At 52.4% G+C, this 121,960-nt stretch overlaps 6 protein-coding genes across 13 annotated transcripts; 4 read left to right on the top strand and 2 right to left on the bottom strand.

Moving 5' to 3' along the window:
• Window positions 11,986–15,256, top strand: LRG1 (leucine rich alpha-2-glycoprotein 1). Its single transcript, XM_005682527.3, has 2 exons — window positions 11,986–12,100; window positions 13,450–15,256. Exons 1-2 carry the CDS (start codon window positions 12,048–12,050, stop codon window positions 14,456–14,458), a joined length of 1,062 nt encoding a protein of 353 aa, XP_005682584.1. The 5' UTR covers window positions 11,986–12,047; the 3' UTR covers window positions 14,459–15,256.
• PLIN5 (perilipin 5) lies at window positions 16,248–28,103 on the top strand. Of its 4 annotated transcripts, XM_018050879.1 has the most exons (9): window positions 16,248–16,319; window positions 16,762–16,813; window positions 17,330–17,411; window positions 18,267–18,462; window positions 19,494–19,576; window positions 20,166–20,346; window positions 21,740–21,939; window positions 26,755–26,874; window positions 27,106–28,103. In XM_018050879.1, exons 3-9 carry the CDS (start codon window positions 17,352–17,354, stop codon window positions 27,634–27,636), a joined length of 1,371 nt encoding a protein of 456 aa, XP_017906368.1. In that variant the 5' UTR covers window positions 16,248–16,319; window positions 16,762–16,813; window positions 17,330–17,351; the 3' UTR covers window positions 27,637–28,103. The 4 variants fall into 4 exon arrangements, with proteins under 4 accessions (XP_017906368.1, XP_017906367.1, XP_017906370.1 ...); XM_018050878.1 differs by lacking the exon at window positions 16,762–16,813; XM_018050880.1 differs by lacking the exons at window positions 16,248–16,319; window positions 16,762–16,813 and adding an exon at window positions 17,081–17,167.
• Window positions 30,953–44,599, top strand: PLIN4 (perilipin 4). Of its 2 annotated transcripts, XM_018050877.1 has the most exons (9): window positions 30,953–31,040; window positions 31,168–31,232; window positions 31,746–31,893; window positions 32,743–32,804; window positions 35,175–35,673; window positions 35,773–39,645; window positions 39,758–39,945; window positions 42,242–42,310; window positions 42,389–44,599. In XM_018050877.1, exons 2-9 carry the CDS (start codon window positions 31,185–31,187, stop codon window positions 42,719–42,721), a joined length of 5,220 nt encoding a protein of 1,739 aa, XP_017906366.1. In that variant the 5' UTR covers window positions 30,953–31,040; window positions 31,168–31,184; the 3' UTR covers window positions 42,722–44,599. The 2 variants fall into 2 exon arrangements, with proteins under 2 accessions (XP_017906366.1, XP_017906365.1); XM_018050876.1 differs by having other exon boundaries at window positions 35,175–39,645.
• Window positions 44,871–61,794, bottom strand: LOC102172140 (hepatoma-derived growth factor-related protein 2). Its single transcript, XM_018050875.1, has 16 exons — window positions 61,630–61,794; window positions 59,159–59,235; window positions 58,926–59,064; window positions 53,552–53,743; window positions 51,714–51,830; window positions 51,535–51,606; window positions 50,487–50,652; window positions 50,290–50,365; window positions 49,813–50,122; window positions 48,768–48,871; window positions 48,102–48,175; window positions 47,899–47,969; window positions 47,459–47,560; window positions 47,056–47,269; window positions 46,203–46,335; window positions 44,871–45,883 (listed from the first exon to the last, which is right to left on the bottom strand). Exons 1-16 carry the CDS (start codon window positions 61,699–61,701, stop codon window positions 45,781–45,783), a joined length of 2,022 nt encoding a protein of 673 aa, XP_017906364.1. The 5' UTR covers window positions 61,702–61,794; the 3' UTR covers window positions 44,871–45,780.
• On the top strand, window positions 81,426–94,185 carry UBXN6 (UBX domain protein 6). Of its 3 annotated transcripts, none has more exons than XM_018050872.1 (10): window positions 81,426–81,607; window positions 84,572–84,735; window positions 85,315–85,379; window positions 86,372–86,500; window positions 89,652–89,749; window positions 91,562–91,637; window positions 92,335–92,419; window positions 92,498–92,848; window positions 93,067–93,215; window positions 93,711–94,185. In XM_018050872.1, the coding sequence occupies exons 1-10, from the start codon at window positions 81,525–81,527 to the stop codon at window positions 93,834–93,836; spliced, it is 1,326 nt and encodes a 441-aa protein (XP_017906361.1). In that variant the 5' UTR covers window positions 81,426–81,524; the 3' UTR covers window positions 93,837–94,185. The 3 variants fall into 3 exon arrangements, with proteins under 3 accessions (XP_017906361.1, XP_017906362.1, XP_017906363.1); XM_018050873.1 differs by lacking the exon at window positions 81,426–81,607 and adding an exon at window positions 81,848–82,070; XM_018050874.1 differs by lacking the exon at window positions 81,426–81,607 and adding an exon at window positions 82,434–82,452.
• On the bottom strand, window positions 95,905–120,809 carry CHAF1A (chromatin assembly factor 1 subunit A). 2 transcript variants are annotated; one of them, XM_018050869.1, is made up of 16 exons: window positions 120,502–120,809; window positions 117,892–117,942; window positions 115,404–116,266; window positions 109,388–109,444; window positions 106,519–106,748; window positions 106,326–106,386; window positions 105,895–105,963; window positions 104,648–104,874; window positions 103,953–104,121; window positions 103,720–103,800; window positions 103,231–103,323; window positions 102,285–102,537; window positions 101,250–101,740; window positions 96,888–96,984; window positions 96,481–96,549; window positions 95,905–96,383 (listed from the first exon to the last, which is right to left on the bottom strand). In XM_018050869.1, exons 1-16 carry the CDS (start codon window positions 120,800–120,802, stop codon window positions 96,283–96,285), a joined length of 3,213 nt encoding a protein of 1,070 aa, XP_017906358.1. In that variant the 5' UTR covers window positions 120,803–120,809; the 3' UTR covers window positions 95,905–96,282. The 2 variants fall into 2 exon arrangements, with proteins under 2 accessions (XP_017906358.1, XP_017906360.1); XM_018050871.1 differs by lacking the exon at window positions 96,481–96,549.

Here is a 121,960-nt window from a genome sequence, read left to right as displayed (position 1 = left end):
CCATCACTCCATGGGAAATAGATGGAGAAACAGTGGAAACAGTGTCAGACTTTATTTTTTGGGGCTCCAAAATCACTGCAGATGGTGATTGCAGCCATGAAATTAAAAGACGCTTACTCCTTGGAAGAAAAGTTATGACCAATCTAGATAGCATATTCAAGAGCAGAGATATTACTTTGCCGACTAAGGTCCGTCTAGTCAAGGCTATGGTTTTTCCAGTAGTCATGTATGGATGTGAGAGTTGGACTGTGAAGAAGGCTGAGTGCTGAAGAATTGATGCTTTTGAACTGTGGTGTTGGAGAAGACTCTTGAGAGTCCCTTGGACTGCAAGAGGATCCAACCAGTCCATTCTGAAGGCGATCAACCCTGGGATTTCTTTGGAAGGAATGATGCTAAAGCTGAAGCTCCAGTACTTTAGCCACCTGATGCGAAGAGTTGACTCATTGGAAAAGACTCTGATGCTGGGAGGGATTGGGGGCAGGAGGAGAAGGGGACAACCGAGGATGAGATGGCTGGATGGCATCACTGACTCGATGGATGTGAGTCTGAGTGAACTCCGGGAGTTGGTGATGGACAGGGAAGCCTGGCATGCTGCGATTCATGGGGTTGCAAAGAGTTGGACACGACTTAGCGACTGAACTGAACTGAACTGAACTGTGTGCTGGACACTGTGGAAACCAAGACCCCTGTCCTCATGGAGTTCACAACCTAGTGGGGGAGACCGAACACACACACACACCACACAATACCACACACACACCACACAATACCACACACACACCACACACACACCACACACACACACACACGAATTAGGGCTTGATTTAAATTAGTGATAGGTGTGATGAAGGAAGGGGCTTCCCAATGGGTAAAGAATCCATCTGTAATGCAAGAGTCGTGGGTTCAATCCCTGGGTGGGGAAGATCCCCTTGAGGAGGGCATGACAGCCCACTCTAATATTCTTGCCTGGAGAATCCCATGGACAGAGGAGCCTGGCAGGTGACAGACCATGGGGTCGCAAAGAGTCAGATATGACTGAGCCACTGACCACAGTTGCAGGTAATAAAGGAAAAATCAGATAATGTGCTGGGGGGCGGGGCTTCTGGAGGATCTGAGATGTGATGGGCTAGAAGGAGCACCTATGAGATGTGCAGAGAGAGTGTTCCTGGGAGGCAACAGCCAGTGCAAAGGCCCTGTGGTAGGAACAAGCTTGGAAGAGGGTGGAGGCAATTCGTGTGGGTGCAGCAGCCTGGATAAAAGGGGAGCAGCTGCAGGTGAGAAGGGTGAGGAGCACAGGGCCTCAGGCAGGCAGGGCCTTGCTAGTGAAGAGTGCAATTATTTTTTAATGTTAGCTCCCTTTTAAAATTTTTATTGTTATTATTTGGCTGCACAGGAAGCATGTGGGATCTTAGTTCCCTAACCAGGGATTGAATCCATGCACCTGCATTGGAAGAAGGGGTCTTAGCCACTGGACCACCAAGGAAGTCCCTAAATTTTTTTAAACTGTGATAAATAACATATACAATCACATTTGCCACTTGAGCCATTTTTAAGTGTTCTGTTCAGCGGCATTAAGCACGTTCACATTGTTCAGTCAACCATCCATCTCCAGGATTTATCCACCTTCCCAAATTGAAACTCTGTCCCCATTAAACCCTCCCTCCCCACTCCCCCCTCCCTCCAGCCTTCTGAATTTTAAGTGGGACAGGAAGCCATCAGAGACTTTTAAACAGGGGACATGATCTGATTTCATTTTAAGAAATTGCTTTAGCATTACACTGCTACAGTTCACAGCTCTTCCTTCCAGCCTGAGTCGATTAAGCACCTATTGTATGCTGGGCTCTGGGGATAGAGTCATAAACAGGACAGAGATACCCTGACCCCCACCATCCTCCCTTTTCATGGGAAGACTGATTTAAACAAAGACACACACAACACCAAGACAGTATCTTCAGTTCAGTTCAATTGCTCAGTCGTGTCCAACTCTTTGCAACCCCGTGAACTGCAGCACACCAGGCCTCCCTGTCCATCACCAACTCCCGGAGTTCACTCAGACTCAGTCCATCGAGTCAGTGATGCCATCCAGCCATCTCATCCTCGGTTGTCCCCTTCTCCTCCTGCCCCCAATCCCTCCCAGCATCAGAGTCTTTTCCAATGAGTCAACTCTTCGCATCAGGTGACCAAAGTACTGGAGTTTCAGCTTTAGCATCATTCCTTCCAAAGAACACCCAGGACCGATCTCCTTTAGAATGGACTGGTTGGATCTTGCAGTCCAAGGGACTCTCAAGAGTCTTCTCTAACACCACAGTTCAAAAGCATCAATTCTTTGGGTGCTCAGCCTTCTTCACAGTCCAACTCTCACATCCATACATGACTACTGGAAAAACCATAGCCTTGACTAGATGGACCTTTGTTGGCAAAGTAATATCTCTGCTTTTTAATATGCTATCTAGATTGGTCATAACTTTCCTTCCAAGGAACAAGCATCTTTTAATTTCATGGCTGCAGTCACCATCTGCAGTATCTTAGCAGCTTCTTATGAACCTGTGTGTCTGTTTTTTCAGCTTGATTGAAATATATTTAACATATAACATTGTGTAGGTTTCCAGTGAGTATCTTGATGAGTTGATATATTTTATATGCTTTAAGATGATTATCACAGTAAGGTTGACACATCAATTACCTCACATAGTAACTTTGTGTGTGTGTGTGTGTGTGTTTGTGTGTGTGTGTGTGTGTGTGTGTGTGTGTGTGTGTGTGTAGTAAGAACATTTAAGATACATGCTTAGCATCTTTCAAGTATACAGTACAGGGACTTCCCTGATGGTCCAGTGGTTAAGACTTTGCCTTCCAATGCAGTGGGAGCAAGTTCCATCCCTGGTGGGCAGCTAAGATCCCACATGCCTCTCAGCCAAAAAAGCAAAATATAAATAACAAAAGCAATATTGTAACAAATTCAAAAAAGACTTTATAAAAAAAGACTAAATGGGGGGGGGGAAAAAACTCAAGTGTAACAGTACAGTCTTGTTGACTAATCACCATGCTGTACCTTACATTCCCAGAACTTATGCATCTTATAGCTGGAACTCTCTACCCTTCGACTAACATCTCTCCCTTTCCTTCACCTCCCCATCAGCCTCTGGCAACCACCATTCTACTCTTGGGGTTCTATGAATGCGGTTATTTTACATAACTGAGATCATTTAGCATTTGTCTTTTTCTGCCTGAGACGGAAAAGAATCTGCCTGCAATGTGGGAGACCTGAGTTTGATCCCTAAATCAGGAAGATCCCCTGGAGAAGTGAGTGGCTACCCACTCCAGTATTCTTGCCTGGAAAATCCCATGGACGAAGGAACCTGGTGGGCTACAGTTCATGGGGTCACAAAGAGTTGGACACGACTGAGCGACTAACACTTTCACTTTTACTTTACTTAGCATAATGCCCTCAAGTTTCATCCATATTGTCCCAATTGGCAGGGCTGGCCTGCGTGTTATGACTGAGTATATTCCATCATATGTACGCACATCTTTATCCTCGCATCTGCAGATGGGCACTCAGGTTGTCTCCCTGTCTTGGCTATTGTGACTAACCCCGTAATGAATATGGGAGGTCAGATATCTGTTCCAAGATACTGATTTCATTTCCTTTGGACACATACCCAGAAGTGAGATTGCCAGATCATATGGCAGCTCTGTTTTTAATTCTTTGGAGGAACCTCTATACTATGTTCCCTAGTGGCTACACCAATTTACATTCCCACCAGCAGCATCCGAGGATTCCCCTTTATCTGCATCCTCACCAACACTTGTTATCTCTTGTTTTTTTTATGAAGTCATGCTAACAGGTGTGGGTGACATCTCATGAGTTTTTTAAAAATTATTAGTAGGTTTAAATTTATATATTTCGGACTGTGCTGGGCCTTCACGCTGCACAGGCTTTTCTCTAGTTGTGCCAAGTGGGGGCTACTCTCTACTTGGAGTGCATTGTGGACTTCCCCTCGCAGTAGCTCCTCTTTGTTGCAGAGCATGGGCTCTAGGGCGCGCAGGCTTTAGTAGCTGAGGTATGTGGGCTCAGTATTTTCAGCTTCCAGGCTTTAGAGCACAGGCTCAATAGCTGTGGCACACAGGCTTAGTTTCTCCATGGCCTGTGGGATCTTCCTGGATCAGGGATTGAATCTGTGTTTCCTGTATGCACTGAGCCACCAGGGAAGCCCCTCATTTTAGTTTTGATTTGAATTCTCCTGATCATTAGTGGTGTTGAGTACCTTTTCGTGTGCCTGTTGGCCATTTGTGTATCTTCTTTGGAAAGACATCTATTCAGGTCCTTTGCCTGTTGTTGTGCGTCCATCTCTGCATATCTGTGGTTCTCGGCTCTGTGTCTTGTTCTGTCCATGGTTCTGGTTCTATGTACTTCCCCTGTCACTTTGTCACTGTCTGTATCTGTGTATTTATGTAGGTGGTGATCTGTCCTTCTTTATCTGTGCCTGTCTATGCCACCCTACCTGTTTCCTCTCCGCCTCTGTGTCCACTTTATCATCCTCACAACCAAACAGGGACTAAAGACGGGGCTGGGGAAGAGAGGCCATGGTCAGGCATACAGATAAAGATAATACATCACCAGCCTTCCCTGCATTCCAGTGGTTAAGACTTGACCTCCCAATGCAGAGAGTGTGGGTTTGATGCCTGGTTGGGGAGCTAGGATCCCATATGCCTCGGGGCCAAAAAACAAGACATAATACAGAAGCAATGCTGTAACGAATCCAATAAAGTTCTTTTAAAAAATAGGTCCTACGTCACACCTGAGTGCTTAGAACTTAATGGAAATTAACACACTGAATAGCCAAACCTGTGAGATGCAGCTAAGACAGTTCTTACAGGTAAATTCGTAGCCTCCAGATGCATTTATTAGGAAAGGAGAAAGAGTCAAAACAAATGTCACATCAGCATCAGCTGAAGAAATAAAGAAGAGGAGGGGCCCTCAGAGACTGAGTTCCTCTTCACAGGTAGGGAAACTATGGCCAAGGAAATTTAAGCCACTTGCCTAAGTTCACAGCACAAAGTGGTTACAGTGGAGCTAGAATTCAGAACCAGGTTTAGTCCCTCCCAGACCTTTGTGCTTCCCCGGTTGCTCAGTGGTAAAGAATTTGCCTGCTAATGCAGGAGATCTGGGTTCGATCCCTGGGTTGGGAAGATCCCCTGGAGGAGGACATGGCAACCCACTCTGTTATACCCAAACGCTCTGGGAAACAAATTCACTCAGAAGGACAGCGTGGATTGTGGAATGCAGTTTATTACACTGGTGGGTCCTAGGCAGAGTTTCCTCTTTAGCCAGGGACACTGACTGACTTTTGTGAAAACCTTATATACTTTAAGTGAACATGCTCAAGCCCACATCCCCAAATTCCTTAAACCTAGCCTGGAAAATGTTCAAGGGAGATACAGTCAGGTTACAGCCATGGTTCATAATCAGAAGGGTCAGCTGGTTATTCATTGTAACCTACACCAGTGGGTGCTATAAAGATTACAAAGGTGATTGACTACATAGGGAATTATTACATTCTTTCTGGCGAAGGGAAATCTTGGTATGGAATCTGGGGTCTACCAGTCTGGGAGGCCTGTTCGGCCATAGGTATGTGATCTCCATGGCTACCAGGCACATAGTCCAAAGTTCACTGTGAATGTAAGATGGATTTTACTTCTTTTTCAAGATGGAGTCAGCTCGGCCTATTCCTTTCCTCCTTCATCACCCGCTCTTGGTGCTCTCAACTTCCAGTGTGAGTGTCACTCATCGGAATGTACTGCATTTTAGATTTCCTGGTATATACTTGGGTAAATGAAGTCAGCCTCTGTGATACAAAGTTAACAACACATTGGAGAATACAAAGTCCACATAACAGAATCAGCAGAACAACTACAGCAACGGTTAATATAGTTTGCCACCAATCACCCCTTACCCATGATAGAACAGAAGTCCCCAAAGGAAGATTATCATCAGTCATAGCTTTTACCTGACCTTTCATGTCATCTAGGGTGGCTGATATATTGCCAGATAAATCAGAAATTTATACACAACATTCAGCTTTAACCTTAGCACAGGTCCCTCCTTGTGCTGAAACGATGGTTAGTCTCAAGACGATACCGGCAAGTCCTTGTAGCAGCAGGTGATTGTAGAGCTTCACCTCTTCTTCAAGATGATCTTGGCTTCACGGGGATCAGCGGGGTCCTTTTGCATAGTCCACTCGGCGTCCTCCAGGCCTGTGTGGTATGCTGTCTTCACCCTCGTATGGTGGATCCAGGGAGTGATACCTATACCTTTAACTGCCGTAGGTATGGTTAGAACAACAGTATATGGACCTTTCCCATGTGGGGCCAAGGAGTCGTGTTTCCAGTCCTTGACCCACACCGGATCACCAGGCACGAACTCGTGAATCTGTTCCCCAAGCCGGAACGGCACCCTTTCTTGTACAAACTTAGTTACCTGATTTATTACCTTGGCCAGTTGTTCCATCTGTGTGAAATCTCACCTCCCCTTATCTGTGGCAAGTTTGTTGACACCTGTCTCACTATAGGAGGGGACCTCCCGTAGATAATTTCATAAGGAGAATAACCATGGGAACGCAGGGTTACTCTTAATTTGAGTAAGGCTGCCAGAAGCAAATCCATCCATGAACAGTCAGTCTCTATGATCCATTTTGAAAGTGACTCTTTAAGAGTTCGGTTGGTTCTTTCCACCATTCTGGAACTCTGGGGCCTATATGCCCTATGTAATTTCCACTTGATATTTAGAGCTTTACATACCTGTTGAATTAAGTCAGCTACAAAGCAGGGCTGTTGTCTGACCCTGTACTGGTTGGGAACCCGAATCTGGGGATTATTTCTCAAAGCAGACAGCGAGCCACTTCATTCGCTTTTTCAGTTTGGGTGGCGAAGGCCTCCACCCATCCTGAGAAGGTACATACCATGACCAGTTAATAACGATAGTGTCGGCAGGGTTTCATCTCAGTAAAGTCCACTTCTAACTGTTCAAAGGGTAGAGTGCCTTTTAACTGTATTCCTAGAGGTTTTTTGTTTATGTCCAGGGGCAGCATTGACCTGTCAGCAAGCAGAACAGTTCCAGGATTCCATTCTACATCAGGAGGAGAGTCATGGAATTAAGAAATATTTTCCAATTAATTCTTCCATTTTGTCATGTCCCAAGTGAGCTGCCTGGTGAGCCTGAGTTACCAGTGTGGGGGCTAATACCTTGGGTACCAGTAACCCTGCCATCCGATAGTTCCCACCAACCTTTTTCATTTTTGGTGGCCCTTTCTGCTTCAGCCAGCTGGTCTTGGGCTGGGGTATACTGTGGGAGAGTCAAGGTTAACTCAGGCACTTTTGAGAGTACAAAGGTTCCCATGGATACCCCACTAGCGGCCCCAAATTTCTCAGCCGCGCGTTTTGCGGCTTTCTCTGCTGGTCGGTTTCTCCGTGCTTGTGGGGTGTCTTCCTTTTGGTGACCCCAGCAATGCATCACTGCTACCTTTTCAGGTTCCCGTACAGCATCTAATAGAGTCAAGATTTCTTCTTTGTTTGTAACGTCCTTTCCGTTGGCTGTCAGAACTCTCTCTTTCTATAAAGCCCCACGTACATGTGAAGTAGCAAAAGCATACCTGGAGTCTGTGTAAATGTTTGTCTTCTTCCCTTTTGACAGCTGGAGGGCCCGAATTAGAGCATACAGTTCAGCCCGTTGAGCGACCAGTGTGACGGCAGAGAGCGAGCCTCAGCGACAGTTCCTTCCGTGACTACTGCATATCCCGACAGTCGTTGCCCCTGTTTCACCAGGCTGGTGCCACTGGTGTACAGGACTCAGTCTGGGTCCTGGATTGGCTGGTCTCTCAAGTCGGGTCTGCTGGCATAAACTTCTTCTAGGATTTTCTTGCAATCATATGAGGGCCCACCTTCTCCCACAGGAAGGAGAATGGCCAGATCTAGGGCCTGACAAGGCTCAATGGTAACATGGGGTTTCTCACATAACAGTTCCTGGCATTGAGTAATCCGGGATGTTGACAGCCATTTATGGGGATCCCCTCGCAGGAGAGGGGATCTCATGGGGGGCTTTTACGATCAAATCTTGGCCCAAAATCAACTTGGTTGCCTCCTGGACCAGTAAGGCAACCGCAGCAACTGCCCGTCAGCATCCCGGCCACCCGGTAGCAATGTTGTCCAGCCGTTTTGAGAGATAAGCCATGGGTCTGTCCCATGCTCCCATGGTCTGGGTCAACACTCCCATAATCACCTTGTACTTTTCAGTCACGTAAACAGCTTAGCAAGGTCTGGCATGCCCAAGGCTGGTGCTGATGTAATTGTACAGGGTTTGAGTTCTGTTACCACTGGGGCTTGTTGTTTTGCAAGCCTGGGGGGGGGCGGGGAGGGAGTTGTCTTCTGCCTAGATCTCAGGGAATTGTCGAGTTAACTCTCTCTCTCTCTCTTTCTCAACTGTTTAGCCCATCTGTTTTCCCTTCCAGGAGATGGTGCAACCTCCATTCATCTTGGGTTACCAAGAGGGAGAGTAAATAGGTGGTTGAGCCCACTCAAAGAGCGGGTCTTTTGTGCGGGGAAAAGGCCACTTGTGCCCCCAGTTTAGACAGCCTCTTCCCAACAAAGGTACTAAGCATTCAGGGATGATACAAATTCATAAGTCACTTGGTGTCCCCTCATCTGACATTTTCGGGATAGGCTTGAGACACAAAGCCTGCATTTATTACCATCTGAGACCCAGTGGCCTCTGGATCTATTGGTGTATAAAGTCTATATGCCTTGCACAGTCTTTCGTAGAACTCAGAGGGTGATTTGGTTTCCTTTTGAATCACTTTGGAGGGTTTTGCCATATTCATAGGTTTTCAGGCCCCCCCGCTTGAGGCCTTGCAAAATAGCTGCCCCATATCTCTCCAGGGGGCCCCTCCCTTCCTCTGTGTTAGAGTCTCAATTGGGCATCTCATCAAGGGCAGCCTGTTCTGCCCACCACTGTGGGTTTACAGTACCCTCAGGTGCCATTTCTCCTAGCCATTTTCTGGCCTCAGTTAGGGTCCTGTGTCTTTCTTCAGTGCTGAGACAGGAGACTAGCAGTTGGATTATGTCATCCCATGTAGGGCGGTAGGTTTGAAAAAAATAGTCTCCACTAGTCTAATCATACCTTGTGGCTCCCCTGAGTACGGTGGAGTGTGTCTCTGCCAGTTTAATATATCTATAGAGGAAAATAGGTTACAGGAAGCTGGTGGCAGTGTCCATCTGCGTCCTGGACCGGGGGCTGTTGTACCTCTCTGAGGGGCAGCTGCAGTGGGGGTTTTTACCCTATGTTCCTGAGCAGAATGCAGCCTCTGTCTAATTCCTGTGTTTCCTTCCCCCTTTTCGTCTGTACTCACCGGGAGGGTTGGGTACAGCCTGGGAGGTCCGGCCGAGGTGGAATCCTGGGGGCGTTGACCAGAGGCTCCTACCACCGGGGACGGGGATGGGAGCCTGCCCGAATGGGGGCGCCACAATCTCCAGGGAAGCTGGTGGAGGAGCAGCGGCTGCTGCAGGAACTTCACCTGGCCCCGGGCAGGGCATTAAGGCGGCGCCCGGTCCTGGTGGAGCACTCGGCGGCGGGCGGGGCAGGTCCTCCCCATCCAAATCCTATAGAATTTCTTTTTTCATCACCAGTTAATTTTTGTGTTATTAATATTTTTCCTTTCCCCTTCTGGATACAGAACCTCATCCAAGGAGGAGGGTCTTGAGCTAACCCTAGCCATGAGTCAATATATGGATATTGATCCGGGTGTCCCGGCTCTCCTGTGACTACTGCATAGACTGCTTCCACTATTTTTAAGTTCTTGGTGTCCTCTGGTGGCCATCCTACTCCCATAGGGGGCCATTCGACCTCACAGAGTATGTGGAGGCGGTTGGGCTTCATCTTCACCCGATAGTCTCCTCCTAATCCCTTCTTTAAATTTTTAATCATGCACTCCGATACAGTTGCCTTAGATTCACTTCCCCCCATCTTGCTCACCTTCTTGGGCCTTCTTCTACTTTTCGTTTTCATTCTGTCTACAAAGTTCTCGGTACTCTAAGTACTTCTGTTATTTCCACTCAGTGAAACATTTAAATCACCATTCCGCCTCCTTCCTGACTGGGGTGAGAAGAGCCTTACCTGCCAGATCCCAGAGGGAGATCTTTACCTGCCGGTCAGTGCGGCCAAACCAGAACACCACGTGGTCCAAGACTGTTTCTCCGTTAACTTTTAAAGTCCATTCTACCTTGGTGAGCTTCACTGGGTGCAGATGAAAACACAGAAGGGTTAAATATCCCACATCCCAGGCTGTCTCCGGAAAAGCCAATTCGTACTCACTTATGTATCCCCCTCCTTCTAGCCTGACAATTCTGAGGGGGTCAGGAATTTCACAGATGGGACACCTCCTCAGGGAGGGCAGAATATGAGCACACAAAGACCAAGTTTCTTCCCCCAAAATCCCTCTCGCAATCGGCTGTTAATAATTTACCTCAAGACGATGCAGACATCATCTCCTTTGTAACATTCACGGTCACTGTGTTTCCCATTCCCTCCCAGGGGGTTTGATCAGGCCCCCCCTCTTCTACCCTGCTGAGTGGGAACCTCCTTACCTGAGTGCTCAACTCCCCTGCTGCCATCCACTACCCACTAATATGAAAGATCCAGGCTTCAAGGAACAGAATCTTTCCAGAAGGGCAAGGCACATTCTCCCCTCTAGAAGATTTGAGCCGTGAGGCCTTGGAGTAGCCCCAGATGGGACTTGTCTCCTCAAAGTGAGGAGCTCCGCAGGTCAACTGCTTGGAGGGCAGCTATGCTCACCACTATACCACCAACGCACTAAATGTTATAGCCAAACGCTCCGGGAAACAAACTCTCTCAGAAAGACAGCGTGGATTGTGGAATGCAGTTTACTACACGGGTCCTAGGCAGGGTTTCCTCTTTAGCCAGGGACACTGACTGACTTTTGTGAAAACCTTATGTACCTTAAGTGTACATGCTCAAGCCCACATCCCCAAATTCCTTAAACCTAGCCTGGAAAATGTTCAAGGGAGATACAATCAGGTTACAGGTTCATAATCAGAAGGGTCAGCTGGTTATTCATTGTAACCTACACCAATGGACCCATAAAGATTACAAAGGTGATTGACTACATACGGGATTATTACATTCTTTCTGGCAAAGGGAAATCTCGGTATAGAATCTGGTGTCTACCAGTCCGGAAGGCCTATTCGCCCATAGGTATGTGATCTCCATGGCTACCAGGCACATAATCCAGCTTTCACCAGGAATGTAAGATGGACTTTCCTTCTTTTTCAAGATGGAGTCAGTTTGGCCTGTTCCTTTCCTCCTTCAACTCCAGTATTATTGCCCGAGAAATCCCATGGACAGAGGAGCCTGGTGGGCTACAGTCCATGGGGTCGCAAAGAGTCAGACATGACTGAAGCAACTTAACACACAGCACAGGCCAACGTTCAAAGACTGTGGGGACTTTTGGCATCACTTGCTTTTGAATTCCATTTTTTAAAATGATTTTATTTTAAAAAATAAAAGAATGTGTCGTGAATTTAAAACAAGTATTTTGTTGTTGTTATTCTCTCCACTGAGCTTCCAGGTTGCTCAAATTTATTGTAAATAGTACCTCTTGCTCAAAGAGATGTCCCCATCCCCCAGGACAGACTGGCACCTTGCAAACCTGACCCTTGATTCCTAGGTTAGGAGATGTGGGAACTCAGCCTCAGAGACCCTTGGGTACCCGCTCTCCAAAAGCAGGACTCGGGGAAAGAAAAACTAGGTAGAAACAGTGTCAAGAAAGGAGTGGGCAGCCCCCTGCCTGTCCTTCCCTTTCCAGGAAGCAATTTTGCAATCCTGACCCCTCCCTTACCCCACCCCCCACCCCCACCCCGCCCCGGCCTGGCTCAGGTCAGCCCCTATCAGGAACAGGATGTGGGTGGAGACTTCCCTACAGTTGCTGCCCCTAGCTTAGGCTGGTATAAGGCCACCTTGCTAGACCAAGGGAACCTGGATGGAGAAGAGAGAGGCCACCATGTCCTCTCGGAACCCAGAGCGAAAACAGAGGTAGGTCCCCACCCGACCCGTCCTGGGCAGAACTGACATGAACGCTGCGGAGATATACGGACAGTCTGTCCGACCCACTGAAGTTCCAGGTCCAGACACTGGCCCACAGGCTGGAGCAGACTGACACTCAGGCTGCTCCAAAGGACAGACTCACTCCCGTATGTCGATGTAGAAAATGCATAATGCGAGAGTTGCAAGTTCAGTTTTCTTTGGGACAAAATGAGGACTGCAACCTGGGAAACAGCACCTCAGATAGCTCTGAGAGACTGCTCCAAAGAGGCAGGGGTGGGGAGGTCAGTATAGATGTGATTTTGGGAAGGGGGAGTACATGCAATCAAGCATATATATATATATATATGTATATATATATATATATAGTTTGTTTGTTTGTTTGTTTGGTAGAAGCTTTCCGCTAGTCACAGGGAGCACTCATCACTATGAAGGATTTTAGTGCTTTTCTAGATATAAGGAGATACAAGGACTGGGCTCATAAAAGTAGCTCCTGAAAATAAGTACCTGAAGACTTGTCCTGCCAGTTGCCCCCGCCCACTGCCACCTCACACTTCACCCCCAAGCACAGAGTGCCTCATTTCTGCTCTCCACCCTGAACTCCTTTCAGGGGGTGTTGAAAATCAGCAGCTGCAGCAGCACATTATTTAATCCTTGTAGAGGTAGATGGTAGGTGTCAGTTTGTAGCTGACTCATACACACAGCACAGGAACCCCAAGTGGCCCATGGGTTGTAGCAACCAAGGGTGTTCAGGTGGTCTCTGATGCTGCTGGGCTTGGGGCAGCACTGCTGGAGGGACCATGAGGAGCAGAAACCCCAGCTGGTCCCCAAGAGGAAACAGTTTTCTGCTTGGGAGAGTCAAGAAAGCTTTGTGGAAAGGAGGGGGCATCGGAGCTGGCACTTTGCAGGGAGAATATAAGTTTGTGGGCTCTGCCTTCAAAACACGGAACCAGGGAGATAAGAAATGACCCAGAAAACAAGTGAGAGCAGAAGAAATGAGCAAGTTAAACTGCAAATAATTAATAGCGCATTGAGGTTGGACTGGCAATAGGAAAGGGTAGTATTTAAGGATCAGACTAAGAAACTCAGGGTTTGTAGAATTATAATTCTTCCTGGAACAAGAGTTACTTCTGGCAGCTCCAGGGGGGTAGGAGGAGCAAGGGTGGAAGCTAAAAGAGGAAGTGACTCCATTATTCTAGCCCAGCAAAGCAGTGGCAGGGTCTGGGTTGGTGAGAGTAGAGATGGTAAGAAGCAGGCAGATTCTGGGTGTATTTTTATCTTGCTGGGTATCTAATATCTTAATTTTGACTTATTAAGCTCTTTTGTGTCATTGCCTGCAGCCTGGTGGGCTGGGACTCCCATCTTTCTAGACTCTTCCTGTTGCTGCTATTTGTAGTCTCAGCCCAGGGGGTCGCCCCAAATCCTGAAGCCTGTCTGGTGTCCTCCTCGGTCAATGGCAGCTCCATCTCCTGCCAGCCACCTGCCCAAATCCCCCACAGCCTCCCTGCTGACACCATCTTTCTGGCCGTGGAGTTCTTCAACCTGACTCAGCTGCCTGCCGACTTCCTCCAGGGGGTCCCTAACCTCCAGGAACTCCACCTTTCCAGCAACGGACTGGAGGACCTCTCCCCCAAGTTCCTGCTGCCCGTGCCCCAACTAAAGGTGCTCGACCTGACACGCAATTCCCTGACCCGGCTGCCCCCTGGCCTCTTCCGGATCTCAGCTGCCCTCGGCACCCTGGTGCTGAAGGGAAACCAGCTGAAGTTTCTGGAAGCTTCATGGCTGCACGGCCTGAAAGCCCTACGTCATCTAGACCTGTCTGAGAACAATCTCCACTCCCTGCCCCCTGGGCTCCTGGAGAATTTCCCCGACCTGCTCACCCTTGACCTTAGCAATAACTACCTGCAGACGTTGCCCCCTGACCTTCTGAGGGGCCCCTTGAACTTGGAACGGCTGCATCTGGAGGGCAATAGACTGCAGGTGCTCGGAGAGGGCCTTCTGGCACCCCAGCCAAAACTGCGCTACCTCTTCCTGAACGACAACAGGCTGGCCTCGGTGGCAGCCGGTGCCTTCCGAGGTCTGCAGAAACTGGACATGCTGGATCTCTCCAACAACTTGCTGACCACAGTGCCCACGGGCCTCTGGACCTCCCTGGGGAAGGCTGCCAGGAACCTGAAGGACGGCTTTGACATCTCTAGTAACCCCTGGATCTGTGACCAGAACCTGGCTGATCTCTATCGTTGGCTGGTAGCCAATGAAGATAAGATGTTCTTCCGGAATCACACACGCTGTTCCGGCCCTGAGGCCTTGAAGGGCCAGAGGCTCCTGGCTGTGGCTGAGTCCCACTGAAGCCCAGGGCGGGGACTGGGGCTGGGCTGGGGAGGCAAGTCTTCATAGGCCAGTGCACCCCACTTAGCAAATAATTCCCCCTTCTAAGGGGGAGACTGGGCTTCCCATAGTTTTTGGAATCTGTTTTGTCCAGGCTTCCGAAAACATGCCTTGAAACTTCTTTCCTTCCTTATTGCCTTTGCTCACGCTGTATCCTCTTCCAGAAATTTCTTTCCCCCTATCTCTCAGACCTCTTGGTCTCTGGCTCCTCCAGCCTGCCCTGGCCCCACACTGAAGTTGTCTCAATCTGGCTCTGTCTCCCCACTTTGGTTTTCTGAGTGCAGGACCTTGGACTGGATTTCCTTTTACCCAACATCACTCAGCTTGGAGTCAGACTGTATTGTTGTTAAGCCCTGTCTGACTCTGCGACCCATGGGCTGTAGCACACCAGGCTTCTCTGTCCTCCACAATCTCCTGGAGTTTGCTCAAATTCATGTCTGTTGAGTCAGTGATGCTCTCTAATAACCAGATCATCCTCTGCTTCCCCCTTCTTCTCTTGCCCTCAATCTTTCCTAGTATCAGGGTCTTTTCCAAAGAGTTGGCTCTTTGCATGAGGTGGAGTTTAACTAATAAATAATTGTTGAACAGAAGTGGATGGTTTCACTGTGCTCCTTGCATCTCTCAAGTAAAATTCCTAGGTCTCCAGGATGCAGAAGGAGGAAAGGAGAGGTATGCCATGAAATCCCAAATGGATAACCATTGGGATTTGACCTCCTCCTCCCCTCCCCATCCCTGGACTTAACTGGAAATAAAACCTTGACCATTGCCCAGGGTGTCATTTTACCAGTGGATTCCTGCCAAAGCTTGTGTCCTGGGGAAGGTTTAAATTAAACCTGATTGCTTCAGGGCTCCAAACAATTTTTCACACTGGCCTGTGATAACCGGGGAGGGGTAGCTGCCCAAGGCAAGCATGGGAAGGCTGGATGGGGCTGAACAAATGGGCAGGGGCCCAGGGGACTGTTTTCACAGCTCTGGAACCTCAGGGCCACATGCCAACACAATGTTGTGTATGGTGGGGCTCTAGATCAGACTGGGGGGTCCCTGGGATGTTTAGGGCATGCTCTTCTTTTGCATCTCCTTGGAAGGAGGGTCATGCCCACGTGGGTGGTCCTTCCAGGTGTGGGTGGTCATTCCAACTGTGGCAACGAACGCCAGGGTTCTGGAGGCTGGCAGAGCTGGGATTGAATCAGATCCCTCAATCGCTAGGTGAGCCAAGGCAAGTGGTTTAAACATTTTTATTTTTTGGCAGCGCTGCGCGGCTTTGGGATGTTAGCTCCCTTACCAGGGATTGAACTCGGGCACTCTGCAGTGAAAGTGCGGAGTCCTAACCACTGGACTGCTAGGGAATTTCCTGATTTAAGCATTCTGATCCTCACTTTGCTCATCTGTAAGATGGGCATCGAAAGGAATGAGCCGACCTCTCTCCTGGCTTAGTTTAAGTGGCAGATTTTTAAAAGCAAAAAGAAAGACCTTGAGGACTTGCCCAAGGTCACTGGGTGAAGAGGTTGGGGGGCTGTGCTGGCCCTCCACCGTCTCTGGAGCAACAGCAGTGAGGGCCAAGGAAAGTAGCTCAATTCTTGTGTAGCCAGCGTCCCCAAGTTGCTATGACAACTGTGGGGCGCTCTGGGAGTCCCTGGATAGAGCTGGGGGCCGGGAGCCCCGCCCCGGGCACGCCCCCGCACGGCCTCTCTCCATTGGTCAGTCCCCCGCGGCCCCGCCCCCAAGTCGCTATCAGGCGGGCGGGGCAGACTGGGGGCGGAGACTGGAGTCCAGAGTCTAGGGTCTTTGGCTGAACCTGGGGGCTGAAGCTGAACGCGCCCAGGTGAGTGTCGCTCAGGCGGCATCCAGGACTGCCCAGCAGATCCGCGGGGCCCCCAGTGAGTGGGTGGACGGGCTAGAGTCCAGCGGCTTGGTAAGAGGTGGGGTGTGATAGGCCGCAGCAGGTGGCTGAGACCCTTGTCCCAGTTGGCAAAAGCTCAGGACCCTGTTGGGCGAGGACTAGGGCTCTGAGGGTGCAGGGGTGGGGACAGGGGAAGAACTGCAGGCGGGGAGTCTGAGGTCGAAATCTCTCTCTGAGTCTACTTAGCTGAGTGACCTTGGGCCCAGCATGGACCTGTTGTGTGCCTCAGTTTCCCTGTGTGTCAGACTGGACTGTGAGTTTTCTGGTATTCTGTGGCTCCCACTCCACCTGCATCCCTGCTGGGGGCTGCTTGCACGATTCCATCCCTGGGCTAGGGGTAACAGGGATCTCCTTCACTTTGCAGAGGAGAAAGCAGCCCACACAGGTGAAGGCACTTGCCCAAAGTCACACAGCAGGTAATGGCAGGAAGGACTCGATCTTAGGTGTCTCTCCCCACAGAGCCCATGCTTTGAATCACTAACATGCCCCCATCCTGCCAGAGGTTTTCTGAAGTGAAAGTGTTAGTCGCTCAGTCGTGTCTGACTCTTTGCAACCCCATGGACTATAGCCTGCCAGGCTCCTCTGTCCATGGAATTCTCCAGGCAAGAATGCTGGAGTGGGTAGCCATTCCCTTCTCCAGGGGATCTTCCCGACCCAGCAGGTCTCCCGAATTGTGGGCAGATTCTCTACCATCTGAGTCACCAGGGAAGTACACACCTACTGTGTGCAGTGCCCCGTGCATGCATTGTCCCTGCCCAGGATGCTCTGAGGTAGGTATCATCATTTTCGCATGTTGTAGATGAGGAAACTGAGACCTTAAGAGGAGACGAGACTTGCCTGGGTCACCAAGCTCAGCCGGACAGAACCCAGGGTCTGGGTGGGAGCTGGGAGGGCTGGCGTGCAAGGGCCTGTCACTCTGTCCTGCCTCCCAGGGTGAACCTGTTTGCAGTAGGCATGTCAGAAGACGAGGGGGCTCAGGCCCCCGGACCCAGCTTGTCGGAGCAGGATCAGCAGGTGAGGGGTTGTGTCTCCCACGGAGCTCAGCTCAGGAGAGGGTAGGGGGACAGCCCCTCAGGGGACAGTTTCAGACTGAGTCACCCTCCTTGCTTTGAGCACCTTACTCTGAGGGCATTTTGGACCATAGCTGAGGGAGGCCCATTCTACCCATTTCCGAGAGGGGCAAAGTGAAGCCCAGGGAGGAGAGTCTTTCCAGACACTCCCAGCCAGCTTACCTGGCCTCTGCTCAACCCTCTCCCTCTCTCTGCCTGTATCTCTCTGTTTCTGTGTCCACCATCATGGCACTCTCAACAAAACAATAACAACAACAATAACAGCATCAATCACAGCATACAGTCTGCATCATTCACTGGTCCAAGCGCTTCATATACAATGACTCCTTGAATCCCCTTCACAGCCCTAGAAGCCCATTTCACAGATAAGGAGACTGAGGCACAGAGCAGTTCACATAGTTGCCCAAGTTCATACAGCTTGAAAGCATCAGAACCAGAACTGAACTCAGATGGTCCAGAGGCTATGCCCTTTGTGTGTGTGTGTGTGTCTGTGTCTGTGTGTGCACGCACACACGCATGTGTGTTCAGTTGTGTCCAACTTTTTGTGACACCATGGACTGTAGCCTGTCAGGCTTCTGGAGCAGACCAATTCCTTCAGAACTAGTCCTGCTGTGTGACTGCTGTTGAGAACTAGAGCCCTAAACACCTGCATGAGGGTCTCCATTGCCTGCAGGCAGCTGCGCTCAGTACACTTCCTCTCCCCCTCATCCTGGCCCAGAGAGGGTGAGCAGGCTCTCCAGCTGGTGGCTGAGCCCCCCGCCTCCACCTGGAACCCCTCTGATGCCACCCCTTCCTGCAGAGCGTGGTGCAGCGCGTGGCTGCCCTTCCCCTGATCAGGGCCACGTGCACCGCAGTCTCCGAGGCTTACAGCGCCGCCAAGGACAGACACCCGCTGCTGGGCTCCGCCTGCCGCCTGGCTGAGCACTGCGTGTGTGACCTGACCACCCGAGCCCTGGACCATGCCCAGCCACTGCTCAGCCACCTGCAGCCCCAGCGTGAGTTCCCCTGGCTAGTGTCCTGAGTCCTGCGCTTTTCCCACTGCCCTGCTCTCTCACGCTCCACAACAAGGAACCCCCTGAGTTGAATGTGCCTCCGCAGTTCTTTTTTCTTTTTGGCTATGCCCCTCATCTTGTGAGGTCTTAGTTCCCTGACCAGGGATCAAACTTGCACCCCCTGCAATGGAGGGATAGAGTCTTAACCACTGCACTTCCCCAGGGAAGTCCTGCTGCACAGTATTGCCTAAATTGTGTGCCTTTCGTCCGTCTGCCTGTCTGTCCCCACCCACCTGTGTCACCCACCCACCTGTGTCACCGTCTCTGGGTCGTTCTGCCTGCGCCATCTTCCCCTGTTTGTTTCCCATCTTCCCTTCTGTTCCCCTCCTATTTGTCCCTCTGTAGTTTGATCACCTGGCCACCTGCCCTTAGCTGTCTCTGTGTCTGCCCCTTTGGTTCCCATTTGTCTGTCTCACTGTCCTCCTCCCTTTGACTAGCCTGATGTGCCTTGGGTCCCTCTGCCTGTCCAATCTCCCTCCCCTGTCTGCCCGTTTGTCCCGGCCCCCACCCATCCTGAGCCTGTAACCAGCTCAGGGGTCCAACCCAGGGGTGTGGTGGGGGGCAGAGAGACCCCTGGTCTTACATCTGACTGAGGAAGGGGATCACCTGAGGGTCCCAGCCCGGCGCCTCACCCTCCCTTCTTCTCAGCTGGCTTGTGTGATCTTGAACCTGCTTGCTGAGGTGTCTGAGCTGGACGTGGGTGAGGAGTCGCTTTGGTGCTGGCAGCACTGATGGCAGGGCAGAGGTGGGAAGGGCGAGAGGCAGGGTCCCGCCTGGTGGCCCACCCACAGCCTCAGGGCCCCCAGCCTCTTGCAGTGGACCAGCCAGGGGCCCCTCTCCCTATTTCTTTCCCCCTGTGTGTGTCTCTCTTTTTTCTGCCTCTCCCTCCAGCATCCCCTCCCTCCGTGACTCTCTGTGTGTCCCTAGTTCCCTTGACATCTTCCCAATTCTCACTCCCTGCCTCTCTGCTCCAGTGGCCACAGTGAATGATCTTGCCTGCAGGGGCCTGGACAAGCTGGAAGAGAAACTGCCCTTTCTCCAGCAACCTTCAGAGACGGTAACCCCCCAGCACCGCTAGATCGTGTGGGAACCTATGTGGGGGCGGTGGAGGTGGGAGTGAGAAACGCAGCCTCCTCCCAGACCCGACCTCAACACCTGGGCCAGGACCCAGTCAGACTTCAGTCAGTTTGAGACAACGCCAGCCAGATGAAAATTAGATGTCAGTTAGAGACCCATGTTTACTGAGCATTTAATATGTGCCAGCTGGTGCTAAGCCTCCCTTCAACAACCCCATGAGGGACAGACCTGATTTTCCCCCATTTTATAAAAGGGGTGGGACTTCCCTGGTTGCCTAGTGGTTAAGACTTCTCCTTCCAATGCAGGGGATGTGGGTTCAATCCTGGGTTGGGGAGCTGAGATCCCACATGCCTCCTGACCAAAAAACCAAACCATAAACAGAAGCAATACTATAACACATTCAATAAAGACTTTAAAAATGGTCCACATTAAAAAAAAATCTTAAAGAGGGGGAAATAGTGGCCCAGAGCCAGGCAAGGGCCAAGGGTCCTTGCCTCACAGCCCGCCGGAGCTGGGGGCAAGGGAAGGGAGACCAAGGCTGACACCTGGAGCTCGGCCCCTTCTGCCAGGTGGTGACCTCGGCCAAGGGTGTGGTGGCCAGCAGCGTGACAGGCATGGTGGGCCTGGCCCGGCAGGGCCGCCGCTGGAGTGTGGAGCTGAAGCGATCCGTGAGCCATGCCATGGATGTCGTGCTGGAAAAGTCAGAGGAGCTGGTGGACCACTTCCTGCCCATGACTGAGGAGGAGCTCGGTAAGGCCAGCAGCCTCCCCATTTGCCCCTGAATCCTCCTGCCCAGGGCCCACCTCTAGAGACTACAGATCAGAGGGGTCCCAGACTCACCCAAGGCCACACAGCAGATCAGCAGGGAACACAGGATTCCAGTCCACTTCCATGGCCCCTGGCCCACATCCTAGAAGAAATCTGACCGCCCAGACCCTCAAGGGTGTACTGGACTTACAGACTGCAGGGCCACAGTCTCAAACTGGTGGCTCTCCAGACCGTGGCGCTCCATATAGCAGTATTTGGCCTGTGCAGTGCCTTTAAAATGGTTGAATTCATCACATTCATTTAAAAAACAGATTTCTGGGGACTTCCCCTGGTGGTCCAGTGGTTAAGAATCCACCTTGCAGTGCAGGGGACACAGGTTTGATCCCTGGTCAGGGACTAAGATCCCACATGCCTCAGGGCAACTGAGCCCGCATGATGCAACTAAGACCCAAGGCAGCCAAATAAATAAATATACATAAAAATTAAAATCATATTTTGGGGATTTCCCCAGTAATCCAGTGGTTAAGACTCTGCCTTCCAGCTCAGATTTGACCCCTGGTCAGGGAGGTGAGATCCCACAAGCTGAATGTTATGACAAAAAAAAAAATAAATAAAATCAGATTTTTGCCCTACAAAACCTGATTTCTGGTATGCCTTGGGGAAAAAAAAAACTTGGGTTGAATAGCGTCCTCCCCTTTACATGGTTTCCTTAAACCCCACCATTCTCCAAGGTTCTACATCTTGTCTTCAGGCCCTGGACACAATCTGACTTCTCAGGCCTGCTTCATAGCGCTAGAGGTACATGGGGCGTGCTCCCTCCTTGGCAGAAAGGCTGGCGTTATTTTTAAAATTTCCTTTATTTTTTGGCCATGGGGCACAGCCTACGGGATCCTAGTTCCCCCGCTAGGGACCAAACGCCCCTGCAATGGCAGCAGCAGCAGCAATGGAAGCATGGGATCTGAACCACTGAACCACCAAGGAAGTCCCTGTGAGGCATTTTAGAAGCGCCTACTGTGTGCCATGCACTCGTCATCAGTTCTTTAATGTTATCAGCCCCATTTACAGATGAGGAAAACCGAGGTAAAGAGACCTAGTATTCGAGTAGACTAGTTTGGTTGCCTCGGTTGGAATCCCAGGTCAGCCTCTTGTACCCTGTGGGACTTCACCTCACTGTCCCTTGGTTTTCCTCGTCTGTAAATAGAACTAATAATCGTGTCTACATCGTAGGGTTTGAGGATGGTCGAGTGAGTTGCTATTGTAGAAGGGAACTATAAATTTGGGAGTCCCCACCCCCACCCCCCTGTCCTGGCCTGCTAATCCATCCAGGAGCAGAAGGCGTGGCCACCGTGACTACCTTCCCTCTTCTGTCCTCCAGCGGCGCTGGCTGCGGAGGCTGAGGGCCCGGAAGTGGGCTCGGTGGAAGAGCAGCGGAAACATCAGGGTTACTTCGTGCGCCTGGGTTCCCTGTCCACGCGGCTCCGCCACCTGGCGTATGAGCACTCTCTGGGGAAACTGAGGCAGAAGAAACACCATGCCCAGGACACGCTGGCCCAGCTGCAGGAGACCTTGGAGCTGGTGAGAGCTCTCGGCTCGCCTTCCCTACCCTGTGATGCAGGCCAGCACGCGTGGACCGAGTGCCAGCCAAATACCTGGTCTTGTGCTAGTCTGAAAGTGGAGGCGGAAGCGTGTATGTGCAGGGCTGGGGCAGAGGAGAGACCCGGGGCTGGAGGCACTCGGTGGGGCTCAAGCCTCAGCCTGGAGAGGCTTGGAGGGGCTTTGTGGAAGAGGGGAAGTAGGAGCTGGAATTTACAGGTGGGTAAGGTAGGCGGAGGGCTTCCCAGGTTCTGCTGGTAATAAAGAACCTACCTGCCAATGCAGGATATGTAAGAGATTTTAGTTCGATCCCTGGGTTGGGACGATTCTCCTGGTGAAGGGAATGGCTACCCACTCTAGTTTTCTTGCCTGGAGAATTCCGTGGACAGAGTACAGAGGAGCCTGGCGGGCTACAGTCCTTGGCGATGCGAAGAGCCAGATACGACTCAGTGACTTTCATTTTTACCTTTCAGGGTAGATGGAAAAAGTGATGAAGGTACCTCAGGCTGTCTCATCACCAACCCCAATCTTCCCCAGAATTTAGGTCGAGTTCATAACCCAGCTTCTCCCCTCATTGTTCGTCCTTCCCTCTCCAGAGGAATATGTTCCCTGGGCTTGATAGGTTCAGATGCCCCCAGCCTGCTTCTCCTGAGTCCTTCTCATTTCAGTTGATGGCAATCCTGCCCTAACAAGCGCTCAAGCCAAAACCTGGGAATCACCCTCAGCTCCCCTCTTCTCCACCGCCTCTCCCACATCCGACACATCAGCCAGTACTGTTAACTCTACCTTCAAAGTCTACCCTAAACCCGCGCACATCCTCCTCTTCCTCCACCTGGGTGCAGCCTAGGGGATGACTCACCTGGTCCCAGGTTTCCCATCCTGGATCCCACAGTCTGTCCTTCCTAAAGTAGCCACCAGAGGGCAGCTGTGAGCACCGGAGTCGGCCAGTTTCCTTGCACATCATGTCCTCAACAATAGACTGAGAAAGACTAGAAATCTCTTCAAGAAAATTAGAGATACCAAGGGAACATTTCATGCAAAGATGGGCACAATAAAGAAAAGAAATGGTATGGACCTAACAGAATCAGAAGGTATTAAGAAGAGGTGGCAAGAATACACAAAAGAACTGTACAAAAAAGGTCTTAATGATGCAGATAACCACCACGGTGTGATCACTCACCCAGAGCCAGACGCCCTGGAACTTGAAGTCAAGTGGGTCTTAGGAAGCATCACTACAAACAAAGCTAGTGGAGGTGATGGAATTCCAGCTGAGCTATTTCACATCCTAAAAGATGATGCTATGAAAGTGCTGCACTCAGTTCAGTTCAGTTCAGTTCAGTCGCTCAGTCGTGTCCGACTCTTTGTGACCCCATGAATCGCAGCACGCAGGCCTCCCTGTCCATCACCAACTCCCGGAGTTCACCCAAACTCATGTGCATTGAGTCGGTGATGCCATCCAGCCTTCTCATCCTCTGTCATCCTCTTCTCCTCCTGCCCCCAATCCCTCCCAGCATCAGAGTCTTTTCCAATGAGTCAACTCTTCTCATGAGATGGCCAGAGTTCTGGAGTTTCAGCTTTAGCATCATTCTTTCCAAAGAAATCCCAGGATTGATCGCCTTCAGAATGGACTGGTTGGATCTCCTTGCAGTCCAAGGGACTCTCAAGAGTCTTCTCCAACACCACAATTCAAAAGCATTAATTCTTCGGTGCTCAGCCTTCTTCACAGTCCAACTCTCACATCCATACATGACTACTGGAAAAACCATAGCCTAGACTGGACGGACCTTAGTCGGTAAAGTAATGTCTCTGCTTTTGAATATGCTATCTAGGTTGGTCATAACTTTTCTTCCAAGGAGTAAGCGTCTTTTAATTTCATGGCTGCAGTCACCATCTGCAGTGATTTCAGAGCCCAAAAAAATAAAGTCTGACATTGTTTCCACTGTTTCCCTATCTATTTCCCATGAAGTGATGGGACTGGATGCCATGATCTTCGTTTTCTGAATGTTGAACTTTAAGCCAACTTTTTTTTTGCAAATTTGGAAAACTCAGCAGTGGCCACAGGACTGGAAAAGGTCAGTTTTCATTCCAATCCCAAAGAAAGTCAATGCCAAAGAATGTTCAAACTACTGCACAGTTGCACTCATCTCACATGCTAGCAAAGGAATGCTGAAAATTCTTCAAGCTAAGTTTCAACAGTACGTGAACGGAGAACTTCCAGACGGTCAAGCTGGATTTAGAAAAGTCAGAGCAACCAGAGATCAAATTGCCAACATCTGTTGGATCATAGAAAAAGCAAGAGAATTCCAGAAAAACATCTGCTTTATTGACTACGCTGAAGCCTTTGACTGTGTGGATCACAACAAACTGGAAAATTCTGAAAGAGATGGGAATACCAGACCACCTTACCTGCCTCCCTGAGAAATCTGTATGCAGGTCAAGAAGCAACCATTAGAACCGGACATGGAATAACGGACTCATTCAAAATTGGGAAAGGAGTACATCAAGGCTGTATATTGCCACCCTGCTTAATTTACATGCAGAGTGAAGTGAAAATGAAAGTCACTCAGTCATGTCCATCTCTTTGTGACCCCATGGACTATACAGTCCATGGAATTCTCCAGGCCAGTATACTGGAGTAGGTAGCTGTTCCTTTCTTAGGGGATCTTCCCAACCCAGGGATTGAACTCAGGTCTCCCATTTTGCAGGCAGATTCTTTACCAGATGAGCCATTGGGGAAGGCCAAGAATACTAGAGTGGGTAGCCTATCTCTTCTCCAGGGGACCTTCCCGACCCAGGAATCAAACTGGGGTCTCCTGCACTGCAGGTCGATTCTTTACCAACTGAGCTATTAGGGAAGCCCCTAGTAACAGAGTACATCATGCGAAATGTGGGCTGGATGAAGCACAAGCTGGAATCAAGACTGCTGGGAGAAATATCAATAATCTCAGATATGCCAGTGACACCACCCTTATGGCAGAAAATGAAGAGGAACTACAGAGCCTCTTGATGAAAGTGAAAGAGAGGAGTGAAAAAGCTGGCTTCAAATTCAGCATTCAAAAAACCAAGATCATGGCAGCCAGTCCCATCACTTCATGGCAAATAGATGGGGAAACAATGGACACAGTGACAGACTTAATTTTCTTGGGCTCCAAAATCATGGCAGATGGTGACTGCAGCCATGAAATTAAAATATGCTTGCTCCATGGAAGAAAAGCTATGACCAACCTAGACAGCATATTAAAAAGCAAAGACATTACTTTGCCAACAAAGGTCCATATAGTTAAAGCTATGGTTTTTCCAATAGTCATGTATATATATGAGAGCTGGGCCATAAAGAATGCTGAGCACCAAAGAATTGATGTTTTTGAACTGTGGTGTTGGAGAAGACTCTTGGAGAGTCCCTGGACAGCAAGGAGATCAAACCAGTTAATCCTAAAGGAAATCAGTCCTGAATATTCATTGGAAAGTCTGATGCTGAAGCTGAAGCTCCAATACTTGGGCCACCTGATGTGAAGAACTGACTCATTGGAAAAGACCCTGATGCTGGGAAAGATCAGAGAAGGCAATGGCACTCCACTCCAGTACTCTTGCCTGGAAAATCCCATGGATGGAGAAGCCTGGTAGGCTGCAGTCCATGGGGTTGCTGAGGGTTGGAAGTGACTGAGCAACTTCACTTTGACTTTTCACTTTCGTGCATTGGAGAAGGAAATGGCAACCCACTCCAGTGTTATTGCCTGGAGAATCCCAGGAACGAGGGAGCCTGGTGGGCTGCCGTCTAGGGGGTCGCACAGAGTCGGACACGACTGAAGTGACTTAGCAGCAGCAGCAGCTGGGAAAGATTGAAGGCGGGCGGAGAAGGGAATGACAGAAGATGAGATGGTTGGATGGCATCACTGACTTGATGGCCATGGGTTTGAGCAAGCTCCAGGAGTTGGTCATAGACAGGGAAGCCTGGCATGCTGCAGTCCATGGGGTCGCAAAGAGTCGGACATGACTGAGTAATTGACTGACTGAATGTCCTCAAGGTTCAGCCCTGTTTTAGCCTGTCAGCACTTCCTCTTTAAGGTGACATAATACATTCATCCCTTGGAATCTGTGAGAGATTGTTCCAGGACCACCCCCCCCCCATGGATACCAAAATCCACAGATGCTCAAATCACTTCTGTAAAATGGCCTAGTACGGTTTGCCCTCTGTATCCCCCGGTTCTGCATCTGTGGGTTCAAGCAACCCTGAATCGTGGTTCACTCCACAGCTGCAGGACCCACGAATACGGGGGGTGGGCTCTGTTCTGTTGTATGGATGGACCACAGTTTATTTCTATTAATCATCTCATACCTGCCCTGTCCTGTGAACTAAAGGCAAAGTGCCCCCCATCCTCCAACCAGGACATTCACAGTCCAGCAGGGGGACAAGGGTCATAACGGGAGAGCATGCTGGCTGCTGTGAGACCCAGAGGAGGGGTATCACACCCAGGCTTGGGGGGCGGGAAGGCTTCTTGGAGGAGGCGACATTTACAATGAAGCGGAGTGAACCTGGCAGGGAGGTGGGTGGTGGGGAGAGTGTGCCCGAGACACCACCTGGGCAGAGGGTCGGCAGTGAGTCTGAGCTTCAGGGGTACCTCAGGTCACAGGTTTTGGCTAAGGTCAGGGAAGAGAATAGATGGGTCAGCCAAGCTGTATCAGCAGGCCATGAAGGTTTGCATCCAGTGCTTTTTGAGGCCAGATCCAGACTGGGGCCCTGGTTCCCCCAACTCTCCAGCCCCTCCAGCTCTGACTATCATGGTCCTGGTTCCACAGATCCACCGTATGCAGTGCGGAGTGACCCCCATCACCCCGGCCCGCCCCGGGAAGGTGCACGAGCTATGGGAGGACTGGAGCCAGCGCCCCCTAGAGAACGGCCGGAGGCGTCACAGCCAGGTAGGATGGCGTGGGGGATGGGTGGGGGATGGGAGGAGGAGGGGAGGGAAGGGAGTGGGCTCTGGATAGGTCCAGGGCTGCCAGGCTCCAACCAAGTGCTGAGGTCAGCTGACAGCTGGTTGGAGTGTCTGCGGAGAAACTGAGGCAGATGGGGGTACCGGCAGGGGTCCATCTGTGACACCGAGGCCCCGCCCCTCCGCTCCCACCCATCCCCACCCACGACCCCGGCAGGCGGAGCTGGAGACCCTGGTGCTGTCCCGCAATCTGATGCGGGAGCTGCAGAGTACCGTGGATGCACTGGAGACCAGCGTGCGGGGCCTGCCCCCCAGTGCCCAGGAGAAGGTGGCCGAGGTGAGGCGCAGCGTGGACGCCCTGCAGGCCGCCTTTGCCGACGCCCGCCGCTTCGGAGACTTGCCTGCGGCCGTGTTGGCAGAGGGCCGGGGTAGCATGGCCCGGGCCCACGCGTGCGTGGACGAGCTGCTGGAGCTGGTGGTGCAGGCCATGCCCCTGCCCTGGCTGGTGGGGCCCTTCGCGCCCATCCTCGTGGAGAGGCCCGAACCCCCGCCTGACCTGGAGGCCCTGGTGGACGAGGTCGTCGGCGGGCCTGACCCCCGCTGGGCGCACCTGGACTGGCCGGCCCAGCAGAGAGCCTGGCAGGCCCAGCACGGGGAGGGAACGGTCCTCTCGGGGAACATTCCCGAGGAGGAACCTGAGCCCCCCAGCCGCCCTAAACACACTCTGATGCCTGAGCTGGACTTTTGACCCGATGGAGGCCGTCCTGCAGCCCGAGATCCCTGCTGCCCCCTAGCGGCCATGCGTCAGCACTACTAGCCGAAGCATTGGTCTTGGCTCGTGCCTGGAGTTGGGGACCCAACTCTGAATCCTAGACTGAGGTCATTGATGTCAGATCGCCCCCAGTCTTTCCCATATAAGGACTTGAACGTAACTCAGGCTGACTAGCCCCAAGCTGGTTTCACTGGCTGTGGTTCCCATTGCTCCACCCTAAGAAGCTGATCAAAACTCCCCAGGGGATCACATGTTTTGCCCATGTGATAGAAGCATAGAGGCACATGCTTCTGTCTGGAGCTTTGAAAAGTGAGTGAGTGTCCTTTTCCTCCCCCAGCTTTTCCATCTCAGACTGAGGGGTCCTCAGCTGGACCCGCCACCCCCACATGCTTAGCCATTTGGCATTTACTCTCCAGAATAAAGAGTATTGGTGTTGTCCAGAGGCCAGTGTTGTCTGCTTGGTGTTGTCCAGAGACCAGTGCCCTCTGTCCCAGCCGAGGTGGGTCTCAGTGGTGGGGTGCTGGGGGCTTCGGAGGTGTGCGACCATATGGCACGAGCTGGGGTTCAAGACTTAAATTATGCCACCCTGATGAGCTTGACCTCCTGTCTGGAATTCCACTGTGAGTGCCCCACCCACCTGGGTGAAGCATTCAGATGTCGCTTCCTGGAATGGAAGTCATTCACACTTTAGTATAAATGAATGTTTGGGAAACTGCAAGGAGCAGGATCAAGAGGAGGAGGGATCAGAGGGAGCAGTGGCTCCTATGACCATCTCCCTGTGGCTCCTCTGGCTGCACCGGAGAAGAATGGGGGAGACAGAGGCAGGGCAGGGGCCACAGACTAGTCTCGTGGGGGCCCTCCTGTCCTCTGACCGCATTCTTGGCTGGCCCTGAGGCCCCCCTGAGGCCACTCAGGGTGTTTTGAAACCACAGTCTGATGTGGTAAGGTCAGGGTGACCCCTGGCTTCCCCGGGATCTGGCCCAGGGGTGACTGTGGGAGTCCCAGCCACTTTGCGCCAGCTAGATTCACCTCCTTGCCACTCCTCAGGAACATTCCTGTTGCCCTCAGACCAACTATCCTCACTCCTCACCCTGGCATTTGAGGACTTTCGGTTTCATCCTTGGGACGACTCAGACCCTGCTGTGGTCCCAAGGAGCTGTGCACATCTCCCCACCTCAGGGCCTTTGTTCAGGCTGTGCCTAGAACACCTTCCCACCCGCCCATCTTTCTCTTGGCTGCATCTCATCCATCCTCAAGCCCAGCCCCAGTGCCACCTCCTCCAGGAAGCCTTCCCTGACTCTACTCCTGTGGGATATCTCCAACCCTCCATAGCCCACCTTCTTGGAGCTCCAAGTCCTTTCTATCTGGATATAAACCACAGGCAGCCTTGGCTTCTCTTTCCCTGAGAGGCTGGGGGCTCCTGGAGGGCCAAGCTAAGTGAAAATGAGCAGAATAACATATGGAGAGGGTGTGTGGCTGAGGCTTGGCTGTGGGGCATCAGTTTGACTAGAACTGAGGGGAGGGAAAGAGCCTGAGGTAAGTCTTGGAGTCTGGGGGAAGAGCACAGTAGTGAAGGCCCTTGGGCTGAGTCCTCACCTTGCCTACAAATGGATGGATCAACAAGTGAGCCTCTCCGAACCTCAGTTTTCTCCTCTGTGAAATGGGTATGAAAATAGGAGTAAGGCAGCAGTGCTCATGCCTGTGCAAAGGCCCTGGGGCAGGACAGTGCCTTGTGTCCCGGGAGGAGCAGTGAGGAGGCCTGTGTGGAGCAGAGTGAGGAGGGGGAGAGAGAGGGAGGAGGGGAGGACAGAGAGGGGACGGGGCAGGAGTTGTGCAGAGTCTTGTGGGTGGTGGGGTAGACTTGGGTTTTTACCCCCAGGGAGGTGGGGAGGAGGGCTGTGGGCAGAGGAGGGACGGGCCCTGACCCGGTGTTTATGGTCATTTTTGTTGTTTTTGCTGGGTTGCTCCCTGTTTGCTGCACTGCAGCAGCCCTGTGGGGAGGGGGAGGGGCTCACCCTGGGTTTCCCACCCCCGCTTTCCTGCCACCTTTGGGAGCCATTGGCTGGGGAGAGTTTGGGAGATGCCCTTGTTTTGTTCCCCAGCTGTTTGGCAAACACAGTGATGGCTCCAAGGAAACAACCCAGGGGTCATCAGGCCCAGTGGCTAGACCCTCCCTCCTCCCAGCTTAGTGCCCAGAGCCACCAACTGGGTCTGTACCCCACCCCCACCAGCACACAGCTGGGATCCCTGTCCCAAGGGCAGACACAGCATTCAAACGGGGCTTGGCTGTCTGCTTGCCTACCCATCCACCTGCTTCACAGACAACCTGCAGGTCTAGGTTCATATCCTGTCTCTGCCACTTCCCAGCTCTACAGCCTCAGGCAAAGGATGCCTTTTTCAGGAAGCCACCCTGGGTTGACCCAAGCCCACCAAGCCCAGATCTCACTCTTGGGGTACCCCTCAGTTCAGTTGGTGACCTGTCTGGGTCTGTATTTAGGCCCTTTCTCAAGGGACGTCCTTTCTGGAGAGTGACACACCCCCTCCCTGCCCCAGACAGACCCTGCTCCTCTCTTTCTCCCTGGACAATGCTAAGCTGATGTCTGTTGAACACCTGCTACATACCAGACTCTGGGATCAACAGGTTACATGCATGACCTCATTTCATGCTCACAACCAACCTCTGAGTTGGCCCATTAAGCCAAACATTTCTTAAGTGCCAACTGTGTGCTGGGTGCCATCCTGTTGCAGGGAACAAAAGACAGGCCTGACAGATGTGAGGGAGGAAGCCATGGGGGTGTCTGGGGAAGATGCTCCAGGCAGAAGGAATAATAATAGCAGGTGCAAAGGTCCTGGAGCAGGACCAGGCCTAGCAATCTGGAGGAAAAGAGAGGAGGCCTGTGCAGTTGAAGTGTGATGAGGGAGGGGGAAAGAGGGAGGAAGCAAGACCTTGTGGGCCATGGTGAGGTATCTGGAGGGGTAGCTGAAGCACACAGACGGTAACTGGCCAAGGCAAGGTGGCCCCACAAAGCAACTGGAACACACCCATCACCCAGGTGGACACCAGAGGCCGAGAGGGTAAGCAGGCTGTGCCTCGAGGGTATGGGACAACTCTTGAATTACTCAGCCTGGTGGGGGCAAGCGCCGTGGGCAGAGGCTGCCGGGTGCTGGGAGCGGGGGAAAGGTACTGGGCGCTGGGCCCACGCTGGGCCGGTTGGGCAGGCGGGCAGTCACGTGACCACCCAGAGCCCTCCCCCAGCCCACTGGCTGCCTGCCTCAGCCAGCCTGGCCCGCACCACCCCAGACCCTATAAGGCCTGGGAGCTGAGAGCCCAGCTGCCGGCTGCACCGCCTGTCACTCCAAGGGACCCCCACACGGTCCAGGTGAGCAATGCCAGGGGTGAGGCCGGCCTCCGGGCAGGAGCTGGGGAACTGCTCGGGGTTATGGGTGTCGGGCAGGAGGCCCGGGAGCCCCCATTCACGCCCCTCCCCCATCTCTACCTCCTTCCAGCTGCCTAGAGGGTTACCATGTCTGCTCGAGATGGAGGCCAGGATCCCCCCAAACCCAAGGGCAAGGTGAGGGCAGGTGTGGGAGGGAACTACCCCAGCTGGGCCCTGAGAAGCCCCCAGAACCTTAGGGAAGTGACCTCCATAGTCCTGGGGTCTGAAGGGGCTTCCCAGGTCGGTTGGGAGGGCTCTGAGAGCCACCAGGCCAGTCTTCCATCTGGTCCCCAGCTGGAGGGTGAGGGGTGGAAGGATGCACTCAAACCTCAGTTCTTCCCCTGCTATGTGACCCTGGGCCAGCATCGGCCCCTCTCTGAGCCTCAGTTTCCCCATCTGTGAGATGTGAGCCCTGAAAGGAAAATGTCTTTAGAGACCCGGAGGATTATTTCCTCTGTCCCTGGGAGATAGACTGAACCTGCCCATTGCTCAGGTGAGGAAACTGAGGCTCAGAGTGGCTGGGACACTTTCCTGAGGTCACCCAGGAGCAAGGGTCCGGGGTGGTCTGGGAACCCAGGGCTGTCTGATGTGCCCCTTGCCCCACCCAACCACACCTGGCTCTGCTCACACACACCCCACCCCATGTAGACCCTGGGCAGCTTCTTTGGGTCCCTGCCTGGCTTCAATGCTGCCCGGAACCTGGTGGCCAACGCCCACAGCTCAGCAAGAGAGGCCCGGCCAGCTGCCGAGCCTGCAGGTGCTCCAGCCGAGGAGGCCGCCCAGCCCCAGGCTCAGGGTGAGTGGACAGCTCCGTGGGTGAGGCGGGGGCTCAGGAGGTGGACCCCAGAAGGGACTTCTGCTGAACTTGGGGGCGCTTCTTATGTGCCTGTGATGCCTTGATAGACCCTGTGAGGCTGGCATGCTCATTTAGTGCCAAGTGGGGACTCAGGGCATCAGTATGAGTGACCTGAGGGGGCATAAGTCAGCCAGAATAGGGGCATAGACACAGCCGTGCTCCCATATTCTCAACGCCCCCTCCACCTTCCATCACCCCATTTCTGATGTACTGTGGACGTTCCACAGGTCTAAGCTTATCTGAGATTTTGATCCTGGTTCTAGAGAGGGACAGCAGCTTCCCTGGGGTCACACAGCCTCCAGTTGCTCAGCCAGAATGCTCGGGGCAGCCCTAGCCCCAGGGCCCGAAGAGGGGCTGGAGCAGGGGAGTGCAGGCTGAGGTGGCAGCTCTGGGCCCAGAGCCCCAAGCAGCTGACTTCTGCTCTGTATATCCAGGCTGGGCAGGCAGCTGCCAGCTGTAGTCAGGCGTGGCAAGGCAGGGCCCCAACTCCTTTCCCTGCGGCTGCCCCCCATCCTCGATGGGCGTTCAGCACCCAGGACCCCATCAGAGAGAACTCTAGGGAACCCCTGTGCCAGGAAGCCAGTCCTGGGGGTTGAGGGAGCCCCCAGTGAGACCAGTGACTGAGCTAGGCCCATGGTCATGGATGTCACCTTCTGTTGTCCCCGGCAGGGCAGCTGGGACATTCCTGACCTTTCAGGCTGTGCCCGCTGATTGTGCAATGGGCTCCAGGGTGGCTGATGCTAGCCCGTGTCCCTCCCTGGGTTGCCTCACTGGCTCTTGTCCCCCCAGCGCCCGCTGACCCGGAGCAGACGGCCAGGGGGTTAGAGAAGACGCTGCTGCCTTCAGACAAGGTGAGAGGGGCTAGCAGAGCCTGATCTGATGGCCTTGCTTCCCTCTGGGGTACCTCTTCCCAGGATGTTTTGGTTCCTGCCATCTGGAGGGTTGTCATAGGCCAAGGAAAAAGCAGACACCCCTGTGTGTACTGCTGTTGGGTGACAGGCCAGTCTTCTCCTTGGAGCCTCTATTTCTGCATCTGAGAAATGGGTGCAGTACTCCCTGGCACCATCCGGTCTACAGACACCCCACTCCCTGCCAACTCCCACCCTGGTGCTGTACCTAGCACAATATGACCAAAACAGGGGCAATGCACTCACCACATGTCAGGCTCTGGCCTAAGTGCTTTACACGTGCTGTTTAATAGTTAGTCCTCCCCACTGCAACAGGGAGGGAGCAATAGTACCCCACATAAGAGCTGAAGCACAGAGAAGCCAAGCCATTTGTCAAAAGTCACACAGGAAGAAAAGGTAGCTTGGGATGTGAACCTTGGGCAGTCAGAAGCTGAACAATGGCCAACGCTGCATCCACCCTCGGTCCTGGATGAATGGGAACCGCCCAGGTATCCTTGTCCCCAGGGTCAGGGCAAGCAGAGTGGCTGATGTAAGACCACTGAGGGCCACAGCAGGGTGAGGAGCTCCAATCCAACCCTTGTGCTCAGCACACACCCCACTCTAGAGTCTTCTTTTACTCCCCTGTGCCCTCAGCTTGGCCACATCTGAGCTCTTCGGAGGGCAAAGTACTGCTTGGTTTGTCCTCTGGCCCAAATTAAAGCAGACTCTGGCAGCTTAGGGCCCCTCTACCCATTTTTTCACTCCTCCCCCTCCATCCCTCTTCACTTCCATTAATGGAGCGTCTGTTACCTGCAAAGTTGGTCAGGGACCTTGACTCCTTTTTTTTTAACCAGTCTTTGAAGGAGGTGCTGTCTTAATCACCATTTCCGATGAGGCTCAGAGCAGGGGGTGTGGCTTGCCAGAGGTCACACAGCAAGTATAGGAGAGAGCTGGGATTTGAACCCAGGTCTCTGTGGGCACAGTACCCACTTGAGATGACGTTGGGCAGAAGGGCAGGTGGTGAGACTATTTCAGGGCTTCTCAACTTCGCTATCATGGCCAATTCAGAGTCAGATCATCCTCTGTTGGGGGCTGTCCTGGGCATTGTGGGGTGTTTGGCAGCATTCCTGACACCCACCCACTCTATGCTAGGAGCATGCTCTCTCTGAAGTCATGACTACCACAGATGTCCCGAGACACTGCCCAGTGTTAGCATCACCGGGGCAGGATCACTCAGGTCTAGGAACACCTGAATTGGAAACAGCACACTCCTGGTTGAAGCTGAGTGGTAGCCATCTTGAGGCCATCACAACCCTTCAGCAGTTTGGAAGAACTAGCAGAAACTGCCCTGTGCTACCGGGTTTCCCTGGTGGCTCAGTGGCAAAGAATCTTCCCTGCCAATGCAGGAGACTAGGGTTCGATCCCTGATTCGGGAAGATCCCACATGCCTTGGAGCAACTGAGCCCGTACTCCACAATTACTGAGCCTGTGCTCTAAAGCCCGTGCTCCGCAACAAGAGAAGCCACCGCAAGAAACCCACACAACTAGAATGTAGCCTCCACTTGCCACAACTAGAGAAAAACCCACTCAGCGACAAAGACCCAGCACAGCCAAAAACAAATAAATTTTTAAAAAATGATATACCAAGTTATCACCTTGGTTCCTATGGCTCAGATCCAATCCTTGGCCCTGTACTCTTCTGGTTATTACTTAAAAAAATAATATTTATTTGGCTGCACCAGGTCTTAGTTGCAGCACAAGGGATCTTTGATCTTTGTTGTAGCATGGGGGATCTAGTTCCCTGATCAAGGGTCCAACCTGGGCCATCTGCATTGGGAGTGCGGAGTCTTAGCCACTGGACCACAAGGGAAATCCCCAGTTATCACTTTTCTAAACGTGGATCCCCTTCTTTTACTTGAATATATTCATGTTAACAAGCATTTGGTCACCTCAAATTTCTCCCTGTGATGGAGACACCAGGCTCAAAATTTGATGTAAACTGAGATTAGGCAAGATGAGCAAAACATGTAATTCTAAGACTTGCTGAGCCCAGGCTAAGGGATACTGGGCACAGAGGGTGCTGGGGCGTAGCTGTCAACAGTCAGAGTCTGCCACATCTGGGTGCCACGTGGCCCTGCGATGGAGTCTGAGGGACTGTGTCCTGGGAGCCAGGGTAGGTGGTATGTCAGGGTGAGAGGTGAGCTGGCCGGGTCTCCAGGGAGCAGGTCCCACTCCCCAGGGCATGTCAAGAACTGGGGGGAGGAGGAGATCTGGGGTGGGGGGGAGAGGTGTCTTTCAACTCTCTGCTTCATCACGAGTCTCTCGCCTCATCAGATGATCTCCGGGGCAAAGGACCTGGTATCCTCCCAGATGGCCAGGACCAAGGATGCTCTCTCCACAGGGATGGCTAGTATCGTGGACACGGCTAAAGGTGTGGTCCAGGGAGGCCTAGGGATGACCCAATCCACGCTGACAGTCACCAAGGATGCTGTGGCCAGTGGGGCAACTGGGGCAGTGGATGTGGCCAAAGGAGCCCTACAGACTGGTATAGACACCGCCAAGACAGTAGTAACAGGCACCAAAGATGTAGTGTCCACTGGGCTCACTGGAGCAGTGAACATGGCCAAGGGCACAGTCCAGACTGGCATGGATACCACCAAGACCGTCCTGACTGGCACCAAAGACACCATGTCCACTGGGCTCACTGGGGCCATGGGTGTGGCCAAAGGGGTTGTCCAGACTGGCATGGACACCACCAAGACAGTCCTGACTGGCACCAAAGACACCGTGTCCACTGGGCTCACTGGGGCCATGGGTGTGGCCAAGGGGGTTGGCCAGACTGGCATGGACACCACCAAGACTGTCCTGACTGGCACCAAAGACACCGTGTCCACTGGGCTCACTGCTGCAGTCAACATGGCCAAGGGCACAGTCCAGACTGGCATGGACACCACCAAGACTGTCTTGACTGGCACCAAAGACACCATGTCCACTGGGCTCACTGGGGCCATGGGTGTGGCCAAGGGGGCTGTCCAGACTGGCATGGACACCACCAAGACCGTCCTGACTGGCACCAAAGACACCATGTCCACTGGGCTCACTGGGGCCATGGGTGTGGCCAAGGGGGCTGTCCAGACTGGCATGGACACCACCAAGACCGTCCTGACTGGCACCAAAGACACCGTGTCCACTGGGCTCACTGGGGCCATGGGTGTGGCCAAAGGGGTTGTCCAGACTGGCATGGACACCACCAAGACCGTCCTGACTGGCACCAAAGACACCGTGTCCACTGGGCTCACTGCTGCAGTCAACATGGCCAAGGGCACAGTCCAGCCTGGCATGGACACCACCAAGACCGTCCTGACTGGCACCAAAGACACCGTGTCTACTGGGCTCACTGCTGCAGTGAACATGGCCAAGGGCACAGTCCAGACTGGCATGGACACCACCAAGACCGTCCTGACTGGCACCAAAGACACCATGTCCACTGGGCTCACTGGGGCCATGGGTGTGGCCAAGGGGGCTGTCCAGACTGGCATGGACACCACCAAGACCGTCCTGACTGGCACCAAAGACACCGTGTCCACTGGGCTCACTGGGGCCATGGGTGTGGCCAAAGGGGTTGTCCAGACTGGCATGGACACCACCAAGACCGTCCTGACTGGCACCAAAGACACCGTGTCCACTGGGCTCACTGCTGCAGTCAACATGGCCAAGGGCACAGTCCAGCCTGGCATGGACACCACCAAGACCGTCCTGACTGGCACCAAAGACACCGTGTCTACTGGGCTCACTGCTGCAGTGAACATGGCCAAGGGCACAGTCCAGACTGGCATGGACACCACCAAGACCGTCCTGACTGGCACCAAAGACACCATGTCCACTGGGCTCACTGGGGCCATGGGTGTGGCCAAGGGGGCTGTCCAGACTGGCATGGACACCACCAAGACCGTCCTGACTGGCACCAAAGACACCATGTCCACTGGGCTCACTGGGGCCATGGGTGTGGCCAAGGGGGCTGTTCAGACTGGCATGGACACCACCAAGACCGTCCTGACTGGCACCAAAGACACTGTGTCCACTGGGCTCACTGGGGCCATGGGTGTGGCCAAAGGGGTTGTCCAGACTGGCATGGACACCACCAAGACCGTCCTGACTGGCACCAAAGACACCGTGTCCACTGGGCTCACTGCTGCAGTCAACATGGCCAAGGGCACAGTCCAGACTGGCATGGACACCACCAAGACTGTCCTGACTGGCACCAAAGACACCATGTCCACTGGGCTCACTGGGGCCATGGGTGTGGCCAAGGGGGCTGTCCAGACTGGCATGGACACCACCAAGACCGTCCTGACTGGCACCAAAGACACCGTGTCCACTGGGCTCACTGGAGCCATGGGTGTGGCCAAGAGCACAGTCCAGACTGGCATGGACACCACCAAGACTGTCCTGACTGGCACCAAAGACACCGTGTCCACTGGGCTCACTGCTGCAGTCAACATGGCCAAGGGCACAGTCCAGACTGGCATGGACACCACCAAGACCGTCCTGACTGGCACCAAAGACACCGTGTCCACTGGGCTCACTGCTGCAGTGAACATGGCCAAGGGCACAGTCCAGACTGGCATGGACACCACCAAAACTGTCTTGACTGGCACCAAAGACACCATGTCCACTGGGCTCACTGGGGCCATGGGTGTGGCCAAGGGGGCTGTCCAGACTGGCATGGACACCACCAAGACAGTCCTGACTGGCACCAAAGACACCGTGTCTACTGGGCTCACTGCTGCAGTGAACATGGCCAAGGGCACAGTCCAGACTGGCATGGACACCACCAAGACCGTCCTGACTGGCACCAAAGACACCGTGTCTACTGGGCTCACTGCTGCAGTGAACATGGCCAAGGGCACAGTCCAGACTGGCATGGACACCACCAAGACCGTCCTGACTGGCACCAAAGACACCATGTCCACTGGGCTCACTGGGGCCATGGGTGTGGCCAAGGGGGCTGTCCAGACTGGCATGGACACCACCAAGACCGTCCTGACTGGCACCAAAGACACCGTGTCTACTGGGCTCACTGGAGCAGTGAGCATGGCCAAAGGCACAGTCCAGACTGGCATGGACACCACCAAGACCGTCCTGACTGGCACCAAAGACACCGTGTCCACTGGGCTCACTGGAGCCATGGGTGTGGCCAAGAGCACAGTCCAGACTGGCATGGACACCACCAAGACTGTCCTGACTGGCACCAAAGACACCGTGTCCACTGGGCTCACTGCTGCAGTCAACATGGCCAAGGGCACAGTCCAGACTGGCATGGACACCACCAAGACCGTCCTGACTGGCACCAAAGACACCGTGTCCACTGGGCTCACTGCTGCAGTGAACATGGCCAAGGGCACAGTCCAGACTGGCATGGACACCACCAAAACTGTCTTGACTGGCACCAAAGACACCATGTCCACTGGGCTCACTGGGGCCATGGGTGTGGCCAAGGGGGCTGTCCAGACTGGCATGGACACCACCAAGACAGTCCTGACTGGCACCAAAGACACCGTGTCTACTGGGCTCACTGCTGCAGTGAACATGGCCAAGGGCACAGTCCAGACTGGCATGGACACCACCAAGACCGTCCTGACTGGCACCAAAGACACCGTGTCTACTGGGCTCACTGCTGCAGTGAACATGGCCAAGGGCACAGTCCAGACTGGCATGGACACCACCAAGACCGTCCTGACTGGCACCAAAGACACCATGTCCACTGGGCTCACTGGGGCCATGGGTGTGGCCAAGGGGGCTGTCCAGACTGGCATGGACACCACCAAGACCGTCCTGACTGGCACCAAAGACACCGTGTCTACTGGGCTCACTGGAGCAGTGAGCATGGCCAAAGGCACAGTCCAGACTGGCATGGACACCACCAAGACTGTCTTGACTGGCACCAAAGACACTGTGTCCACTGGGCTCACTGGGGCCATGGGTGTGGCCAAGGGGGCTGTCCAGACTGGCATGGACACCACCAAGACTGTCCTGACTGGCACCAAAGATGTTCTGTCTACTTCAATAACTGGGGCAATGGGAGTGGCCAAGGGGGCTGTTCAAGTTGGCATGGACACCACCAAGTCCGTCTTGACTGGCACCAAAGATGTTCTGTCTACTTCAATAACTGGGGCCATGGGTGTGGCCAAGGGGGCTGTTCAGGTTGGCATGGACACCACCAAGTCCGTCTTGACTGGCACCAAAGATGTTCTGTCTACTTCAATAACTGGGGCCATGGGTGTGGCCAAGGAGGCAGTCCAGATTGGCGTGGACACCACCAAGTCCATCTTGACTGGCACCAAAGATGTTCTATCTACTTCAATCACTGGAGCAATGGATGTGGGCAAGGAGGCCATCCAGACTGGCATGGACACTACTACGACCATCTTGACTGGCACCAAAGGTGCCATGTCCTCTGGACTCAGCAGTGTAGGGCATGTGGCCCAAGAAGGTATGCACACTGGGGTGGGGATCACCCCAAACCTGTTACCTGATTCCAAGGCTGCCACCTCAGTTGGACTTGCCCGTTCCAGGGCCCCAGATGAAGAACAAACCATCACAAGCCCCACTCAGGCTCAGCACAGCGACCACGGACCTCTGTCAACTGAGGCCATGTTCAGCCAAGACGCCACCCTGGGCAAGGTGGATGCTGCTCCCGGGGCCACCACTCATGGCCAGGAAGGAGCCCAGGGCTTTGGAGCGCTCCGGGACAAGCTGGAGGAGCTGGGAGAGATCTTCCAGCCCATGAGCGCCGAGGAACAAGGTAAGGACAGCCCGGTCCCAGCTCCCAGGGCCACCGTTGTCTGTACACCCCCAGGCCCCTGATACCCGAGGGGCCTCTCGTGAGGACTGAGCAACCCCGTCTTCCCTTTCAGCTCAGCTGGCTGCTACCCAGCCCAGGCGGAGGGAGATCACGGCCGACCAAGGCAGCTACTTCGTGCGTCTGGGTGACGTGGCCCCCGGCTTCCGCCAGCGGGCTTTCGAGCATGCCCTCAGCCACCTGCAGCACAGCGAGTTCCAGGCACGGGATGCGCTGGCCCAGCTTGAGGATGCCTTCAGGGAGGTAAGCGCCTTGCCTCTTCCCAGGCATGGTCCTCAGCTTCGGGCTGGGGAGTGGACGGACACGGACCGAGCACCCAGTACGTGCCCATCACCCACTTGGTCACGGGCCTACTCTCAAGGAGCTTGCCTCTCGGGAGGGGTGGGGGAGATGGGCATGTGACCCAACACTTGCAGCCAACGAGGCTGCAGAGGAGACATGACAGGCATGCAGAAATGCGCAGCAGGGCTGGGGCATGTCTGTCTGGGTCACATCCTGTGCAAAGTTGGGATGACAAGGACAGACAGTGGCCTGAGAACAAGCTAGGTGTGTTCTGAGGAGCAGAAGGGTCCCTGGGGTAGGGAGGGTAAAGTGAAGGCAGGGAGGGACAGGGTAGAAGGCCCATGCAATCTGGGTGGAGTTCAGTGATGCAAGAAAGGGGGCCCAATCAAGGGTGACTTTGTTTTAAATTTGGCATTGTTGCTGCCAGCAGCCTTTCTCTAGTTGTGGTGTTCAGGCTCCTCACTGTGGCGGCTTCTCTTGTTGCAGAGCGCAGGCTCAGTAGTTGCAGCATGTGGGCTCAGTAGTTGCGGCCTGCGGGCTCCAGAGCCTGGTCTCATTAGTTGTAGCGCACAGGCTTAGTTGCTCCAAGGCGTGTGGCATCTTCCAGGGTCAGGGATTGAACCTGTGTCCCCTGCATTGGCAGGCAGATTCTTAACCACTGGACCACCAGTGAAGTTCCTTGAAGGTGACATGAATGCCCCTGTGGAGACAGGCACCAGCCAGCAGGGTCGTGCTCCCTCACCAGCTCCACTCACTCCCCAGCCCAGGCTTTCTCCCCCACATCACTGCCAACACTCACGCCAACTCCTCATGGGCGGTGGGGCTGACCTGCTGTGGTAGAAGTTAAGTGGCATCCAGTCCATGGTTGATGCAGACGGTGATGGAGCCCCAGCTCTGAGGACCTCCAGGTTCCCAAGCTCATGGGTCTTAAATGTTGAGCAGCCCCACCTACTCAGGTAGCAAGGAACCCAGCCCAGCTGTTTGAGTCAGGATCCCTAAGAGGCGCCTGTTTTCAATCGGCACCCAGGAGTCTGGTAAACCACATCTAAGGACCACTGCTCCAGCCCAGAGGGTCTCAACGGGGCAGTCCCGTCCCCAGGGAACACTGGACCAAGCCTGGGAACGTCAGTGGCGGTCACTCGGCAGGACTCTTGGCATTGAGTGGGTGGAGGCAAGGGAGGCTGCTTCATACCCTACAATGCCCAGGACTGCAAAGTGAAGATGGCCTGATCCAACAGAGGCTTTATTGAGGTGGATCGCTCTGGCTCCTGTGGGGAGGACTGGCCACAGGGGTCCAGGAATGGAGATGAGAGATGAGAGAGGAGAGAGGTTTGAGGAGCTGGGTTCTAGATGTGTTTTCAGAGCAGTGCATCCAGGTTAGACACAGGAAGTGAGAGAGCCAAGACCCTTTAAGGCCTTGGAGACTTTCAGCAGGAGACACTTGGAATTGCTCTGGGTAGGTGGGTGATGGACATTATGGCCTAGTCTTTGACAGGGCAACCTGCAGATGAGCAGGAGCCCCCTGATGGAGTCAACTGCTGGGGCGAGGGCTGGGAGGGGGAGGGAAAGTTGAAGTGCATATTTGGTCCACTTGCTGACGTCTCAGGATGACAAGAAAGATAAGTCAATGGGGGTGGGGGGTTCCTATGCACCCAGGACCCAAAATACAAGGAGGAAACAGTCATGACAGAGCTCCAGACCAAGAGGGGAAATCAACACAGAAATTTCCTAACTGGACAGTGATAGCCTCTGAGGAGGGAAACAGAGATCTGATGGAGAGGACCTGGGGCCCCCGCACTGGGCCAGAGGAAACACATTCCAGGCTGAGTGGGTGGCATGTGCAAAGGCCCTGGGGCAGCAGCACGCTGGACATGCTCAGGGACAAGGGCCAGTGTGGCCGGAACAGAGCACCATGGGAGGTTAGCAGGAGGGGAGGTCACAGGCGCCTGGAGCCGGCCAGGCAGCCATGGTGAGAAGCTTGGTTCCAAGGCCTCTGGGAGATGTTGGGGGTGGTCAGGGGGTGCTGCTGAGCTGGGGTGACGGTGCCGCTGCCATCCTGCTCTCTGAGCGCCTGATAACCTCACAAGGCACCAGGATTATTGCCTCTTGACGCACCACCCTCTGGCTCCAAAGCGTTCCCCCACGCCACGGGAAAGGTGGACATGAGATGCTGGGCTGGGAAAGGGCACCCTGAATGTGTCAGAGGGGGTCCCTGCTGAGAAGCCATCACGTTTGTGCTGGGCTCTTGTTTTCCTAGATCGAGGAGGCCCAGCAGGCTCCAGTCAGGGGTGTGAGCAGCCAAGCAAAGGAAGCCGCTGCTGGGGAGGTGAGTGCCTATCAGTGAGGGGCTGGTGGGCCCGCCCCTTGCCTCCAGCCCCACTCACCTCACTCCTTCTGTGCACAGGTGCCGGCCACTGGGGCTCTGTCCAGGGCCTGCGACCTCGTCCAGCAGCTCCATGTGGCCTACAGCCGCCTGGCCTCCGGCCTCCAGGGCCTCCCCACGGAGCTTCAGTGGCAGCTCCAGCAGGCGCGGCACAGCATCTGTGAGCTCTATGGCATGGTCTCCTCGGCCACCACAGTGGCAGAGCTGCCAGTCAAGCGGCTGGCTGAGAGCCGCCAGGGTGTGGGCCAGGCGTGGCGGGGCCTGGAGCAGGTGCTGCGGAGCGTGCAGCAAGGCCCTCCGCTTGGCTGGCTGGTGGGGCCCTTCACCCTGCCCGCTGACGGGCAGCTGCTATAGGAGCCCCTCCCCTGCCCAGAACCAGCTCCAAGCCCCCAAAGCTCTGGGTCCTGGAGTTCCACCACACCATGCACCCGGCGCCAGGCCTGTCTGTACCGCCCACCTGCCTCCCTGAGCACGAGCTCGGCTGGTCCTTATGGCTGAGGAACCCCAGGCAGCTAAGACCCCTGGTGGTGGGCGTTAGCCTGAAGATCTCAAGCAAGCGCTCAAGAAAGGGTATGGTGCCTGCCCAGAAAGTTCTCCACTCTGTATCCCGACCAGGGCCATTTTATCTTTTATAAACTCTGGGGGCCTTCCACCCCAGCCGGGGTCCTCTAGCCACCAGTTAGCAGGCAGCCCTGCTCCTCCGTCCTGGGTTCCAAGCAGCTCCGTCCTTGTTCTGAAAGCACACGTCCAGCAGCTAACAGCGCACACCCCCAAATATACCAGAATGCCGTTGGCCCGGGGCAGGTGGGCTCCCACTGCCTCTGCTGACCCTGCCGCCTCCACTGACCTTTGGGGGAGGTCAAGGGGCTTTGTGAAGGCAAAGCTGAAGCAACTGCTGCAACTGAGGGCCAGATGGTGCAGGTGGGGGGGGGGAGAGAGTACATGTCCCCTCCTGATGCACCCAATGTTGACCCGCCAACAGCACCCCGGGTCACGGCTGATCACAGGGGTCCAGAGCTGATGGTCTGAGGCCCTGGGCCCAGAAGCTGCCGATGAAGGAACAAAAGGAGGGACCCCAGGGAGCACATGACAGAAGGTGCTCGAGGGACTTCCCTTGAGATCCCACAGTTTAGGTCTCCAGGCTTTCACTGCTGATGGTATGGGTTCGACCCCTGGACAGGGAACTAAGACCCCACAAGCTACGTGGTGTGGCCAACCCCCCACCCACAGAACACAAACATGTTTGACGTGTGTTCAGGTCCTGGTCACATGCTCCAGGCTGGAGGCCAGGGGCTGGGTTGGCAGCCACTGGACAGGCTTCCTTTCCAGCCATGCTTTCCTTGAGTCCTCAAGGCACCCTAGGAGGTGGGCTGCACACGGGAAGGTGGGGCCATGGAGGTCCAGTCCCCCCGATCCTGCTCCCCGGGGCCCAGGAGATGCTGGGAGAGCTGCTGACTGCCAGTAGCCTAAGCCTCGTCAAGCGCCAGCTTTGCAGAGCCCATCACACCCGCATCCCCCCAGCTGGCCACCTCCCTGACAGAGGGCTTGAGATGGCCCCTCTTCTCAGAAATGATCGAGTGCTCTGAGCCCCGGACGAATGCGCCAGCTGTCCCCAGAGGATCACCACGTCTTGGGGAGCTGGCTGAGGCAGGACACTGGGACCAGTCTGGGACCTTCCCCAAGCCTTTCTTGCCTTTTTGCCCATCCCATATGGCCATCAGAGGGGGTGACGCTGGAAACGGTGGTTCACAGAATCTGAGTTCAGCAACAGTCTCAAGTCCAGTCAAACCACAGTGGGGGTGCCAGGCCCAGAGAGCAGAGCCATGCTCTGGGCGCTAACCCACCAGGACAGAGAGGCTGGGCCACCAGCAGGACACACAACAGAGGTGACTGTTTATAGACAACTGCCCTGTGTAGGTGCTTGGGTGGGCCACACATACACAGGCACACCACACACACAGACCAACCACTATCCCCTTCCCTGGTCTAGAGAAGCATGCACACACACCACCTACCACCCATTACCCCCTCCCCTGGTCTAGAGAAACACACACACACACATACACACACACACCACCCACTATCCCCTTCCCTGGTCTAGAGATACACACACACACACACACACACACACACCACCCACTATCCCCTTCCCTGGTCTAGAGACACGCACACACACACACACACACACACACCCCCTTCCCTGGTCTAGAGACACGCACACACACACACCACCCACTACCCCCTTCCCTGGTCTAGAGACACACACACACACACACACACACACACACACACACACACACTTCCCTGGTCTAGAGACACGCACACACACACACCACCCACTACCCCCTTCCCTGGTCTAGAGACACACACACACACACACCCCCACCCTTCCCTGGTCTAGAGACACGCACACACACCACCCACTACACACACACACACACACACACACACACACCCTTCCCTGGTCTAGAGACACGCACACACACATACCACCCACTACACACACACACACACACACACACACACACCACCCACTACCCCCTTCCCTGGTCTAGAGAAGCGCACGCACACATATACCACCCACTACCCCCTTCCCTAGTCTAGAGACACACACCCACACACCCACACCCACACCCACACCCACACCCACACCCTTCCCTGGTCTAGAGACACGCACACACACACCACCCACTACCCCCTTCCCTGGTCTAGAGAAGCACACACACACACACACACACACAACCCCCTTCCCTGGTCTAGAGAAGCACGCGCGCGCGCACACACACACGCACATGCACACACACACACACACATACACACACATCACCCACTACCCTCTTCCCTGGTCTAGAGAAGCACACACACACACACACACACACACACACACACACACACTACCCCCTTCCCTGGTCTAGAGAAGCTCAGAATGGAGATGCCACTCGGCCCACGTCCACAGAGAGGCCTGCTCCCCAGGCCTTCGCCCTCCAAATGTCAAGGACAACAGCCTGCAGCACCCCTCCTGGTATTTCGGGAAAGACCTCGATCACCCCATCTCCCTGCCCCTCATCAGCCCTGCGGGGCCATGGGCACCATCAGAACCAAGTTCACATCCACAACTAACAGTGACCTTGTGCTTTAAAACCCTCTGTCCTCGGACTGGCCCTTGACCACTGCTTAGAAAGCCAAGCCAATAAAAGTGACTTTTTTTTTCATTATAAAAACCCTTTATAGTCATTTCATGTGGGTTGGAAACCACAGAAATTAGGCAAAAAAAAAAAACCCAGGGGGACAAATACAAACGAACAGCACAGCGTCTCCCCAACAGTTCTCTGCTTTCTGGGCACCAGGAAGGAGCCAGGCTGGCCAATGGGCAGCTGCTCAGGACGGCAGGGCCTGGCCGCAGGCTGCCCGGCTCAGCTCTCCTCCTCGTCCAAGGACTCCGAGTCCATCCGCAGCCGCTCTCGGTCCAGCCACTCCTTCCCAGGCCCATCCAGGTCGGGGCCCTCCCTCACGGTGCTGGGGGAGAATGGTAGGGGCAGGGTAAGCAGGCCACCTGTCTGTCTGCCCCCTCCTACAGAGCCCAACTTGCTCCCCTTGTAGCCCCGCCACACATAGGCAGGCACCATTGTTCCCCACGACGGGGGTCAGGAGGAAGCCAGCCCACCCCCCACGCCAAGCCCAGGCTCAGAGCAGCTCTGAGTTCAGAGCTCCCTCCATGGGGCTGGGGGCTCAGCGTGCGGCACAGAAGTCCCTTTGGCCCAGACCCCACTGAGAGTGGCTCAGACACTGGGGTGCCTTCTCTGGAAATGGGCCCTGCAGCTGGGGTGACACTTACTCGTTGTGTAGCAGGTCTTCGGAGGAGCCACCCCCCAGCCCCTCCTCCGAGTTCTGTACTTGCTCTGGCTCCTTGTCCTCGGCGCTCTCCCCTTTCTGGGACGCGGCCTCGCCGTTCATGGGAGCTGAGAGGTCTGTGGGAGAGAGGCTCATGGGTCACGGCAGGGGGCTACCATTGGGGACTCCGCAACCCTGTCTGAAGAGCGTGAGCCACACGCAAACCTCCCTCAACCTGTTTGTCTCTGCTTTCACTGCTCCATCCCCGAGCCACCAGACACACGGGGACAGCAGGCTGCGTGTGGTCCTTCTCTAGCCGGCCCCGACCATGCAGCCCAAAGATGGGAGGGGCTGGTCAACTAACAGCCAGCAACACCAGGGAAAACCCTGCCAAGGCCAGATCCAGAAGACACAGGAAAAACACGGCCTCAGTGTTCCTGGGCAGCCTCGGCTCTGCCGACTCCCTGCCGATGCCCACCTGCCAGGCTGCTCCAAGCATCTCACCAGGCCCACCTAACCCCTCCGCTCCCGGAAGGCACGCCCTCCCGGCCCAGCAGCCTCGGCCCTTGCTCCTCTCTGCTCACCCGTGGCCCTCCCTCCTCCCAGACCCCCATGGCCGCCTGCTCCAGCAACACTCGCACACCGGGCAGCGCACACGGCCTCTCAGACTACCTGACTCTGAGGGCAGTGCCTGTGAGCGGCACAGGGGCGTGCGGCCCAAGCGCCGGCCACCTTGTGGGCACAGCCAGCCTGCACGGCCAGTGCCAACGGATCATGCCCCCAGGCAGTCTGGGGGGAGCACCGGCCTATGCTCAGAGCCCTGCCAGCCACCCTGGCCCCTCCCTTGAGCTCCTCACCAGTGCTCGCCTCATCCTCCGCCCTCTCTGTGGGGGCCTCCTCTCCGGCCAGCACTTCCTCGGCCTTCTCCGCCTCGGCCCTCTCCTTCTCTGACCCGGTTTTGGTCGCCTTCTGGATGGCCTCGATCTTTGGTCCCAGGACCCGAGACTTGAGCCGGGTGTAGACCTCCGCCGCCTTCTCCATCACTTCCTTGTTAGCCTTGTAGCGGCGGATCTGGCTCACCAAGAGGCCCGGCTCAGAAGGTGCAGCTGCCTCACCCCAGTCCCGACACCCTCCCTCATCACCAACCACCCCTGGCGGTGCCTCCCATGAGCACGGCTTCCTCCTCGCTGACCACAGGCAGCCCAGCTCCCAGAGCAGGCCCATGCTCCCAGCCCCTTCAATCCCTTGACCCTGCCATACCTTTTTCAACGTGGCCACAACATCCGTGTTCTTCTGAAGGATCTGTGAGGTCACCTGCAGGGTCCCTAGTTCCTCCAAGGCATTCAGACACCTCTTCACATCCTACAAGTGGGGAGAGAAGTCAGCAGCATCAGCATCTAGTTGAGGGGGCTCTTGGGGCCCAAGAGGGTGGAGAGGGAGACCCTGGGGCTCCCCCTTTGGGGGAGGGCCAAGTTACAGGAAGCCAGGAGCCCGGGACAGGGGAAGGACCAGGACTCACGTGGCACCACCTGGTGGAGGTGCAGAGAACTACGCCCAAGAGGCCAGGCTGGCCCTCATGGAGGGGCACCCACCCTGGGTAGCCTGGTTTTGCCTCAGGGTTCTGAGACCTCTCAGGAAGCTCCAGCAGTCAGAGGATGGGGGACCTAGCCATGACCTCTGTACCCCAAGGAAGGGCTCACCGGATTGTCAACCTTCAGGGCGAACTTGATCTCACTGTGCAGCTTCTGTAGCTTCTCCTCCACGGAGGGCTCTGCAGGTAGGAGAGCAGGCAGCACCGGGCCTGAGTGGAGTCCCCGCCGACAGGAGCCACTTGCTCTTCCAGGACCACCCCTTGTCCCTCCCGAAGACCCCAGGGTGCAGCCAGCGCTGTGCAGCCCCTCACCTTTCTTCTTCTCAACCTTCCGGTCTGGCAGAAACCCTTCTGACCGCTTCCGGGTCCGCTCCACCTTCACGGGCCTGTGGAGAGTCAGCCAAAGTCAGCCAAGCCCTTAGCGGGCCCCTGATCCATGTCCCCACCAGGGACCAGGGCCCACTCGATCCAGTTGAGGGCAGTGCCCGAGGGGACCAGCGAGATCAGTCCTTCCTCCAGGAAGCAGATAACAATTTTTTTTTTTTTTAAACAGGTGACTAACGGTCAGTGGCTAGTTACATAAACCCCAGTGCACGAGTTACTAGCGGCTCTGATCTGACGCTAGGAAATGGTGGCAGACATGTTAGTACAGCTCCAATTCCACGTCCTGCTCGGCAGTCTGGGCTGGGTCATCCTCTGCTGGCTGATCTCGGCGTTGTGGGGTAGGAGCAGCCTCTCTGGCCCCCACCCATCAGGTGCCAGGAGCCCCCAGTGTGACAACCACAGGTGCCCCAGATACAGCTTGGTGCCCCGGGGATAGGGTCGCCCAGGGGAAGGCTCCTGCACACCCTGATGGGGTCCTGAGAACCAGATACTTCAACTGCTGCAGTCTCCAAAACTGACTTTGGACCCCAGGGCCCTCCCCTGAGTTGTGGGGACCAGGGGGGCCGTGGGGGGGGGGGCAGCATGGGATCAGACCTGGCTCGTGGCTTTTCCTCAGAACGCCCCCTCTTCTCCTTCTGGCTGGGTCTCCTCGCAGGCTCTGTGCCCTGTGGCTGCAGCTTCTTAGCTGATTTCTTCACCTGCAGCAACCAGGGAACAAAAGGGGCTGGAGCAGCAGGCAAAGATACAGCTCAACACACCCTGCCACCACCTCCACCTAGATGGGAGCTGCGAGACCAGGTGGGATGGACCTCATGTCCAGCCCATCCCCATGCAGAAGCTTCTCAGCCCTGAAAGGACTACCCAGCAGTGGGGGGCCCCACTGCATTCCTCTGGCTGAGCAGGACACTTCCTATGCCAGAGCACTTGGCCCCCCTACTCTGTGACAAAGAGTGCTGGAGAGAACAGGGCATTGTTCCCCTCCACCATCCCTAGAGTGGGCTCCTAGGCTCACACCAAAAAGCAGTAGGCCCGGAAGCTCTAATTCCTGGGCTCAGGCTGGCCTGTGAGAGCCATGAGGCGAGGAGCTGACAATCACAAGAGGCCTCACTGCTTCCTCACTCACCCACAAGCCATCCCCCAACTCCGCAGCCAGAGGGCACCCATGAGCACCCACCCCATCTCTGCTCAGTCTTTCAGGGCTCCCACATAAACAACCAAGTCCTCCAGAAGGCTACCAGGCCCTGCATGAGCCGCCCCATCCGCTGGCTGCCCTCCCTGCTCCCTCTCCCTGGCTCACTCTGCTCCAGACACACGGGTCTCCTCACTATCCCTCCAGCACACCAGGTGCAGTCCTGCCCCAGAGCCTTTGCATGTGCTGTGCCTCTCTCCCTGAAAGCCCCTCCCCCAAGCATCTTCCCAAATCTCTCACTTCACTCCTTAATGTCAGCTGCCCACCTGCAGCCCATGAGGTCCATCCTATTTGAGATAGAAGCCCTGTCATCCCAGTTGTCACCCTGCCCGCCCCCAAGGCACAGACCCCTCCGGTGTCAGCTCATCAGCAGGGGGTTCCTGCATTTCCAGGCCGCCTTTGCTGCCCCATCTCTGGTCCCGGCACTCAGCCGGTGCTACACAGACGTACCTCTCTGTCCAGCTCGGCCTCAGGCTCCGAATCGGAGGACGACTGCGGGCCCCGACCCCGGCCCTTGCGGCCACGCTTCTTGACCGGCTCGTCGTCGTCCTTGAGCTCGTCACCGCTGCTGCCCGCGCTGCCCCCAGGCGCCGCCTCCCCGCGCTCACGCTCGCGCCGCCGCTCCTTCTCCTCCTTCTCCTGCTCTCTCAGCCGCCGCAGCTCCTCCTCCTGTTCCCGGCGCCGACGCGCCTCCAGCTCACGCCGCCGCTCCTCGTCCCGGCGCTTCCACTCGCTGATGCGGTCCACCTCGTCACTGTCGCTGAGGGCGCGCGCGCGCGGGCTGGTTAGCACGCCATCATGGGGCCTCGAGCCACACCCGCCCGCCGCCTGCGCCCCCCCTCAGGGCCCTGCACCCACCTAGTGCTCCCCATCCAGGGCCCCCGCACCCACCCGCCGCCTGCGCCCCTCCCAAATCCCTGCACCCACCTGTCGCTGCTGGAGCTGGTGGGCGGCCGCTCAGGCTTAGGTTTCCGCCCGCGGGGCTTGGACGGAGGTTTCTCAGCTGCAGAAGAAAAGAGGAGTAAGCTCGCCCGCATCTGGTGGAGGGGGGGGGGTCATCTCTTGGAGGGCCTCCCCCAGCCCCACCCAGCCCAGGCCCCACGCAGCAGCCCCAGCCAACCTACCTGGTTTCCGGCCCCGCGGAGGCTTCTTAACCGACACCTCCGAGTCCGAGGAGGAAGAGGAGGAGGAGGCGGAGGACGACGACGGTGACCTCACTGGGGGCACCGGCTCGGCCTTGGCCGCGTCCGATTCTGCTTTGGAATCCGAGTCTGATGCAGACGGCACCTTCTGGAGGAGGCCGGGCAGGGTGAGGAGGGGTGGGGGGGGGCGGGCACCCCTCCCCCAAATGGAGACCTTTCCTTCTGGCCTGGAACCAGGAGCCCAGGCAGCAGCGATTCACCCGGTCAGGGTGTCGGCACCCGCCTGGACCACCCCCTCCTCTGCAGGAGACACAGTGATTGAGACATACTGACACACACAGGTACGTGCAGCCCACGCTCACACAGACACACACACTTGTACAGAAACACAACACACTTGTACACATGCAGACAGGACACATGCTTTCACACACCTATGCAAATTCTATTATACACGTAAAACAACACATTCCAACATACATGTACACACTATATCATGTCCACACTCGTACACACACACTGGTACATGTGCACACCTAGACACCATGCTTGTATATACATGCTTATACACACACAGGCCCTTGCACATGTGAGAACACAAACTGCTACATACACACTCATGCACACACCATACCCATATACACATATTCAGGCACACACACACACACACACACAGACTCTCTCTCTCTCTCTCTCCTTCCTCTCTCTCTCACAGGGCCCCTAATAGTACCCTGGCCCCTTCGACCCTAGCATCTCTTTCCCAAACGGGCTTCTAAGTCCCTCTCCAGGGAGCAGGGTAGCCTCCTCCAGGGAGGTGCTCTGTGCACACTGTGCTTGGAAACCACAGAGCAAAGCCAGGAGTGAAGGTGAGGCAAATGTCAGTGGGCTCTGGGGTCACTCTGGGGCTATGGCCTCCCTTCCTCCAAAAACAGACCACCCCTAACAGAGGGCCACGGCTGACCATGGAGAGATGCGCAAGGAATTTTCCCAGGCCACCATGTGGGAAGGAAACAAAACCAAACCTCGGTACCTTTTTCTTCCGTCCTGGAAGGGGGCCCCGCCGCGGGGCCCGGACAACAGCTTTCTTCTCAGGGGTGAAGTCCTGGGTGGAGAGGAGGGAACCGGACATGGGGCCCACAGGCAGCAGGCCCACATGCGGCCCCGCCCGAGCATCCCTTCGCTGTGCTCTTGCTCTGGCCAGCTGCTCACCTGGTCACTGGTCTTCTCTGACTCAGAGGAGCTTTCTGAGTTCTCCTCCTCAGATGGAGACATGCTGGCTTGATCCAGGTCGCTGGAGGCCTTTCGAGTTCGTTTTGAGACCGACATCTAAAAGGGGAGCAGCCCAAATGGATCAGCAACTGAGAAAGGCCTTGTGCTTGATGGAGCACCCAGAGCCTACGAAGCTTTCGGAAGGGGAGGAACCCCTTTGAGAATCTGATAAAAACCAGGTATATTGAACCTAGACACGATGCTCAGTGAGAGAAGCCAGTCACAGAGTACAAATACGACCCAAATACACTCATAAGAAATTCCTAAAGGACTCAAACACATAGAGACCTGGCAAAAAAGACACAGACCATCCCCCTTCCCTGCCCCTGCCAACCATGGGGAAAGAACACCAAAAATGAGCTGGGGTGCTGGGTGAACAATGAAAGAGGTTGTCTAAGTGTCTCCCTAGTATGGGGGAAAAGGAACTGTAATAATGACATTCATTTAATGCAAAGATGAAAGCAAAAAGTAAAACCTGGATACATATTAACCTACAAATTCTGGTTTCTCTCTAAGGGGCAGGATGGGAGGAGGACATTTGACATATTTCTGTTAACTCCTCCAACAACTGTAAACAGAAACAACTGAGACTTTTAAAGAAACAATGCCAAGTGGAGAAGCCAAAGGTCCAATACTCTTAACAATGTTGGTTAGAATTCATCCATATCAGAGATTACTTCTCAACCACTGAAAATTGAACCTTCAAGTAATAGGAAATGCTTGTCTATTAGGTGGAAAACCAGCAAGACACATACTGTGTGCATGATTGCCAGTCTGTGCTTTACACACACACACACTTGATCACACTCAAGAGCACACAGAAACAGCAGAATGCTTCCAGTCCTTTGGCACAAAAGCCCCCTCAGAGAATTTGGGCGTTTTTCACTCACTGCTTTATGCTTTTCGCATCTTTTAAATCTACAATGATGATGGCTTATTGTTATAATTGGAACCAAATATTATTTTAAAAAATCATTAAAAAGGGCCTTCCCTGGCGGTCCAGTGGTTAAGACTCTGCGCTTCCACTGCAGGGGGCGTGGGTTCAATCCCTGGTTGGGGGACTAAGATCCCACATGCTGTGTGGCAAGGGCAATAAATAAAAGAATGCCTCCCTCCATCAAAAGAATTTGCTGTTAGATCCTAACCCTTTCACTCTGCACCCGAATATTCAGAAGCAGTCACAAGGCAGAGGAAGGGGTTGGGAGGAAGCAGGAAAGAGAATACATCCAAAAGAATTTAAAACTCACGTCCACGCAAACTCTTGTACATGAATGAATGTTCACAGCTGTGTTATCTGTGATGGTCCCCCAGTGGAAACATCCCAAATGGCCAGAAACAGATGATGGATAAACAAATGTGGTCCCTCCACACCTGGGAGCCTCTCTCAGCCATGCAAAGGAGAGAAGCCCTGACATTCGTTATCACGTGGATGGACTCTTAGAACACGGTACTCAGGGAGAGCAGCAGACGCAGGACACGCAGGGTGGGACTCCACTGCTGGAAACGTCCAGAACGGGCAGATCCACAGACAGACAGAGTGGGGTCGTGGTTACTAGGGGCTGTGTGTAGGGACATGAGGGACTGCCAAAGAGGATGGGGTTTCTTTTGGGGGTGATGGGAAGTTCTGGAACTGACAGAGGTGACGCTGGCACAACTTTGTGAATGTACTAAAAACCACAAGGAAAGGCCGAGGAGGGAGAAAAGGCGGCCAGATGGGGCCTCCGAGGAAGAGGAAGGGCCCCAGCCCCCACAGGCAGGCATGCCCGCCCTGTCCCTACCTTCAAGGGCACAGCCTTCCGCTTGAGGCCGCTGTTGTCGCTGCTCTTGTCAGAGTCAGAGTCGCTCTCCATCCTGTCACTGGTGGCTGCAGCGGTCACGGCTGTGACGGCCACGATTTCCCGGTCCTCATCATCCTCACTGCCACCTGCCCGATCCGCTTCAGCGGCCTCGCTGTCAGAGGAGCTCACCGGCTGGGGGGTGGGGGACAGAGACAGCAGGTCACCACAGAGCTTGTTGCACGGACCGCATCCAGTGGCCGGGTCTCGAGTGTCAGGATCCGGTTTGCTTGCTCTCCAAACGGAGGAACTGAGGCCCAGGGAGCTCCAAGGGCTGAGGCAGAGGGCGAGATGGACCCGTGAGTGCTGGGCACTGCGGGATCTGAGGGCAAACCCTGGGCCAGTGACGTAAGCCTCTGGGCCTCCGTTCCCACATCTGAGCCGTTGGGACAGGACTGCTTTGGTCTCACAGGGCTGTGGTCGGGTGAGACAGAGTGGCGTACTCAGGCCAGTGCCCAGACTGGTAGGAGGTCCGTGGAGGTTTGACTTTTGTAAAAAGTATTCCAAGTACTGATGAGGAGGAGACCGACCTAGGACAGGACCTCTGAGGTGAACTTCAAGGCACTTCTGTTTTACGCAAAGCATCAGTTCAGGCAGTAACAGCCAAGGAGACAGCCAACACAGACAGCACTGCCCCATGCTCACCGAGTGCTGGGCTCGTCTGTGAGCAGAGGCCAGGTGCCAGGCACTGTGCCGGGAGGATGGCACCACCCAGAGGAGAACATGGTGTGGGCCCTGCCCTCGGGGAGCTTACAATCTAGTGGGGGACCAGCCACGGCCATTTCAAGAGACCCTTTCAACACTGCTGGTGGGAATGTAACCTGGTGCAGCCCACTATTGGAATCAGTACGAAGGATCCTCAAAAAAACTAAAAACAGAGTTGCCATAGGATCTAGCAATCCCACTCCTGGACTTATATCAAGAGGAAATTATAATTCGAAAATATACATGTGCCCCAATGTTCACTGCAGCACTATTTACAATAATAACCAAGACGTGAAAAACAACCTGTCCACTGATGGGTGAATGGATAACGATGTGGTATGTGTGTGTATATATATATATATATATACATATACACACATACACACAAAGGAATACTACTTAGCCATGAAAAGAATGAAATAATGCTATTTGCAGCAACACGGATAAGCCTAGAGATGACCATACTCAGTGAAGCAAGTCAGGAAGAAAAAGACAAGTACTATATGATACTGCTTATATGTGAAATCTATAAAATGGTGTGAAGGAACTTATTTATAAAAGAGAAATATAATCAGATGTTAAAAATGAACTTAAGATAATCATGGGGGAAGGGGAAGAGGAGGGATAAATTGGAAGATTGTGACTGACATGTACACACTGCTATACATAAAAGAGGCAACTAATGAAGACCTACTGCACAGCACAGGGGACTCTACACAACACGCTATAATGACTTAATGGGAAAAGAATCTGAAAGAGTAGATACATGTATATGCATAACCAATTCAGTTTTCTGTACTCCTGAAGCTAACATAACATTGTGAGTCAAATATACTCCAATAAAAACTTTTTTTTAAAATTATGAAGTATGACACAAATGAACATACCGATGAAACAGAAACAGACTCACAGACAGAGAGAACAGGCTTGTGTTTGTCCAGGGGTGGGGGATGAGAGAGGATTGGGAGGCTGGGATTAGCAGATGGAAACTACTATATATGGCTTCCCTGGTGGCTCAGACGGTACAGCGTCTGCCTGCAATGCGGGAGACCAGGGTTTGATTCCTGGGTTGGGAAGATCCCCTGGAGAAGGAAATGGCATTCCACTCCAGCACTCTTGCCTGGAAAATCCCATGGACGGAGGAGCCTGATAGGCTACAGCCCATGGGGTTGCAAAGAGTCGGACACGACTGAGCGACTTCACTTTCATTGGACTTCCCTGGCGATCCAGTGGTTAGGACTCCATGCTTCGCCTGCAGGGGTCATGGGTTCAATCCCTGGTCCGGGATCTAAGATCCCACATGCCTCAAATAACAAACAAAACAGCATACCAACAACAATAAGGTCCTACTGTATAGCTGAGGCACGAATGAGGCTCTCCTTAGGAACCAAAGAGGTCGGTGTGCCTGGGGTGCAGGGAAGAGAAGAAAGTGGCAGGAGAGGGCACTTCCCTGGTGGTCCAGTGGCTAACACTCCGAGCTCCCAATGCAGGGGCCCAGGCTCAATCCCTGGTCAGGGAACTAGACCCCATATCCAACAACTAAAGATCCCACATGCCAAAATACAGATTGAAGATCCCATGTGTGGCAACTAAGACCCAATGCAGCCAAATAAATATTAAAAAAAAAAAAAAAAAAAACATTGGGGGAAAAAACTAAAAAAGGCCACATTTCCTTGCTGTGATTACAGTGAGGGGTCATGCTAGTCGAGAAAAAAAGCAAGGAATGAAAGAGTATGAGGGTGTGTGTGTGTGGCGGGGCCTCCAGGGTGACGGGAAACACCATAGAAGCTAGGAATTGGGAGCCAGAAGCAGTGAGGGTGAGCAGCCGGGTGGCTAGAGGAGGGTGGAGGGCCCAGGTCAGGGCTGGACAGAGGCTGGTCAGTCTCCGGGCCTGCCTGCCTTGCCAGGACCCCACCACCTTGCACTGGCCAGAAAAGCATTTCAGCCTAGGAGATGTGAGGCCTGGGTTTGAGTCCCAGCGCAGCACAAACTGGCTAGTGGGACAGGTCCCTTCATCTCCTCTTCTGCCAGGTCACAAAGAGGTATCAACTGGGATCCTAGGTCAGTGGTTCTCAGCCAGGGGTGATTCTGTCCCCCAGGGGGTATCTAGCAATGTCTAAAGACATTCGGATTATCAAGATGGTGGGGGAGGGGGGTCCTGGCATCAAGTGGGTGGGACCAGAGATGCTGCTCCATAGCCCACAGTGCCCAGGACACCCCACAGAGTGACCGGCCGCAAAAGTGTAACAGCCCTTGGTCCAGGTCTCACATTCTAGCTAGGTCCCTCTGGGCAATCCAGTGAATGCTCTGGGCTTCAGTGTGCTCAGCTGTAAAGTGGGGAAGAGGCTGCCAACCTCCCACCTCCACAGCCCATCTCAGCTGGGACACAGAACCACTCTGAGACACTGTTTCCTACTTCCTGGCTTGGCGGGGGGACGTGGGAACAGGTCCGGCCGCACGCTCCTGGTGGGAGCACACCAAGTGAAGGCTGTCGAAAAAAATGAAGCTGTTCTCTGCACGACAAAGGGGACCAGTTGTGCGGAATAAGGCCAAGTGCATTTCCAAAAAGGCAGCTATGCAGAGTGCTATGTGAACACACAATTTTGGAAGGAAACACAAGGAACTGGAGGCTGGGGCTACCTTATGAAGAAAGGGAGACAGAGTGGCTGCTCTTTTGTACTTTTCAGTCTTGTACAGGAGTCTGTACTCCCACCTGAAATGTAAAAATAAACTGAAAACGTATAGGATGAAAAGACAGACTGCTGGGGCACCCTCAAAAAGCAGCACTTTCAGACGACTGCTGTGGATGGGCCCCGGGAGAAGTGACAATGAGGGAGAAAAGCCTCGAGGTGCCCAGGCCTCAGCCCTAAACCACCACATCTAAACCTCCCAGGGTGGGGCCCTGGGATCCACGTTTTGAAACCACTGTTCGCTTTGGAAGCACTGACAGGTCCGAGAACCAGACAGCAGTAATACGTTACAGCAACTTCTCAACTTGGGGAGTCTGTGCGGAGATGACTGAGTATCAGGGCCACACTGTTTTCAAGTTTCATTTCCTCGAGGGCAGGCATCTATCTATTCTGTACTTTACAGGCTGAGGGTGTGTAATAAATACTAAATGGTGCGATGATTCACCAGGAGGTGAGAAACTTAAGACAAGACTAACTAGAACTTGGGTTGGGGCCAGAAAAGGATCTCGTCAACTACCTTAAAGGATGTCCAATCCCTTTATCCAAGTTGGGAACATGCAAAGCCGGGAGAAAGGCTGGCACCAACACAAGGGCAACATCCATCTCCCAGACTCTTCACAGGAGGTGCAAGTAAGAGCACACACATGCAGGAAGGGTGGGCCTGCCAAACCTTCAGCAGAGGAGAGATCTGCTGAATGGACTCCTGACTTCTGGACAGTGAGCTCCCAGAAGACAGGAGGTGCGTCGGTTTCACCTGGGATTCCTGATCCCCAGCCTGGTCCGTGGCCCTCACGCCCCAGGGGTCTGTCTATACAGGAGGGTGGGCCAGGTCGGTGGGTGGACAGAGCCACAGGAGAGGCACATGAAGACCATCTCGAGACCCTGTGTTCTCAAGCAGGACCAGATGCTGCAGAGCTACACAGACCTTCATTCACAGAAACCAGACAGATCCTCTGACTCCCGTTTCCCTGCCCACAGACCACGCCGGATGTCCATTTCTTCCCTAACAGCTGAGCTCTGAGCCCTGCAGTCAATTTGCTTAGTCTCTCGGCCAACCTAGAGCCCACAACTCCTGAGGCCAGGCCACCCCGCCACCCCCTCTGCATCACTCCCCCAAACACCCTGAGCGAGGCACCCATCCCCTACTTCGCCCTCAGCTTCCCATGACTTTTTTTTTTTTAAACAAATTTAACTTCAGCTTCTCTAAATTCCCTTTTTCCCCTGAATGTTCAGATGGTAATCTGGCACTCAGATGTTGTCTCTGTGACTTTTAGGGTTTCTTTCCCACCTCAGCAAGAGTTCTCATTACACCCTTTTCCCGTGTCTAGAAACCTGGCAGTAAGGGGGGAAGGAAACGGTGTTATTCAAAGAAAAATATTTTTTTCCTTAGAAAACAAAAGGTTTCTTAGGAGCTCTCACAACACTGCTATACATTCAGGTTAATTCTAGAGCTGTGGGTCTGGGGGAAGCAGGGTGGGACCCTGCACGCCTCCACCTGACTCAGGGGACAGTTGGCAATTCATGCAGATATGTTTGCTTGGCACAACTGGGTAAAGGAGAAGCTAACAGCATCAAGGGGATGAGGGGCTGTGGATGCTTCCCCCTCCCCAATGGTACCCAGGACAGCCCCCTACAGAAAGCGACTGGGCCCCTAAATGTCAGTAGTGCCCAGTGGGAGGAGCCCTGGCCCAGAGGCTGCTCCTTTTTGATGGGACAAGCTAAGATGACCTCTGGTCCCTGGTGCATGAGTGCCTGCTGCCCTCTCCTGCACGGACTCACCAGAGGCATGCTAAGATCACCTCTCCTCCCTGGTGCACGCGTGCCCGCCGCCTCCCCCGCCCCGACTCACAAGAGGCGCGCTAAGACCACCTCTGGTTCCGGGTGCACCCGTGTGCCCGCCACCTCCCCAGGCAAGGACTCACTAGAGGCGCGCTGTAGCTGGCGTGGGGGTTGTTCTGGATCTCCCACAGGCCCTCATTGAAGCCTTTCCTCTTGTTGGGCTTCCCGTACTTGTCTTTACACTTGTCGTAGGGGAACAGGTCCTTGGGTCCCAGGAAGGCTCTGGAGAAAGGAAACGCAGGGCCAGGCCCTGTGAGCCAGGCCACCTTGGAGGCACCAGGTAGCAAGAAGCCACCCCCCAGTGGGGGACACTTACGTTTCGTGTGTACCAAAGAAGAAGATGGGGTACTTGTTGGGCGGGGGCTTCACGGCACCGTCAGCAATGTCATCGATCTGTAGGAAGAGGCCAGTGAGAGGCCAGCTAGGGGGTGGGGAGCAGCTTTCACCCAGTGACCCAGGAAACCCGTAAGAAATCGGCTGTTACTTGGAGAGAAGCATGCTGGGGGGAGGGGCCCTTTCAGGGAGGAAGACGCATCACCTTCTAATTAGGCCTCTGCCTTCTTCTGAGCAGTGCTCCCCCCCAGAAACACTGCATACCTGTGTCGTCGTCCACCCCCCACCCTCCCCCGCTCTCTCTTTCCCCAAGGTAGGTGTTTCACCTGGGTAAAGCCAAAAGCTCTAAGCAGCCAGGGGGTGGGTCCAAGACCAGCTTCTGTGAACTCCCAGGGCCCTCGCACGGGACGCCCTCCCCCAAAGAGGCGATCGGTGATCCGGCTCCCAGAGGCTGCAGCTGGCAGCTCCAAGGAGGCAGAGGGTAGGGGGTGGGCTGCAGGAGACAGGCCCCGAGCATCCAGGAAGTCCCACCCTCTCCCTGCAGGCCCATGGGCTCCAGCAGTTGTCAGTCATCTCCCCACAGAAAGCTAGCAGCCCCTTCCCTTCCAATCAGGTGCTTGGAAGCTCTCTGGGCTTGGAGAGCCAGCTGAGGCAGTGGGGGGTGGGGGGGGGGTGGGGGGGGGTGGGGGGGGGTGGGGGGGGTGGGGGGCGGGGGGCGGAGGAGAGGGAGAAACTGGTACTTTGGGAGGAAAGGAAGTGTCGGTAAAGTTTCATCACTCTGGTGCCCCCAAGAAAGTAAGCCCGAGCAAATTAGGTCAGAATGGGTTCTCTGGTCCCCATTAATTCCTTCCTGTCCTCTTCACAGCCTGGGCAGTTGGAACCTTCCCTGTCCTCTACCCCAAACATCCTTCCTCAGTTCTCTGGGCTACTCTTCAAAGTCCTGGGGGCCCAGATGTCCATTGCAAGCATCACCAAACTGTATCACCCTGAAGACCAGCTGGCCAGGTCTTCCAGGCCTGCTTCTGCTCTGACCTAACCTAGGACCTGCCTCTGAGCCTGAAGCCTAGACATCTTGGCAGCAGCACCACCAGCTGTGGACCACTCTCAGCACTGCCTGGTTAGTGGTCCTTGAGCCCACTCTTGGCATCTTATGGTGGCCTCTCTGCAACCAAACACCCAGCCCTGGGCAATGCCTTTCTGCTTACTTCCACCCAGAGGCAGGCAGGGCAGGCAACCCAGAGTACCTCCCAGGCCACTTTTGTTCCTGACGAACCTTCACCTTCATCCTTCACCTGCTTCCCCCTCCAAACTCCTTCAGTCCTACAGTGCATATTCCACTAACCCTGGTCCTGGGGTGACTTTGACTCGGGGATGACAATAACCTCAGGGCCCCTCCTCCACACCAGCCTGCCCCACAAACAGTGCCTGAAACTTCACTCTGGAAATCTGGGACTCCTGCTCAAGACTCCGTCAGACCTGGACCCTTCGCATCATCTCTGGATCCCAGCTTCCTCCAAAGGGGATCCCCAGAGTCCTCTTGACCCAACCCCCTCCTCTAGCACTCTCTTTCCAGCCTGAGTACCAGTGGCTGCTCTCTGATTCAGGCCTCTCTCCATCCCAAGCCCTCCTCCCCACCCCCTACCCCCAACTCCATGCCCCAACCAGACTCCTCCCCTAGGGTCTGGCAGGGGTGTCCTCCCAGGGCACAAGTGCCGAGGGTCCCCCAAACAAGTCTTACTCCAATCTCTGGTCTCTGATGCCTAATATTTTCAAATCAAGTCCCCCACAGCTCCAGCGACCTTGTAAACACAGCCCCCAGCCCTATTTCCAAGCACCAGCCCTCCTGAGCACGTCTCAACCTTGACCTTCAACTCTTCTCCCTTACTGGAACCCTTATCCCTAGACCCCTTCACATGTTTCTCTAGGACCCCCCTCAGAACTTGGCTTCCTCTTGTCCCCTCAAAGATATCTTTCTCTCTGGGGCACCTCCTTCCCTTAGTTTGGGCTCTCTCCTCAAATCCCAAATTCCTCAACTCCGTTCACCGCCTTCAAACTTGAACCCTGGTCCGTCAAGCCCCAGGTCCCTCAACAACCATGTCCCTAGGCTCTGGGACCCCAGGCTCAGGACACCCCACATCCCCGGAGCTAGGGTTCCTCAGGCCCAAGTTCCCCCCACAGCCCAAGCGGGCGAATTCTTCAAGTCCAGGACGCTCAACCTCCGAGCTCAGGTTCGCCCACAACCACTGCGCGAGGGTCCTACAGGCTGGGGACCCCCACACTTCGAGGCAAGCGGATCCCCCAGGCCCAGGTCCCCCCAAACTCCGGGCGCGCGGGTTCCTCAGGCCCAGAGCCCCCCAGACCTCCAGTGTCTAAGTCTTTCAGGCCGTGGCCCCTACTGCCCCACCCCCCACCCCCGACTCTCCGTCGCCTGGCCCATTTCCCTCGCGGCCTCACCCGGGCCGGCCAGTGCGGGTAGCCCTTCATCTTGGCGAACACCAAGTCCCCGGGCTTGAAGGCGTGCGGCATACTGGCGGCGGGAGGCCCAGGCCGCGGAAAGCGGCAGCAGCGGCAGCGGTAGCGGCTGCGGCTGAGGCGGCGGCAGCGGGAGGCAAAGCCGGGGGCGGGAGCAGGGCGTCGAGGGGGCGGGGGCGGTGGCCGGGGTAGCGAGTCGAAGCGTGTTTATTGGCCAGCACCCCGCAGGAAGTCCCGCCTTCCAGCCGTCACGGGCGGGCTACGACGTCGCTCAGAACCACGTGCGGGGATAGAGGCACAAGGAGACCAATGAGAAGAGGGGTTGGAGCAGAGCAAGTTAACGGGATTGGATAACGGGTAGATCCAAGGGGGCGTGACCAAGAAGCCTAATGGGTGGGGAAGGAGGTTATGGGAGGTGAAAGAGGAAAGGTGGGTGGAGGGAAACACAGGCGCTCAAAGAGTGAAGAGGCGGGCAGCCAGGGCAGAGAGGCGGGCCATAGACCGCCAGGGGAGGCGGGGCCTTCAGTAGGAAGCATGCCATTGGATAGTAAAAGAAAGAAGGCCCAATCACTGTAGGGGGCGCGTCATTGTTAGTCACCGCGCCTCTGAGGAGGGGCAGAATATGGAGTTAAAGGCCATTGGGTACCACAAGAAAAGCGGCTCAAGGTAAAGAGCGCGCATTGGCTATCACAGGAGGAACGGCTTAAGCGGTTGTCTGCCATTGGATGTTGTAAGAGACAAGGTTCAACTCAAAACAGGGATGCGCCATTGCTTGCTGGGGGGCGGGGCTTAGGTGTAGGGGCGGGCCATGTGGAGATTTGAGGATAAGCAGCCAAAAACTGCAGAAAACATTATTTCTTCACTCGCGACAACTTTGTTGAGCACCATGTTGCAGCCACAATACACCCAAAATACATGTTAATTCAGTCGAGAAAATTGTATTGAGCACTGCCTGGACGAGTTACCTAATCTCAGTTGTCTCCGTCTCCCCACCTGTAAAATGGGATTCATAATGGTACCCATCTTATGGAGAAGTAAAGTTTAAACGGACATCATCACCCCTGTACTCTGCCAGACAGTAGCAAATACTGGAAGCGCTGAGATGCTGTCCCCCTCGCTCTTGAAGTATTCGAGTTTTAGCATGTAAAAGAAATATCAATTTCTTTATAATTAGGACCCAGGGAAGGGACTAGGGGTAAGATAGGGCTCTTAAGAAAGAGCTAAATAGGACTTCCCTGGTAGTACAGTGGGTAAGAATCCGCCTAACAATGCAGGAGACACTGGTTAGATCCCTGGTCCTCAAGGAAGAATAGCGCCCCCCGCCCCTCCACTGGAGAAAACCCTAGCGCAGCAACCAAGACGCAGTGCAACCATAAATAAATTAATTTTTAAAAAGAAGAGATGAATAATCAAGATCCTAATGTGTAGCACGGGGAACTATATTCAATAACCTGTCATAAACCATAATGGAAAAGATACGTGTAACTGAATCATTTTGCTGTACAGCAGGAATTAACGTTGTAAAACAACTATATTCCAATAAAAAAAAAGAGCTGAGTAATGACGGAGAATTCGTCTATCCTGGGGGAACAGAAGGATTCGCTGTAGGAGATAGTAGTTTAACCAGAGAGAGAAAAGATGACTAGACATAGGTCTATATAGTAAAGTGGGCGCTGGAAGGGACATTTGAGGTAGAAGGGACAGCAAAAGGGTCCATTGAGTACCTGTCTTGTGCCTTGTGAATATCAGTGACACGCTTGGGTTTTAACTTCTTGGGGGAAAAAAATGGAGGGATTTGAGCACAGAGTACGGAGATAGTATGTTAATCTCAAGAAACATCCTTGTGCACACGAAATATATCTCAAAAGGGCAGGGTTTTGTTTTGTTTTTTACAAAATTTAATATGAAAAGTTAAAATGAACGAAGTTTAATATGAACCAGCAATTCCAACTTTATGTATCTACCCAAAAGAAATGAAAACAAACATCCATGCCAAAATTTACACAGCTATAGTCATAACAGCATTATTCACAAAAACAAAAAAGGGGAAATAATGCACGTCTGTCAACAGGTAAACAGATAAACCAAATAAGCCATGTTTTGATGAATGTTATTGCCGACCCTCCAGCAAGAAAACGAAACCTGGGACTGATATACACTATAACAGGGATTAACCTCAAAAATATACTCAGTGGAAAAAATATATATATATATACTCAGTGGAAAAAAAGCAGACAGCAGGTAACACTCTATGATTACTATGTCATATGAGAACATCCAAAAAAGGCAAAATATTCAAGACAGAAAGTAGATCAGTATTTGCCTCAAGCTGAGGCTGGGAATACAGAGTGACTGTAAAGGAGCATGAGGTTTCTCTCTAGGGTGACGGAAATCTTTCAAGACTAGATTCTGGTAGTGGTCCTTGTTGTTTAGTTATTGTCATGTCTGACTCTTTTTCGAACCCATGGACTGTAGGCTGCCAGTCTCATTTGTCCATGGGATTTTCCAGGCAAGAATACTGGAATAGGTTGCCATTTCCTTCTCCAATGGTCCAAGAGCTCTGTAAATATAAAGTGTACAGTAAAATTCATGGAACTATACACTTTAAAAAGGGTGAATTCTAGGGAATTCCCTGGTGTCCCAGTGGTTAGCACTCAGCACTTCCACTGCAAGGGGATGAGTTCAGTATCTGGTTGGGGAACTGAGATCCTACATGTAGCACAGTACAGCCAGAAAAACAAAGAAAGAAAAAGATGAAGTTTAGGGTGTGTAAATGATATATTAATAAAGACATTTTAAAAGAAAAAGTTCTTTAGGCTGCTATATGAAGAAAGGCTGTAGGTAAAATTGACAGATAAAATTCAGGAAGCCTGGGGCTTCCTTCCCTAGTGGTCCAGTGGATAAGAATCCACCTGCCAATGCAGAGGACATGGGTTCCATCACTAGTCTAAGAAGATCCCAGATGCTAAGGAGCAACAAAGCTCACGCACCGCAACTATTGAGCCACCGCTGTAAAAGCCTGTGCTTGGCAACAAGAGAAGCCATCACAGTGAGAAAGCCACACACCTCAATGAAGACTCAGCACAGCCAAAAATAAGTAAATAAATCTTTTTTCAAAAAAATTCAGGAACCCCATGAACAGTATGAAAAGGCAAAATGATGGGATACTGAAAGAGGAACTCCCCAGGTCATTAGGTGCCCAATATGCTACTGGAGATCAGTGGAGAAATAACTCCAGAAAGAATGAAGGGATAGAGCCAAAGCAAAAACAATACCCAGTTGTGGATGTGACTGGTGATAAAAGCAAGATCTGATGCTGTAAAGAGCAATATTGCATAGGAACCTGGAATTTCAGGTCCATGAATCAAGGCAAATTGGAAGTGGTCAAACAAGAGATGGCAAGAGTAAACGTCGACATTCTCGGAATCAGCGAACTAAAATGGACTGGAATGGGTGAATTTAACTCAGATGACCATTATATCTACTACTGCGGGCAGGAATCCCTCAGAAGAAATGGAGTAGCCATGATGGTCAACAAAAAGAGTCCGAAATGCAGTACTTGGATGCAGTCTCAAAAACGACAGAATGATCTCTGTTCGTCTCCAAGGCAAACCATTCAATATGACAGTTATCCAAGTCTATGCCCCAACCAGTAATGCTGAAGAAACTGAAGTTGAACAGTTTTATGAAGACCTACAAGACCTTTTAGAACTAACACCCAAAAAAGATGTCCTTTTCATTATAGGGGACTGGAATGCTAAAGTAGGAAGCCAAGAAACACCTGGAGTAACAGGCAAATATGGCCTTGGAATGCGGAATGAAGCAGGGCAAAGACTAATAGTTTTGCCAAGAAAATGCATTGGTCATAGCAAACACCCTCTTCCAACAACACAAGAGAAGACTCTACACATGGACATCACCAGATGGTCAACACCGAAATCAGATTGATTATATTCTTTACAGCCAAAGATGGAGAAGCTCTATACAGTCAACAAAAACAAGACCAGGAGCTTACTGTGGCTCACACCATGAACTCCTTATTACCAGATTCAGACTCAAATTGAAGAAAGTAGGGAAAACCGCTAGACCATTCAGGTATGACCTAAATCAAATCCCTTATGATTATACAGAGGAAGTGAGAACTAGATTTAAGGGCCTAGATCTGATAGATAGAGTGCCTGATGAACTATGGAATGAGGTACGTGACATTGTACAGGAGACAGGGATCAAGACCATCCCCATGGAAAAGAAATGCAAAAAAGCAAAATGGCTGTCTGAGGAGGCCTTACAAATGGCTGTGAAAAGAAGAGAAGCGAAAAGCAAAGGAGAAAAGGAAAGATATAAGCATCTGAATGCAGAGTTCCAAAGAATAGCAAGAAGAGATAAGAAAGCCTTCTTCAGCGATCAATGCAAAGAAATAGAGGAAAACAACAGAATGGGAAAGACTAGAGATCTCTTCAAGTAAATTAGAAAAAAAAAGAAAATTAGAGATACCAAGGGAACATTTCATGCAAAGATGGGTTTGATAAAGGACAGAAATGGTATGGACCTAACAGAAGCAGAAGGTAGTAAGAAGAGGTGGCAAGAATACATGGAAGAACTGTACAAAAAAGATCTTCACAACCCAGATAATCATGATGATGTGATCACTAATCTAGAGCCAGACATCTTGGAAAGTGAAGTCAAGTGGGCCTTAGAAAGCATCACTATGAACAAAGCTAGTGGAGGTGATGGAATTCCAGTTGAGCTGTTTCAAATCCTGAAAGATGATGCTGTGAAAGTGCTGCACTCAATATGCCAGCAAATTTGGAAAACTCAGCAGTGGCCAAAGGACTGGAAAAACTCAGTTTTCATTCCAATCCCAAAGAAAGGCAATGCCAAAGAATGCTCAAACTACTGCACAATTGCACTCATCTCACATGCTAGTAAAGTAATGCTCAAAATACTCCAAGCCAGGCTTCAGCAATACGTGAACTGTGAACTCCCTGATGTTCAAGCTGGTTTTAGAAAAGGCAGAGGAACCAGAGATCAAATTGCCAACATCTGCTGGATCATGGAAAAAGCAAGAGAGTTCCAGAAAAACATCTATTTCTGCTTTATTGACTATGCCAAAGCCTTTGACTGTGTGGATCACAATAAACTGGAAAATTCTGAAAGAGATGGGAATACCAGACCACCTAACCTGCCTCTTGAGAAATCTGTATGCAGGTCAGGAAGCAACAGTTAGAACTGGACATGGAACAGCAGACTGATTCCAAATAGGAAAAGGAGTAAGTCAAGGCTGTACATTGTCACCCTGCTTATTTAACTTATATGCAGAGTACATCATGAGAAACGTTGGATTGGAAGAAACACAAGGTGGAATCAAGATTGCTGGGAGAAATAGCAATAACCTCAGATATGCAGATGACACCACCCTTATGGCAGAAAGTGAAGAGGAGCTAAAAAGCCTCTTGATGAAAGTGAAAGAGGAGAGTGAAAAAGTTGGCTTAAAGCTCAACATTCAGAAAACGAAGACCATGGCATCCGGTCCCATCACTTCATGGGAAATAGATGGGGAAACAGTGGAAACAGTGTCAGACTTTATTTTGGGGGGCTCCAAAATCACTGCAGATGGTGACTGCAGCCATGAAATTAAAAGACACTTACTCCTTGGAAGAAAAGTTATGACCAACCTAGATAGCATATTCAAAAGCAGAAATATTACTTTGCCAACAAAGGTCCGTCTAGTCAAGGCTATGGTTTTTCCTGTGGTCATATATGGATGTGAGAGTTGGACTGTGAAGAAGGCTGAGCGCCAAAGAATTGATGCTTTTGAACTGTGGTGTTGGAGAAGACTCTTGAGAGTCCCTTGGACTGCAAGGAGATCCAACCAGTCCATTCTGAAGGCGATCAACCCTGGGATTTCTTTGGAAGGAATGATGCTAAAGCTGAAGCTCCAGTACTTTGGCCACCTCATGCGAAGAGTTGACTCATTGGAAAAGATTCTGATGCTGGGAGGGATTGGGGGCAGGAGGAGAAGGGGACGACCAAGGATGAAATGGCTGGATGGCATCACGGACTCGATGGAGGTGAGTCTGAGTGAACTCCAGGAGATGGTGATGAACAGGGAGGCCTGGCGTGCTGTGATTCATGGGGTCACAAAGAGTCGGACACGACTGAGCGACTGAACCGAACTGAACTGAGTTAAATACGAATTGTAGATATACAACAAATACTTTTTTAGTATAAGTATGTTCCGTGCAATATTCGTGACATTAGCTATACTAAAAAGGTATATACTGGGTTGGCCAAAAAGCTCATTTGAATTTTCTGTAAAATGTTGCGAAAAACCCCAACAAACATTTTGGCCAACCCGCTGCTGGGAAAGATTGAGGGCAGAAAGAGAAAGGGGCAGCAGAGGATTAGATGGTTGGATGACATCACTGACTCGGTGGACATGAGTTGGAGGAAAGTCTGGGAGATAGTGAAGGACAGGGAAGCCTGGCGTGCTGCAGTCCATAGGGTCTCAAAGAGAGGGACACAACTGACCAACTGAACAACAACAATGCTGTACATTCTACACCATGGATAAACCCTGAGAACACTGTGCTCTGTCAATAAATCTAATCAAAAAGGACAAACACCGTCTGATTCCGCAGGAGGTCCCTAGAGGAGTCAGATCCACAGAGACAGGAAGTAGATGGTGAGGCCAGGGGCTGGGAAAGGAGGAAGGGGAATCAGTGTTTCATGAGGACAAGAGTTTCAGTTTGGGAAGATGAGAAATTTCTGGAGGTGATGGTGGGGGTAGTTACACAACAATGTGAGTGTGCTTAATGTCACTGAGCTGTGTACTTAAAAATGGTTAAGACGGTGACTGTGTCATAAATATTTTATACCAATGAGATAACTAATAATAAATACATATATCATCCTTGGAAGAAAAGTTATGACCAACCTAGATAGCATATTCAAAAGCAGAGACATTACCAACTAAGGTCCATCTAGTCAAGGCTATGGTTTTTGTTGTGGTCATATATGGATGTGAGAGTTGGACTGTGAAGAAAGCTGAGAGCCAAAGAATTGATGCTTTTGAACTGTGGTGTTGGAGAAGACTCTTGAGAGTCCCTTGGACTGCAAGGAGATCCAACCAGTCCATTCTGAAGGAGATCAGCCCTGGGATTTCTTTGGAAGGAATGATGCTGAAGCTGAAACCCCAGTACTTTGGCCACCTCATGCGAACAGTTGACTCATTGGAAAAGACTCTGATGCTGGGAGGGATTGGGGAAAGAAGGAGAAGGGGACGACAGAGGATGAGATCACTGGATGGCATCACGGACTCGATGGAGGTGAGTCTAAGTGAACTCCGGGAGTTGGTGATGGACAGGGAGGCCTGGCGTGCTGCAGTTCATGGGGTCGCAAAGAGTTGGACATGACTGAGCAACTGAACTGAACTGACCTGACATATATCATCAAATACCAATATTTAACACATAGTTTATATCATCCAATAAAAATATTTGACATATATTTCTTTCTGAAATGGTTAAGACTACACCTTTTGTTTGTTTGTTTGGCCATGCCGGTGGGCAGGTGGGATCTTAGTTACCGGATCAGGGATCAAATGTGGGTCCCAGCAGTGAAAGTGATGAGTCCTAACCATTGCAACACCAGGTATTCCCAGGAATTCCCTATAAATTTAAAGTATGTATGCATGTGTGTGCCAAGTCGTGTCCAACTCTTTAACCCCATGGACCACAGCCCACCAGCCTCCCCTGTTCATAGGATTTCCCAGGCAAAAACCAACTGGAGTTGGTTGCCATTTTCTCCTCCAGGAAATTATGCTTATAAAACAGTAAAGTATTTGTATCTGAAATTCAGATCCTATAGGTCATTCCATATTTTTATTTGCTAAATCTGGGCATCATCATATAGGGAAGAAGTTGCACAATAAATGAGGGACTTGGTACAGAGGGGTCTGGCCTAGGCCAGAGTACAGATGGGGATACTGAGGCCCAGACAGGGGCATACATACAGTCTGTCCAAGGACAAGAATGCCACTTCTCTGGGTCCCCAACGCCAAGGCCCTCCTGATTCAGTGCAAACTTCTCCCCCAGACCTTGAGCCAGTGCAGAAAAACCAGAGCTTCCTGCACAGACCTGACAGAGCTATGTTGCTGTTTAGTTGCTCAGTTTTGTCCAACTCGTTTGCAAGCCCGTGGACCGTAGCCCACCAGGCTCCTCTGCTCATGAGATTCTCCAGGCAAGAAACTGGAGTGGGTTACCATTCCCCTCTCCAGGGGATCTTCTCGACCCATGGACTGAACCTGGGTCTCCTGCATTAGCACGTGGATTCTTTACTGACGAGCCACCTGAGAACAGCTAAAAGCAAGTATCAGGCTCTGCTGGGGCAGAGTCCCCAAGAGGGTTGGGGAAGCCCCAAAGTGGCCCACTGAGAAGGGAGAGGACCCACACCTTCCGCTGGATCGGCAGTCACTGAAGCCAGCAGCTGAACTGCTAGTCATCGCTAGTGGGGAGGTGACGTGTCTTCCTGGTGCCTCAGAGAATAGTTCCTGGTACTTGGCCCCAGGAGGCAAGCTGGGGAAGGGGCTGCCCTGTCTGCTAGAACTGCATGAAACATCTCCTTCTAATTAGCAGGTGACCTGAGCATGCACTATGTGTTACAGGCTTGATCTCCAGTTTAGAGACGGGGGCATCAGCTTTCAATCCTATCACTGACAAGCATTTACTGCACACTTATCCAAGTAGGATAATAATTAAGATTTATTGGGGCTTCCCAGGTAGCCCTAGTGGTAAAGAACCCACCTGCTAATGCAGGAGACTTAAGTGATGCAGATTCCATCCGTGGGCTGGGAAGATCCCCTGGTGAAGGAAATGGCAACCCACTCCAGTATTCTTGCCTGGAGAATCCCATGGACAGAGGAACCTGGCAGGCTATGGTGCATAGACTCCCAAAGAGTTGGACACAACTGAAGTGACTTCGCATGCACCCTGGTGGTCCAGTGGTTGAGACTCCATTCTTCCAATGCAGGGACTCGGGTTCCATCCCTGGTCAGGGAACTGGATCCTACATGCCCCAACTAAGAGTTCGAATGGCGCAACTAAAGATCTCGAGTGCCGAAATGAAGATCAAAAAGCCCATATGCCCCAACTAAGACCCAGCATAGCCAAATAAATAAAATAAATATTTTTCTAAAATAAAATTTATAAAGCAGCTACTATGTTCCAAGTCACACACAGTAAGCATTTAACGTGGTTAATTTCATTCACATGTTAGTTGTTATTTCTCACTTCTGCTTTCCAGATGAAGAAACTGAGGCAGAGGATTAACACTAGGGGATTGGAATCTGGGGATGTTGGACATTTGACCCAGACCTTCTCCCCACCTAAGCAGTGGGGGTGACCTTCATTCATTTCATCCTTGTTCATTCTCCCCTGGGAGGATGTTATCAGAAATGCAGAATCACAACCCACTGGAGACCAGAGACATCAGAATTTGCCTTTAAATTTATTTATTCATACTTATTTATTTGTTTTTGGCTGTGCTGGGTCTTCCTTGCTGCATGTGGGCTTTCTCTAGTTGTGGAAATCAGGGGCTACTCTCTAGTTGACATTCGCTGGTTTCTCTGCGGTGGTTGGAGTCCATGGGGTTGCAAAGAGTTGGACACGACTGATCAACTGAAACAACATTGGGGTGGCCTCTCTTGTTGCAAAGTATGGGCTGTAGCATGCTAAGGCTTCGATGGGTGTGGTTCTCGGGCTTAGTTACTCTAAGGCATGTGGAATCTTCTTGGACCAGAGATAGAACCTGTGTCCCCTGCACTGACCGGCACTCTTAACCACTGGACCACCAGGAAAGTCCAGAATCTGCCTTTAAACAAGCTCCCCACAGCTCCAGGAGCACGCGCTGAAATGTAGCTGGAGTCTGACGGTCCTGGGTTTGAATCTTCCTTTTGCAAGCTACAGGGATATGGACAAGTCTATCCAAAACTTTGCAACCTTCCCTATAAATTAGTGAGAAATACCAGTACTTGTTTCCTAGGGGGTGTTTAGTCTAGGAATTGTCTTCATTTCCTTTTGCTTTTGTAACAAATCACTACAAACTTGGTGGCTTAAAACAGTGCAAATCTATTTTGACCATTCTGGAGGTTCGAAGACCCATATGGATCTCACCAGGCTAAAATCCAAATATAGTACAATCAGGGACTTCCCTGGTGGTCCAGTGGCTAAGACTCCGTGCTCCCAGTGCAGGGGGCCTGGGTTCCAACCCTGGTCAGGGAACTGGATCCGAGATACTGCAACAAAGAGTTCGCGTGCCACAACAAAAGATCCCATGTGCTGAAACTAAGACCCAGCACAGCCAAACAAATAAATACATTTTTAGAAGAAACAAATATAGTATGGGCCGAATGGCATTCCTTCTAGAGGATTGCAAGGAGAATCAATTTCCTTGCCTTTTCCAGTTCCTAGAAGTCACCTGCATTCCCTGGCTTGTGGCTCTTCCTCCATCTTCAAAGCTGGAACAGCATTCTGGGTCCTTCTCACATTATTGTCATCACATCTCCTCTGATTCTCCTGTTCTCCTTTTATAAGGACCCTGTAATTACATGTTGTTGTCCAGCTCTTTGCAACCCCATGGACTGCAGCACTCCAGGCTTCCCTGTCCTTCACTATCCCCCAGAGTTTGCTTAAACTCATGTCTATTGAGTCGGTGATGCCATCCAACCATCTCATCCTCTGTTGACCCCTTCTCCTCCTGCCCTCAGTCTTTTCCAGCATCAGGGTCTTTCCCAATGAGTCAGCTCTTCACATCAAGTGGTGGAGCTCCCAAGTATTGGAGCTTCAGCTTCAGCCTCAGTGCTTCCAATGAGTATTCAGGGTTGATTAGATGGTGCTCATCCAGATAATCCAGGATCATCTCCCTATCTCAAGGTCCTTACTTTAATTACATCTGCAACATCCCTTTTGCACAAACGTTACCATGTTCACAGGTTATCAGGATCAGGACATGGTCATCTTTAGGGTGAACTATTCAACTGATCACGGGGGTTAAAATCTCGATCCGATAGAACTGAAGTCTTATTTTTCTATAGGGCAACTAAACTGCCACATGAATACACAAAAACAACCTCGACTCTTACTTTAGATCATACACACACAAAAATAAATCTTAAAAAAAATGACATAAAAAAGAAATCTCAAAATTAATTGTATCCCTAAATGTAAAAACTAAACTATGAAGCTTTTTAAAGACAACATAGGAGTTTTTTTGTTTTTCGTTGTTGTTGTTGTTGTTTTTTAACAACTCTGAGATACCTTTTAACACAAAAATCAGAAGCTATGGAAAAACCAGGCGACCTAGAGCAAGTAATTTGATTTTTCCAGACCTTAGGTTACTCATCCGTAAAATGGGAATCCCAATAGTGTTTGATTTATAAACAGAGCTGCTGTGAAGATTGTGAAGATGACACATAGAATATGGCATGTGAAGAGCACTCAGTAAGGGACTTCCCTGGTTGTCCAGTGGTTAAGAGTCTGCACTGTCAACGCAGGAGGTGCAGGTTCAATCTCCGGCCGGGGAACTAAGATCCCACACACTGCATGGCATGGCCAAAATACTTTTTTAAAAAGAATATGGACGCATAAACGCACTCAGCAAATATTACCAGTGATTTTTATAAGAGGGAAGTGCTTGGGGAACTCAGAATAGACTACAACCAGTATGAAAAAGGTAGTCAGGGAGGGCTTCCTGGAGGAAGAAGATTTCTTTAGAGAGATTGGGTAGAGGTCTCTTCCAATAGAGATGAATACCTGGACAAAGGTCTGGAGGTAATAAGGCAAGAATAGTTCCAAGAGCTAAGAGAGAGTGGGCAAAATGGGTGGAGAAAAGAGATGAGGCTTTTAAGAATACCGGGAGCCTCCTAATCTTCGATGTACAGACGAAGGAGTCTGATAGCACTTTACTCTCAGGGAAGTGGGGGTGGGTCTGTAGCATTTTCTGACTGTGCAATTTGGGGCCAGTCTCTTTATCTTCATTTGAGACTATAAGGAATATGACCCTTTATTTCACGGTGTTAAACTGGAATTTTCAGTATCAAATATTTAGAAAAGATGATAATAGTAACCCATTGAACACAGTGTGTTATTCTATTAGTTAGCTATTGCTGCCTAAGGAATTACCCCAGAATTTAGTTGCTTAAAACAACAAACAAGGCTCCCCTTGTGGTCCAGTGGTTAAGAATCCGCCTGCTAATGCAGGGGACATGGGTTCAATCCCTCGTATAGGAAGATTCAACATACCACAGAGCAACTAGGCCCATGTACCACAGCTACTGAGCCTGTGGTCTAGAGTCTTGCAGCCACAACTACTGAAGCCTGAGCACTAAGATCCTGGGCTCCCCAACAAGAGAAGCCACCCAGTGAGAAGTCCAAGCACCACAGCTAGGGAGCTGCCCCTGTTCACTGCAACTAGAGAAGGCCTGCATGCAGCAACAAAGACCTGACACAGCTGAAAATGTATTACTTATTTTAAAAATTAAAAAACTACAACAACAATAAACGCCAGGATTTCCCTGGTGGTCCAGTGACTAAGACTCCACATTCCCAATGCAGGGGCCGTGGGTTCGATCCCTGGTCAGGGACCTAGATCCCACATAACACAACCAAAAAAATAAATTAAAGATTCCGCATTTTGCAACTAAGATCCAGTGCAGCCAAATAAATATATATTGGAAAAAAAAAAACAAACAGAAAACATGCATTGTTGTTCAGTTGCTAAGTTGTGTCATGCTCTTTGAGACCTCATGGACTGCAGCACGCCAGGCTTCCCTGTCCTTCGCCATCTCCTGGAGCTTGCTCAAACTCATGTCCATTGAGTCAATGATGCCATCTAACCATCTCATCCTCTGTTGTCACCTTCTCCTGCCTTCAATCTTTCCCAGCATTAGGGTCTTTTCCAATTAGTCAGCTCTTCACATCAGGTGGCCAATTGGAACTTCAGTTTCAGCATCAGTCCTTCCAGTGAATATTCAGGGTTGATTTCCTTTAGGATTGACTGGTTTGATCTCCTTGCAGTCCAAGGGACTCTCAAGTGTTTTCTTCAGCACCACAATTTGAAAGCATCTGTTCTTTGGCACTCAGCCTTCTTTGTGGTCCAACTCTCACATCCATACATGACTACTGGAAAAACCATAGCTTTGACTATATGGACCTTTGCCAACAAACATTTGTTGTCTTATGCAGATTCATAGAGTGTCAGGGGTCTGGGATATTCTGGCTCAGGATCTCTTCTGAGACTGATGCAGCCAGGACTGCATCATCTGAAGGCTCAGATAAGGCTGGAGGAGCCTCTTCCTTGGCAGCTCCCTCCCATGGCTGTTGCCTGGAGGCCTCAGCTCCTCATCACAGGGCCCTCTCCATATCACAGCTTGGGCATCCTCACAACATAGCAGCTGGCTCCTTCCAGATGGAGTCATTCAAAAGCGAGAGCATAGGGCCTTCCCTGATGGTCCAGTGGTTAAGAATCTGCTCTCCAATGCAAGGGACATAGGTTCAAGCCCTAGTCAAAGAACTAAGGTCCCACATGCTGCAGAGCAACCAAGACTCTGAGCTGCAATCAGCCACAGCTAAGACCTGACACAGACAAAAATAAATATGTAAAACAAAATCGAGAGCATGAAGGAAAATGCAATGTCTTTTATGATCTAGTCTCAAAGTTGCACACTACCACTTCTACCCTACTCCATTGTTAAAAGTGAGTCACTAAGTCCAGCCCACATTCAATGGTAGGGGAATTAGGTTCTACCTTTGGAAAGCAGGAGTGTCAAAGACTTTATGAATATATTTATTTTGTTTGTATCTGGCCATGCTGTGCCACATGTGGGATTTTAGTTTCACAACCTGGGATGGAACCTGCGTCCCCTGCGGTAAAAGTGCAGAGCCCTAACCACTGGACCACCAGGGGAGTCCTGGACATATTTTTAAACCACCACAATCCTACACCTACAGTCAGCAATTTTTTAATACTTATTTTTGTTTATTTGGCCGTGGTTGCTCCTAGTTGTGGCATGCAGGATCTTAAATCTTATTTGCAGCATGTGGGATCTAGTTTCCTGAAAGTGAAAGTGAGAGCGAGAGTCACTCAGTCCTGTCTAACTCTTTGAGGCCCATGGACTATACAGTCCATGGAATTCTCCAGGCCAGAATACTGGAGTGGGTAACCTTTCCCTTCTCCAGGGGATCTTCCCAACCCAGGTTTCCCACATTGCAGGTGGATTCTTTACCAGCTGAGACACAAGGGAAGCCCGAGAATACTGGGGTGGGTAGCCTATCCTTTCTCCAGGAGATCTTCCCGACCCAGGAATCGAACAGGGGTCTCCTGCATTGCAGGCAGATTCTTTACCAACTGAGCTATCAAGGAAGCCCAGGGAAATTTCCTGATCAGGGCTCTAACCCAGGACCCCAGCGTGGGGAGCCCAGAGTTTTAGCCACTGGACTACCAGGAAAGTCGCTAACAACAGTCAATATTTTTGCATATGTGCTTTATATTCACGTGTGAATATATATGCATTTGCTTTTAGACATTTGAAAGTAAGTTTCATATATCCATCATCACACGTCACCCCAAATACTAAATACTTCGTCACACTAAATACTTTGGCATTTCCCAAGAATAGGGACATTGAATTATATGCTACCTTTACCACACAAAGAAAATTCATATTTATGCCATGATGTTATTTAATATTCAGTCCATTTCCACTTTTCTTCATTGTTCTATGAAGTTTTTGCAGCTTTTTCTTTTGAATCAGGATCAAATCAAGGTTCATCCACTGCATTAAAGATTACATTATTCTAGTCCATTTTGATCGGAGAAGGCAATGGCACCCCACTCCAGTACTCTTGCCTGGAAAATCCCATGGATGGAGGAGCCTGGTGGGCTGCCGTCTATGGGGTCGCACAGAGTCGGACACGACTGAAGTGGCTTAGCAGCAGCAGCAGCAGCAGTCCATTTTTATGAAAATCTTGTTTATTTTTCACAACTTTGACTTTCTTGAGCGACCAGATAAGCTGGTTTGAAGAAAGTCTCACATTCTGGATTTGTCTATTTCCTTGTCAGACTTTTTTTTTTTTTTTTTTTAAGTTTGAGTCTGCCACAAAGCATGTGGGATCTTAGTTCCCTGACAACGGATTGAAGTTGCAGCCCCTGCAGTGGAAGTGAGGAGTCTTAACCACTGGGCCACCATGGAATTCCCATGAGGCTGTTTTATTGTTTCTCTGTCCTTTGTAATTCTCATGAATTTAGACCTAGAGGCTTAATGCAATTGTCTCTTACTTTAAAATGTTATTTTCTATCGTAAAAGTCAAAGAACCCCATTAAAGAGAGTTGAGAAAGAGGAGAAAAGACCCCTATAATCCCCCCAACTCTAAATAACCAGTGTTAGAATTCTTCCCTTCTTCCTTGTTTTTTCCACAGCATGTTTTCTACCTATTGTAAACCAGTGGGCAGATAGCATCATCTATTGCATTTAAAATTTTTATTTACTAATTTGTGGATTTATGACTGTGTTGGGTCTTTGCTGCTGTGCTCGGGCTTTCTCTACTTGTGGTGTGCAGGCTTCTCATCACAGCGGCTTCTCTTGTTGGGGAGCATAGGTCTTAGGGCGCGGGGGCTTCGATAGTTGGAGCAGGCAGGATTAGTAGTGGCTGCACACAGGATTAGTTACCCTGTAGCATGTGGAATCTTCTCAGACCAGGGCTCAAACCTGTGTCCTCTGCATTGACAGGTGGATTCTTAACCACTGGACCACTAGGGAAGTCCCAACCATTGCATTTTTACTCAACACTGTAGTGTGGTGGGAAGCCTTCAAATTGGACCCCAGTGATTTCCACCTCCTGACATTCACATTATTGTGAAGTCTCCACTCACATTGAGCGAAAGTCTCTGTCTGTGAGATCAATAGCAAATGTTAGAAATGATGGTATGTTAAGTCTGATACTGGGTTATAAAAAGACTGTGGCTTCTTTCTTGGGTACTCCTCTCCCCCTGCCTTTTAATTTTTTAAAATCGTCTTGGTTGCGCTGGGTTTTAGTTTTGGCATGCTGTATCTTTCGTGCTCTTCACTATGGTGCATCAGCTTCTCTCTAGTTGTGGCTCTTGGGTTTATTTGCCCTGTGGCATGTGGGATCTTAGTTCCCCAACCAGGGATTGAACCCTTGTCCCCTGCATTGGAAGATGGATTCTTAACCACTGGAACATTAGGGAAATCCCACTCCACTCTTGCTCCCTCCCTCCCTCTCACTCCCTTTTATTACCCACACAGGTCACACACACTGGAGGAATCCGGCCGCCATGTTATGATGACCCTCAAGTGGTGTATAGAAAGGTCTATACAAGGAGGACCTAAGGCCTCTGTTCAATAGCAATCAAGGCACTATGGCCTGCTAACAACCATTTGAGTGAGCTTGGAAGCAGCCCCTCCCTCAGTGGAGCCTTCAGATGTGGCCATAGCTCCAGACAACACAGACTTCAGCATATCCTGAGAGCCTTGAGCCAGAACCACCCAGCTAAGCCACTCCTGATTTCTGATGCACAGACGTTTTGAGATAATGGTTGGTCTTTTAAGTTGGTAAATTTGGGGACTGCTTGTTATGCAGCAACTACTAACTTATACATCTCCTGAAGAATTTCCCCCTGGCTACAAATTAATTCACCAGACCACAGTTCCTTGCGGCTGTAGACTGTCCAATAGAGGGGATGATTAGACCACACATTACCTGCTCTCAGCAGAAGGTCCACTCTCCCCTTTGCCCACCCTGCTCTGGGCACAGTGCTCTGTGAAATAAGCTACCACCTCAGGGCTGTTACCTTTGCTGTTCCTTCTGCCTGGAATGCTCTTCTCCCAGATACCTCCATGGTTTTGCCCCTTGTCTCCTTCAGACATTTCTATACAAATGTCAGACCTTACTAGCCTATCTGAAAGAGAATTCCAATTGCTCTGTTGTTTTTTTTTTTTTAATATGTATTTACTTATTTGGCTGCATGGGGTCTTAGTTATGGCAAGCCATCTTCATTGCATCATGCAGGATCTTTCACTGTAGCACATGGACTCTGCAGCTGCTGGGCTTAGGCTTAGTAGTTGCAGCTCATGCGCTTAGTTGCCCTGTTACATGTGAGATCTTAGATCCCTGACCAAGGATGGAACCCAGGTCCCCTACATTGCAAGGTGGGTTCTTAACCACTGGACTACTAGAGAAGTCCCTCCCTTCATTCTTGATTCGCTTCCCCTACTTTATTTTCTTTCACAGGAGTTATCACTATCTGTCACTATATGCTTATTTAATAGTTGTATCCCTAATTGACTGTGAGCCCCTTGGAGGGCAGGATCCCATCAGTCTTATTCTCTGTTGTGACTGTGCTGGCCTGATACACAGCAGATGCTCAGTAAATGTTCTGGGCATAACAGCTCTTGCACTCAATCACACAGAGAAAATGCAGCCATGAGAATTCCAACCTAAATGTGTGCACACATGCATGTGTATTTTTTTTTTTTGCTAGGGTATTTGGGGTGGGGGGCTTCCCTGGTGGCTTATATGGTAAAGAATCTGCCTACAGTGCAGGAGCCCTGGGTTCAATTCCTGGGTTGGGAAGATCCCCTGGAGAACGGAATGGCAACCCACTCCAGTATTCTTGCCTGGAAAATCCCATGGACAGAGAAGCCTGGTGGGCTATAGTTCATGGGGTCACAAAGAGTCAGATACAACTGAGCAACCAACATAAGAGTATTTTTTTAAAAATAATTTTATTTATTTATTTTGGCTGTGCTCATTCTTCGTTTCTGCACAGGCTTTTCTCTAGTTGTGACTAGCAGCGGCCACTCTAGCTGTAGTGCGGGGGCTTCTCATTATGGCGGCTCCTCTTGCTGTGGAGCACAGGCTCTAGGGCACATGGGCTCAGTAGTTGCGGTTCCCAGCTCTAGAGTTCAGGTTTAGCCGTTGTGGCGCATGGGCTTAGTTGCCCTGAGGCATGTGGGATCTTCGCAGACCAGGGATCAAACCAGTTTCCTGCATTGGCAGGCAGATTCTTTACCACTGAACCAAAAGGGAAACCTTGCCAGAGTACTTTATTATTTACTTTTTTAAAAGATTTTCTTCCATGTAGACTATTTTAAAGTCTTTACTGAATTTGTTACAATATTGTTTCTGCTTTTATGTTTTGGTTTTCTGGCCCCAAAGCATGTGGGATCTGGGGCTTCCCAGGTGGTGCTAGTGGTAAATGAGGGGAATGCAAGAGATGGAGACTCTATCCCTAGGTCAGGAAGATCTCCTGGAGTAGGAAGTCACAACCTGCTCCAGTATTCTTGCCTGGAAAATTCCATGGCCAGAGCAGCCTGGTGGGCTACAATCCACTGTGCCACAAAAAATATGACACAATTGAGCGATTCAGCACAGCACATGTTTTATTTTAGCACCCTGACCAGAGATTGAACCTGCAGCCCCTGAATGGGAAGGCTAAGTCTTAACCATTGGACTGACAGGGAAGTCCGTTTTCTGGAGTATTTTTAAAAATATCTGATAAAAATGGTTCATATAAAAAATTTTAATAAAAATGAAAACCTATCTGAGATGTTATTTCACCCACAAATACCTCAGAAAATATTTCTAGCTGAAAAAAAATTATTTTTAAACATCACTACAATGTCATTACTATTCTTGACAAAATCAACAATAGCTCCTTTATATCATCTAACACTTGGATCCAATCAAATTTCCCTGGTGGTCTCAAGCAAGCTCTTTTCCTGTGTCGGATTCTTATTTGATGTTACAAACTACGTCCACCCTCCCATCCCGTCAATCCTGTTTCCCGCTTAATTTTTCTCCATACCACTAACACCATCCACTCCACCATAGATTTTTTATTTTCTGGCTCTCCTCCAATCAAAAAGATCACGAGTTCTTTGAGGCAAGGGATTTTGTTTTCTTCACTGGTGGTACAGAACGGACTCTCAAGAACTGTTCTTAAAGAAGTAAATCTGCAGTCCATGGGGTAGCAAAGAGTCGCACACGACTTGGCGACTGAACAATAACAAAACCATGATAACGTCCGCGATTTATTCAGAGATTTCGAATTGCAGCATCGTCCTCACGACCTCTATGAAGCCAGTGCTATTCGTATACTCATTTCATAGCTAGGAAAATGAAGTTCAGGAAGGTTAAAGTTTGGGCTGCACTTCGTTGAACTCCGTCAGCACTCTGAGGATAATCTCCGATCTCTTTAAGTTAAACCCCTCGGTGTTCCGCCATCGGGGGTCCCCAAGCCCTAGCTCTGTGCGACCCATCCTCTTCATTTTTTCCCACATTGTGTTTGTTGAGGACTATTGGCGCTGACCACGTGGCTGGGTCGTGGGGACTTTGCCCCCACACAGAGTTGGGACTTTTTCACGTGACCGCTGGGTAGTCAGGGAAGGTTCTTGAGTAAATAAAAGGACAGGGCTAGCGCTTTCTCCGCGGGGTCCTCAGCCTGTCCCTCTCCCTCTTGTCTCTCCTTGGGAAACGCAGTGGAAGGCGCTCAAGCACAACCTCCTGGAAGCACCACCTCCCTCTGGAAGCACCGTCGTTGCCCCTGGCAACAGAATCCCGACGAACCACAGAGACGCGCCCCGAGAGTGCAGAGTGGTCACTTTGGGCCAGCAAGACGCAGAGATCTAGAGAGGCACGCTGCGCCGATTGTCACGTGGACTGCCCTCGCGAAGGCGGGACTTCCGGCGGCGGCGTGTTTTTTTTCCGGTTGTTGGCTCCTGCCGGCCCCTCCCGTACTGGGCCCTGCGCCCCCCCTACCCCCCCCCCGCGCGGCCCCCAGCCGCCGGGCCCCCCGCCACTATGAAGAAATTCTTCCAAGAGATCAAGGCCGACATCAAGTTCAAGAGCGCGGGACCGGGTCAGAAGCTCACGGAGTCGGCGGGGTGCGTGACAGGCGTTGAAGCTTGAGACCCGGGGACGGGGATGGGCGGGTGGGGTGGGGTGGGGCGCGGGAAGTCTAGGGAAGGCGAGGGGCGTGGAGGGGCGGCTGAGAGAACGTGGGGGACACCTCCGGGGGCGGGGCACGAGGGAGGGGTGGGAGTAGGGGGAGGGGAGGCCTCTGGGGGCGGGGCAGAGGGAGCGAGTCGAGGGGGCGGGGCTGCAGGAACTCAGGGGTCGGTTAAGAGACCCTAGTCGGTTAGGGCGGGCGGTAAGGGAGAGGCTAGGGATGCGGAGAACGGCCCCTGAAAAGTTATCGCCTAAGATCTGAGGGCATCTCGGTGATCAGAGGTTGGGGACTGATCCTGGAGAAACAAGAAGAGCTGGGGTCGCAAAAAGTCGTGAAGCTTAAGCTCCGTGGCGATAGAGAACTGGGCCTTGGTTGTGGGGCAGGAGGGTGGACGGGAGGTGAGGATCCGGAGGGCTTAGGCGTTGTTGGAGGTGTGGTCAGGCTTGGGAGGTGCTGGTGAACTGCGGGAGGGTGGGGGAGGTGAGTGGCGTTGTGAGGGGCTGTAGAAGGTCTGGGAGGAGAAGGGAGGCAGGTGGGTGGAGGTTAGGACCTGGGGGACTCCGACTAGAAGGAGATGGTGGTCCTCCTCGTGGGTGATCGCTGAGTGGCCTGAAGGCTCCGGAGGGAGACCTGGGAGGGGAGGGAAGGTGGCCTGCACTTCCAGGCCTCTGTAACTTGACTGGGGAGAACTTGAAGAGAGGGGCCTGGGGCCACACTGGAGACTCCGTGGGGAAGTGTGAGGGGCCAGTGCTGAGCAGAAGATAGTGATGAGCTGGAGAGGTAAGGTGGATGGGCTGAGAAGGCTCCACTGTGGGGAGGGATGAGCAGACGGAGTCTAGAAGGAGCTGGGATTCCTACAGGGAGATACAGAGAGGGCTTGGGGGCCCGAGGGGGTTTAGGATGGGGGGTGACTTAAGAAAGTTGTCAGCCTGGGGAGGGGGGGTCTGTGAGGCATAATGGAAGGGATTGTGAAGAGGTGGGGGCTGGGAGGAGAGACTGGGTGGCTGGCAGTAAGGGTTGGTGAGGGAATGCTGAGGCACTGGGGTGGGTGAGGGAGAGTGGGTGCATGGTAAGGACATCCAGGCATCTGTCATGAGGCTTGGGGGTTCCCTGGGGTTCTTGGGAAGGGATCACTGAGTGGGGTGAAGGAGGCCCATGAGGGCCAGATCTGTGAGTCAGGAAAGTGCAGGTCCCGGGAGCCTGGGGGTAGAGGGGTAGAGGAGGACCCCTTTAAAGGGGCCCAGGGACAGTCGTGGGCCAAACAGGGGAGTCCAATAATTTGTCCATCAAGTAGTGAGTGGAGGTGGGAGCTGGAGCAGCTGGGACTGTGTGTGACTGGAAGGAGGTGAGGGCTGATGGTTTTGTCAGACTGGAAGCCTGGAAGGAGAGGGGAGGGAAGTCATGTGGAAATTTGGGCTTCTGTGATGTGCCTGGAGCCAGCCTGGAGATGCAGGGTGTGTGTACAGCTAACTGTCGTGGCATGAGAATCCCTGCCCTCTTCAGGGCTCCCCTTCCTGTGAGGGGAGGTGGACAAGTAAGCCAGTATATAAATGACGGAAGGTTGGCCATGAAGGGAAAAAAACAAGGTTGAGATTGCCAGCGATGCTGGGGACTGTTAGGTGGTCTGAGAATGTCTCTCTAAGAAGGGGAAGTTTGAGCTCAGATTTAGCCGTGTGGAAATCAACCCATACCATACACATGCATGCACTGTTGAAGTAGCCCCTGTCCGTCCCAGGAAGAATACTCCCCCAGAAAGCAGAGTGCGAAGGTCCTGTGGTGGAAGAGCAGCAGAGCAAAGATGGGAGCAAATGAGGGAAAGGGGCAGCTCGTGCAGGGCCTGTGTTTGCAACAGGGTTTTGTCGTTCTTGGGGTGAGGGGGCTGTGTATGCAGAGGAGTGACTGGGTTTTAGAAGAACCCCTCTGGCTGCCAGGATGAGCCATGAAGGGAGGAGGGGGGAGTGAAAGGTTTGGAAAATGATGCTTTTATGGAAAGGTGGGGCTTGGGCAGAGCTATCCATACGTGACTTTTCTGTTCTTCAGCCTGAAACTTTCAGCTGTGGACAGGGTGGGCAAGAGGATCAGGGATCAGAAAAGAGGGCTGCCCTGGGTGTCTGAGCAGAGAGGGGAACTGGGGGGGGGGGTGTGTGCAGCAAGGCCATCAACGCAGATTCTTGGCTCCCTCTTGAGATATAGCATAGATGATTCCAGCTCCCAAAGGGAGAGTCCTGAGGGAAGGAGAGCAAGGCAGAGTCAGACCTGGGTGGGAGGCAGGACTCTGCTGGAATGAGGAGGAGGCCAGGTCATTTCCCGGCTGGGTCAGGGCTGGAGGGTGCCCATCTTACAGGGCAATCACCCTGCTTCCCAGGGTGGAGGCAATATAAAACCAAATCTCTGAAGCCTGCCTCACACAGGGCCTATGTGCAGCCTGGCATACTGCCCCAGCTTCCATGAGCCTCTGGGGCTTGTGAGAGAGTGGCTGGAGCCCTCGCAGGGAGGAACATTGCCCTGAGGAATAGACATGATGAGCCTTAGCTCCTGGCATGCTGTCTACCTGGCACACAGTTGGTGCTCAGTAGACGAAGTCTGGATGGGTCTTACCCTTGTAGACAATAGGGGTGGAAACTCTCCCATGGGGAAGGGGGCACACGGTGGGTGTGCTCTCCCCCTGCCTGACAGGTGACGACTCCGAGGCCCAGACCAGGGCAGGATTTGCCCAGAAGGGCCAAGCAGGGAATAGAACCACCATCTGCCTCCAGGGGCTCCTCTGTCAGCGTTAGAACCACTGTCTGGTGGCCCCCAGGGAAGAGGCACGGCTGTGTCTGCTGAGACAGGAGGAGGAGGGGACAGAAACTCTCCTGCCAACCCCATGTCACCTCGCCATCCCCTTGTGTCTCCTCAGGGAGAAGGCCCCCAAAGAGAAGCCCAGCCAGCCACCAGTCCGGCAGCCCCGCCAGGGACCCACCAATGAGGCACAGATGGCGGCAGCGGCGGCCCTGGCCCGGCTGGAGCAGAAGCAGCCCCGGGCACGGGGCCCCACATCTCAGGACTCCATCCGGAACCAGGGTGAGCCTCAACTGTCCTCCAGCCATGGTGGGGGGACATGGGGCAGGTGGAGCAGGCCTATCTCCACTGTCCTCTGGGCGATCCTCTGCTTCTCACAGGTCCTGGAGCCTTCGGGCTCCCACACTTTGAGGTAGGAGGAGGTTTAAATCACAGTTGTGAGGAAGATCCCCTGGAGAAGGAAATGGCACTCCACTCCAGTATTCTTGCCTGGAGAATTCCACGGACAGAGGAGCCTGGCAGGCTACCATCCATGGGGTCTCACAGAATCATACATGACTGAGCAACTAACACTTTTACCACAAAGGGGAAGTGCTAGTGAAAAGGCTGAGGAGGGGTCTGTCTGTGACCTGGGGCAGGGATGTCTGGGATGGTGGAAGGAGACAGAACCAGGACTTGGAGCAGGAGGAGGGCATGGTCTGGTGCAGCCTGAGCCTGGGGGCGTGGAGAGGTGTGGGGGCCGGGAGGACCTCGAGCTGGAAGGACTAGAGTGTGACCCATGTGAGGATTCAGGCCTGGACGGGGCGTGCAGGATCACTCCACACACCGGCCTGTTCTCTGTTTCCCTGCCTCTCCCCACAGTGAGAAAGGAACTCCGAGCTGAAGCAACGGTCAGCGGGAACCCAGAGGCCCCAGGGAGCAACACGGTAAGGACACTGTGGCAACAGCGGTGGGGACCCCCAAAGTGGGGCCTGGGGAGGGGGACCTGGAGGGCCTGCTTGGGCTCTTTCCTGCTGTGGTCTGATTGGTGCCCAGTCCTGAGCTATAAGCATCTGCTGCTGGGGATGAGAAGGAGATGCAGCTGTCAGGGTGGATCGAAGTCACCTCTGGCCTCAGGGTACTGAGGCAGGTTAGGGAACCCCGTGGTGGAGGGTGGTGTCATCTGGGACCTGCATGCGTGGCGCATAATGAAACCAAACCCAAGTGCCGGGGGAGGGGCTGCACGTCCATTCAGTCACTCCCCTATAGCCACACGCGGGGTGGAGCTGTTATAGTTCTCATTTTTCAGAAGAGAAAACTGAGGTTCAGAGAGCCCAGTGTCCTCAGTTTGCACCTCGAAACCAGCAGGGGCAGGACTGGAATTCCCAGGCTGTCTGACTCCAAAGCCCTTTCCCTTAGCACTGCCCTCTGCTGCTTTCCTTGGTGGTGGGGCACACAGAGACTGGTGTAATCTGTGAGGCCTTCCTGGAGGAGGCAGGCCTTAATGGAGAGCTTGGCGGAAGGGGTGTTCTGATCAGCACCACCCGTGAGGCCAGACTGAGTTTTAGAAAGGAAGGAACCTTGAAGATGACCTAGGAATTGAGTTGCAGACTGAGGCCGGGACTCACCCAGGGCACCGTTGACCCCCTGACTCCCTTTCCAAAGCCCATTCCTCACTCCTCAGTCAGGGAGAGCAGGAGCCTTCGGTTGAGCACTTGCTCTGTGTCCAGAGATGCTCTCTGCTTACCTTGTTGAATTCTGAGTTGGTCCCTCGAGGACATCTTACAGCCCTGAAGATGAGCTCTGAGGGACTTGGGCTCTGGGCCACAGTGTTCCACAGTAGGCTGCCTGGTTCCCAGGGCCACGCTCTCAGGACTGTGGTACTCAGGGTGGCCTTTGTCCACAGTCCAGGCTCAGACACTTTCCCCCATCTTCTCAGGCGCCAGAGCCCAAAGAGGAAGGCTCGGCCCACCTGGCGGTGCCCGGAGTATACTTCACCTGCCCTCTCACAGGGGCCATCCTAAGGAAGGACCAGCGGGACGCCCGCATCAGAGAGGCCATTCTCATGGTGAGTGCCTGCCCCTATGCCTGAACCGCCCCCGGAAGTCTGGAAGGCCCGGCAGCCCCTGCAGCATCACCACCTGGGTGTGCTCCGGTTCTGTGCTAACCTCCCTCACCTATGGGACAGAATTCACAGTCCGGGAGGGTAGGTGGAGAAAGCCACCTCCACCCTCCCCAGGGCACCAGCTTCGAGCATGTTATATCCGTTTTCAGAGATGCTCGAAATACAAACTACCGAGGTATCTGTATCTCCTACATGGGCTGCATTTTTGTTTTACATAAAAATCAATCTGCCATTCACATCTGACATGGAACTGCAACGTTTATCAGTACAGGAAGAACTTCCATATAATTTTTTTTTTCTTAAAATTCTGTATTTGGAAATAATTCCAAATCTGAAGGAAAACTACGAGAACAGAAAGAACACCTGAATCTCCTTCACCTGGGGCGGGAGTGACCTATTACAGTTCCAACAGATTATTACAAATATTACAAATGCAGTGCTTCCAGACAGCACATCTCTGCCCTCACAGTTCTGGAAGTTACAAGTGGGCTACAGTCAAGATGGCCACAGGGTGATGTGCCTTCTGGGAGCCCTGGGGATTCAGGCTGTTTGTGTGCTGTTCCTTCTCCTCCTTCACGGCCAGCTGAGCCAGGCCAGGCCTTTCCCAGCTGCCCGCTCTCTGCTTCTTTCTGTCTCTTCCCCCTCTTATTGGGTTCACCTGGTAATCCCAGTTAATCTCCTTATCTTAAGGTCCGCTAATCATCAGCCTTAACTCCATCTGTACAACCCCTGCTCCGTAACCTACATTCTCCCAGGTTCCAGGGATGAAATTACAAATACCTGTGTCATTCTCCCCACCTTACCCAAATCTGCCAGTTGTTAACGTTTTTACCTCATTTGCTCTGTCACCCCTCTCTGGGTTTTTTTTGCCACACCGCATGTGGGATCTTAGTTCCCCTGCTAGGGATGGAACCCCCACACTTTGCATTGGAAGCACAGAGTCTTCACCACTGGACCGTCGTGGAAGTCCCTCCATTTTTTTCTGAGCAGTTTGAAAGTCTGCTTTCTCCATAGTGAGTGCACGGTGACTCCTGTAAATTGTCGCTTGACTAACCAGCACTGTGTTGATGAACATGTAGGAAGTTTCCAATGTTTCACTAGAAAGGACAGTATTGATGCTGAAAACCTGGTCTTCTGTACAGCACTTCAGGTTCCATTCCGGAAGCTGAGTTGCTGGAACAAAGAACATCTGCATCAGGCTTTGGTAGTTGTCACCAGGTGATCCTCCATAGTTTGTCCCGATTCACTCTTTCCCCAGCATTGTGGGAGAAGGTTCCCATTTGCCCTGTCTCCTGACTGTCACTGTGGGTGACCAAATGTTCATTGTCTCCACCCAGATTGATAGGTAAAAACAACGTCTCAGCAGTTTTTAGTTTGCGTCTCCCTTTTTAGGGTTAGGTTGTCTGTGTTTCATATGAGGATGCATCTTTTGAGCATTTCTGTATTGGGTATTTTTTAAATTATTGATTTGTAGGCACTCTTTACATATTAGCAAAATGAGGTTTTTGTCTATGATCTGGGGATATTTTATGCCAGGTGTTTTTTTTTTTTTTTTTCCTCCAGCTTATTTTTATATTCTGCTTGTGGTCACATAGCCATGCAGAAATTTTTTCTATGTAATTCAATGCATCGATTTTTATTTATGGCTTCCAGGTTTTGTGGCATACTTAGAAAAGCCTTCCCCACTAAAGAATTAAAACAGTTCTTCTGTGGTTTTTCTAGTGCTATTCTGTTTTGCTTTTTAATGTTTAAAGGTTTGCTCCAACTAGAATTTATCCCTGTGTAGAATACGATGCATGCAGCTAGGGCTATTTTCATTTTCAAAAAATTTTTATTGGAGTATAGTTAATTTACAGTGTTGTGTGTGTTTATTTTTTCCCCAGATAGTTACCCATTTTTCCCCAGTCCTTATTTGTTGAATACCTGTCTTGGCCACTGTGAAGTCCACCCCCATCACAACATGAATACCTACATGGATGTTGTGTTCCTTTGTCCCTTGTCTGTTCACATGCCCTGGTCCTAATTTAAATGAGGCTGCGGGCTGCCTGGATACTTCTGAGAACAGCACTGAGAGCTGCAGCTCTTTGCTGGGGGTGGGTGTGCTTGTCCCAAGGCGGCTGGTGTAGGGGCCGTCAGCCTGGCTCAGCCATATCCTGAGGACGCCCCCCCTGCCCCCATCTCACAGCTGCTGCTTTGCAGACCCACTTTCTTGGCCCGTCTGAGCCTTTTTGTCTTATGCTGGTAACTTAACTGGCAGACTGAACAGGGTCCAGATTTGAAGTCCCCAGGAGAGTTGACCCAGTTCACATCAGACGTCAAGTGACACATACATGACTGCTGAAGGCTGACCCCCACTGTAGTTCAGAGAGGCGGGCCGGGGCAGGCAGAGGCTCCACACTACCTTCCAGGAGCTCTGGCTGGGCTGCTGCGGGGGTGCATAGGTAGATCTGAGTGGCCAGGTGGTCTCTGCCCTGATCCATCACCTCTAGTGACCCCACTGTTCACCCCCACCACTGTTCAGGGAGAGCAGATGTGTTTGGGGCTGCCATAGGTACCAGCCCCACTGGCCATATAACTGCTGACTTTCTGGGGCTGCAGAAAAACAAGACCCCATGGTGAGGCTGCGTGCCTAGCTGTCCAGAGTGCGAACACACTTGCTGCCTGACCTGGCTCCTCTCCTCAGTGACCCATTCTCAGTCTCTCCCTACTGGGATGCTGTTTGCAGGGTCCCTGGGGTCACCCAGAGGCTAGGCCAGCTGAGGGATCAAACATGGCCCCTCCAATCCCCAGGGAGGCAGGTGCCACCCCCAAGGCAGGGGGACGAGTCAGTGGCGTCTCCACTGTTTTGCCTCCCTGACTGTGCACTGGGCAGCCGCAGGTCACAGACCTTTTTTGCATTCTGTTTCGGCCACTTCAGTCTGTTTCTAGAACGTCCCTTGCAGGGCTGGGGGATTAGGAGAGGCAGTGCGTCTGCAGTGGCCAGCGGGTTCCAGACATGCTGCCAGTGCGTGCTGAGAGCCGGCCACTCAGCCAGTGTGGCCCCCAGGCTCCCCGGAGGGTGCTTCCTGACCCACTGCTTTCTTCACTCCCCCAGCACTTCTCCACTGACCCAGTGGCTGCCTCCATCATGAAGATCCACACGTTCAACAAAGACCGGGACCGGGTGAAGCTGGGCGTGGACACCATCGCCAAGTGAGTGGGCAGCCCTCTCCCACCAGGCGCCAACTCCTGCTGAGGAGGCCTGTAGGGAGCATAGCCCTCTCCCTGGACCCTCGGGGAAGGGGTCTGGCCTCTCTGGGGCCATTTATCAGTCTTTAAAATGAAGAGGTTTACTGCATCAGTTCAGTTCAGTCGCTCAGTCATTTCCAACTCTGCAACCCCATGGACTGTAGCACACCAGGCTTCCCGGTCCATCAGCAACTCCCAGAGCTTACTCAAACTCACGTCTATTGAGTCAGTGATGCCATCCAACCATCTCATCCTCTGTCATCCCCTTCTCCTCCTGCCTTCAATCTTTCTCAGCATCAGGGTCTTTTCTAGTGAGTTAGTTCTTTGTATCAGGTGGCCAAAGTATTGGAGTTTAGGTTCAGCATCAGTCCTTCCAATGAATATTCAGGACTGATTTCCTTTAGGATGGACTGGTTGGATCTCCTTGCAGTCCAAGGGACTCTCAAAAGTCTTCTCCAACACCACACTTTAAAAGCATCAGTTCTTTAGGTCTTCAGTTCAGTTCAGTTCAGTTGCTCAGTCGTGTCCGACTCTTTGCGACCCCATGAATTGCAGCACGCCAGGCCTCCCTGTCCATCACCATCTCCTGGAGTTCACTCAGACTCATGTCCATCGAGTCCGTGATGCCATCCAGCCATCCCATCCTTGGTCGTCCCCTTCTCCTTCTGCCCCCTATCCCTCCCAGCATCAGAATCTTTTCCAATGAGTCAACTCTTCGCATGAGGTGGCCAAAGTACTGGAGTTTCAGCTTTAGCATCATTCCCTCCAAAGAAATCCAGGGTTGATCGCCTTCAGAATGGACTGGTTGGATCTCCTTGCAGTCCAAGGGACTCTCGAGAGTCTTCTCCAACACCACAGTTCAAAAGCATCAATTCTTTGGCGCTCAGCCTTCTTCACAGTCCAACTCTCACATCCATACATGACCACAGGAAAAACCATAGCCTTGACTAGACAGATCTTAGTCGGCAAAGTAATGTCCCTGCTTTTGAATATGCTATCTAGGTTGGTCATAAGTTTTCTTCCAAGGAGTAAGCGTCTTTTAATTTCATGGCTGCAGTCAACCATCTGCGGTGATTTTGGAGCCCCCAAAAATAAAGTCTGACACTGTTTCCACTGTTTCCCCATCTATTTCCCATGAAGTGATGGGACCGGATGCCATGGTCTTCGTTTTCTGAATGTTGAGCTTTAAGCCAGCTTTTTCACTCTCCTCTTTCACTTTCATCAAGAGGCTTTTTAGCTCCTCTTCACTTTCTGCCATAAGGGTGGTGTCATCTGCATATCTGAGGTTATTGATCTTTCTCCCGGCAGTCTTGATTCCAGCTTGTGTTTCTTCCAGCCCAGCATTTCTCTTAGCTTTCTTTATAATCCAGCTCTCACATCCATACATGACTACTGGATAAACCATAGCTTTGACTAGACAGACCTTGCATCAGGGGTTCCCAACCCTGGCTTCCTATTGGGATCATCAGAAGAGAATGAAGAGGCAGGGTCACCCTGTTCCTCTTATTGAGCAGGTCTGGGTGGGGGTGCTGCTCAGGAGCCCCCCAAGCTGGGGGACCTCCAGGGACCCATCAGCTCCAGAGGCCGTTACTCTGGCCCTGCCCCGCTTCACCCACCGTGGTGGATCATTGGTGCCCTGGGAAGGCAGGACCGAAGGGGAGGCCTGGTGTGCCAGGGGTTGGGCTCTGTGGGGTATCCAGGTATGATGGCACCTTGCTTGGGGTCACCCTTAATGAGGTGGCGTGGCTCTGAGCTGTCGGCCCCTGTCCACCCTAGGTACCTGGACAACATCCACCTGCACCCAGAGGAGGAGAAGTACCGAAAGATCAAGGTGCAGAACAAGGTGTTCCAGGTGAGGGTTGCTGGCAGAGGGGCTTGGCCTGGTGTGACTGGGCCCATGAGGCCCCCCAGGACCCAAGCCATCACAGGGAGCAACTGGCTTGCAGACAGCCTGGGATGGGGGCTGAAGCTAGCTGCAGAAGGGCCCCTGCTTGGCGGGTGGGTGACGGGGGCACAGTGGGGGGCAGTCCAGGCGGGCTGAGGTGGTGGGTGGGAGGGTGGGCTCTCTGAGCACCATACACCCTCTGCCCTGCCCACCACCCACAGTGTAGTGTGAGTTCTCTTTGAGTTAGTTGAGAGAACATCAGCACTGGGGAGGTTTTCCACACAAAGGCAGGCTTCTGGCATCTGTGGAGAAAGTGGCCCACCACCCTGGCCTGTGGTGCCTACCCCTGTGGCCGGCAGGGCCCCACTTGCTTCTGGTGGCCCCCACCTGAGTCCAGCATCACACAGCTGGCCTGCCCCACCTTTGGCACTCCCTCCTCATGTTGTCCTTTGGCTCTTCAGCCTCCTTCACCCTGGTGTTGACCTTTCGCAGTCCTGGGCCCTCTGTGAGCTCAGCCCCTCAGACGGCTTCAGGGGTTCAGCCTGTCCAGGGACAGCAGCTACACTGAGACCAGGGACTCTGGGCTGGGAGGGCCAGGGTGGGCAGTCTTGTGGGGCACAGGGAGGCCCCAAGGGTCCCATGTGACCTCTGCCTCCGCTCTCAGGAGCGCATTCACTGCCTGGAAGGGACCCACGAGTTTTTTGAGGCCATCGGCTTCCAGAAGGTGCTGCTTCCAATCCCTGACCAGGGTAAGAGCCCAGAGTTGGGGCGGGAGGGTCCGGTGAGGGGTCTCCCTGACTAGGCAGTGACGTTTCTGCATGTTCCAGATGGCCCCGAGGAGTTCTATGTGCTGAGCGAGGCCGCTCTGGCCCAGCCTCAGAGTCTGGAGCGCCACAAGGAGCAGCTGCTGAGCGCCGAGCCTGTGCGCGCCACTTTGGCCCGCCAGCGCCGTGTCTTCCGGCCCTCGCCCCTGGCCTCGCAGTTCGACCTGCCCGCGGACTTCTTCAACCTCACGGCCGAGGAGATCAAGCGGGAGCAGCGGCTGCGGTCGGAGGCCGTGGAGCGGCTGAGCGTGCTACGGACCAAGGCCATGCGTGAGCGGGAGGAGCAGCGGGAGATGCGCAAGTACACGTACACGCTGCTGCGCGTGCGCCTCCCCGATGGCTGCTTGCTGCAGGGTGCGTTCTGGGCACCTGTGTGGTACCCCTGGGCTGCGTTCGTCCCCGAGGAGGTGTGCGTGCGCGTCCCCGAAAGCTGCAGGGTGCAGGGTGTGTGCTGGGCGCCCGGGGGCCTCTCTGGGCTGCGCTCGTCCCCGGGAGGAGGCTGAGGGCTCGCGGCCGGCTAGTGCAGAGGGGCTCCCGCGAGCTCCGGCGCCACTCGACTGTCCCACCCCTAGGGACCTTCTACGCCCGGGAACGGGTGGCGGTGCTGTATGGGTTTGTCCGGGAGGCCTTGCAGAACGACTGGCTGCCCTTTGAGCTGCTGGCCTCAGGCGGACAGAAGCTGTCGGAAGATGAGAACCTGGCCTTCAACGAATGTGGGCTGGTGAGTGACGGCTCCCCGCAGGTTAGCCCGACTCTCTGGGCTCTTGTTAAATCAGCACAAGCCCCCAAGAGGGGATGGGATGGTACTGGGGAGGTGTCTCTGGGTTAAGACCCACCATCCCACTTGTGGTGTGGCCTTGAGTAACTTCTCTCTGTAAAATGGAAATGTGCCAAGTGTGTTGAGAGTCCTCTGCAAAGCAGAGACAAGAAGGCATTCAAAATGCAGGAATTCCTTGAGAGGATGAAGGAGGGGGCCGGATTGTGGTCAGACCCTGATTCAGGGAGACTGGGAAGGAGGCCTGGAGAAGAAGTGCCAACTGCTGCCCCAGGCTGGGTGGGCTTCAGCCAGGCCACGGGGCAGTCCTCATCTGATGAGCCCTTGAGGGCACAGCGGCGCTATCACCCGTGGGGAGCAACCCTGGGCGAGTGTGGCCTGGGCTCCAGAGGGGAGATTTGAATGTGAAGCTGGAGCTCTGCGCCTCTCACCCTGCTGCAGGTGCCCTCTGCCCTCCTGACCTTCTCGTGGGACGCGGCTGTGCTTGAGGACATCAGGGCTGCAGGCACCCAGCCAGACATGTCTATCCTGAAACCTGAGCTCCTGTCGGCCATTGAGAAGCTCTAGTGAAATAAAGCAGGGTTGGCTCAGCCCCACCGTGGGTCTGCCTCGTGCTGTCCTCCACGTTTTCCCATCCCGGTCCCCCTACCTCCTCCAGAACCACTCGCCCTGCCCACGGGGCACTGCGGGCATGAAGTGGGTGCTGGCTGGCCGGGCACACAGCCATGACCACCGCCAGGAGAGGGCATCACTAGTAATCTCTTTAACAGAAGCCGTGGGCGCCTCCCAGGCAGAGCAGCCTGCAGCCCCGGCCAGGATCCTGTGTGCTCCAGGGTAACTGGCCAAGGGAGGCCTGGGCCTGTCAGGACAAGTTCTGTAAAGTTATAAACCTGAATAAACAGGATGTTGACTAGTTTCCTGGTGGAGTTCAAGTTGTGGGAGGCAGGGTCAGCAGCTGTGGAACCACCAGTGAGCAAGGCTGGCTGTGACTCCTGGTGAAGCAGGGTCAGGTGGACACCTGCTCTGGGATGGTACCTGAGGTCCCAGGAGCCCCTCATGTCCTAGGCGAGCTCTTCACTTCCCCTGCTTTCCTGTGTTGTCCCCACTGTCTACGAGCCAGCCCTGCTGAGGGCTCCTGGGGCCAGAGCCCGTGAACATGACATTATGTGCCAGAGGGGCTTGGGGTGTGGTTAAGGACGAACTAGGGGACTGTCCTGGGTTATGCAGTGAGCCTAGGTGTCCCCATGGGAGCTCTAACATGTGGAAGGAAGTAAAGATGGGAGATGTGACGCTGCAGGTCTTGAAGATGGAGGAGGGGCTTCTAACAGCTGCAAAAAGCAGAAATGGGGTTCTCCCTTCCAAAAGAATGGGTTCTTCTGGAAGAATGAAATGGGGTTCTCCCGTTCCAGAAGAAACCATCCCTCCCCTCAATTTAACCCAGCGAGGCCCTCATGAGACTTCTGCCCCTAGAACTGTTAGGAACAACACGTGGGTGCTTTGTCACAGCAGCCACAGGGATCTAACAGACAGGAAAACAAAGGTCTGGAAGGTAGACGACCTGCCCTGTCTGGACCCCGCCTTCATGGAGGCCAGTGGTGACTGGCTCTCTGGCCACTGTGAGGTGAGAGCTTCCAGGCCCCCGATGTGATTAGACATAAAAATTTCCTGTAACCCAGAGCCACTGAGTAGCCCCCACACAAGCTGTGCCTCACACTTGGGCAGCCCGCAGCTGTCCTCACATGGGGGCAGGACCTGGGCCCACCCTCCTTGGCTGCCTGATCCCCAGAACCTGCTAGTGGGTAGACGGTAAATTGTCAGGTGGCAACTAGCAAGGTTAAAGGCACTTAACCATGATTGAGGCTAGCGACCACACCCACAGGTGGGAGCTGCACCCATGCCTCACCCGTGCCAGCAACCTGCAGCACTTATTCCCAGGTGGGGCCAGGGTCCGCACCCCACCCCCACAGAGCTGGAGGGAGAGACCCTCTCCAGGAGGATCAGGGTGCTGCCAGGAGAGGCAGGCCCGGGGTGGGGTGGGGGTCTTAGCTAGCAGATGGCGTGGCCCCCAAGGGCGGGGTCATGTTGCCCCACCTCGTGGTTGAGGCATCCAGTCTGAACAGGTACTCATGCTGAGATGCCAGCTGACTCTTCTTCCAACAAAACAACGTGCTGTGAAGGGCTAGCAGGACTGGAGCCTGGTTCCAATAGTCGGAATTCTGCCAGAGCCTCGCTGCCCCAGGCCCTCGGTACATGCTGAGATGCCTCTGCTGGGCCCGTCATAGCCCTGTCCTAGGGCCGCTCCAGGGTCCAGTAGGTGCAGCGCCTGGCTCCACAATTCCTAGCTTCAGCACTCCCGAGGTTGGGAACACCCTCTGCCCACCCACCAAGGGGCAGGAGGGGTTAACCAGCACAAGCACCTGCCAAGGAGCCCAGCCCTGAATGAGGTAAGCAGAGAGGCCAAGGACCTCACAACAAAGAGATGGGACAGAACTTGTACGAAGCGTTGAACTTTAAACAAAGGCCACAGGTCCACGCATGGGGGAACTGGGGGGCGGACACTGGACAGCAGAGCGCTGGTCTCTGGACACACCAGGCGCAGACACCATGTGTTGGAAGAGACGACAGACACGCCAGGTCGGGCTAGACAATAGTTTATACAAGTCCATGTCAGGTCCGGGTGCTGCGCCGCATCCGAGGGGCTTCAATTCATTCACAAGCATCTCGTCACTGTGCCTGCTCAGGGTCCACGGGGCACGACTAGGCCCTCCCCATGCAGGTCACATCACAATAATGCTTTATTAAAGGGCAGATTAATATGCAGCTTTGGGAGGAAATTTTTTACAAATATCAAAAAAAACTAACCAAGTATCCTATATAAAACTTTCCAGACCTCCAGGGAGGTCTGCCAAGCAGGACAAAGTGCTCTTTACACAGGAGTCAGGACTTTCAAGTATCTGAGAGGCGTCGAGAATACCCTAACCATTCTACATACATACACGGGCCACTTGGGCACTCAGGACAGGCCAAGTGAGCTGGGGGCCACGAGGGTCTCACTGGTGTCCATCCCCACTGAGCCCCCAGCTCCGGAAGTGGTTCCGCATGGGGCCTGGATGTCTGCAAGGCAAGAGAGGAAGGGGCTTCAGCCTTGGGTCCACTCTGGGGGAGGGCAGGCAAGCCACCGCCTTCTCACTGGGGCTTCAGCTGTGTTCACCCTGATCCTGTGTGCTTCTGCAGCCCTGTCCATCAGGCTCTACACTTGACCCTCCAGGGCAGGGGAAGCCTGTGGTAAAGATGAAGAAAGTGGGCAGCAAGGCTCAGTGGCCAGCCTGAGGCTGGCCACCCTCTGGTTCCCTGCCCTGGGGAAGTATGGTTCGGAGGTCCTACACCCCTCCTCCCTAACACAGCTCCTCACCAACCCTCGGGTCTCTGGTTTCCTGAATGTAGCTTTCAGACCAGGGCAGGAGGCCCGACACCCACACCACCATCACACCAGCCTGCCTGGCGCCTTTCAGGACCTCTTCCTCAGTCCTCATCACAGGATGCGAACTGAGAGGTGACTAACTGCCCCTTCCCTTCCCAGCTGGCTTGAAGGAAAAGAGGGTGTGGTACCCTGCTCACCCCCAACATCAGAGATGTCCATGATCACACAGTCGCCTTCCTCGTCGTCCTCCTCCTCTGTGTCCGCCTGGAAGCCGTCCAGGTCTCCGGTGCCAACCTCAACAGATAAGGCACACTGTGTCAGCAGCAGCAGACAGGATCGGTGTGACCCCCACCCCGCCACCCACTGCTGCACACCCAACCCCTCTCTGCCCATCCAGGAGACACTATCTGAGGAGCCTGATGAAAGTCAAAGTGTTAGTTGCTCAGTCGTGTCCGACTCTTTGAGACCCTATGGACTGGAGCCCACCAGGCTCCTTTGTCCATGGGATTCTCTAGGGAAGAATACTGGAGTGGGCAGTTATGCCCTCCGCCAGGGTCTTTCCCACAAAGGGATTGAACCCAGGTGTCCTGCACTGCAGGCAGATTCTTTAAGGTCTGAGTCAGGGAAGTCTTAGTGTCTCAAGAGTTACGATCAAAGGAAACCTTGGGAGTACTCTCAAATGAACTAATTATTTACCTTGTTAGAAAAATAATGCATTATTGTTTGTAAATTAGAATTGGGAGGCGGGATCCTCTACTTTGGTTTCAAATGGAGATGGACAAAACACATGCTTTCTCTGAATTATTATCTGCTGGAATAAGTAGGTGGCTAAGAAGTTAGTTGGTCAGTGTTTTCTTCTCTGTCCAATAGCTTGGTCCCTCCGCCCAACACTTGTGAACTCTTTCCTCTGATGCCCACTCTGCCCAGTTCTGCCCATGTGGATGCCACCAGTACCCCGAGAATGGGCATCAGGAGGTTGTTATCACTAGCTTCCACCAGAGGGGACAGAGACACAGAATGGGGAAGTAACAGGACCAATCCTACACACCGCCCATGCACAAGCGCTGGCACAGGCAGTGGAGCTGGGCTCCCTTCCAAGGGGCTCAACACCCTCCTAGAGCCCTTCTACTCTGTGAGTCTGCCTGGAAAAGGGACGACAGTACAGCAAGGCTGTCCGCTGTGCCCACGGTCCCAGCCTGGCTGGCAGGCAGCTTACGCTCACAGACCCCTCAGTTCTAGTGTAGAAGCTGCAGAAGGGCTCCATGGGCTGGGGGCCCCCGAGGCAGGAATGGCCCCAAGCTGGCATGGGGGCTGCTGGGAGGTGCAGGGCAGCTTCCAGGCACCTGCTTCAGAAGCACAGACAGTGCACTCTCCACTCCCCAGCCATGCAGGCTTGGGTCTGGTGAGCACGGGACAGGTGGGTCTCCTAGCCTCCCCAGTCCCGGGCCTCCACACTGGGAACCAAGTGCAGATGGATGAGGACTGCTGTGGGCCCAGAAGCCCTCTGTGGGAGGAACAGCAGCCCACAGCCCCACAGGCACATGACGCGTCTCAAGCCTCTAAGGTGAGGCTCCAGGATGGGGTCCCACGTGCTGGGCTGAGGGTTGTCGGCACATGCAGCCGGGGGAGAGCCCGACATGCTGTTGTTGCTATCGCAGGCAGAGGGCACAAAGCTGGCCATGCAGCCCTGGGAGTTAGGAAGACGTCACCACCACCAAGCAGTGAGGCTGGAAACGACAGACAGAGCCCCTGCCCGTGCAAAAACAGAACAAGGCTGAAGAGCTGAGTTGCCGGGGGGACGGACACACACACTCACTCACTCACTCTTTCGGGCAGAAGTGGCCCTAATAGCCGGCTCATCTCACTTGATCACGGTACTGTGTAAACCCATAAAGTATAACACTAGTTGGAACTCTAAGTGAAAAGCTTCTAAAATTCCCATACGTTAAAAATCCCAACCCGATCTAAAATATTCATACACACCATCCACGTTTTCCCAGGCCACCAACCCGGCCTTTGGGAAGTCTCCCCAGCTCCTGTGTCCTGCCTTGCAGGCCAGCTCAGTGCACACCCAGAGCTCTCTTCTGGCCTGCCTGTCCCAAACCACCAGGATTCTGCTGGAGGTGGTCAAGGTCTCAAGGCCCCAGCCTCTCTTTCAGCTGGGTGGCTGGGTCAGAGCATTCCAGTCAGAAAGACACAGGTGGAGTCTGCTCCTCCTTCCAGGTAAACGGGACTCCTCCCCAGGCAGGCTTGGCCATCCTCATCTCGCAGGCTGGCAATGCAGCAGCTGTTCTGCGGCCACAAACAGGCAGGAGCAGCAGGAGACAGGAGGAGCCTGGCCCGGACCACACTGCTCACCAGATCAGGACCTCCTGTTCCTGCAGACCAACTTCCATGCGTTTACGGTCCCAAGGCCTACATGGTCCCAGGGGTCCAAGCGCTGTTACAAGCGAGGATGTGGGATCTAGTTCCCGACTAGGGACTGAACCCTCGCCTCCTGCATTGGAAGCTTGGAGTCCTAGCTACTGGACTGCCAGGGAAGCTCCAAAAAGGGGTTTTTAAAGTGCAGACATTAGCAGCTACTCTCAGACCCACTGAATCAGAACCACTGGGGCCAGCATGCCCAGAACCACTGGACGTGTGGCCCTCTGTGAGATCCTGCCACACCTCGGAGCCCCTTTGAGGCCAGTGAACGGGGAGAAGCTGAATAGCACTGACTGCTATGGGTGTCATCAGATGAAATGCCCCATGTCACTGCCTCTCACAGACCAACCCCTTACCTGGGGAGAGGGACCCCGTTTATTGGGGAGCACTTTTTCTCAGTAAATAACAAAGCACCAAGAGCAGAGATCCACGTCAAGTACAAGAGGAAACAGGTGATAAGGGCTAACCCGTCTTTCTCCACATAAAGACCAAGACTGCGAGCACGTGTGTGGATGCCGTCGGAGGGGAAGAGCAGAGGGGACTCAGCAAGGTGGCTGTGTAGGGCTGATGAGGGCAGCAGCCCGCAAACCCTGCCTGGACTGGGACACCAAAGGGTCCTTCCAGCCCTGGCCATGTTCACACTGGCTCCCCAGCTGGTTTCAACCTGAGCATCCACAGGTGCAGTCTTCTGAGACTGTCTGGCTAATGATGACGTTGACCCTAACGAGCTCTGCAGCTCAGCACAGCTTGAACACATGAGGGCCTGTTCTGGGTCCAGGCCCAAGGAGGGAACTGTCTGAGGGGCTGTGTCCCTCACTCCTAACCAGATGGGTGCTACTGTATCAAGTCGTGTCCACAGCTGACAGGGATGGGGTGGGGGAGCGGCAGGAACAGCTGCCATGACTGCACAGGACTGTCCTAGGCTCCCTCTTGCTGTGATGATTCAGGAAGAAGGCTTACATAGCACCCAAGACCTCATCTGTGTGCGGGCGTCACTCCAGGAGCCAGCCCCCTGCCCATTCTGCCCCCACACATGCGGCAGGAGCAGGGGTAGGGGACAGGGAGCACATGCGGGCTCCCTTTTTTCTCCCTCACCCCCAGCAGCACCTCCTGGAGCAACAGCACCCTAGGGAGCCCCGGAGGCAAGCAAGAGACCAGCTCTCACCACACCGTCTCACCCACATAAACTCGAGTCTCTAAGATCTTCAGCTGCGCGAGACCCTGGCCCTGGTGAGGACTGGTGTCCACACCAAGACCAGGCTTCTGGTGACAGTAGCCAGGAGACTAAACCCATCACCTTCCCATGCCAGTAACAGAAACAAACGTCAAACACGGACCAAGGCTGAGGCGGGGGCCCAGCCTCCGTGTGTCCAGGCAGTGCGGGAGCCTTCGCTCTGGGGACCAGCAGCTCTCAGGAAGCCCACCTGACTCCAGGTGAGGCGAGGCCCTCCCTGTACGTGGCCTATCTACGTGAGGCCACACGCTTCCTCCTCCATGTGCTGTCAGGATACAGTTACTTGGCTGCTCCCACCATGGACTCCAGTCTGTCTCCTCTTTGATGGCGTTTTGCTCACCACTGTCTACAAGGCCTAGCAGGTTACCTGGTATGGAGTAAGCGCTTAGTAACTGTGTTAAATGAACACAAAAACTAACCAAACAGAAGCTGCTGCATGGAAAAGATGCACTTTTCCTTCAGCACTGAAAAGAAATAAGCTGTCAAACCATGAAAAGACAGGAAGAAAGCATAAAGGCACACAACTAACTGAAAAATCCAGTGAAAGCAGTAGGCCCAGTGGCAGCCAGGGTAAAGGGAGGGAAGGACCAACAGGCAGACCATGAGTGTGAAGGCAGTGACATAGCTGTGTGACACTGTGATGCCACACACACCATCACACATCTGTTCAAACCCACGGGATGCCCAGAAAACCTTGGAGTCTGGGTGACAGGGGTGCGTCCACCTAGGTGCATCAGCTATGACAGCCACACAGACTTTGCTGCGAGTGCTTGGTGGGTGGGGAAACCTCTACACCCACGCCTCTATTTTGGTCAGTTCTGTCACCTCAGTTTTGTTATAAATCTAAACATGCCCTAAAAGGAAAGTTTGCTACAAACTACAAGCCGCGGCGGGGTCTCACCTGCCCGTCGTGCCGGCGCTTTTTCATGAACTGGGTGATGCACATGCTACCTGCCGACTTCCTCTTGAGTGAGACAGGCATACCCTGGCCGGGCCCCGGGACGGGGACGCTGCCACTGTCCTCCTTGGTGGCCGAGGGCACTGCGGTGACATAACTCCACTGGCAGGGCACAGGCAGGTGCTCCTGGGCGAAGCTCTTCAGCACCTGTGGGTGGACGTACCAGCACATCCTGAAGTCGGGCCTCTTCTCGTACACCGAGTTCTCAGAAATAATCCGCTTGAGCCTGGCCTTGGAGGGCACGGCCATGTCCTCGCCGGTGGTAGGGGTCTGCGGGCGGGCAGGGCCAGGGCTTGGGGGGCTGGCGGCACTGTGCTCTGGGCTGCCGGCGTCCCTGCTGAGCAGTCCTCGGCGGCAGCACTCCTGGAACTCCCGAATGATCACCTTGCTCCCATTCACGTTCCCGTGCAGCAGCGGGAGCAGCTGGGCCAGGACTGGCGGGGAGAGGGAGCAGGAGGAGACGGAATGAACACAGCCCCTGGGAGGCTGAGACACAGACTGCTTTGGGTGGCCTTGTTATCCTCCTGGCTTACTGAGATGTAACTGACACACAGCAGTGATTTGACTTATATCGCAAAATCACCACCACCACTACAGGTTTAGCGCAGGTGGCTGCTTAGGGGTGGATTTAAACACAGGAACTGCTCCAGGAGAGACTCTGGGAGACCCACACTTCACGAGGCGGGATTGGTTGGAATAAACTGTCAGGCCTCACCTCTTGTGTCCGTTTTCTTAGTAACTGCCCTCATGCACCCATTCTGAGTGGCCCTCCTGGCTCTGAAGAACTAAGAATGTGTGTGACCATCAGGGAAACAGGCTGACTTAAGCAGCCACCCTGTACAGCTCTCATGAGCGTCACAGAAAGGACACCTCCTCAGCAAGCACTGGCTCTGGCTGTTTCTTTGAAGAACCTGTGAGTTACTTGGCCACCCTTAGAGGGAGTCTTCCGCCCCGCCCCCGCCCAGAGCTGGTGCTCACTCTGCTGGTCCCTCTTCTCTCTCTTTGAGGCCTTGGGCGTCTGCTCCTCCTCAGGGGGCACAGTCTCCAGCAGGCAGGCCGTGAACTGTTGCAGCACCTTCAGGTCAGCACCGCCGTCCTTGTCAGCCGCCCAGATGCAGCCGATCTTCACGGGCTGGAGAATGCGGAACCGCTTTCCCTTGGCTAGAAACTCGTCCCACTCCTTGGCCTTCAGTTTCTGGCGCACCTTGTGATTTTCCGGGTCGGCACACTCCTGGCAGATTAGAGAGCAGACACTCGCTCAGGATCCCTGCTCCCCAGTACCCCTGGTGCCCACCTCTGGGACAGTGAGAGAGCATATGGGAGGTGGGCAGAGCTCTTCACAGACTCAGGGCCAGTGTGGATGGCACCTGACTGGCAATAATACAGGCAGAGAATGTTTTCAGACTGAATAACTGGCACCTTCACTCGCAAGTATCTTAGGTGCACCTGCCTTTCTAGCCCTCACTGGAGTGTCACAGATATTTATTTTTATTACCTCTTCAGTAGACCTCTTAGCACCACTCTGGGTTTTCTGCTTAACATGTGATCCTAGAGCTGAAATCACCATGCTGGGCCTCTCCCACCTCAGAATGATGCCACTGTCTAAGCCAGATTCGCTGTGGGCCTGACGAGACCCATCTGCCTCGCTGGTTGGAAATGTATGAAGGACAAAGGTCCCCAAGTGTGACTCTGAGATGGGTCACACCTGCCAGTCTCCCAACCCGGCAGGCCTTCAGAGCTCTGGAAATGGCTCCCTCAAAAGTCCCACCATCCAGCAGAACTGAGAAAGCTGGGGGGTGAGGCTGAGCCTCTGAGGAGCGAGGTCCACAAGGAATCGGCTATAGGGTGGGCCAGGACCTACGCAACCACCCCCAGGTCAGCAGCCACCAAGCTCTGGCCCAATCACCTCCCGTCCACCCCTCACCTCAGTTACTCCTTCATCCTCAGACAGGTACCCGTGGGGCACGAAGAAACCATCGTCCTCATCCTCATCCTCTCCCACGTCATCGTCCTCGTCCTCAAGAGAAAAAAGCACAATGATAACGTGTGGAAACATGTGCTTTACTTATAATTCACTTGTGAACACGTAAAAAGGAAACAGCCTTCGAGTGCTTCATGTGTTACTTCTACGGACACCCTGAGGATCAGCCAGGATCCCATTACCTAGCCCACTATACTCTGGTAGGGGTGGAAGGCCAGGAAGAACATAGATAAGTGGGGCCCAAGGTAAGGCAGCGGGTGTGGCAGGAGACGGGCGGGCCCACCCACCCAGGAGTATCTGGGCACTTTCCTGTCCACATCAGGCAGGTAAGTGTCACCAAACAAGGATTTCCAAGAGTAGCTATAAATCTGGTGCTGAGATGCTGTCTGAGGGAGCCCTCTTGCCAGACCTCTCAGCCCCTGCCACGCTCACCCCTTCGCTGTGGGAGAGGGACTCTCCCGGCTCCTCCTCTTCCCACTCCTCATCGCTGTCCACCTCGTAGTCAAGGAGGTCCTGAGGGCACACACACAGCAGTCACTGTCGTCTCCAGGGTCGGGAGGGAATGGCAGAGCTAAAAAGCTAGAACTCTGTGGAGCCCCAGGGCCGTGAGAGAAGGCCACGCTGAGAAGGATACGCAAGGGTTGGAGCAGTGCCCACACACTCACCCTGTCCTGGGCCCAGGGGTCCCTTGGGCGGATGACTGTCGTCTGCTTGTTCCACGTGCCCCAGTATGCTGGCCGGTGGTTCTCAGAGAACTGTAGAAGCTTCATCCTGCCAAACTTTCTCCGCTCAGGAACGCCGTCCACTTTGCTGCTCTCCACAATCACCACATCGCTGGAGACAAAGCCTGGCTTAGAAGGCTCCTCATGGTGCACTCACTCACCACAACATCCTTCTTCCCGGGGTGGCAGGTCGTGGGCACTAGAGACGGGCAGCCCTAAAGCAGGCCAATGTTTACTCCAGGGACATGGCGCGAGAAGGAGAGAGGAACCAGATGGGGAGCCGCTGCCCCACAGCACGTACAGAAGTGAGCATGTGAAAACAAGTACACTGGCAAGAGACGGGGAGCAGCCCTCCAGGCAAGTGGTCTAGACGTCAGCTCCATGCGGGGAGGGGTCTGGGAACCCAGGAGAGGCAGCCTGCTCTCCAGAGCCGGGACTTTCTGCAAGGCCACCACACCTGGTAGACTTCGGAAGTGAAACCAGGAGAGAGCTGATGGAGCAGTGGAATTCGGGGCCTGAGGCCAGGGAGGGAGCTGACCGGTCAAGGCCAAGGGACTCAGCAGTGACCGGGCTCTGCTTGGCCACTCAGGACTCTCCAACTTCACCAAGGGCAATTGGTAGCTCCCCTCAGAACTAACCTGTTTGAGAGGTTTGTGTTCCGGTTAGACACCACAGTGGGCCCAGACCTGAGCGGCCGCCGCCTTTTCAGATCTTGGAGGAAGGAGAACTCGCTGCTCTGCTGCTGGAGGAGCTGGTCAAGCTGGTCACAGAGGTCTTGATCAAAGGCAGTCCGGCATCGAGGGGCGAGGACCATGTGCTCTTTGATTTCGAAAGGGGCAAACTTCCCACAGGAACCAGCCAGGGTCTGAAATGGAAAAGGGATGTGATGGCACCACTGTGCTTACTGTGTGACGGACCTGCACAGCAGGTGTTGAGGAGGAGCCAAAGGACGTGGGATCCAGTGTCAAAGGAGACACCTCACCAAGAACAAAAACCAAGATAATATAAAGAACCAGAGATCAGAAGAAAGCCAATCCTGCAATAACCTGACAAAAAAGAGGAACTGGCAGAAAAAGAAATAAAATAAATAAAAAGAAATAAAATGATAAACACAAAGAGATGTTCAACTGCACCAAGAATCAGGGAGAAACACAAAGAGAAATACATGTTTTTCTTCACCCATCAGTCAGGTCCACAGAAGTGTGAGACACTCACGCACTGTTGGGAGGTGGGGGTGGAAATCATTGGCAAGGGGGTACCAAGTATGATGCACCCACACCATGACACGGTACTGCAGCAACGAGAAAGAACGAACAAGGGCCAATGTGGAAAGAACCCAAGATACAACTCAGCAAAGTGGTAAACAATAAATTCATAATTTGTTAGGTACATGAATACACAAACATAGGAGGGAGGGAAATGCTCAGTGAAAGACCTGGAAGGATATCCTTGCACCTCTGGAGCATGGAGGAGGGAGGGGATGGAGGTCTGTGGTTTTCACAGGCAGAGCCTGGTCTAGAAGGTGACAGGAAGCAAAATCCTGTGCTGAATGAGCCCCATGGGTTGTTTTACGCTCAATCCTGCCTCTTATCTTGAGCAGACATCCACTGAGGGTGAAGACTGGTCTTTCTCCCTCAAGGAGCTCAGCACAACCTCTATAAACACTTTGTAGTTTGAGCAAACGTGCCACTTTTTGCCTTTCTGAGCGCACAGTGGATGGTAAGAATTAAACCTCCAGATTCTACTGAAGATAGAAGCTCCCAAGGCCAGAGGACATCCCTCTCGATGAAAGCACAGCCAGTGGGTCAGAAGATGCCTTTTTATTTTTCAAACAGTACAGCCTGACAGAGACCAAAATCAAAGCCAGGGGAAGCAGGCTGCTCACCTTGGGGGCCTGTGGGGTCTTTGGTTTCTGGAAGAACCTCGTGATTTCAGCCTTCTCGGCTTTAATGCGCTGCAATGCAAGAGAAGATGAGGGTGAGAAAGAAATAGAGAACTTAAGCATGCAAAAGCCCCTGTAACTGAATTCCAAGCATTTTTACGTTGAAAGCATTAATTTAATGTGAGTTTGCCAAACCCACAAATGGGTACCAGGCAACTCCAAAGGTTAGAGCTGCTCCTGTGGGCAGAGGGACCAGAGGAGACAGCCAGCTGGGCAGGGCTGGGCCAGCACCCAAACCGGCCTAGTTACAGGTGTCAGTCCTGCCCAGCCCCCTCCACCACCTCAGGGAGGACATGCAATATCCAGCAGCAATCAGGCAGAAGCCCTGCTTCTCAAACACACGGGAAGGTGCACGATCTAGAAACACATTCTACCTTTTCTTCTTCTCTCAACCGTTTCTCCTCTTCCTTTTTCCGCTTCTCCTCCAGCTTTGCCCTATGAGACATCACACTCAGTGACACCTGCTGGCCCAGGCCTGTGCTGATGCCCGTGGAGGGGGGTGGGGTAAGGTGACAGTGGGACAGGCAGAGGGTGTGGGACCCCAGATGGAGGGGGCGGGGCACGCACTCCAAAGCCTCCTGGCGCTCCTTGCGTCTCTCTTCCTTGAGCCGCTGCTTCTCCGCCTTCTCCTTCTCGTCCTTCTCTCGCTTCTCCCGCCGCTCCTTCTCCTTCAGCTCCTTCTCCTCCTCCCTCTTCTTCCTGGCCTCCTCCTTGGCCCTCTTGGCCTCCTCCCTCAGCTTCTCCTTCTCCTCCTTCTCGGCCCGGAGCTTCAGCTGCCTCCGCAGACGCTCCTTATCCTGCATAGAGACGGCACACAGCTCAGCCCGGCGGTGGACACTGGGGAGGGCAGGCTGTGCGCAGGCGGACGGGGAGAATGCGAGGCCCGCTGGCCAGCACACACACAGAGAAGGGAATATCTGGTCCATTACATCTCCTTTCGCCCTGAGAAAGACCACGAGGATTGGCCGGCTGCCACAGGGCCTCGTAGGCGAGTAACAGTATTATGCGTTTAAGACACCATTTTCAAGCGTGGAATGAGTGTCAACTTTTACTTAATTAAAAAAAATGAAGTAAGCCCTTCTCGGCTGCCTACATGGGATACCCGCTGTTCGGTAGGAGTAACATTTATTTGCTCAAAAAAGTGTGGTAATAAAGACACATTCAAAACACCTTGCCTCCCTGTCCTCAAAACTAAAACATTTTCCTGGGGCTTCCCTGGCGGCCCAGTGGTTAGTACTCTGCGCTTTCACTCCAGGGGGCACAAGTTCCATCCCTGGTCAGGGAACTAAGATTCTGGCATGCCACAGCCAAAAGACATTTTCTTTCCATTCCCTCCAAAACTATTCTAGACAACAGGGTTTATTTTATTTCTCTGGAAATGGGAGAGCAGGATGAGGCAAGGCCCGGAAACCTGACGAGTTAAGTTTTAAAACAGTGGGAAACATGAGAACACATTAAAACACATAAGCAAAAAAACCTGTTTAATCTGTAAAGCCATTTCTCAAAAAGGTTTTTTTGCTTATGTTTTTTAATGTGTTCTCATCTGTTTCCCACTGTTTTAAAACTTAAAACCATTTCTTTTAAAACCATTTCTCAAAAAACCAAACAAACATTTTTCAGGATCTGAGAAGAAGGTCAGAAGGTAAGAAAAGACATGATTTCCGTGACAATGCCTGGGCCTCCTCATCACCAGCAGGAAGAAACCACTGGTTTCTCTGAAGCATGAACATCTCATTTTATCGGTTCCTCATTCCCAAGAATTTGTATGTGGCCTGGAGCACTGACTTGGTATATAACATGGCATTCACACTGAACAAGTTTCAGCTCTCAGACAGAAGGGATGGTACCTTCTAACATCACCAGTCATGTCGGAGGCTTTGCGACTCTCTGGACGGTAGGCCACCAGGCTCCTCTGACCATGGGATTCTCCGGGCAAGAATACTAGAGTGGGTTGCCACTCCCTTCTCCAGGGTATCTTCCCAACCCAGGGATCAACCCCGCCAACTCCTGTGTCTCCTCCTGCACTACAGGCAGATTCTTTGTCCACTGAGCCACTGAGGAAGCCCTACCTTCTCACAGTACTGGGTAATTTTCCAGGACAAGAATCATCATAGGCTTCTCACCTTTGGCAGGAGCCCGACAGCTCAGCTCTCCATCTGGGCCTATGATTGTGCCTTTGTCCCTAGAGAACACCCTGCCCTGATTAACCTTTGCTCCCTATCACAAAAGCCATGGAGGCACGCTGATAGAGACCTGAGAACGTCCTTGCCAAATGTCCTCCTGGGACCCTTGGAGCAGGGGCTTGAGTAACTGATCAAGTAACAGGGTGAGGAAACCAGAAGCAATTGCAGAGTGGTGGTGGGGGGGAGGGGCTCTCCTTGCTGCTAACTGCAAGGACAGGAGGCTTCTGGAATTAGGCATAAATCAGACCTCTTCAGCTACACCTGCCAAGCAGGTGTCTAGTTCTGAAATTCCAACAAAGAATGAGATCAACTTTCAAAACGACATCAGGAGCACTTCCCTGGTGGTCCAGTGGTTAAGACTTTGCTTCTAATCCAAGGGGGTGAAGGTTCAATCCCTGGTTGGGGAGCTAAGATCCCACATGCCTCTGTGGCCAAAAAAAACAACCTAATACTGTAACAAATTCAATAAAGACTTAAGAAACATTAAAGCCATCAAACCTGAAACACAAAAACTGAACGCGGCCATAAGGCAGACAGCACAAGAAGCACCTGATGAGTGCCCCTCCCCTGAGCTGGTGCTGAGGGGGGAGGAGTCCATGACCTGCTTTGCAATTCACTCAGTAAGAAAGAAGGCCCCCCTGCACTGCTGTGTGTAACAATGTAACCCCCCAGATAAAAGAAGACTCAACAGGGAACCCCTTTACAGTAATCACCCATCTGGTATAAGGGCCCTCGTTACAGTGCCTCAGAAAGGGTTTGTGTAACTTCGATCTACCTGTAGGAGAATGGGGCGCAGGGAGAGGAACTGGGTTCTTTTTAAGGCGATTTTAAATTACAATGGGGGGGACTTCCCTGGTGGTCCAATGGCTAAGACTCCAAGATTCCACTGCAGGGGGCATGGATTCAATCCCTGGTCAAGGAACTAAGATCCCACATGCCAAGTGGCTCAGCCAAAAATCGAAAAAAAGACAAAGAAAACCCTACAATGGGGATGCCTAACTATTATGACAGTACTGATTCTAGTAAAAGCTTAAAAAAGACTACAAGCGAAACCTCCGGATTCAGCAAAGCTCAGAGTGATGCAAGCTACAAACATGAGGCCCAGTTATGTAAAATGAAGCAAGATTCGAAATGCTGCCCAGGGCGAGCAGGGGAAAGTGAAAACTGGGTCAGAGCCATGCAAAGGGCTTTGCTGCCCATTTACTGCGAAGAGTGCAGCTGGAGAACTTGCTACTTCAGGGGACAAACCTTACCCTTTGCAGTTTCATCTTGTTCTTCTCTGCAGAGCCTCTGACCAGTTTTTTAGTTATCTGAAAGGAAAGACACTGAAATCAGAACATGGGTTGTTTCAATCACTTTAACACGTTTAACACACTAAACTGTCCTTGAAGGGAGGTCTCCGGGGGGGGGCAACACTGCAAAACAACAATGGAAACCTTTCTGGGTGACGGTTCCAGCAAACAAAACCAGAAGGTCTTGGTTGGGTCATAAGCTCCAATGAAAGCACATAAGTGTACATGTGGAGATATTAAGGGAGGCCAGAAGGCAGATGACCAAAAATGGAGGCCAAGTTTGGTATCGAGAGCCACAGGCAAGGCCTTGGTGTTGGGGAAACACAGAGCAGCAGGCCTATAAGCAACTGTGGAGGCCGAGTCCCAAGTCCTGCAGACACCCAGCCCTGCAAGGCTGCCCCTTCTACTTTTCCCCAGGAAGGCTGACAGTGGAAGTTTTCTGCGACTCCAGGCACACCTTGCTTTCTTTCGCTTCCAAGATAACACGTTTTAAAAAAAGGAGGGGGGGGGACAACTCTCCATTGGGCAAGTCTTATCAACGCCATTTTCCCAACAGCATTTGCTCCCTTTGTGTCTCTGTGTCACATGTTGGTAATCCTCAAATTTCAAACGTTTTCATTGTTATACGTGGTATGCTGATCAGTGGTCAGTGATCCTCGACGTTATTACTACAAAGACCACGACTCACTGAGGGCTCAGACGATGGCATTTTTTGCAGTGAAGTTTTTTTTTCTGGCCATGCTGTGCAGCATGTGGGATCCTGGTTCCCTGACCAGGGATTGAACCCACTTTCCCTGCAGTGGGAGAGCAGAGTCTTTACCACTGCATCACCAGGGAAGTTTCACAGTTAAGTATTTTTATAATTAAGGTATGTACTTTGGGCAACCAACAGAGCCATGTGACTTGCTTTACTGCGGCATGCACTTTATGGCAGGGGAATCTGAAACCAGATCTGCACTAGCTCAGAGGTCTGCCTGTCATGTCTACAAATCAATACCATGTGACTCAAGCAACCATGCGTGGGCTTGGATTCCCATGGGCCACGAACTTGTACTCCTTGCCCAGTGAGGCTTTACCTCTTAGAACATGGCGTGAATGTCCAGGATAAAGAGTCAGCTGGCCGGAAGTGGTGATCCTGTCCAGAACCCCTATGTTCTAGAGCACAGCATTCTCAATCGCCCTGCTGCATACTGTGCCTGGGCTGCAAGGACAGACCAAGACGCGTGGCTGGACTCCCTCACCATGCTGGCAAAATGGCTCTATGGGGTCGCACAGAGTCAGACACTAAAGTGACTTAGCAGCAGCAGCAGGAATACACACAAGACCAGGCTAGTGGGCTAAGCTCCCTCCAGAGCAGGGTATCCTGGCAATAGCACCATTCACTGGACAAGCAATGGGGAGAATTTGGGCTGGAAAAAAACACGCTCCCCCCCCCGCCCCGGCTCATCTTATGCAGCCAAGAAATGAGACAAGATGAAAGATCAAAAGCCCATCTCTCTCAAAACTGTCTGACATACCGACAAAACTACATGAAAACAGTGCTTTCTCTCTTAGGGCAGGAAAGCCCGGCCTTAAGACTTCCTACAGATTAACACATACAGATAAGATACCTTTCTTACTTGGGACACAGAGTCCTTTCTAGACCGAACCTTCCCTCAGCAGAGGGCTGAGCCTGGCCATGTGAAAGCCACGTGACTGGCAGAGTGCTCAGCCTCACCTCTTTAAGCCAGGCGCCCACAGAAACACCAAAGCTGTCTCATCAAGCGCTTAAGAAAAAGCACCCACTTCTCCAGCATCCACTCTGCCTGTCAAACCTGCGGACTTCACCCCCACAACAAAGGAGAAGGTAGCAGGGTTTGGAAGGTGCTGTATCTATGTCACTGTCCTTTGTAATCAAAGAATACAGCACCAAATGACACTGCCACACCCTGCTGTACCAGGGCATTTGTGCAGGAAGACATGTTAGGTCTCGGCCATACTTGCTAAGATTCAGCTGCAGAATCAGGCCCCTTCCAAATCTTACCCCATGTTATGAGTCCAGGAATAAGAGTTCACATGATTACCAGGAGCTGGCATCATGATATCCAATAATCACAGCAACTGCAATTTAACTTAAAACTAATATCTCTTCTGCTTTACCATACATTTGGATAAACCTTACTGAATGGCTATAACTTTATCTTCTTGAGATTTGGCCTAAGTATTTATAGAACTCTTTCAAAATACAGGCCACACATTTTACTTACCTGGAAAGTGTTAGTGTTCAGCAGCTTAGTTGTGACCAAATCTATGCAATCCCATGGACTGTAGGCCGCCAAGCTCGTCCATCCATGGAATTCTCCAGGCAAGAATATTGGAGTGGGTAGCCATACCCTTCTCCAGGGAATCTTTCCGACCCAGGTATTGAACCTGTCTCCTGCGTTGGCAGGTAGGTTCTTTTACCTCCTAAGACACCAGGGAAGCCCTATCTGGAACTCAGCTACCAAAAGTAAGACCCAGGATTCTAGTATGAGGTAAAAACAGATACATCAACTACCCAAGAGTCAAAACATATGTAACCACATCTGTGCAGTAAAATTCCTGCACTGTATTCCGGAGACTCCAGAGCCCCCTCAGTCTGGTGAGAGCAGCGGGAGGAGCGGCGAGGTGAGGAAGGAGGTCCCACAGCAGCTAGTACCCTGACAGCAGGGGAGGGAGAGCAGGTAGAGGGGAGACACGACTCTAAGTGCCCCAGGCGAGGGGGACTGTCAGCACGCAGACACTGACACGACCAGTCCTGTGAGCCTGCACTTCTGAACCATCACCCAGGGAAGCTCAGGACAATTATCAGCCATCAAGGCTGAGAGTCAAGAGATGATAGAAATATCCATTGGGACTCCCCTGGTGGTCCAGTGGCTAAGACTTAGGGCTCCAAATATAGGGAACCTGGGATTTGATCCCTGGTCAGATCCCGTACGCTGCAATTAATTATTCTCATGCCACAACTAAAGATCCCACATGCCAAAATGAAGATAACTGGAAAATCCGTCAGGCTGCAACTAAGACCCAGGGCAGTCAGATAAATACTTAAAAAAAAACAACAAAAAAAGAAAGAAATATCCGTCAACAAGAATGACTGTGCAAACTGCAGTTTATCCACACCATGGCACCATCTGCATACAGTACAGCAGTTAAAAAGGCATACATCTTCCCACCCCAGTGTAAAATACAGGTAAACATACCCTGGAATAAAAAAGAAACATACTGACAGTATATGGCTCATGTAAGGCAACAAAATGATACTGTATATTCCCAGGGATCCTTCACATACACACCACACAGAGCAATGTAAGACAATAGTTACATTGCAATGGCAACCTGCAGGACAGGAAAAAGCCAAAAGGGGCTTTGACGGTCAGTGATACATTTTTTAAAAAACAAAGCATTTAATATAATTTATTATTTATAATAAATAATTTACCATCATTTAATATAGTTTAAAGAGTTCCAGCAACTGTACAGAGGCAAGGCGTAGATTCCGGTAACACCACTGTATCCACACATTCCTTTAGGGAACAAACATCTGAGTCAACAATAACGTGGACTAATCACACGTGTCTCTGCAAACAAACTGGAGAAACAGCTCTATTCCAGGTGGTAAAAGCTCTGAGGCCAAACAGCCACGCTTTGGCTCGTCAAGAGACCTGGGGTTATCTAGCAAAGGTGTTCCTAAGTGTTTTTTCAAAGTCAGGCTCTCTAGATGAAGGGATGGGATGATCTGCATTTTAACGAGCTGGGTCTCCCTCTTGGCCACACATGCACGCACACACGGACCAGCTAATGTTTGGGGGTTCCCAATGCAGATTTATGATACCAAGTCCAGGGTAAACTGAGCCCAATAAAAACCACACACATGACATGGGAATAAGAAACAATCTGCAAGCCTACAACAAGCTTCTGCCTACAATCTGGAGAAGAGAAGGCAGAGAGAAAATGGAAAAAGAATTCCCCACAGTAACAGGGGTCAGGAAGAACCTGGGCCCACACCAGGGAAAGTTGTAAATGTTAGTTACCAACCACAGAAATCAACCACTCAGGAAATCCAGCACTCCTGAAAGTGAGGAGATAAACCAGAAACTGAGTGCACAAGGCCCTCGGGCATCTCCTGGTGGTCACTCCATTTCACTCTCACACGTGGGGCATCACCCAGCATCAGGGGGCTCTATTGCACACTGTGGGTGACTGGGGCAATTCTGCGCCATAGGCTGGCGGGGAGGGCTGTAAGGCCTCACCACCTGCAGCATGAACTGTTTGCAAAGCTGAGTGATAACACTGTCTTCTAGAACATCTAAAACCCCAAGCCTGTGTAGGGAGTCAGATCAGGGTCTCAGAGGCAGGCTTTGGTAAACTCAGCACACCTGGTTCATGCGCGCAGCATTTAGGCCGGTGCACAGGAAGTAGCACTGCTTTGTGACAAGCCCCAGCAGCGTGGCCTCCCAGTCCTGGGACCTGGCTATGCGCATAAAAACAAACTTAAAAAACAAAGCTATGAAGGAAAATGAAAATGTGTACATGTCCTGTTCTCTGGGCTCAATGGCTGTCGCCAGTCATGTGACAAAGTAGTTCTACAAAGCAGAAGCAGCAAGGATTCAGTGTGACTGGAGGGTCAAAACAGAACAAGATGGCTGATGGCATGGGACCCAAACTCAGGTTCTGAGAGTCTGGGTGACAGCTCAAATGGGAATTTAAAAGCTGAGTACCTCAGTCGGACACATCTAGAAACTCAAAAGGAAAAAAGATGACCCTGGACTTGACTGCTATTTTGTGAACCTAAAGAGGAAGCCACTTTCCCCATTCTCCAATCTCCTCGGGAGATAAAAAGATAAGAAATGGAATCGTCTAGAATAATGGCTAATATGCTAGGGATAGAATTTCAGAAAGCAGTCAAGATAGGCAGTTTATGGTCAAATGAAGCAGGTACAGTAGAAAATAAACAACTCGCCCCAGGATCCAATCTTATGTGAAAACCCGATATGAACACATACAAGTGCTATAAAACCCTCAAACCACAGACACTGTGAAATATGCTTTGTGATTCTTGACTAATTGATTCAGTTCTACCCATAGGACCTCAAGGACAGGTGAGAATAGAGACATTTGCCATTATGTCCTTTGGAAGCCAATAATAGAGACAGAAATTTCCAAAGCCATCTGCCTGGGGCCTTAAACACGGAGCCAGGTCTTTTCTGTTCTCATTTCTCCGGGTGAGGTTTTAAAACAGGCGATCATGAGAGCTGACCCTTCAGGATGCCCCGTTTTGTTCTTCCTGCCGTCTTTGGGTCTCGTCACCAACGCTGAGTGCTTACCAACAATGACTGTATGCCTCTTGTGTTGGAATAGGAGTGCCTAGAGCTGAAGTTTAAGGCTGACTTGAAGGGCTTCCCTGGTGGTCCAGGGGCCAAGACTCTGCGCTCCCAATGCATGAGGACCCAGGTTTGATCTCTGGTCAGGGAACTAGATCCCACAAACCACAACTAAGAGTTCACATGCTGCAACTACAGATCCTGCATGCCACAACAAAGATCAAAGACCCTATATGCTACAACTAAAACCCAGTGCAACCAAATAAACATCCAAAAAAATGTGTATCTATATACACACACACATATATATAAACGCTAACTTGAGGATCACAGCCATTAAGTCACTAGTGTGGCTAAGGTGACCAGCACCATTATTTAAGTGTGAACAAGGCTACCAGGAAGGCACGGACACACACACTGGTGCACATCGCAGCATGCACAACAATGAACAATTCAGTGGCTCTCGGTATCAGAAAGAATTCTGCAATGGACCTGCCCAGGTCACAAGAGCTCATCTGTGGCCACACTCACTCAGCCACTAGCCAGCTGGGCAACATAGGATCCCTGGGTGAAGAGTGAGGGGCTGGATGGAAGCCTCTAGGTTCAGGCAGGACTGACTCGGGGGAGGTACTCACTCTGCAGATGGGTGTGGAGGCAGGGAGGGGGCTGGGGCCTGTATGCAGCTTTGTGGGCACAGATTGCCCCTCGGGGGAGCTGGTGGGAGAGGAAGAGCTCAAGGACGAGTGGCTCAGTGCCAAGTCCTCTTCTGGGCTGGACTCCGGTGTCTCGCTCTCAGAAGGCACAGCCTGGCCGGGAGGAGTGGCAGGAGGAGACCTGGCTGGCGGTCTGGGGGCCAGGATATCCTGCAAGACAACCACGGGCATCTTCCCCTTGAACAGGATGCCCCCGGCTTCACGCCAGCCGTCCCGGTCCTTCTCAGAGCACGTGCTCAGGCCACCAGTCAGCTTGGGAGAGTTTTGGGGTGAGCCCCTCTGTGCGAGTCCCCTCCTGTCTACACCCCCTGAGTCATCATCCCCTGCCTCTGTCTTGCACAGAACGTCTGAAAGGGCCTCTTCGGGACTTGCCAGCTCGTCCTTCTGATTGGCCTTTGGCAGTCCCCTGTCATCTCCAGCTTTGTCTGGGACTCCATTTATGTTCTTCTGAGCTGGGGAGGCGGCAGAATTCAATTTACTGTGGCCCACCATGTTGTCCTGGGGGTTGCTCGAGTCCTCTGTCAAATCGATTATGACCACAGCCTGGCCAATACTGGTTTCAACTTGACTTCTTAAAAAGTTATCTAAGGGTCCCTTCCCATTGACAAGTTTTGGCCTAAAATCGATGTCAGAACCCACGTGACAGTTCTCCAAGTGGTCCAAAGAGGTTTCTAAGTCGTGGACTTGAGTCTGCACAGGGCCACCCCGAGAGACCCCTGTGTCGTCCAAGCCATCGTCAATTTTCTCCTTGGGGACAAGATTCAGGCGCTTGAATGGCAGTCGGGCTGAAACCAGAAGAGAAGGAGGACCTCTTTTAAGCGACAGTGTGAACAATGACAATCAATACTTTAAAATTCCATATTCTCAAAAAATGAACAACCTTGATGTACTTGGGGGTAGGGAGGATATCTAAAGTTTAAAAAGGGATTATCTTTTCACTGGATATGAGTTTGAGCAAACTCCAGGAGATAATGAAGGACAGGGAAGCCAAGCATGCTGCAGCCCATAGAGTTGCAAAGAGTTGGACACGATTTAGTGACTAAACAACAAGTCTTTTCATTATGGACTTCTCCCAACAACCAAATTAAAAGCAAAAACAAATGAACAACAACAACAAAAAAACGAAATGGAAAACAAACAAAATCCCCAAACCCTGACAAGCTTTTAGAGCAGGGACTCTGCAAGAATTTCAAAGAAGACATTTTCTGATCTCTTTGAGATCCAGTTCAAATTCTAAAGTTATTTATTATGGGTGGAAATCCCATTTGAAGATAAGTGTATCTGGTTCCAAAAGCTGAAGAGACAGATCCATTTGCAGTTAAGATTTTGTTCTGCTCCTAGCACTCCGGGCTGTTAGCTTTTCTTGCCAACGAAACAAGTATCCTCCCACGGCATGTCAACCTTCTGAATGGTTCTGAGAGACAGGCACATGGAAGACTGAGGAAATGCAGATGGGTGACTTTCTTACAGAGTCTGCCTGTACTCAAACACCCAAACATCTTATTAACTACTTTCTAATGTAGACCAAACATATAAACCTGTTCTGGCTTCGTTTATAAGATGATCATGCTCACAGATTCTTCGGTTTGGCCCTAATCCTTTAACCTCGGAAGGTGGCTGCCCTTCATACAACCCCTACCAACACCAACCTTGCTGTCAGTCGTGACAGGAGAAGGCCAGCTGCTACAGGGGAACCAGATAACCAAGCTTTGAAAACCAAAACCCATCCTTTTTTATATAGTCCAGCCACTAATCTGACCTAAGGGAAAATTCATTCCTCCCTTTTGCATGAAAGGATTTTGAGACACTTCCTGTAAAAAGGTGTTCAACCAGGGACAGCTGTGCCTGCCAGGGGACATCTGGCAACATCAAGAGATGTTATTGGCTTTGACAACTTGGGAGCAGAGGCTAGAATGCCTGTGAAACTCTCTCCAGCCATGGTCCTAGCCTTTTTGGCACGAGGGCCAGGTTTCATGGAAGATAGTTTTGCCATGGACTGAGGGTGGGGGGATGGTTACATTTATTGTGAACTTTATTATAATTACATCAGTTCCATCTCAGATCATCAGGCACTATATCCCAAGGTTGGGTACCCCTGCTCTACGGTATATAGAATATACAGTGTATTTTCCCTCCATGAGAAAAAATATTACAAAGTCAATATGCTGGAATCCAGCTGTAAAAGCAGCAACCTCTGCATCTGGTCCTGGGAACAGCACGCAGTGAAATGGGTTTCCCAGCTTCCAAATGTAAGATGCAACTGTCTTCTCCCCTCTACCCCCTTGATGCTTCTGATGAGAACCCCAGGAGATGGCCTGCCTCTGCTCAAGGGAAATGAAAAATATAATAATTGGGAAAACAATGAAGGACATAAGCTAGGAACAATTATTTAACCCATTCCCAGAGTTACCTTGTATTAACTTCTTGACTGGAAAAGCTGGCCTGTCTTTGCAATCCATGGCTGTGAATGAATGTCAAAGGATATGTTATTAAGTGCTGGAAACAACGGAGCAAAAAATACAGTACCTACTATACAAAGTGGTTGTCCAGTGGGGCTCATCTGGGTACTCCCAACACCATCCTTGGGCTTCCCTGGTGGCTCAGTGGTAAAGAATTTGCCTGCCAATGCAGGGGACACAGGTTCGATCCCCGGTCAGGAAGATCCCCCGGAGAAGGAAATGACAACCCACTCCAGTATTTTCGCCTGGGAAATTCCATGGACAGAGGAGCCTGGCAGGCTACAGTTCATGGGGTTGCAAAGAGTCAGGCACAACTGAACAACAAAGGACATTTTTTGGTTGTCATGACTGAAGAGAGCGTATTACCAGCATCAAGTGGGTAAGGGACAGGAACACTGCTAAATATCTCACAATGCACAGGACTGCTCCCCACCACAGAGAATTATCTGATCTCAAATGTCAGTAGGTTGAGAACTTCTACCCTGAATGCTGTCACATCTTGTTTTATTCCCTTGAGCACTTAGCACACCTGAGACTTTTATGTTTCTGTCTCTCCCCCCATCAGAACACCAGCTTTGTGACAGTACACAGACTCGTCCCACACATGGGCTCAGGGCCTGGCAGGTAGTAGGAAATCAAGTAAGGAAACCAGAGATGAGAGAAAACATTGCATCAGCTGATTTTACCATAATAGGAGCCCAAACATTCTCCTCCAATCCAACCCCTCCCCACCAACAAATCTGTACAATTGGTATAGGGCTTATTTTCTCTTAAAATAGGGTTTATTATAAAAGGTGATACAACTTAAAGCATCTCGAGCCTGCCAAGTTGGAGCTGAAGCACAGTCAAGAAATGATAAGGGAGGCTATTTTCCTGCACAGGGGGGAAAGAAATATGCCAAAAAAAAAAAAAAAAAAAGGCATAACAGTATCAAAACTGGTACAGAAATGACCATAAACAGAACTAAGTCCTTGAATAAATATCTTCAAATGGCTAGAATAAGTTGAGAAGCTGACATCTGCTAGATCTGGCTTGGAAGTCTAGTTATTTTGGCTAATCTACATTCTTTTTTTAAGATACATACAAGTGAGTATTTTTAAAAATCAGATCCTGGCTTTCTAAAAAAACTCAACTGCCCACAGACAAACCTACTCTACCTGCTTCCAAGCTAAGAATACAAGAAAGGTACCCAGAAGACATTTCCTTTCTTCCCATTTCAAGATAGTATTATTTCCAAGTTTTCAGTTCTCAAAAACATGAACTCCTCCCCGCCCCCGTTGAAGGATACACAATCTTTAGGCACTTAATTTTCAGTCAATTACAAGGATTTATTGGCATGGCCTTGAGTCACCAGCTTTGATGCAAGCAGAACAGAGGTGCCCTCAGGTCGACATAAAAGGGATCCCATCCAGGGACTCAGTCTATTCAAAGGTATACATGCAATTAACAAACATTTCTGTACAAACTTACCACTGCTTTTTATTCTGAGACTATATCCCTCCTAATTTTATCTGGCATTAAAACATCCTCCCATTTTAGGATAGCCTGGTCATAATAGCAGACGGTGCTTTGTAAATTTCTTCAACATCCATACTGGGTCCAATGACCGTCCATGACAATCAGCCCCAACTTTATATGAGTTCTGTCTGTTTGAAACCCCAGTCTGGAAACAGCACAGTGCTTCTCAACTAGGAGGCATTTTGACAGTGGATACATTTTTGGTTGTCTCAGATGAGAAGGGCTTGCTACTGAGATCTTATGGGTGGAGGACAGAGATGCTGCTACAGTGCACAGAATGACCCCCAGTGTCAACAGTGCTGAGGCTGAGAAATTCTGAACTAGATTAACGGATGTCCCTACCAACACTTAATTACTGGGCACCTACTATGTGTCAAGCAAGCACTGCGCCAAGTCCTGGGGGCAAAATGGGAGTGGAGCAAGTGAGACAAGCCGTCTGGTCCTCCTCAGTTCGCCACCTCATATAAGGGGCCTGCCAGGAGCCAGAAAGCCCCCTCCCAAGACACAGGAAGGAGAAAGATATGTCTTCCTGCATATCCGGCGGCATCAAGAACCCGGGACCCCTACCACCCGGGCCTCTTACCTGGGCTGGCCCTGACCCTTAGACGGAGCTGTTCCAGTCCCCCGACCCCATGGGACCCCGGACCTCAGTTTCCACATCCGGCCCAAAGCGCCGCTGCAGGGTCCAACTTGGCCGGGGGACACAAACGCAATCGGTAACCAACAATTCCGGCCCTTTCGCCTCTTTGGGTCTCAGTTTCCCCTCCGGGCTACACACACACCCGTCACCGCAAGGCGCTCTGGAAGGACGAACTGACGTAAAAGCGCCGAAAAAAAATGGTCGCGGCTGCAACAATAACGTCAAAGAGGTGCCTTTCGGGTCGCAAGGCCCTTTCCCGGGGTTGTAATGGTTCCACGGACCGAACGCCAGATGCAGAGCCGTGGGCCCAGGCCAGGAGGCCAGTCTGCCCCTAACCGCCGCTTCGGCCCACACAGGCCGCGCGCCACGACCCCCCTTTCCCTCAGCGCGGGCTGGAACCGACCTGCGGCCTCTCCCCGGGCGCCCGGCGCCCCGCACTCCGGCTCCTCCAGCATTGCGCTGGCGACGTCTCGAGTTCCCCTCAGGCAGCGGAGGAGCGGGCTCCGCTCAGGCGGCCGCTGCTGCTCGCCCTCCCGCCCGCGCCGCTGCTGCCGCGGCCGCCGCGCTCGTATTTGGCGGGAACCGCGGCGACCCCCGCGGCCCACACGGCGATTGGGTGATGCCGCGTCACGTGACGGCCCTACTCGGGAAGAGGGGAGCGCCGGGAGCATCATCGCGAGAACCGAAGCTTCCATTCCTTCCATGGCTCCCCTATTGATATTCCAGCTGAGGGCGGGGCTTCCTCACCGGTGCCCTGCCATTGACGGGTAGCGGGTGTCCTGCGATTGGTGACGGGTGATGTCAAGTTGAGTGTTTGACACTGTGATTGGCTGAGCCCGTGTGATATGTCCGTGGGAGGCGGGACGGTCAGGCTCCTACGTCACGACGAAGCGCTTTACGCAGCGCGCCGGTGACAGCCTGAAACTGCGATTTTGCTGGACTAATTTTTTTTATCCTGATTGCACATAGGTTGTGGCTCAGACGGTAAAGCATCTGCCTCCAATGCTGGAGACCTGGGTTCAATCCCTAGGTCGGAAAGATCCCCTGGAGAAGGAAATGGCAACCCACTCCAGTATTCTTGCCTGGAGAATCCCATGGACGGAGGAACTTGGTAGGGTATAGTCCATGGGGTCGCAAAGAGTCGGACACGACTGAGCGACTTCATTTCACTTCACTTCACTGAATATAGCCACAGTAATTAAAGTTATAATTTATATAAACAATAAAAGCAAAATAAACTCTGGGCATCGCTTCAAAAGTATTTGAGATGCGATATATATATTCAGAGGAAATGAATGAAATGGATATTTCTTGTTTAATCCTCGGTTGTGCACATACTGTTTCTTCGCCGGAAACACTTTCCGTAGCTCCTTCCCTGGTTGATTTCTACGTCAGTTTCAGATCTTAGATTGAAATCCCAGGGGAACCTTTCTTCACCAGCCTCCAAGATGAAGTTGCTACAACACTGTTCTTTTTCTTGGAACAATTACAGCTTGTGCTTATTTATTAACATGTTATTTGGCTAGTGAATTCATTTCTGTTTTTATCGTCAGCTCCATGAGGACATGAATCATTTATCACAGTATCTGCAGGACCTACTGGTGACTTATTCATTAGTAGGTACCCAATAAATATTTGAGTGAATACATAAATATCATTTGATTGAACTGTGTGATCATGTCAGTTAAAAACTTCACATGGAACAGAGACCTTCAGAGTCAGTCTTTGAGCCTTAGAACAGGTTTTGTTCAGCACCAATTTACTCTCTCAAGCAAAGCAAAGTGAGAAGCAAATAATTAACTTAGTCCAATTTCAGAATTCTATTTATCTTGTAGATTGGATAATTACATCAGTAGGGTTGG

Source organism: Capra hircus, chromosome 7 (assembly GCF_001704415.2).
Source record: "Capra hircus breed San Clemente chromosome 7, ASM170441v1, whole genome shotgun sequence".
NCBI classification, from domain to species: Eukaryota; Metazoa; Chordata; class Mammalia; order Artiodactyla; family Bovidae; genus Capra; species Capra hircus.
This window is presented reverse-complemented; position numbering and strand designations above follow the sequence as displayed.

Excerpts from the sequence above, each read along its gene's own strand:
- LRG1 (XM_005682527.3), top strand. The coding sequence starts at position 12,048 with ATGGAGAAGAGAGAGGCCACCATGTCCTCTCGGAACCCAGAGCGAAAA. Across the intron at positions 12,101-13,449 it reads AACCCAGAGCGAAAACAGAG|CCTGGTGGGCTGGGACTCCC; the intron begins GTAGGTCCCCAC and ends CATTGCCTGCAG.
- PLIN5 (XM_018050878.1), top strand. The coding sequence starts at position 17,352 with ATGTCAGAAGACGAGGGGGCTCAGGCCCCCGGACCCAGCTTGTCGGAG. Across the intron at positions 18,463-19,493 it reads CAGCCACCTGCAGCCCCAGC|TGGCCACAGTGAATGATCTT; the intron begins GTGAGTTCCCCT and ends TCTCTGCTCCAG. Across the intron at positions 26,875-27,105 it reads GCCGGAGGCGTCACAGCCAG|GCGGAGCTGGAGACCCTGGT; the intron begins GTAGGATGGCGT and ends CGACCCCGGCAG.
- PLIN4 (XM_018050876.1), top strand. The coding sequence starts at position 31,185 with ATGTCTGCTCGAGATGGAGGCCAGGATCCCCCCAAACCCAAGGGCAAG. Across the intron at positions 32,805-35,174 it reads CGCTGCTGCCTTCAGACAAG|ATGATCTCCGGGGCAAAGGA; the intron begins GTGAGAGGGGCT and ends TCGCCTCATCAG. Across the intron at positions 39,646-39,757 it reads CATGAGCGCCGAGGAACAAG|CTCAGCTGGCTGCTACCCAG; the intron begins GTAAGGACAGCC and ends CTTCCCTTTCAG.
- LOC102172140 (XM_018050875.1), bottom strand. The coding sequence starts at position 61,701 with ATGCCGCACGCCTTCAAGCCCGGGGACTTGGTGTTCGCCAAGATGAAG. Across the intron at positions 59,065-59,158 it reads TTCTTTGGTACACACGAAAC|AGCCTTCCTGGGACCCAAGG; the intron begins GTAAGTGTCCCC and ends TCCTTTCTCCAG. Across the intron at positions 51,831-53,551 it reads GGAAGGCTGTGCCCTTGAAG|ATGTCGGTCTCAAAACGAAC; the intron begins GTAGGGACAGGG and ends CTCCCCTTTTAG.
- UBXN6 (XM_018050872.1), top strand. The coding sequence starts at position 81,525 with ATGAAGAAATTCTTCCAAGAGATCAAGGCCGACATCAAGTTCAAGAGC. Across the intron at positions 92,420-92,497 it reads GCTTCCAATCCCTGACCAGG|ATGGCCCCGAGGAGTTCTAT; the intron begins GTAAGAGCCCAG and ends TGCATGTTCCAG. Across the intron at positions 93,216-93,710 it reads CCTTCAACGAATGTGGGCTG|GTGCCCTCTGCCCTCCTGAC; the intron begins GTGAGTGACGGC and ends ACCCTGCTGCAG.
- CHAF1A (XM_018050869.1), bottom strand. The coding sequence starts at position 120,802 with ATGGAAGGAATGGAAGCTTCGGTTCTCGCGATGATGCTCCCGGCGCTC. Across the intron at positions 117,943-120,501 it reads CGCCCGGGGAGAGGCCGCAG|CCATGGATTGCAAAGACAGG; the intron begins GTCGGTTCCAGC and ends ATTCATTCACAG. Across the intron at positions 104,122-104,647 it reads AACACAAACCTCTCAAACAG|CGATGTGGTGATTGTGGAGA; the intron begins GTTAGTTCTGAG and ends CTTTGTCTCCAG.